This window comes from Anser cygnoides, chromosome W (assembly GCF_040182565.1).
Source record: "Anser cygnoides isolate HZ-2024a breed goose chromosome W, Taihu_goose_T2T_genome, whole genome shotgun sequence".
Classification (NCBI taxonomy): domain Eukaryota; kingdom Metazoa; phylum Chordata; class Aves; order Anseriformes; family Anatidae; genus Anser; species Anser cygnoides.
The window spans coordinates 7187046-7322549 of NC_089911.1; the positions used below are offsets into that span (position 1 = coordinate 7187046).

Genomic DNA, 135504 nt, shown 5'->3' on the forward strand with positions numbered 1-135504 from the left:
TGCACGCAGCCACTGCGTGTTGGGGGGGGGCAGTGGGGGCAGTGGGAGCACACTGGGGGACAGTGGGGGCACGCTGGGGGTCAGTGGGGTCACGCTGGGGGTTAGGGGGGCACACTGGGGGTCAGTGGGGTCATGCTGGGGGTTAGGGGGCACGCTGGGGGTCAGTGGGGTCATGCTGGGGGGTCAATGGGGCCATGCTGGGGGTCAGTGGGGTCACGCTGGGGGTCAGGGGGCACACTGGGGGTCAGTGGGGTCATGCTGGGGGTTAGGGGGCACACTGGGGGTCAGTGGGGCCATGCTGGGGGTTAGGGGGCACAGTGGGGGTCGGGGGGGCATGCTGGTGGTCAGTGGGGTCATGCTGGGGGTTAGGGGGCACACTGGGGGTAAGGGGGGGCATGCTGGGGGTCAGTGGGGGCACACTGGGGGTCAGTGGGGTCACGCTGGGGGTCAATGGGGCCATGCTGGGGGTCAGTGAGGTCACGCTGGGGGTTAGGGGGCACACTGGGGGTCAGGGGGGTCACGCTGGGGGTCAGGGGGGTCACGCTGGGGGTCAGTGGGGTCATGCTGGGGGTCAGTGGGGGCACACTGGGGGTCAGTGTGGCCATACCAGGAGGGTCACAGGGAACATACTGGGCATTACTGGAGCCATACTGGGGGAGAGTGGGGCCACACTGCGGGGGGGGCATTAGTGTGTAGGGGCCACAGCGGCTATACTGGGCATCACCAAGTCATACTGGGGAGACTGGGGCAGTAGTGGGTGGGATATTGGTGGCATAATGTGGGGGTCAGCAGGAATATGCCGGGAGCGGGGGGGGGGCACAGGGGCCATACTGGGGTACAGCGGGGACTTAGTGTGACTGGGCCACAGAAAGCAGGGATACTGGGGCCACACTGGTGGGCAGTATGGCCATACTGGGCATACTGGGGCCATACCGGGGCACAGCGGGGACACAAAGGGCTATGCTAAGGGAGCTATTAGGGCCACACTGGGGGCCAGCGGGGGGTCCCCCGAGCTCGGCAGGGTTATACTGGGGAGCACTGGGAGGGGAGGATGGGGACACAGGGGCCATACTGGGGGCACTGGTCCATACTGGGAGAGGAGCAGGCACAGAGTGCCTGTGTGCTGGGGGGCAGTGAGGCTGTCCCTGGGCTCGGGAGGGCCGTGCTGGGGCCGAACTGGGCCGTACTGGGGGCAGCGGGGCTGTACTGGGGGGCCGAGCGGCTCCCCGTGCCCCCCCCTCCCAGCGCGCCATGGTTTGAGCCGCTCCCCCCCCCCGCCGAGCCCGGCCGGTGGAACCGCCAAGCCCCGCCCCCTGGCAACAGTCGCCGTGGTGACGCCCCGCCCCTAGCAACCGTCACCGGGGCGACCCGCCCCGCCAGGCCCCGCCCCTTTCCCCGCGCCGGAAGGAGGGAGGCGGCGCGTGCCGGAAGGGTCCGTTTATTGGTCGGGTCCGGGTGGAGCCGGTGCCACCGCGGCGCTGCCCCCCCGGCTCCCGCACCCCCGTGCTTACAGGGCCCCCCCCCCCCGCCCGCCCCTTCGTCCTGCTGCAGCACCGCGAGGGGTGGCCGGGGGTGGCCCTTGGGTGGCCACCGGGGGGCTGTGGGTGGCCACTGGGGTCCTTGGGTGGCCAGCAGGGGCCACTGGGGGGCTGTGGGTGGCCACTGGGGTCCTTGGGTGGCCACCAGGGGCCACTGGGGGGCTGTGGGTGGCCACTGGGGTCCTTGGGTGGCCACCAGGGGCCACTGGGGGGCTGTGGGTGGCCACTGGGGTCCTTGGGTGGCCACCAGGGGCCACTGGGGGGCTGTGGGTGGCCAGCAGGGGCCCTTGGGTGGCCAGCAGAGGCCCTTGGGTGGCCAACAGGGGCCCTTGGGTGTCTGTGGGTGGCCAGCAGGGGCCCTTGGGTGGCCAACAGGGGCCCTTGGGTGTCTGTGGGTGGCCAGCAGGGGCCCTTGGGTGGCCAGCAGGGGCCCATGGGTGTCTGTGGGTGGCCAGCAGGGCCTCTCGGGTGGCCAACAGGGGCCCTTGGGTGTCTGTGGGTGGCCAGCAGAGGCCCTTGGGTGTCTGTGGGTGGGCAGCAGGGGCTCTCAGGTGGCCAGCAGGGCCCACTGGGTGGCTGTGGGTGGCCAGCAGGAGCCCTTGGGTGCCCACGGGGCGCCACGGGGTGGCTGCGAGGTGGCCGTGAGGTGGCCACGTGGTGGGGGCCATGTGGGGGCTGCGGTGGCCCTGGGGGTGCCGCCCCGGTGGCCACCCCGGGGGGCAGCAGGGTGGCCGCGGTGGCCGTGGGGTCCGTGCCGCTTGCCCCCCTCAGAAGGTGTGCACCAGCTGCGCCCCCGGCAGCGCCTGCACCCCCTGCACCGCCGGCAGCTGGGGGGCCGTGGGGCCGGGCAGCAGCTGCACCACGGCCTGCGCCCCCCCCTCGCTGCCCGCTGCCCCCCCCCGCCGGGGCTCCCCCCTCAGGACCAGGACTTTGGGGGGTCCCGCAGGGGGACCGGCCGAGGGCTGGGTGCCCGCCCCCCGCAGCACCAAGATGCTCCGCAGCCCCTCGGCCGTCTGCAGCACCCCCAGCCCCACGGCCGGCGCCGCCCCCCCCTGCACCAGCAGCACCTCCGGCGCCGGAGGGCCCCCCGCCAGCGGCACCCCGGGGGGCTGCGGGGCGGCGTGTGCCCCCGCCGGGGGCTGCAGGTGGACCGGGGGCACCTCCACGGCCTGCAGGTGGACGGCGGGCACCTCGGTGGCCTGGAGGTGGAGGTTGGGCACCTCCACGGCTTGGAGCTGGATGTCGGGCACCTCCGCGGGCTGCAGATGGACGTTGGGCACCTCCGGGGGCTGCGGAAGGGTCTGGAGCTGGACGCTCGGGACTTGGGTGGCCTGGAGCTGGAGGTTGGGCACCTCGGTGGCTTGGAGATGGACACCGGGCACCTCGGTGGCCTGGAGGTGGAGGTTGGGCACCTCGGTGGTCTGGAGATGGAGGTTGGGCACCTCGGTGGCCTGGAGATGGACGCCGGGCACCTCGGTGGCCTGGAGATGGATGTTGGGCACCTCGGTGGCCTGGAGCTGGAGGTTGGGCACCTCGGTGGCCTGGAGCTGGACGCTGGCCACATCGGTGGCTTGAAGATGGACGTTGGCCACCTCGGCGGCTTGGAGGTGGATGCTGGGCACCTCGGCGGTCTCCAGATGGACGCTGGTCACGTCTGAGGTCCGCAGCTGGATGTCGGGCACCTCCGCGGCCTGGAGATGGACTCCGGGCACCTCCAAGGGCTGCGGCAGGGCTTGGAGCTGGACGCTGGTCACTTGGGTGGCCTGCAGCTGGACGTCGGTCACCTCGGCGGCCTGGAGCTGGATGCCGGTCACCTCCGAGGGCCGCGGCAGGGCTTGGAGCTGGATGTTTGTGACCTCCGAGGGCTGCGGCAGGGCTTGGAGCTGGACGTTGGCCACCTCAGCGGCCTGCAGCTCGATGTCGGTGACGCCCGCGGGCTGCGGCAGGGCCTGGAGCTGGATGTTGGTCACCTCTGGGGGTGGCGGCAGGGCCTGGAGCTGGACGTTGGCCACCTCGCCGGCTTGCAGCTGGATGTTGGTGACCCCCGGGGGTTGCGGCAGGGCCTGGAGGTGGACGTTGGCCACCTCGGCGGCCTGCAGCTCAATGCCGGTGACATCGGGGGGCTGCGGCAGGGCCTGCAGCTGGACGTCTGCCACCTCGGCGGCCTGCAGCTGGATGCTGGCGACCTCCGAGGGCTGCGGCAGGGCTTGGAGGTGGACGTTGGCCACCTCGGCGGCCTGCAGCTGGACGCTGGCCACCTCCGAGGGCTGCGACAAGGCTCGGAGGTGGACGTCGGCCACCTCGGTGGCCTGCAGGTGGATGTTGGTGACCTCTGCGGGCTGCGGCAGGGCCTGGAGCTGGACGTTGGCCACCTCAGAGGGCTGCGACAAGGCTTGGAGGTGGACGTTGGCCACCTCGGTGGCCTGGAGCTGGATGTTGGTGACCTTCGAGGGCTGCGGCAGGGCCTGGAGCTGGACGCTGGCCACCTCGGTGGCCTGGAGCTGGATGCTGGCGACGTCTGGGGGCTGCGGCAGGGCTCCCAGCCGGACGCTCGCCCCCTCTGCTGCTGCCTGGCCCTGGGGGGGACCTGCCTGGCGCGGGGGCTGCTCAGGGAGGCCCTGCAGGACGAGGACGCCGGGCCCCGGGCCCTGCGGGGTGCCGGTCACCGCCTGCAGCCGCAGCCCAGGCAGGGCCGTCCCCGTGCTGGGCACCAGCAGGAGGCTCTGCCCAGGGCCCGCGGGCTCCCCCCGGCGCGGGGTGGGCTCGGGGGGCGGCCGGGGGGCAGCGGGGAGCAGGATGAGCTTCTGGGGGGGAGGCGGAGGGCTGGGGATGAGCTGCAGGCCCTGCGCCGTCTGCACCAGCAGGAAGGTCTGGGCGTCGGGGGCCGCCACCTCCAGGCTGAGGGTGGCCTGCAGGACGGGGACGTCGCGGGGGGCGGCGCGGGGGGGCCCCTTGGGGCCCGCGGCGTGGGTGCGGAGGTGGCGCTGGAGGTAGGAGGCCATGACGAAGGCCTTGGGGCAGAGCGGGCACTGGTGGGGGCGGGCGCTGGAGTGGGTGCGCTGGTGGAGCTGGAGGTTGGAGGAGTGGGTGAAGGTCTTGCCGCAGTGGGCGCAGGCGTAGGGCCGCTCGCCCGTGTGGGTGCGCTGGTGCTGGCGCAGGTTGGAGGTCTGCGCGAAGGCCTTGCCGCACACCGGGCAGGCGTGGGGCCGCTCGCCCGTGTGCAGCTGCCGGTGCCGGCGGAGGCACGAGGTGTTCTTGAAGGCCTTGGGGCAGTCGGGGCAGGCGTAGGGCCGCTCGCCCGTGTGCAGCCGCAGGTGGTACTGGTAGTGCGAGGACCACTTGAAGGTGAGGCCGCACTCGGCGCACTTGAAGGCGCGCAGCCCCGTGTGCACCCGCTGGTGGATGGCGAGCAGCGAGGAGCGCTTGAAGGCCTTGGGGCACTCGGAGCACTTGTAGGGCCGCTCGCCCGTGTGGTCCCGCATGTGGTAACGCAGCCCCGAGGAGCCCTTGAAGGCTTTGCCGCACTCGGTGCACTGGTAGGGGCGCTCGGCCGGGGCCGGGGCTGCGGCCAGCGCCGGGGGGGGCCGCGGCGCCTCCGCCTGCGCCGGTGGCGGGCGCTGCTCGGCCGAGTGGCCGCGCTGGTGGCCCAGCAGCCCGGCCAGCTGCCCGAAGCTCTTGTGGCACAGCGAGCACTTGTAGGGCCGCTCGGCGGCGTGGCTGTGCCGGTGCCGTGCCAGCCCCGAGCCGTTCTTGAAGGTCTTGCCGCAGGTGGGGCAGCGGTGGGCGGCCGCCGCCGCCGTCGCCGCGTCCGCCGGCGTCCCCGGCCGGAGGTGGCCGCGCTGGTGGCCCAGCAGCAGCTCCTGGCTGGGGAAGGCGAGCTGGCACTCGCCGCACTTCCAGAGCATCCCCACCGCCTCCACCGCCTCCAGCAGCAGCGGCGGGGGCTGCGGCGGGGGCGGCGCGGCGTGGCTCTGCAGGTGCTTCTGCAGGCAGGCGTCCGAGACGAAGGCCTTGGGGCAGGCCGGGCACTTGTGGGGCCTGGCGGCGGCGTGGGTGCGCTGGTGCAGGAGGAGGTTGGAGGAGTGGGTGAAGGTCTTGCCGCAGTGGGCGCAGGCGTAGGGCCGCTCGCCCGTGTGGGTGCGCTGGTGCTGGCGCAGGTTGGTGGACTGGGTGAAGGCCTTGCCGCAGGCGGCGCAGACGTAGGGCCGCTCGCCCGTGTGGATGTGGCGGTGCCGGCGGAGGCTGGAGGAGTTCTTGAAGGCCTTGGGGCAGGCGGTGCACTTGTAGGGCCGCTCGCCCGTGTGCTGCCGCAGGTGGTACTGGTAGTGCGAGGACCACTTGAAGGCCATGCCGCAGAGCGCGCACTTGAAGGCGCGCAGCCCCGTGTGCACGCTCTGGTGGATCTGCAGCAGCGAGGAGCGCTTGAAGGCCTTGCCGCACTCGGAGCACTTGTAGGGCCGCTCGCCCGTGTGGCTGCGCTGGTGGTAGAGCAGCGCCGAGGAGCCCTTGAAGGCCTTGGGGCACTCGGAGCACTTGTAGGGCCGCTCGCCCGTGTGGGTGCGCTGGTGGTGGATGAGCCGCGACGACCACTTGAACACCTTCCCGCACTCCAGGCACTCGTAGGGGTGCTCCCCGCCGCCCGCCGCCGCCGCCGCCGCCCGCCCCGCCGCCAGCTCCGGCTGCTGCGCGCCCACCATGGCGGCCGCCCTGCGGAGACAGGGCGGGGATGGGGGCGCCGCACCCGGCTGGCCCAGGGGTGGTGGGGACAGACCCTGCGGACGGGGACAGGGACCAGGACAGGGAGCGGGGCTGGCTTCAGGGATGGGGATGGGGATGGGACGGGGATGGGGATGGGGACGGGGATGGGATGGGATGGGGATGGGGATGGGGATGGGGACGGGGATGGGGATGGGATGGGGATGGGATGGGATGGGGATGGGGATGGGGATGGGGATGGGGATGGGGATGGGATGGGGATGGGAAGGGGATGGGGATGGGGATGGGGATGGGATGGGGATGGGAAGGGGATGGGGATGGGGATGGGATGGGATGGGGATGGGGATGGGATGGGGATGGGGATGGGGATGGGGATGGGGATGGGGACGGGATGGGGATGGGATGGGGACGGGGATGGGAACGGGGATGGGATGGGGATGGGGATGGGGACGGGGACGGGGATGGGGATGGGGATGGGATGGGGACGGGGATGGGATGGGGACGGGGATGGGGATGGGGACGGGGATGGGGATGGGGACGGGGATGGGGATGGGGATGGGGATGGGATGGGGACGGGGATGGGATGGGGACGGGATGGGGATGGGGATGGGATGGGGACGGGGATGGGAACGGGGATGGGATGGGGATGGGGATGGGGACGGGGACGGGGACGGGGATGGGGATGGGGATGGGATGGGGACGGGGATGGGATGGGGACGGGGATGGGGATGGGGACGGGGATGGGGATGGGGACGGGGATGGGGATGGGGATGATGGGATGGGATGGGGATGGGGATGGGGATGGGATGGGGACGGGGATGGGGATGGGGACGGGGATGGGGATGGGGATGGGGACGGGGATGGGGACGGGGATGGGGACGGGGACGGGGATGGGGATGGGGATGGGGACGGGGATGGGATGGGGACGGGGACGGGGATGGGGATGGGGACGGGGATGGGACGGGGATGGGATGGGGATGGGATGGGGACGGGACAGGGACGGGGACGGGACGGGGACGGGAAAGGGACAGGGATAGGGACGGGGACGGGGATGGGATGGGGAGGGGAGAGGGATGGGGATGGGGAGGGGACAGGGATGGGGACGGGGGATGGGGACGGAGATGGGACACGGATGGGGACAGGGACGGGGACGGGAAAGGGATGGGGATGGGGATGGGACGGGGATGGGAACGGGACAGGGATAGGGACGGGGACAGGGATAGGGATGGGGACAGGGATGTGGACGGGGATGGGGATGGGGACGGGGACGGGACAGGGATGGGGATGGGGATGGGACAGGGACGGGAGAAGGATAGGGACAGGGACAGGGACGGGGACGGGGACGGGGGCAGGGACGGGGCCTGGCCTGGCCGGGGGGGGGCAGCCCAAGGGCCACAGGCAGGGGGCGTGGCCGGGCCCGTGGTGGGCGTGGTTATGCAGATGAGGGGCGTGGCCGGGCCAATGGCACGGTCCCGGCGGTGGTGGGCGTGGCCATGTCCCTAGTGGGCGTGGCCTGGCACGTGCTGGGCGTGGGCGTCCCGGCGGGGGGCGTGGCAACACGGGGGGGCGTGGTCCCGCCGGGGGGGGCGTGGCCACCGCTCAGCGCCGGCCCCGCCCCTTCGCCTCCGGGCAGGAGACCCCGGCGGCCGCGCGCCCTTTAAGGCCCCGCCCCCTCCGGCGCCCGGCGCAGGCGCCGCCGTCACCGCCGCGGCCCGGCCCGGCCCCGCCGCCCCGCCCCGCCCCGCCCCTCCCCGCGCCGCCGCCGCCGCTCACCTGGGCGGGGAGGGCCCGCGGGTCCCCGGCCCCGTCCCGCGCGGGCAGGGCCCGCTCCGGCCTCCCGGCGGCCCCGACGCCCGCCCGCCCCCGGCGGCGCGCACGGCAACGGCGGCGCCGCGCGCACGGCCCCGCCCCCGACCCCGCCGCGCGGCCCCATTGGCCGCGCCCGCCGCGCGGGGCCGCCTGGGAAATGGAGTCCGCCTCGCCGCCATCTTGGCGCCGGGAATGGGAGGGGAGGGGAGGGGGGCGGGCGGGCACGTGACCGCCCGGTGCCTGCCGTCGCGGCGGCGTGACGTCACTGCCGGGCCGGGGGGTGGTGCTCCCAGTGCTCCCAGTGCCCTCCCAGTACTCCCACTGTCCTCCCAATGCTCCCAGTGCTCACCGTGCCCTCCCAGTGCTCCCCCAGTGCTCCCACTGCCCTCCCAGTGCCCCCCAATGCTTCCAGTGTGCCCAGTGCTCCACCAATGCTCCCAGTGCCCTCCCAGTGCTCCCAGTGTCCTCCCAGAACCCCCAGTGCTCCCAGTACCCCCCAGTGCTCCCAGTGCCCTCCCAGTGCTCTCCCAGTGCTCCCCCAGTGCTCCTCAATGCCCCCAGAGCCCCACAGTGCTCCCAGTCCCCCCCCCCAGTGCCCTCCCAGTGCCCCCAGTGCTCCCAGTGTTCCCCCAGTGCCCTGTCCCCAGCCCCTCTGCACCCCCCAGGACCCCCAGGGCAGCCCCCAAGGGAGTCTGTGGGTGTGCACGTGTGCACGCGTGTGCATTCGGGTGTGTGCGTGTGTGAACAGTTGTGTGTGCACGCGTGCGCATTTGTGTGCGTGCGCGTGTGCACGCGTGTATACGCGTGTGCACGAATGTATACGTACGTGCACGTTTGTGCGTGTGCATGCACACGTGTACGTGTTAATACGCAGAAACGCTCCACAACTCACGGTAAAGCAAGTCATACAGCGGGTATGCCTTTATTTCGGCGCCGGGGGCGTTAAGGGATAACTCCTCAAAAAGTTACGCTCACTCTAAACAATGCGTGCTCTCGTTATATGCAGCATAACTTTACATATGCATGAACTTTCATCATGCGCTTATACATATGCATAACCCACCTATGCACGACTTATATTATAATTAGTTACGAGAACTAATCCACATGTGGTCCTCCCATCCGCGCCTGCGTACCGCTCTCTGGCGGTCGTCCCTGGTGGTCTCTTAAGACGAAGTAAGGCTCCTCCTTCCTCGTATCTGAACTTTCCACCTCTCTCCCTGGCGCTCGCGCTTTTAAGTCCTTGGCCTTTGTCCAAACTCCAGGAGCGGTTTCGGCTGGTTCTTGAGGCAGGTTCTTCGTCCTGATCAGGAGCTGTCCTTTGCGAGGGGCCCCAAAACTTCTTGCTTCGGTTAATTTGCACGATAGTTAGCTGATTTTGCAAATTTTAGCTGGCACAGATGCACATTGTAAATCAACCACAAGGACAGGACTGAAGTAGGGAGTATCCACAGGACAACCCTGAAAGATAAGGGAAGAAAAATAAACTTTAGCACCAAGTAGAGACAGGGAATACTTTAAGAAAAATTTGAATAATTAGACCGTCAAAGGCGAAAGAATTTGCCTTGTATTTAGAAAAAGGGGGATTGAGAGGGCGAACTGAAATTGAGGAGGAAACAGCAGCTTGAAATATATTTATAGCCTTGTGCTTACATTTTGTAACTAACCGCAAGACAGAGGATGTGGAATGTACACGAGTGGTTACGAAAACTCGTCTGATAAAACAGGAAGATAGCACAACCCATGCCAAACAAGAGCCGGTTTAGATGAGCTCTGTGGCCAAGGTGAAAAGTGCATAACGAGGAAGACGTACGGCCTTCATCCTGAAGACCCCGGCCCATAACGAGGAAGACGTACGGCCTTCATCCTGAAGACCCTGGCCCATAACGAGGAAGACGTACGGCCTTCATCCTGAAGACCCCGGCCCATAACGAGGAAGACGTATGGCCTTCATCCTGAAGACCCTGGCCCATAAGGAGGAAGACGTACGGCCTTCATCCTGAAGACCCTGGCCCATAACGAGGAAGACGTACGGCCTTCATCCTGAAGACCCCGGCCCATAACGAGGAAGACGTACGGCCTTCATCCTGAAGATCCCGGCCCATAAGGAGGAAGACGTATGGCCTTCATCCTGAAGACCCTGGCCCATAAGGAGGAAGACGTACGGCCTTCATCCTGAAGACCCCGGCCCATAACGAGGAAGACGTACGGCCTTCATCCTGAAGATCCCGGCCCATAAGGAGGAAGACGTACGGCCTTCATCCTGAAGACCCCGGCCCATAACGAGGAAGACGTACGGCCTTCATCCTGAAGACCCCGGCCCATAACGAGGAAGACGTACGGCCTTCATCCTGAAGACCCCGGCCCACGACCACCAGAAGACGCTATGGGTGTGCAGCCGGGAGGAGTTGAAGGCGGGGACGACGGAAATGATTTCTCAGAACGCATCGTAATAATTTTCGGGGAAACGTTATGAATATGAGTAGGCATTTCCTTAATCCTGTGACCCTTTCTGCGTAAATACCGGGCAAACTACCGCGGTGGGCACGCACGATTGCGGTGGGGCGACCCCCCCGTGCTGCCCAGCGCTGGATAAACATACCTACTTTACGATCTTACAGGTTGTGGGGTCTGTTTTCCGCACGTCATGGGGGCCTGGGGTTGTTTGGGGTCCCCTTAGGGCCAGGACACGGCCTCCAGCACCAGCCACACCTGGTGGCCGTGCTGGGGACGGTGACCACGGAATCATTAGGGTTGGAAAAGACCTCCAAGATCGTCTGGGCCAACCGTCCCACCAATATCACCCAGTAAACCATGTCCCTGAGTTATCACATCCAGCCTTTCCTTAAACGCCTCCCCAGGGACGGTGACTCCAGCACCTCCCCGGGCAGCCCGTCCCGACGCCTGGCTGCTCTTGCTGACAAGAAACGTCTCCCGGTTTCCAACCCGAGCCTCCCCCTGGGGCAACTGGAGGCCATTCCCTCCGGTCCTATCGCCAGTTATCTGCCAGAAGAGGCCGACCCCCAGCTCCCCCAGCTTCCTTTCAGGCAGTTGTAGGGGGCAATAAGGTCTCCCCTCGTGCGGATGGGGGGACAGGAGAATATGGGGACAGGGGGACGTGGGGACAGGGGGACGTGGGGAAAGGGGGATGGGGGACAGGAGAATATGGGGACAGGGGGACGTGGGGACAGGGGGACGTGGGGACAGGGGGATGGGGGGACAGGAGAATATGGGGACAGGGGGACGTGGGGACAGGGGGACGGGGGGACAGGGGGACGGGGGGACAGGGGAATGTGGGGACAGGGGGATGTGGGGACGGGGGGATGTGGGGACAGGGGGATGTGGGGACAGGGGGACGTGGGGACAGGGGGATGGGGGGACAAGAGAATATGGGGACAGGGGGATGTGGGGACAGGGGGACGTGGGGACAGGGGGACGTGGGGACAGGGGGACAGGGGGACGGGGGGACAGGGGGACGTGGGGACGGGGGCATGGTGGGGCAGGGGGATGGGGGGACAAGAGAATATGGGGACAGGGGTATGTGGGGACAGGGGTATGTGGGGACGGGGATGTGGGGACAGGGGGACGTGGGGATAGGGGGGACGGGGGGACAGGGGGACGTGGGGACAGGGGGACGGGGGACAGGGGGGATGTGGGGACAGGGGGATGTGGGGACGGGGATGTGGGGACAGGGGGACGTGGGGATAGGGGGACGGGGGGACAGGGGGACGTGGGGACAGGGGGACGTGGGGACAGGGGGGATGTGGGGACAGGGGGATGTGGGGACGGGGATGTGGGGACAGGGGGATGTGGGGACGGGGATGTGGGGGCAGGGGGACGGGGGGACAGGGGGACAGGGGGGCAGGGGGATGGGGGGACGGGGGGATGGGGGGACGGGGATGTGGGGACAGGGGGACGTGGGGACAGGGGGACGGGGGGACGGGGGACAGGGGGACGGGGGAACGGGGGGCGGGGGAAGGGGGTATAAGAGAATATGGGGACAGGGGGACGGGGGAACAGGGGGACGAGGGGATGGGGGACGGGGGACGGGGGGGCCACTGGGACCTGGGAACTGGGGGACACGGGAACAAGGGGCCACGTGACCAACGGCGACACGTGACCACGGCGACACTGCCCACCCCCCCCACCCCCCCCAGCGCTGCCCCTTGGGCGGCACCTCCCACCCCGCACAGCCCCACCCCACCCCCCCCACCCCCACCCCCACCGGCTCCCCCGCCCCGGACTACATCTCCCAGCAGCCCCCCGCGCGCCGCTCGCCCCGCCCCCGGCAGTGACGTCAGCCGCTCGGATTTTTTCCCCGCGAAAAGCGGCGGCCATGCAGCGGCGGATCACGTGAGCGGCGCGGCGCCGGGACCCCCCCCCCCCCCCCCCCCCGGTGCCGGCCGTGACCGCCCCCCCCCCCCCCTCCCTTCCAGGTCCTTCTTCGGGCCCCCCGGGCCGCGGACGGCGGCGCCGCCCCGTGAGTGGGGGTCTGGGGGGGGGGGCGGGGGGGGGGGGGGGCAAAATGCTGGGGGGGGGGGTCGGGGGTGCTGCCCCCCCCCCCACGAGCTCCCCCCCCCCCCCCCTCAGGGCTCCCGCCCGGCAGCAGGGGCAGGGCCCCCCCGCGCCCCCTCCCCCACCTCGGAGCCGTCGGCGGAGCCCCCGGGACCCCCCGAGGAGCCGGAGCCGCTGGAACGAGGGGACCCCGATGGGCGGGGGCCGCCCTCCCCCGGGACCCCGGTCAGAGACCCCCGGTGACCCCCGATGCCCCCCCGTACCCCCCGGTATCCCCCCGGTGCCCCCCCGGTGACCCCCGGTAACCCCTCGTGAACCCCGATGCCCCCCGGTGAACCCCTCGATGACCCCCGGTGCCCCCCAGTACCCCCGATGACCCCCGGTGCCCCCCGGTGAACCCCGATGCCCCCCCGATGCCCCCCCCGTACCCCCCCGGTATCCCCCCGATGCCCCCCGGTAACCCCTCGTACCCCCCAGCACCCCCGGTGAACCCCCAGCACCCCCCGGTGACCCCCGGTGCCCCCCGGTGCCCCCCCCCGGTGAACCCCGGTGCCCCCCGGTACCCTCCCGGTAACCCCTCGTGACCCCCGGTGACCCCCGGTGACCCCCGGTGCCCCCGGTACCCTCCCGGTAACCCCCGATGACCCCCCCCGGTATCCCCCCAGTACCCCCCGATGACCCCCGGTAACCCCTCGTGACCCCCGGTGACCCCCGCTGCCCCCCGATGACCCCCCGGTATCCCCCCAGTACCCCCGATGACCCCTGGTAACCCCCGGTAACCCCTCGTGACCCCCGGTGACCCCCGCTGCTCCCCCCCGGTGACCCCCGGTGACCCCCGGTGACCCCCGGTGCCCCCTCCCAAATCCCGCCCCCTCCCCGCCCCCATCGGTCCCAGTCCCTCCCAGTCCAGCCCCGGCCCTGCTCTGGCACCCCAGTATCTCCCAGTCCTGCCCCAGTAAGGGGCCCCCATTACCCCCAGTACCCCCCAGTCCCCCTATTACCACGCCAGCCCCATCCCAGTACCCCCTACATCTTACGCCGTTACTCCCAGTATCCTCCCAGTATCCCCCCAACATCCCACCAGTATCCTTCCAGTATCCAGCCCGGAGCTCCCCAGTACCCCCCAGTATCCTCCTGGTATCCCCCCAGTGCCCTCCCAGTATCCTCCCAGCATGCCCCCAGGGCCCCCCAGCTCCCCCAGTATCCCCCAGTGCCTTCCAGCATCCCTCCAGCTCCCCCAGTATCCCCCAATACCCCCCAGCTCCCCCAGTATCCCCCAATACCCCCCAGCTCCCCCAGTATCCCCTCAGTACCCCCCCAGCTCCCCAGTATCCCCTCAGTACCCCCCAGCTCCCCCAGTATCCCCTCAGTACCCCCCCCAGCTCCCCAGTATCCCCCCAATACCCCCCCAGCTCCCCCAGTATCCCCCAGTACCCCCCCCAGCTCCCCCAGTATCCCCCCAGTACCCCCCCCAGCTCCCCCAGTATCCCCCCAATACCCCCCCAGCTCCCCCAGTATCCCCCAATACCCCCCCAGCTCCCCCAGTATCCCCCCAGTACCCCCCCCAGCTCCCCCAGTATCCCCCCAGTACCCCCCCTAGCTCCCCCAGTATCCCCCCAATACCCCCCCAGCTCCCCCAGTATCCCCCCAGTACCCCCCCCAGCTCCCCCAGTATCCCCCCAATACCCCCACCGGCTCCCCCAGTATCCCCCAGCGCCCTCCCAGCGCCCTCCCAATACCCCCCAGCTCCCCCAGTATCCCCCCAATACCCCCCCAGCTCCCCCAGTATCCCCCAGCGCCCTCCTAGCGCCCTCCCAGTACCCCCTCAGCACCCCCCAGCTCCCCCAGTGCCCCCCCAGCGGCCCCCACCCCATAACCCCCTCCCCCTTCCTCACAGGGCCCCACACCCCCCCAGCCCCCCCGGCTCCCCCCAGTGCCCCCCCGCCCCCGGGGGACGAGGACGGGGCCCCCCCCCCTCCCCCCCCCAAGCGCTGCCGCCAGGACCGGGGACCTCCGGCCGCCAGCAGGTGGGTGACAGCATGGCGGGGGGCACCGATGGGTGCTGGGGGTCCCCTGCCGTGCCCCCCCCCACACACCCCGTGGTCTCCCCGCAGCCCCCCGCCGCTGGACCCGTCCCAGTACGACCCCGCCAGGAGCGGGTACCACCCGCTGCGGGACGCCTGCTGGGGGCCCGGGCAAAGGTGGGGGGGGGGAATTTGGGGGGGTGGGGGGGGGGCTGGGATGGGGTGGGGGGGCTGGGGTGGGGTGGGGGAGGGGGAGGGGGGGGAGGGGGGCTGGGGAGGGGGTAGAGGGGATGCTGGAGGGGTAATGGGATGGGAGGGGGGGTGGGGGGGTGATGGGGGTGTGAGGGTGGGGGGGTAGGGGGGTGATGGGGTGGGGGGGGTGATGGGGGTGGGCAGGGGGTGGTGGGGGGGTGATGGGGGGTGATGGGGGTGGGAGGGGGGTTAGGAGGGTGATGGGGGGGTGAGGGGGGTGATGGGGGCGGGATGGGTGATTTGGGGGGGTTATGGGAGCTGGGGGGGGTTGATGGGGTGGGAGGGGTGATGGGGGGCTGGGGGGGTGATGGGGGGTGGGACGTGGGCTGGGGGGGTTGGGGGGGCTGGGGGGGTGGGAGGGGTGATGGGGGCTGTGGGGGGGGTGATGGGGGGGCTGTGGGGGTGATGGGGGGGCTGTGGGGGTGGGATGGGGGGGATTGGTGAGACTTGGGGGGAGTGGGAGGGGCTGTTTGGGCATTGGGGGGGTGGGGGGGGGCGGGGGTGTCACAACCCAACCCCCCCCGCCCCCCTTTTTCAGCGTCCCCTACCTGGCGGTGGCTCGCACCTTCGAGCGCATCGAGGAGGCCTCGGCCCGGTGAGACCCCCCCTCCCTGGGCCGGGCCTATATTGGGGGGGGCGGGTACGGGGGGGGGACACACGTAACTTATCGCTGACCCCCCCCCCCAAACAAGGCTGAAGATCGTCGAGACCCTCAGCAACTTCCTGCGCTCGGTGCTGGCCCTGTCCCCGGGGGAGCTCCTGCCCTGCCTGCGCCTCTGCCTCAACCGCCCGGGGGCCGCCGCCGAGGGGCTGGAGCTGGGCGTCGGCGAGAGCCTCCTCACCCGCGCCCTCGCCCAGGCCACCGGTACGGACCCCCCCGTGACCCCCCACCATCTCTTTAGATGATGGGGGGGGTGACGGTGGCGACGCCCCCCCCCCAGGCCGGCAGCTGGCGCAGATCCGCGGCGAGGCGCAGGCCAAGGGGGACCTGGGGCTGGTGGCCGAGAGCAGCCGCTGCACCCAGCGCACCGTGGTGGCCCCCGCCCGCCTCAGCGCCGCGGGGGTCCTGGGCAAGCTGCGGGAGATGGCCGCCACGTCGGGCAACGCCGTGAGTGTGTGTGGGGGGGGGTCACCCCCGTTGCGCGCCCCCCAAACCCCCCCGGGACCGGGGTGCCAGCGGGGCTTTGGGTTTCGCAGTCGGCCAGCAAGAAGATCGCCATCATCAAGGGGCTCTTCGTCGCCTGCCGGCACTCGGAGGCGCGCTACCTCGTGCGGTGAGGGTGGGAAGGGGGGGGTTACGGGGTGGGGGGGTGGGGGGGGGGTCACAGCGTGTGGGGGCCGCCCCCCAGAACCTCCCGGCGTTGCCCCCCCCCGCAGGTCGCTCAGCGGGAAGCTGCGCATCGGGCTGGCCGAGCAGTCGGTGCTCACCGCCCTGGCGCACGCCGTGGCGCTCACCCCCCCGGGGCAAGGTGAGGCCCTTGGGGGCACCCCCTGGGGACATCTTCTGGGGGGGGGAGACGACAGGCGGACACCCCCAGTTGGTGACACCGTGGCTGTGCGTGTCCCCCCCCCCCGTCCGCCCCGAACCGCAGGGTGGCCGCCGGCCGTGCTGGACGCCGGGCAGGACATGGCACCCGAGGCTCGCAGGGCATGGCTGGAGGAGCAGAGCCGCATCCTCAAGCAGACCTTCTGGTGAGGTGTCCCCCCCCCCAGCCCCCCCACCCCGGGGTCCCCGTTTTGTCCCCCGGGGTCCCCTTTTGTCACTTCGGTCCCCTTTCATCCGCCGGGGCCCCCTTTGCTGTCCCCTTTTGTCCTGGGGCCCCTACTGGGAGGGGGTCCGGTGGGTAGCAGTGCCAGGCCGTTTGCCCCCCCCCCCCCTCATTTGGCACCGTTAATTACCCCCCCACACCACGACCACGGGCTCGTTAGGACCAAGGAGACGCGGTGCTCGCAGTCCTGCTCTTCCTCCCTCCCTCCTCTTCCTCCTGTTGGGGCTTGGCCTGAGCCCCCAGGGATGGGGAGCAGCTGCCCAGCGCCCCCCTTTTTTTGGGGACACGGGGACAGGGGGGGGGGACACGGGGATGGGTAAGGGACATGGGGACAGGGAGGGGATGTGGGGACAGGGAGGGGACAGGGGGATGGGTAAGGGACAGGGGGACGGAGGGGGACAGGGGGACGGGTAAGGGACACGGGGACGGGGGGGGACACCGGGGCTGTCCCCGCAGCGAGCTGCCCGACTACGCCGCCATCGTCCCGGCGCTGCTGGAGCACGGGCTGGAGCAGCTGCCCCAGCACTGCGGCATCACCCCAGGTACCACGGGGTGAGGGGGGGTCCGAGGGTCTTGGGAGGGGGTTTTTTAGGGGGGGGGGGGGGTGGCCTCATCCTGTTCCTCTCCCCCCCCCCCCAGGTGTCCCCCTGAAGCCCATGCTGGCCCAGCCTGCCCGCGGCGTCGGGGAGCTGCTGAAGCGCTTCGAGGAGGCAGCGTTCACCTGCGAGTATAAATACGACGGCGAGCGAGCCCAGGTGAGGCCTTGCGGGTTCCTGGGGGGTCCCTGGGGTGCTGCCCTCCCCCCCCCCTCGTTCATCACCTCCATGCCTTGCGTTCCCCCCCCCAAGATCCACGTCCTAGAGAACGGGGCCGTCTTCATCTACAGCCGCAACCAGGAGAACACCACCGCCAAGTACCCCGACCTCGTGGACCGCATCCCCAAGGCAGGTGGGGGGGGAGCCCTGGGGGAATCGGGGGGGGCTCGTTTTAACGCTGAGCACCAGCCCCCCCCCCCCCCGCCTTCCCGTTCCCCCAGGTGCTGAAGCCCGGCGTGCGCTCCTGCATCCTGGACGCGGAGGCCGTGGCGTGGGATCGGGCCACGAGGCAGATCCAGCCCTTCCAGGTGCTGATGACGAGGAAGAGGAAGGTGAGAGCAGGGGGCAGGGACGTGGGGGGGGGGGGGGGGGCAGCGTCCAGCTAGCGCCGTGACACCCCCCTTCCCCTTCCCCCCCACCCCACAACGTGCGTCCCACCCCCGCCGCAGGACGTGGACGCCGCCGCCATCAAGGTGCAGGTCTGCCTCTACGCCTTCGACCTGCTCTACCTCAACGGGGAGGTGAGTGCGCGGCCCCCGGGGGGGGTGACATTGCGTGTCCCCCCCCCGGGGGGTGACACCGCGTCCCCCCACCCAGCCCCTGGTGCGGCAGCCCCTGGCCGCGCGGCGCAAGCTTCTGCGGCAGTCCTTCGAGGAGGTGGAGGGCGAGTTCGTCTTCGCCACCGCCGCCGACACCCGCAGCGCCGAGGAGGTCTCGGACTTCCTCGACAAGGCCATCAAGGGTGAGCGAGGCCCCCAGGGGGCACGGGGTCGGCGTCGCGTGTGTCCCACCCCCCCCCAGCCCCTCCTCCCCTTCCCTGGGTGACGATGGGTGCCCCCCAGCCTCCTGCGAGGGCCTCATGGTGAAGACCCTGGAGGCGGACGCCACCTACGAGATCGCCAAGCGGTCGCACAAGTGGTTGAAGGTGAGCGGTGGGACCCCCCCCTCCGGGTTTTTCCCCGTGTGTCCCCCCCCCCCGTGTCTCTGAGCCCCCCCACCCTCTCTCCAGCTGAAGAAGGACTACCTGGATGGGCTCGGGGACACGCTGGACCTGGTGGTCATCGGCGCCTACCTGGGCAAGGGCAAGCGTGCAGGCATCTACGGGGGCTTCCTGCTGGCCTGCTACGACGAGGAGAGCGAGGAGTACCAGAGCATCTGCAAGGTGCCCCCCTGGGGCCACCCGCGGGCTTGGGGACGTCGCAGGGGGGGACCTTCCCGAACCCTTCCTCGTCCTCCCGTGCAGATCGGCACCGGTTTCACGGAGGAGAGCCTGGAGAAGCACTACGGCTTCCTCAAGGTGTGGAGCGCTGGAGAAGCGGCGCCGCGGGGGACGAGCGCCGGGGCCGGCTCCTGATGCCCTCCCTTGGTGTCGCCCTCCAGGAGCACGTCCTGGCCCAGCCGCGTCCCTACTACCGCTGGGACAGCGGCGCAGCCCCCGACCGCTGGCTGGCGGCGGTGCAGGTCTGGGAGGTGAAGTGCGGGGACCTCTCCATCTCCCCCGTCTATAGGGCAGCCGTGGGGCTGGTGAGCGGGGCAGGAGGACGCGGGGCGGGGGGGGGGGTCCTTGTGTTCGGCCCCCGTGGCGTCTCAGCCCTGCGGGTGTCCCCAAGGTGGACGAGGAGAAGGGCATCTCGCTGCGCTTCCCCCGGTTCCTGCGTGTGCGGGAGGACAAGAAGCCGGAGGAGGCCACCAGCAGCACCCAGGTGCCGGGGAGGGGACGGGGAGGGAGCCTGGGTGTCCCCGCGGTGGGGGGGGACACAAGAAAAGGGGGGGGTGTCACCGCCTCCCCTCCTTGTCCTGCAGGTGGCCGAGCTGTACAAGAAGCAGCAGCAGATCCAGAACCAGCAGCAGGCAGAGAAAGGGGAGGACGAGGAGTTTTACTGAGACACCACGGCCCCCGTAGGGTCCGTCCCCCCCCCCAGGGCCCCCCTACCGGGGGGGGGGGGCACGAGGTGGGGACCCTGGGGCCTGACCTTGCTCTGTCCCTGAGGGCATGCGTGTGGCTACCCTGGGAACAGGGACCCTGGGACTTGGTGTCACCCCGGGCAGGGCCAGCTCCCTGCCCCTTTACCCCCCCCCCTCCCGCCTCCCCCTTTTGGGGGCCCCTGCATGCTTCCCATCAGGGACAGGGATGCTGGAACGCGGCCATCCTCCCTCCCTGGTGTCCCCATGTCCCCCTCCTCCGGCAAGGGGACCCCCAGGGCATGACCCTGCCCCGTCCCCGTGTGCTTCTCCCCCACTGCGGTGGCCGGGGGCCGTTGTCCACCTTCATCCCCGGGGTCTCCAGGTGCTTCCCCTCCAGCACCGGGGTCCCCCCGATGTGCCTCTCACGGACAGCACCCCCTCACCCCCATCCCCTCTGCTACCGTGTCCCTAAGAAGCTGCCCCTAATAAAGCCAGGGGCCGGTTTGTTTTTTTTTTTCCTACTTCCTTTATTTGCTGCTGGTTCCCGGAGCTGGGGGGGGGGGCTGGCATGGGGCTGTGCTGCTTCTCACCACCCCATAACCCGTTCCTCCTCACCTCCTAGTTTTGCTGCCCCCCTATTTACCCCCTGCCCCACGATTCCTGCCTAAGCCGTCTCCCTGGCACTGCCCTGTGCCCCCCTCCTGCCCCGTATCCCCTTGTCCCTGCCCCGTATCCCCTTGTCCCTGCCCCGTATCCCCTTGTCCCTGCCCCGTATCCCCCTATCCATGCCCCGTATCCCCCTATCCATGCCCCGTATCCCCCTATCCATGCCCCGTATCCCCCTATCCATGCCCCGTATCCCCCTATCCATGCCCCATATCCCCTTATCCATGCCCCCCCCCCACCCCATGTTCCACCTCGTGCACCTGCCGGGCTCCAGAGCCCTCTGGGATCAGTGGGGACTGTCCCAGGGGGGCTTCTAGCAGGGACCGGGTCCCTCTTGGGACCCGGGCTCGGTGGGGCCAGCGGGGACGTGGCGGGGACGCGATAGGGTCTTGGCTCAGGGGTTGAGGGGACTGCACGCTTCCATGGGAAAATGGGTGCTCTGTGGGACTGTGCACCTCTATAGGGTGCTATATAGGACCACAGCCCTCCACGGGGTGTTGGAGGGCGCTGCGCACCTCTGCGGGTTGTGCTTTGAGGGACCAGGACCCCCCTGGGTTGCTCTGTAGGGCGACGCACCTCCAAGGCGTGCTGGAGGGCACCCCGTGCCTCCGCGGGGTGCTCTGTAGGACCAGGGGTCTCCACGGGGTGACGGAGGGCGTGTGGGCACCCGGTCACTGGGGGGCTTCCTGGTGCCGTCATCCCCTTGTCCTCCCCTCCCCAATATCGCTTTCCTCCCGCTTCCATGGAGCGTGGGACGCACGCCTTTGGGGTGCAGAAGATGGGGGCGCAGGGGGTCCCTTCTGTATTCCCCAGGGCCCGGGAGGGGGACAGCCGGTCCCTTTTGTGTCCCCCGGGTTATGGCGTGGGACACCCGGTCCGTCCCGCGTCGTTGGGATGCGGGGTGGGGGTGCGTGGTCCCCCCCTGTGCCTGCACCCCAGGGTGCATCCTCCCCAGGTGCCCTCACCCCTTTGTGTCTCTGCCAGCAGCCTCCCTGCAGGTTTTTTTTTGGGGGGGGGGGGGGGGGGGGGGGAGAGGGTGTTTGTTGGTTTTTTTTTTTCTGAGGTTTTCCCAGGTGCTTCCACCACTGCCCTACAGGCACCAGCAGTCGCCCCCCCCGTAAGGGTTTGGGGTGGAAGGTCCAATTCAATGGCTGGTGCCACCAACGTAGTTTTTTTGGGTTTCTCGACCACAGGAAGGTCTGCGTGGCACCGAGCCTGACGGGGAGCACTTTTCTACAAGGGGGGGAAAGGGATTTTGCCCAGTAGTTAGCGGGGCTGGTTCGCAGGGTTTTAAACTGGATTCGAAGCGGGAGAGGGACAAAACCAGGCCCAGGGCGAAAAGTGGAGTTGTGACCCTGGACATCAGGAGAGCGAACTTTGGCCTCTTAGGGGATCTATGGGGAAGAATCCCGGGGGTTAGGGACTTGGGGGTGGTCCAAGGCAGCTGGTCAGTAAAAGCCGCAGAAGCCTCCACCCTGAGGGTGGTCCCAGCCCCTTGGCCATCCAGCACAAGTGGGATGCCACGAGCACGCCCCAAGGTGACTGCGGGCAGGGCTTTGTCGTGGCCGTTGTCGCTGCCGTCCTCCGTGGGGCTTGCCCGAGGGAAGTCCCATCCCCTTCGCCTCTTCTGCCCCTCATCTGGGGCCTCCTCCACCCCTTGAGCCCCAAGCATCCCTCTACCCACGGCAGCCCGCGAGCACTGCAGGAGCCTCTCGGAGTGCTCTGAGGATAATCTCCTGCTCCAGGCACGTGGAACAATGGCTGGAGGGGACTTACTGGAATTAAAGCTTTGTCCGCGTATTAAAAGAAGGTTTAGCACCGAGGAAAATCCCAGGGTGAGACCCAGCAGATATGCAAGGGGTCTGTTCCTGATGGTCCCCTCGGCAGCATAACCTGGAGCCTTACATGTTGGTAGCGCCAGGGGAGCTGGGTGTGCTGACCCTACGTAGCACGGAGGGTGGAGCGAAGACGCCGTGCCCAGGCTCTGCGCTATCGCTGCAGGGACGGGGAACCCGGTGATACGATAGATTTGATCGGCTGATAGCCAAGTCACGTCCTCTGGGTGAGCTTTGCTCGTTATAATCTCATTATAATGCCGGAACACACCTCCGCTCCAAAGGCTACCCGCCTCCAGAGTGCGACCACTGAGCACGCGCTCTGAATTTCCCTAAGCCAATGCCTTTAAACATGAAAAAAATTTATACCAGTCATAACAAGGGTACGTTTGACTAGAGTCACTCAAGCTCCACCTAAAAGTAGGAAAATAGTATAGAAATGGCTCAAGAGAGAAAAAAAAAAATGTTAGGGAAGATACCGTCAAGTTGGAAGGACATCAGTGGCTTCTGGGATCAGTCAACAGGTTGAACCTCTCCTCCCCCCCAACAGGGATGCCTGCTGAGTGAGATTCAACCCTTGGGTGTAATGAGTGTTTCCCCAGGAAACCTAACTTCTCTGTAGAGTTGCTTCATAAGTTAATTTATACGTAGTTGGTTGCATCGGTCATATCCTTGGTCTTTGCACGTGCTTGGCAGTGTTCTCATCACCAGGAATCCAAAAGAATCTGTACTCCTGTTGCTTCAATAAATGACAGCAGTCATTACCCTACTAGGCTGAAGGGGTGTCGCGCTATCTGTGCTCATGATAATTCAATATATTGGATGCGACTGGACTCAGTGCTGAACTGGGTGTCGCTCAGAATCTAAGCCCAGCCGCCCCCAGCCCCTCTGGTACCTGAGGGCAAGCTGGAACGCAAGGGGGTTTAGGTCCTGCCAAACTTCTTTACCATTTAACATGAGAAGTTATTACAGAAACCAACCAGAGAAGCGTTACTGGAGCTGGAGAGCTCTCCATTCCCATCCGGAAGAAATCAAGCAGGGAAGGCAGGAAAGAGGCATGGCTGAGCAAGGACCTGCTGGTCAAAGTGAGGTGCAAGAAGGAAACGCACGGGCAGTGGGAGCAGGGACGCCCGGTCTGGGAAGAGTCCAGGTGTGCTGTCCGGATGTGCAGGGATGGGATCAGGAAAGGTACAGGCAGAACTGAGCTTGGCAAGGGGTGCAAAAAATAGCAAGAAGGGTTTCTGTAGGTACATTGCTCAGAAAAGAAAGACCAAGGAGAGTGTGCTCCCTCTGAAAAATGTGAAGGGTGAACTGGTGGTGTGGTTTAACCTGGCTGGCAGCCCAGCACCACACAGCCGTTCGCTCACCCTCCCCCCCCTACCTCTCCGGGATGGGGGAGAGAAACGGGAAAATGAAGCCTGTGGGTTGAGATAAAGACAGTTTTATTAAGACAGGAAAATAATAACGATAATAGTACTACTACTAATAATGTGTACGAAACAGCTGATGCACAATGCAGATAGTTTGGCAGGTGGGAAACTGGTTGACAAGGGAGTCAAAACCCAGATCTGGAGTCCCTCAGGGGACCGGTACTGGGACCACGATTGTTTGATGTCTGCTGATGGTCCCGGCTTCTCTCCTGGGCACCTGGGTGCGTGTGACCTCAAAACATTTGAAACTGGTGAATTCCCCTCTCCAACGACAAAAAGGGGCTCCAGAGAGCCCCTGCTCCTGCACCCCAAGGTGCTTGGACACAGAAGGTCTCCACTTTTGTGCCTGTGCGGGGAAGGAGCGTGGTGAGGAAGAGGAGGGGAGGTGGGGATGGGTTCCCTGCTGTAGGCGTTGGCTGCTCCGGATACCGATGGTCAAAGCTGGGGTGACCTGGGGGCACAGCTCATGTGGGGAATAGAAATATGGGGTGCTGGCGACCACAGCGTTGGGGAAGCCCCTCACCTGCATCCTCAGCATCCAGAAACGCCAGGAGACAGCCAGGGTCCTCACCAGCCCGGAGAAGAAGCCCTCAAGCAGGACATGGGACAGGACCTGTCCGTTTCCTGGCCGTTGGGGATGGGACACTGCTCTTATCCTGCCTTTGTTTACGCCGTTGGGGTTTGATGATGAAATGTGCTGGCGACGTGAGGCACAGGGGCTCCACAGGCTTGGGAACTTGGGGAGTGGTGGGCATGGGGGTTGCAGGACAGGGATGATCACAGGCAACCTGAGGGAGGCAGGATAGGGATGGTACCACCAGTCCTACCCAGTGAGGACGGAGATACTCCACTGCAGCACCTCCTGCAGAGATGATGCTCTTCTGGAGAGTCCTGCCACACTTGCAGGCTGCACAGAAATGGAGCCACGGCAGATCCAGAGGCTGTGATGACTTGTAGGGCTGTGACGACTTGTAGGGCTGTGACGACTTGTAGGGCTGTGCTGCACGTCGCAGGAAGCTCAGGCTGGGCTGGGGCTTTCTGTCCTGCCACCCTGGTGGCATTAGGCATCAACGGGCTACCAGAAGCCCCATGGTGGCTTTTCACTCTGCTCCTTGCAGGTGGCAACAGGTTTCACCTTGCCAAAGGGAAAAACCTCTCTGAAGCACTGAAAAACTCATGGGTTAAGCTAAGAACGGGGAGATCCCCCACCAGTTACTCGCATGGGCAAAACAGATGCAGCTTAGGTAAGAGTCCTCTGATTTATTGCCGACGAATGACAGTAGAGAGCGGTGGGGACTAAAAACAAACGACAAACACATTCCCCCATCATCGGCCTCATTTTGCCTCCTCCCCCCAAGCAGTGCCCAGGGATGGGGGAACGGGGGCTGCGGTCAGTCCGTAACGCTTCGTCTCCGCCGCTCCTCCACAGTCACTCCCTGCCCCCGCTCCAAGGGGGGGGGTCCCTCCCCCGGGATGCCGTCCTTCCAACCTGGTCCTGCGTGGGCTTCCCACAGGCAGCAGCTCTTCGAGATCTGCTCCATCACGGGTCCTCAACAGGAAACAGCTCCCCCCAGACCCCTGCTCCCGCGGGGGCTCTCCATGGGCCGCAGCCTCCTCCAGGCCACATCCACCTGCTCCACCGGGGGCTCCTCCACGGGCTGCAGCGTGGAGATCTGCTCCGTGTGGGACCCGTGGGCTGCAGGGGGACAGCCTGCTCCACCAGGGGCCTCTCCCCAGGCCGCAGGGGAACTGCTGCTGTGAGCCTGGAGCACCTCCTGCCTCCTGCTGCACTCACCTTGGTGCCTGCCGGGTTCTTTCTCTCTCACTTTGTCTCATTTCTGCTGCTGTCCCTTTTCTACCTGTCTAGAACTGCCTTGTCCCCAGCATGGGTCTCTTCTCGCAGAGGCCACCCCCGCAGCCTCCCCGTGCTAAGGAAGCCCAGTACAAGGAGGGTTGCTTTTTTGTTGTTGTTGTTGTTGTTGCTTTTTGTTCGCTTGCTTGCTTTTTCCGAGGAGGAATTTGTGGGGGTTTTGCTGTTCGTTTCACTTCGTCTTCGTGGTCGTTTTTCTAACGTCACAGCCAGTGCCGTGTGAGATTTAAAGGAGGGGGAAAAAGGGCGAGGGAAGGGAAGCAGAAAACTCCCTTTTGTCCCAGCAGCTGCTGCCTGGGGAAGGGGTGGTGGAGCAGGGTGCTGGGAAAGCAGAGAGGAGGAGCTCGGCTGAAGCACAAAAACAATGCCCCCCTTCCAGGAAACCGTGACGTGCTTTCTGCTTGCCTGGGCTCCAGCGCAGCAGGCTCCACCCGACGCTTCCTCTTCCAGCGTGTATTTATTTATACGTTGGCCTGGATGCAGCGTTTTGCAAAAGCCAGCCCCTCTCACCCTCCTCTTTCTCCTGCGTTGCCTGACTTCTGGGAAGGAGGCACTGGAGATCAGCGTGCGCCTCCACCCACGGGCAGCGTGGTGGGGAGCGGGCGGAGGCGATGTGCCAGAGGCGATTTTGGGCAGGCGTTTTCCTACCGTGCAAGGGGCAAAGTTGAAATGGTGCCCAGGGGCTGCAGGGGTGGCACAGATAGATGCCCCCTGCTGACAAGGGTCGCTCCTCGTGGCACGGGCTGAGCCACAGAACCGGAGCTGTCCCCAGACATCCCAAACAGAGCCGGGATGGCTGCCTGAGCTAGGAAAAAAAGCACGGGGCAGAGCAGAGGGAGGACGTGGTGGCAGGGGGGTGTCACTGCATCTTGCTGCGACGCTGTCTGTAGGCATCCTTACCCACACGCTAAGCATCTCTGCAAGGAGGAGGATATATGCAGCGTACAAGGGTAAGAGCATTGTTTATTAGTTATCACCCATAAGCGTGAGTTAGTGCTTTACAAGCTGCTGTTAGCTTATTGGCAAAGTCACCGAAGCTGTAGGCCAGCTAGGAGGGAGCAGGCTGCTGGTGGTGCTATCGTCTCCCACCAGATTTATCATCAGACACCACCTGTGACCACCAAAGAGGCAGCACAGTGAGATCTCTACCTCCGTCCTTGACGAAAAATCTGATGAGGGAGGCTTTTGACAGCAAAGGCGTCTTCACTCACATGTCTTTGGAATAGGGTGGGGGATCTGTATCATCTACCTGGACTTTCAGGATCGCTTTCCCACTGTTGGACATCTTGGCTCTGACACGAATATTCCCCAGGGAGACCTCCAGGGTTTCATGCTCGGACTGTAGCTTGGCTCGCTGGAAGAGCGTGGAGCTGCAGTGAGGCCTGCTCTCCATCATACGGGAGAAGACTGCACTGAGGTTTCCCATGTGGTTCTCTGATTTGAAGAGCTCCAGAGCAAACTCGACGTTGTAAAGGATGTAGTCGAAGGGGTTGGAGAACATGATGGCCAGTGAGAAAGAGCTGGCCTTGCAGACCAGGACACCCACACTCCCACGCAGGCTGTATGGAGTCTTTGCAAAAATGCATCTTCCTACGGAGTGTGGGCCGATATCGAAGGGGAGAACGGTCCGGATCTTGCCACTGAAGCAGTAACTCCTGCAGGAAGAGAAGGGCCAGAACAAAAAGGGAGGTGGACGTGCTGGAGAGAGTCCCCTGGAGGGCCACAAAACCGACAAGGGAGGAGAGGCTGAGGGGGCTGGGACAATTTACCCAGGAGAAGACAAGGCTCGAGGGGATCTTGCCAATGTATGTAAATACCTGCAGGGAGCGTGCAATGGAGACAGAGCAGAATCTATTCAGTGGTGCCCAGGAACAGAAGAAGAGGTAATGGGCACAAAATGAAACACAGGAGGTTCCCTCTGAACATCAGGAAACATCTTTACCGTGAGGGTGACTGAGGACTCACACAGGCTGCCCAGAGACGTGGTGGAGATATCCACTTTTTTATATGTTTTGGGTATCTTTGGAGATACTCAAAATCCCTCTGAACATGGTCCTGGGTTAGTGACCAAAGGAATTCCAGAGGCCCCTGCCAACCTCAAGCAGTCTGTGGTCCTGTGAACCTCTGGCCTTTGCTCTTCTGCCCCACACTGTGGCATTACGGATACCTCTCCCTTTTCACTCCAGAATACTCCAAATGACACTTGTCCCAGCAGAAATTCCCCTGATGGCATCCCCGTTCTGTTTCTTACCACCTTTACATTGTTAAGGCGTTCGGTCGTGCTGTTAATAACCGCCCCTGCCCTCCCTGAAAGCTTCAGTGGACCTCAAAGTGCACAAACTGAGCCTTAATGGGAAGGGAATAGGAAAAGAGAGTGGCAAAAGGCAGTGGTAGCACAGCGTAAATGTGTACCGCTTTCTGCTGGTTCCCCCAATCTGGAAGGCATGAGAGCTCATCCTGATGGCCCCAGGTCATCTGGGCAAGGTGGATAAGGAAAGGGAGTCCTCCAAAGGTAGATAGGGAAAGGCTTTCTCAAAGCGCGTGCATCTGAGTAGTGCAGCTGGTGCATACAGAGGAGGGGTCCAGCAGGAGCTGGAGGAACTTGCAGGAGAGAGCTCTGGCGCCAGGCACCGAGCTTGCCCCCATTGTTTTCCCGACACCCAAGGCATTTTAAGGAGATTCCCCAGGGGAGGCTGGCGGAAAGCAGCAGGGGAGCAGGGGATGCGCACCTGAAGTCCTCCAGCGTCACTGTTTTGGTGTTGTTGATGATCTCCAAGCCCACACCGCGGCAGACTTCTAGGTTTGCCATTAGGATTTCCAGGTTGGTCTGCAAGTTAGGACAGTTCAAGTTATCATGGGCCTTCTTCCGGGCTGCCATCCTCCCTATGATGATGCCGCAGGAGAGCTGCAGGGCTGTGGAGCAGCGGAGGCTCTGCACTAAGGCAAAAGTGAAACAAGAGGATGGGCAGGGCCACCTCCTCCTGTGGGGGCAGAGAGCATTGCTCCTCCCCAGCATCTGCAAGGCTTCTCAGGGCTGATAACGGGCAGCTCCTGGGAAAGGAAATTGTGGATGGTTCCAAGCAGAGGGCTGCGAATCTCCCGCTCCATCCTCAGCCCTGGTTCTGGAAGCATCTAGCCCTAGAGACTTGCCAGGAATCCATGGCCAAAGTCCCTCGCCTTGGCCAGCCCTGCTGCTGGTGCTCAGAAAACAACATGTGCACCCTCCCACATCCTGCCTAAGAGCAGCAGGAAGCTCGTGCGGGACGAAGTCAGATAGAGCCGCTAAAAACAAGGTCAGGAAATACCTGAGCTTGAAACGGCTGGAGGATGGGAAGCTGCTGGAGGATGGGAAGCTGCATGTGCGAACGCCACACACATCTGTCCTGGTTTTCCTGCTCTCTTCTCGGCGCTCAGAAGTACCCAGAGAGATAGTTTCACATGTTAATGAGCGTGATTATGCGTGTATAAATAGCGGTGCTTCAATTCAGAGGGTTGCTTGCTTTGAAAAAATCGCCAAGCACCTGATTCTGCAGAATTATATAATGAATTGCTTAATGCAAAGACCTTCACGTGGGTTCTGACTCTGTGTGCTTACCGGCCAGGCGCACTGGGCACAAACCTATGGATAACGCCTGCATGTCCAGCTATATGTCATGCACTTCATCTGTCCTTATTGTCTATCCCGATGTTGTTTGTCCTTGTTGTTGTTTGTCAGGCCGCTGTCCTGACAAGCAGAAGGAGAGCATCAACCAGCTGAACCCAGGTGCAGCAGGGAAACTGTGAACCACATTATTTACATATGCGGCAAAGTCAACTGCCACATGATTTATTGCAAAGCAGCGTGGTTTATTGGCAATGCAACGATTTATTTGCACTGCAATGCAACATGAAATGTATTCCGAGTAATACAATGCAATTTACGGCAGGTCAGCTGAGTGCTGCTGATCTCCCAAGGAAGAACAAAGGAACCTCCTCTGCACCATTCACAGCAGCTCGGGGCCACGCTCTTGGGTTTCTCCCCAGGTTGCCCCATATCCTGCACCCCTTGCTGCTGAGCCTTGAGGTTTGGGCATGTTCTGGGACTGGACACCTGCCAGGGTGTGACTGCGGGCAGCTCGTGGGTGTCCCTCAGTAAGGTGTCAGAACATGACCACGGGCTCTCCCCTCAACGAGCTTGAGGCGGTGACTGACAGCTGCCAGTCATCCTCAGAGTGGACGCAAGCGCGGCCAGTCGGAGAGGGAATGTGCAGCTCCCACATTTCCGTCAGCCAGGTCAGCTGGAGCCAGGCCAGAGCAAACAGCAGCCCTGTTAGAAAGAGCTTCGGGCTCCGCTTTCTGGGCGCTGAGCCAAACATCGGAGTGCTTCTGAGGGTAGAAATTTTCTCAGGCGCCTTCGGTTTCCATTTGACTCAGGGGAAATGAAAAACAGCCCCGAGTCTGTGCTGTGACAGGAGATCAAATAGCAGAGGGGCCATTTCAAACACAAACGGCCTTGGGCTCATTGCAACCCCCTCACGTCTTTTACCTGTTAGCGCACCCCGTGGCAGAGCTTTCCTTTCCTTACCCCTCGGTCCAGAAGAAAAGCAAGGGAGAAAGCAAGGGAGGGTGAAGAGAACCTTTTAGTCCCAGTGCCGGATTTGCACAGAGCACAAACCACGCCAAATAACTGGATGCTGATGGGCAGAGGGCAATGGCGTGAGGTGCAGCATGGCTAAGTGGTGGGCCCTGCGCTTTGGTCACAACAACCCCATGCAACACTACAGGTTTTGGGGCAGAGTGGCTGGAAAGCTGTGCAGAGGAAAAGGATCTGGGGGTGCTGGTCGATGCTTTCCTGAAAATGAGCCGGCAGTGTGCCCAGGTGGCCAAGAAGGCCAACGGCTTGCATCAGGAATAGTGAAGGCAGCAAGAGCGGGGAGGTGATGGTCCTCCTGTAGTCGGCTCTGGTGAGGCCGCACCTCAAGTACTGCATTCAGCTTTGGGCCCCTCACTACAAGAAGGACATCGAGGCCCCGAAATGTGTCCAAATAAAGGCTGCGTAGCTGGTGAAGGGTCTGGAACGCAAGTCTAATGAGGAGCGGCTCGGAGAACTGGGGTTGTTGAGTCTGGAGGCTCAGTGGAGACCTTATTGCCCTCTACAACTACCTGAACGGAAGTTATGGGAGCTGGGGATCGGCCTCTTCTTGCAGATAACCAGCGATAGGACCGGAGGGAATGGCCTCCAGTTGCACCAGGGGAGTTTGGGGATGTTCAGTGTAATAACGGGATCAGAAACCTCCTTCACAAAGCTCCAGGTGATTCAACATCTCTGAACACCACGAGAGCAGCAGCATGCCTGCTTGCAGTTTGACGCTGAAGGAGTCCAAATTGCAAGGCTGTTGGCCATTGCAGAAGCTTTCTGGCATGTCATTTTCAATGGCTGGAAATGCACAAAGAAGTTCCTCAGTTACAAATGTCATAAAAGGTACAAAAATCAGTGACATGCATTAGCTACATGATCTCTGTGAGCAGTGCAGGCATGGATGGAGGCTTCCAAAAAGTGCACGCACTCATCTTTTTTTTTTTTTTTTTTTTTTTTTCCAGATCCTGTGACACTACGACTGGTGGTGAATGGCTCGAGTTTCTGCACTGGGAGAGTCAAAGTGCTCCACAAGCAACTGTGGGGAACAGTGTGTGATGATGGCTGGGACATGGAGGATGCCGCAGTCGTGTGCCGGCAGCTGGGCTGTGGGGTGGTGGCCTCAGCCCCTGGCAGAGCTTGGTTTGGGCGAGGGCATAACGCCATCTGGATGGGTGACATGAACTGCACAGGGGGGGAAGACACCCTCTTGGAGTGCCTGGCCAGGCCATGGGGGGAACACAACTGTGACCATGGAGAAGATGCTGGTGTGGTGTGCTCAGGTAGGGTGTCCCTGTTGGTACGGAAAAGCCTTTGGGCATGCGGGTGTCGTCTCCTTGTTGAATTAGTGCTGCTCTAAGAGTGCATGCTTGCTGGTGGCTGAGGAGGCAGAGACAAACGGAAAATGAAGATGGAATTTCCTTCAACACAGGCTGAGTGTTGAACACTGCATTGCTGGTCTCAGCCATCTTTCCAGTGTTGATGCTGGTCTGTGGGGCTGTTCTGTGCCTGAAGAGGAGGCAAATGCGAAGCAGGGCTTTTAGTCCCCTTCCAGGTGAGCTCTGTCGTGGATGAAGAGGGAAATGAAGTCTCCAGAAGGGTATGGTTGGAAGTAGGCTTGCTAAAATGTTGATGTCAGCATACTTTGGGCAGATTTCTTTCCTGTGGCTCACACTGAAAGGGACTTCCTATTCTGGTTTGAGTCCTTCGGTTCCTTTCTCTTTTCTCTTTCTATCCACTGCTCCCCTTTCACATTAACATCATATTTCCAGCGGGGTTACTGATGCTCTTGGTGGTGGGACGGTCCTTCAAGTGGAGCACCTCCTCAAATGCTCCTCTTCTCTCCGTTGCCTGCTCCACTTGTTCATTAAGCAGGAGCTCTGAGCTCTGCTCTGTGGGCTCCCAGCTCCCCCTTGGGAAGGACGCTGGGGATATTTCATCTTTATCCAGCAGCTGAGAAAGGATCAGGAACTGTGCCTGTGCCTGAGTTTTTAAGGATGTCGTGGAGACTCCTGGAAACCAGGGTTGAGTGGTTGGAGACGCCTGTGTTGAACACCTGCATGTTTTCTTTGCAGAGATGAGGGATGGGGTTGGGTACGATGCTGCTAGTTTTACCAGCGCTGTCCTCTAGCTCTTTCACCTCAGGAAAAAGACAGGAGAGTGGGAAGGCACCAAGACTGACCAGCTCCAAAGGGTTGGGTTGGCCAGAGGCGTTCCCATGAGTGGTGTGTTGGAGTCCAAAAGAACATGCCCGTCTATCTCACTCATGGGAGGGTCACTCCTAGGCCCATGTGTGACCCAATCAAGGAGACATCTTTTCCAGGTTGCATCCTGTTTCTTTGCCAAATGCTGAAACCATGTGTTGAAAAGAATGCCATCTGTAGAAGAGATCATCCCATGCTGATCTCTTCCTTCTGCTGTGTTCCCAAACATTTCTGCGTGTTGTCCTTGGAGGTCTTCTGGTGCCCCTGAGAGCAGAGTGCTCTGACACAAGAAGGGCTTGGAAGGCGTGGAGATGGGAGCTAGCCACGCGGAGGGATGCTGGCTGGGGGTTTAGGCAGCACTGGTGATAAAAAGAAGTGCTGGGTTCTCCAGTGGCTACTGATGCAGCCCTTCTCACACAACCCAAAACAGCTGCTTGGAAGCATCAGAGAAAGCCTCAGCGTGGGGACTCAGACTGTGATGGCTACGGTGGCTGTGATAAGCTAAAAGCACGAACACCTGGAAGGCAGGGGGGGAGAGGAGGTGAGTAGGAACCAGAACGCCTGCTGAGTCGTAGGGGCTTAGAGGATGAAGGCTTGGAATGCCCAGAGATGACTGAATCTAGAAAACAGAAGATGACTTTTGTTACAGGTAGGAACGCACCCTATCGCAGGCACTTTGAGATGATGGATACGTTGGTCCTGCTGTCCGCTAATGAGCAGGATAATGGTCATTACCCTTGTGACCTAGTGACCCTAAAGAGGTCAGGGTGATGGAGAAGTCCCTCTCCAGAATGCAGGCAGCCTTTGCAGAATTAGCTTTTCTTTGTTCTTGTTCCTGAAGCTGCGGTTCTCACCCGCTTTGACACAGCGTTATCTTCTTCCTAGGAAGCACAGTTCCCTTCTCAGCATTTTCCTGGCATGGTTTAGAAGAGTTCAGCTGCAGGGTCCCCACCCATGGCTGGCCAGTGACCTCGTGCTGCTGCAGAGCTTCCAGTCCTTCATCTGCTCGGCAAAAGGATGATTCTGGAAATTTCCCTGTGTTGCTCCAGTTTGATGTGAGCTGGATACATGGCCAGGGTGGTTCAGCTGGCTCTTTGCAGGGGGTTGGGAAGTGAGATAGGGGAGCCCACCGGTGTGGTGGGCCTAGTAGCCCATCCACCACCCAGCAGCTCCTCGGGTTTTAAGTTTGAATCTACAATCAGCCCGTCATGCAATTTACATACTTTTGTTTAAAGGGTGAAGAAATGGGATCCAGGCACCTTAGTCAATGAGTCTAGAAACACCGGGGCAAGTAAGGGTACCTTGCGAAAAGAAACTCACACACATGCGTAGGTCCCCAAAATGTCTGAGCTTGGAGCGTGCAGTTTACACACGTGCACTTTATAGCCTGTCCCCAAAGTCTTTTTTAGTGTCATCTGCAAATGGGCCTTGGGGTAACCCCAGAACATGCCCTGCTGTCCCAGGATGCTGTCCCTTCTCTGTCACATTGCCTTCTCTGTGGGGCGATAAATGAGGGCATGACCCTTGCTAACAGACAGACATCGCTGTGGGAGTTTCATTTTTATGTCTCTTGAGTATCACTGCAGCAAGGATCCCACGGGAGGCAGCTTCTTCAGGAGGCTCAGGGGGGAGGTTCAGTGCGGGGGACAACAAAGGGTGAGCAGATGAAGGGGAGTTAGTGTCTGGGCAGGCTCAGAATGGGGAGAGTTTTTCTTCAAGACCTGCTCCCACATTCCCTGTCCTCTCTCGCTTAACCATTTCTGAAGCCATGCAATTGCCAGTATTGGGGCATTTGAACTAAAAAAAGTTAAAGCTGTGAGCTTCCTCTGTCCTTGTTGTGGCTGATGGACTTACTCCGGCTCGAACCGTTCCCTGAGATCTCTTCTTTACCTTTATTATTTACACCAGTTTTCGGTAGATTAATTCATTGTTGAAAGGGAGAATGAGAGAATTTGTGTGCTGCAGGTTAGCAAAAGACACCGAGATGCAAAAGCTGGGAGGTACAAGATGAGTCTGTGTTAAAAGCCTTGCAGCAGCCGGGGAGAGCTAACCCTGGAGATGCTGGCACATGCAGAGCTCAACCATATGGAAAGGCTCCACGTGCTCAAGTGCAGATGTCTGTGCTGGACTGCTGCTGGTGTCACTGGGAGTGTCAGCAGAGAAAAATGAACCACATGAGAAGTCCCTGACGGTTTCCCTCATCTCACGTTCCAGCCTCTCAGAAAACCATACACACTGCAGTCACGGGGTAATGCGTCTGAGATTGCTTGCTCTTGAATAATGAAGTGATTTCCTGCCATCTAGCTGTACATCAATGAAATGCAACAAAAAGGAGTTGATAGTACAATAAGTCTGGCCTTAATTATGGACAGACTTGTTTATTGGGTTTCTGTTAGGATGTGAAATTTATCAGCTGCAAATATTCACGGGCTGCGATGCAGCAATAGGAAGTGTGGGAAATGTGTGGCTCTGTGTCATGAACGAAAAACGTCTTGGCAGGGACAGCTCTGTTCCTTTGCCAGACAGGAGCTTTTCCAACAGACATGATGGATAAATGGGGCAAGAGACATCCTTTCACTTCCTTTCAGACAAGCTGCTGCACCTTGTATGTTTTAGTCAGGCTAAATTGAGGAGGAAGGGGGAAGGATGGGGTGGGTTATTATACTATTTGCTGAAAGTCTGAAGTGTAAGCACAGGGAAAGGCTCATGGTGCTGTGCCAAAGCATCCCACGGTTCAGCGATCAGTCAGTAAATTCTCTGAATTCACTTAAAGTGAGGGTCAGAATCAATGCAATGGGGCACCCATAACCTGGGCATGTTTATAACTGAACCTCAGCAGTTCATCTATGATTTCTGGAACACCCTTATTCTCTATATGATGCTCCCAGAATGCAGACCGTATTTTATGTGTCTCTTAGTGTGAGGGGTCAGGTTTTATCAACACAATTTCTGATAGTGGCCTTGGGGACAGACAGACTTCAGCTGGAGCAATCTCTTCAACGTATGTAGAGGACCTGCCCCTCAGAATTCCTTATTTTGGCAGGGGAAAGGAGACTTGTCCTCCATAAGCACTGTGGGATTTGTCAGGATGGGGTTTACCTTTGGATATCTATACGGTGAGGCAGATCTTACCTTCAGCCCTGAAGAAAGAGATCTGGAGGTGCTGGTCAACAACAAGTTGAACGTAAGCCAGCAGGGTGCCTGGCAGCCAAGAGGGCAAACATCATTTTGGGATGCTTTTAACACAGCATAGCCAGCTGGTAAAAAGGAAAAAAAAAAAAAAAGGTGATTCTCCTATATTTAGCATAACTGCAGCCTCACTTTGAATATTGTGTGCAGTTTTGGTCTCCACATCGAAAGGATGTGAAGACTGTGTCCAGAGGAGGGCAGCAAAGCTGGTAAAAAGGCTGGATGGCATGTCCTGTGAGGAGAGGCTGAGGACACTTTTTTTTGAGAAAATTCTGTTCTATTCGATTCTAATTCTACTTTACTCTACTCTAATTCTACTCTACCCCGCCCCATCCCATCCTATCCCATCCTATCCTATCCTCTGTTTTTTCTGAGGGTCTCAGTGAGAAATGAACTCTCCTAGGACACACTTCTCCCCACCTTAGTGTCCAGGGCTCCAGGCGAACCACCCACTTTTCCCCCAGATAGCTTCAATGGGGACCTCAGGGTATGAGCCTAAATGAAGCTCCGGCTTCAAAGACATTCAAATTAGGGGAAATGATTCCCACTCCCTTTCAACGGACCAACATATGTGCTTATCCGGGACAATGCTGGTTGTTTTTTGGAATTCCCTGAACAGCAGGAAGGTTTGGCTTTTCCCAAGGCTTCAAACCTCCACAAGTGAGAGTTGCAAAGCCTCCTGCTGCAGGACGAGAGCTGGCTGGAGGGTCAGGGAGGTGGGGATGAACGGGGGAGTCTCTGAGCAGGTAATGCTGCGGCGGAGAGGCCACTTAAACCACTTCGAACTGGAGGGCTCGATCCCGGGGACAGCAGGGAGGAGGGATCAGTGCGGGAGGAGGGATGAGCACGGGACAAACACAGGTCAGAGGAGGGGACTGACCATAACCTCTCTGGCAGTGGCATCGTCCAGCTCAGCTTGCAGCTCTCACGAGGAAGATAACCTGCCCTAAAACTACCGGCATGGGGTGCTCAGGACATTTTCTGCCCCTGCAGATCACCCTGGCTGGTTATGCTGGAGCAGGGCTCCTCATCTGCTTGGCATGCCTCTGCGGTGAGTAGCTCATGCACGGGGGGGGAAGGTGCATTGCAGTAGACCACGTGCATGGGACAAGAGAGGTCTGCGATATGTAGGAATCGGGGGGTCTGGGTTTGCAGACTGGCAGGGCAAAGACTCCTTTGACCTGCCAGGCTTTAAAAGGAAGGGAAAATGGCAGATGGGGAAGGAGACCTTATTGGCTGGGTAATTATTTTGGCCTCTGTGCTGTTGCCCTCGTGCAGAGCGGTTGGGAAATGTTTGGAGCCTTACCAGCCTGTGACAGTTAGGACCAGAAATTGCATATTTGTGTTGGCCGCTTCTTCAGGGCCAGCCTGTATGTTTACAAAGATGGGGCCCAAAGTCCTCTTTCCTCCAGAGCAAACAGGAACAGGCACTTCTACTACTCTCCACCCCACAGAAAGGAGGTGAGTGGTTGTGCTGCAGGTTCTCTAGCAGGTGGGATGCCGAGTTGCTGTTATTTTTTCCTGCTTCTGCCTACTTCATGTTCCTTTTTTTTTCCAAATAACATCCCTTGGCTTTCCAGTCCACCAAAATTCATTATTTCTGTGCACAAAAGGAGAGCTCGCTCTTGCACATGATGGGCAAAAAAAAATGATGATCTGTTGTCAGCTCCATATCACGAAATATATACAAATATAATTAAAATGCAAGGCTGCACACAGACAGCTCCCTTTGCTGTTTAAGCACCGAAACACAGAATGGTTGATGTTGGAAGGGACCTCGTTTGGTCCAGCTCCTCTGCTCCAGCAGGGACACCCAGAGCAGGGTGCCCAGGACCATGTCCAGGTGGCTTTTGAAGATCTCCCAGCAGAGAGACTCCACGACCTCTGGACAGCCTGTGCCTGGGCTCCATCACCTGCACACCACAGATGTTTCCTGATGTTTAGACAGAACCACTTGTCTTCCGGTTTGTGCCCGTTGCCTCTTGTCCTGGCACGGGGCACCCCTGAAAAGAGCCCGGCTCCATCCTCTTTGCACCCTTCCTTCAGGGATTTATGGGCATGGATAAGATCCCCTCTGGGCCTTCTCTTCTCCAGGCTCTCGGCCTCTCCTCGTAGGAGAGGTGCTCCCTTGATCACCTTGGTGGCCCTCCGTTGGACTCTCCCCAGCATGTCCATGTCTGTCTTGGACTGGGGGCCCAGCACTGGACCCAGCACTCGAGGTGCAGCCTCCCCAGTGCTGAGCAGAGGGGAAGGATCACCTCTCTTGACCTGCTGGTGATGCTTTGCCTAATGCAACAGCCAGCTGACAGGCAATCCCTACGTCCAGAGTTTTCAGTCCAGACTGTAGTGTGGTCTTTTTTTTTGTTCCTGAATTTGTTTGGGAATATCCAGTAAAAATATCCAAAGTCCCTTTGAAGATTAATGTCTTTTATTAGGAAGATGGGATTTGCAGAGCATTTTTTTCTCCTAGATTTGGATTTTTTGGGGTTTGCCTACCAAACGAGAAGCATGTCGGTGGTGCACATAAACCACAGCTATTTGCAAAGGTCATGTGAAGCTAGCAGAGGTAGCGTAGGCTTTCTCAGCTCTTCTGCATAGGACTGTTTCTACATCCCATGCAGAACCAGTTGCATCCCAGAGGGTTCCCCTCCGCTTACTGGATGGACCGCACCGCTGCGCTGGCCGAGTTGAGGTGTACTACGGCAACAGGTGGGGCACGGTGTGCGATGACCACTGGGACCTGAACGATGCCAACGTGGTGTGCCGTCAGCTGCACTGTGGCATCGCCTTGTCCACCAGCAGACCTGGCCAGTTCAGGGCAGGGTCTGGCCCCATCTGGCTGGACGATGTCAACTGCACGGGGACGGAGGTGGCGCTTTCCTACTGCAGAGCGAATGACTGGGGGAAGAACAATTGCCACCACGGTGAAGATGCTGGAGTGGTTTGTGCAGGTAACGCCCTGAAGAAATTACGGGATGGGAGGACATGGTGAGACGTTTTGTGGTTTATCGCATACAGCACAAGGGCTTGCAGGTTTGGAAACCAGTTTTGGAAACATTATCAGCTGAAGAAATCAGTGTTAATTACACCTTGCAACGGTCCTGAGATGATGAATCTCCTCTGGGGGATGTGTAGGGGCCTCTTGCACATCCCACCTCTCCAAGACCCTTGTTTTGGCTGAATTTCTGGGGGAAGTGGGCACAGATAGAGATACAGCCACCCATTCTGTTTTGCAGACAGGATCCATGAAACGCATCCCTAGGCAGGGGAAAGGGGCCAGAAGGAGACATCAACTCCTCCTTGCCGCCACCAGTATAATGGGTACCAGATCGTTTCCATGCTTTTGCCTCTGGCAATCTGAAATCAGCTTGGGGTGCTGGAGAATGTCCAAAGAAGAGCAACAAAGCTGGTGAAGGGTCTAGAGAGCAAGTATTATGAGGAGCAGCTGAGGGAGCTGGGGTTGTTGAGCTTGGAGAAAAGGAGGCTCAGGGGACACCTTACCTTTCCACAACTACCTCAAAGGAGGTTGTGGTGGGGTGGGAGTCAGTCTCTTCTTCCAAGCAACAAGCAATAGGACAAGTGGAAATAGCCTCAAGTTGCACCACGGGAAGTATAGATTTTCTAATAAGAAAAAAAAATATTTTTATTAGGAAAAAAAAAAAACAACAACAACACTAAAAGGGTTGTGAGGCATTGGAATAGCCTGTCCAGGGAAGTGGTTGTCACTATCCCTGGAGGTATTCAAAAAATGTGTAAATGTGGTGGGACCTGGTTTAGTGGTAGACTTGGCAGTGCTAGGTTAACGGTTGGACTCGATGATCTTAGAGGTCTTTTCCAACCTGAATCATTTTGTGATTCTATGATTCTGTGTTCAGATGGAACCTGCTGAGTTCCAGTTTGTGTCCATTGCTTCTTTTCTCAGTCCAGAGGTAGCTGCATGTTAGCGATTACTGGGTGCAGACAGCAAATGTGGTAGAGTGCAGAATGGTCATGCTGTATCTTGCAGTGCCCCAAGGAGGGGCAGGAGAGGTTTAGGTTGGATATTAGGAAAAACTTCTTTACTGAAAGGGTTGTTAGGCATTGGAATGGGCTGCCCAGGGAAGTGGTTGAGTCACCATCCCTGAAGGTCTTTAGAAGACGTTTAGATGTAGAGCTTAGTGATACGGTTTAGTGGAGGGCCTGTTGGTGTTAGGTCAGAGGTTGGACTCGGTGATTTTGGAGGTCTTTTCCAACCTAGATGATTCTGTGATTCTGAGAAACGAGGGACAAGGGGGTTTTCAAGATACATCTCCTGTGCTTCTCCTAGAGTCAGCCAGCCACCACCAGGACTCCAGCGCTGGTTCTGCAGAGCTGCGCCTGGTGAACGGCCCGAACCGCTGTGCCGGGAGAGTGGAGCTGCTGTATGATCATGAGTGGGGAACCGTGTGCGATGATGACTGGAGCTTCACAGATGCCAAAGTCGTGTGTCGGCAGCTGGGCTGTGGGACGGCGGTCTCAGCTTATAGCTCAGCATACTTTGGCCAGGGAACAGGCCCCATTTGGCTAGACAACGTTCAGTGCAGTGGGACAGAAGCTGCTCTGTCTGAATGCCAGGCCAGGCCATGGGGAGTCAATAACTGTGACCACGGAGAAGATGCTGGAGTTGTGTGTGCAGGTAACCACTGATAGATAATACCAGGCTTGGTACCAGGAGAAGAAGTTCAGTGGAGGATGCCTTGCTCCACGGACTAATACCACTTTGACAGCTGTAGCCAAGGGTGAAAGGGTGACCTCGTCCCCTCTCTTTCCTTCTGTAATGCACTCCTTAGAATACCGGTTGTCTTCTGCAAAGTAAGGAGCAGCAGTGATGATGAGGGGTAGGTAGGTAGCACACAAAAAGCATGCTAGCGTGGGCAACAAAAGTGTGCACCAAGGACAGAGGGAGAGCACAGGACTGGGTGGCAGAGTTGCTCCCCAGCAGGTTCCCAAGCCACTGCGCTATAGGGACCAGCAGCTTACAACCTCATGGGCAAAAGTGAGGAGTCCTGGGGCCTTTTTGAAGAAAGGAAAGTAGCAAGGGAGTCTTCAGGAAGCTTTGGAGGTTGCTGGAGTCACCAAGCCAATACTATGGGTTCCCGGACCCATTAAAACCAGATTGCAGCAGCTTATGGGGGCGGTTTGCTTGTACACACATTGAACATTTATGGGCTTTGAGGTCACACAGTTGGTTCATCTAGATACCTCAGCAGATTTGCATGGACATGAGAACCCTCCTGAGCAAAACACCGGGGCGTACCACCTCGGGAAGGTGCTGAGGGCACGGGTGGCACGCAGACGTGCTTGTAGATCAGGTCTGATGCTCCTTTTCTCTCTCACCCCTGTGCCACCAGAAGGCACGGCTGTCAATATGCCGGCTCAGCTGCGCCTGCAGAACGGCCCCAGCCGCTGCGCAGGAAGAGTGGAGGTGCTCCACGACCACCAGTGGGGGACGGTGTGTGATGACGGCTGGAGCCTCAGCGAGGCCACAGTGGTGTGCCGACAGCTGAGTTGCGGGACGGCGGTCTCAGCTCCGGTTCTGGCTCACTTTGGGCCAGGGTCTGGCCGTGTCTGGCTGGATAACGTGAACTGCACCGGGGCTGAAGCCGCCCTCTCTGAGTGCCACGCCAGGCCTTGGGGATCCAACGACTGTGACCATGGGGAGGATGCTGGTGTGGTGTGCTCAGGTGAGCCGCGTTCATAGGTACTGTGCAGTTCGGGTGCAACCTGATCATGTCCTCAAAAGCCAGAAATGGGGGCCTTTTCCACACCCTGTTGAAAAAAAAAAATAATAAAAAAATAATCAGAGAACGGTGTGAATGCCACACCGGGTGATGCTATTCCCTGTGCAAGACCTTAGGAAGGTTTTGTGTGGAAAGAAGCACAGCTAGAGAGCCACTCTCCTACCCCTTTCTGATAGCTCTAGCTGCATAAACTCATCTCTCAGTGCCTCCTACCACTTTTTATAGTGACTATTGTTCCCAGTACCCTTTGTTGGGCACTGAATCCCAAGCTCTGTAGCTGTGGTCCCTTTTTTTCCGAGCTGAGAATCTTTGTCAATGTAGCACATTTCCCAGACCTCTTGAAAGGATGTTCTAGTATTTCCATGGCTTAATACATTTCAAAGCCCGTCTGGAGCTGACGGTCAGGTATGAATGTGCACCTTGCTCCCTCCTCAGACATGGACACGTCGAGGCACCGTCTGCTGCGGCTGGTGAATGGATCGAACAGCTGCATTGGGAGAGTTGAGGTTCTTCACGACCAGAAGTGGGGGACCGTGTGTGATGACACGTGGGACATAAACGACGCTGCAGTTGTGTGCAGGGAGCTGGGCTGCGGGACGGCAATGTCAGCACCAGGCTCAGCTCATTTTGGGCAAGGGTCGGACCCCATCTGGCTGGACAATGTGCACTGCGTGGGGACAGAGTCCACCTTTGCGGAGTGTCGGCTGAAAAGCTGGGGAGAGCACAACTGCGGCCACAGTGAGGATGCCGGTGTGGTGTGCTCAGGTAAATCCACAGGGACCAGGCTGGGCCATCCAGGACAGGCTGAGTTAATTCCTGCCCACTCGATGTGGGGTTGGATGCCAAAGATGCCCTGCCCGAGACCTCACCCCCTCTGCTCTCCGCCGCAGGCACCAACCCCTTGCAGCTGCGGGTTAAGGATGGTCCGGGTCCCTGCTCAGGGCGCGTGGAGGTGCTGTACAACGCCACCTGGTACGGCGTCTGCGACAGCGACTGGAGCTTGCTGGAGGCGCAGGTGGTCTGCAAGCAGCTGGGCTGCGGACCGGCACAGTCTGCGCCCATCGGAGGCCAGTTCAGCCCAGAGCGTGGCCACACCTTGCTGGAAGGGCTTAGCTGCCGGGGCTCAGAGACTCTGCTCCTGGAGTGCCAGCAGAGAAATATGGGTCCGGGGCAGTGCAAGCACGGCTTTGCAGCTGGGGTGGTGTGTACGGAGATGGAAGGTGAGTGCCAGGATCCTCTGTTGTCCTACTGCAGACGGCACCGCTCTGCCTGCACCGGTGGCCAACCTGGTGTCTAGGACAGGCAGAGCCATGTAGCCACTGCAGTGAAAACACACCGTGGGGTAACGCTCCTGTCTCTGTGCCAGCCTTAGCAGAAGTGCTGCCAGAAACCTCCCTGACAGAAACCATTAGACGGGCAGGACGGAGGCACCCGGAGGAAAAAAGCTGTAGGCGATGGAGTGGGATTAATTAGGAGAAGGTGTGGATATCATGCTCCTTCAGAAAGTCTCCCTCTGTGGGCAAGGAGAGACAACTCCTAGTGCACAGGGATTTCTGTCAAGGCGCAGCCTCTTGTAGCTAACCTAGTTCTGCCGTGCCTTGCTGTCTCCCACGTGGCACAGGTGTTTGGGGATGCCAAGGGTTCCCCTCGTGGATATGTTCTCTTGGCACTAATCCAAGTTGGGGGGGGTGGTCCTTGCACCTTGCATCCTACAAAAGTGGAGGGCAAGACAAGAGGGGTAAGCCCCAGCCCCATGGAGTGCTGTGATGGAAGATGCTGAGAGTCCCCCCAAAAACGTGCAGCAGAAAGGAAGGGTGAGCAGGAACCCTGAGGGATGGCGCAGGTCTGACCATCCAACCAAACTGCTCTGAGCTTAACTCTTTCCACAGATCTCACCCAGGCCTGCTCCGTGCTGTCGGGTCTGGTTGGCGTGGGGGCAACTCTCTGTGGGATCCTGCTGGTCCTGTACCTGGTGAGGTGTGGAAGACAGGCTGGGCGCTCCCAGGGTAAGAGCAGGACCTCTGTGCGTGGTACACCTGGTGTCCCTGCAGGGCTCACGGTGCTTTTGGCCTCACTTCTTGGGTTGGGGCTGGGGTTTGTGCATTGTTGGTCTGCGCATCGCTTCTTGGGCTGGGGTTTGTGCCCTCTGTGCGTCACCCTGCTCCTTTGTTTTGCAGACAAATCACATGTAAAGAAGGTGGAGGATGCCAGGACATCGTCTGAGGCTTAGGTGGCCACACTCCTGGTGATGAAGGCAAGGCTTCCCAGGACCCCAGAAGGCAGCAAAGACACTGTTTCGTGGAGCCAGAGCAGAGCAGCCCTGCGAGGATCAGCAGAGACGATCTCCTCTGGCAGAGCAGAAAGTCCTGTCTTGTGTGCCCAACAGCCCCTGGCCCACTGCACTGAGCTTCTGGGGGGGTCCCACTTGCCCCCATGGTCCCACACAGCATCATAAATCCCTTGGTCTCCAAGCCAGGTCTTCTCAGAGTGATAACCCCTACCTGGTCCTCCAGGTAGGCTTCAGCATCCCAGCTCCATCTGCTTGCACAGATGCCTCATTCCCACCACTGCAATCCTGTGCCTTCACCCAACACTCACCCCTTGCCATCACCCCAACAGTCATCATACTTTTTCCTCTAATCTCCCATGGAAATGACTTCACGATCCAAGAATAAGAGAGCAGGATGCTCTCCTGCACTGTACATAGCTAACTTTGCAAAAATAGCAATGCACTTCAGAGTCTGTCCAGGATGGGCTGGGAAGTACCTCGTCCATTGTATTTATTCAATATAGTTTTGAATACCAGTAAAGAATCCTGAAACCTGAAAGAACAAGAACGAAATATTGTGTGCATGTTCAGGGTTACGTAGTGACTTGGCCTGAAGTTTAGGCAAAGTGTATGTGATGAAAGAACGGGTTCTTTGGCTGTAGAGGGACGATCGGGTCACATATTGGAGACTGAAGATTGCTATCTCTGGGTGAGATATGGTCTCACTCTGGGTGGGATATGTGTTAAACACAGCTGCCAGCCAGGTTAAACCACACCACCTACCACCTCTCATTCCCTTCCAGCCAGCAGTTGAAGCCGTCATCAGTTTGCATCTTGCTACCTGTCCTAAGCCTCAGCCATGCAGTCCCTGGCCCCTTCTGTCAATGCGTGGTTGCAAGGCCGTCTTCTGGTCCTCCCTGGACATCCTAGGACTTTGGGATTCCTTATCCTCCTGCTGGCACTCGAATCTTGTAATTTTCCTTCTGGCTGCCCCAGCAGACCCAGTTCTCCAGTTTTGCTTGTCCCAGAGTTTACACCAAAGACTCAGCACGCCTGAGCTCTTCTAGCTCTGTGTGTCTGCACACGAGTGCCTCAGAACAGGGGAAAACGGGAACTTGGACCCAATTGTCTGGGGTGTTTTCACTGCCTCGGGAAAGGAGGAAAAGACTGGAGCCTGAGTATCAGAAAGTACCAACTGTCTGCATTGTTGTGTGTGTGTTTAATCACGGTTTGGAGAAGGCCTTTACAACTGAAAAAGATCTAAGTTTGGGCTGTGGACTACTCTGCAGAGACACTGCAATATCTCAGGAAGGGGTTTCAGCCTTCCCAAGGGGGCACAGCACACAAATGCAAAAGGAACAGAACAGACATAGGAGCGTGACGCATTTCCAGAGCACCTATTTGTACAAACTACTGAAAACTAACAGCAGAAGCACCCCTGCTCACAGCTGCATTGGCCAGGTCAGGCTTTGACAGTTCATAGCATTTCTGTGATGGTGTCGGGAATTTCTTTGTTGCTGGCCTCTTTGTTTACAAAAGAGAGGCACAAAGTCCTTGGGCTCACTGAGCCTGAGGACAAATGAAAACACCTTTCCCAACTGCTCTACTTTTTATTAGCTTTGAATCATTTCCAGCTGATTTTTTCACCCACTCATTCTTGTACCGGTATTTCACTGTTTTTTAATACACATCTTTTTTCCTTTTGGTCTGCAGCCCCAGCTCTGCTCACTCTCAGCATTCCTCTGCAGTTTGGACTTCTTTTCTCTTCCTATAGGTAGTGATCCACTCTTTACTACCCCTCTTGGGTTTTGCCAAGCTGAAGAGTTCAGTTCAGCCCAAGACCACCTTGGCCATGCTAGGTCCTCCTCCCATAACACGCTCCGGTTTCATTTCTTATTTTTGCACAGACATGCACTTCTAGGGCCATATCCTTTCTCATCCCTATCTTCAGTGCACCACTTAGTCTTAACATTCCCATTCGGAGCAAAAAGTGATATTTATCTAATGACTTTGCAAATTCGTTTTTCCAGTGCCGTGCTTACTCTGGCTTCAGGCCCTCTTCTTGCAAAACGTCAACATGCCACAAGGATGTGCACTCTGCAAGGGATGAGAGAGAGGGGACAGCAAATCCTGCAGCTCACCTTCTTCCTCTGTTGAGCGAGAAAATAATGTTGTCCGTTTTCCCTCCACCCATGAATGGCCTGAGCTGCTCTGCACTACCCATCCAAATGGTTTACCCATGCCCCGTTGCTTATTCTAGTGGAAACCCACACTGGGTTGGGGGAAAGTTCTGGAGCACAGACTCTGCAAGTTTTCTTCATGCATATGAGGAATTTTCTTTCCCTCTCTCCTGGCTGGAGAGGGGTTTCCTGGCCAGCTCAGCATCATGTTAGCTCCAGCCTCCACAATAGAGGCATTCCCAACATTTAGTAGCATATTCACTTGTAGAAGGTGGTCCCTTACACCTGAAGCCCCAATCAGATACTTTTTAACAAAGCTAAAGTAGCTAATTTTCCCCAATTCTGTGCAAAAAAAAGCTGGATTTATGTTGTCAGAGGAAGGTTTCCCGCGCTATCCGCAGGACACTGCTGGACAGCCGAGGTGCCTTTGGGGCTGTCACGTAGAACACGGGGCCTGGGTGCAGAGGCAGTTTTGTTTGCTCTGCCTTTTCCTGGAACAGCTCTCCATTTCACAACCTGGTGACAGGATCAGACGGCGGCACGGAGCAGAGGGTCACCTTCTGGCATGGATTCACACAAAGCCCAAGCCGATGCCCTGTGGCCTAGGGGCAGAGGAAGAGGAGGGCTAGCCAGGCAGGGAAAAGCACAGGGCGAGGGAGGGAGCAGGAGGAGGGTTTGTTGCTGAAATGCCCATTACTCCCATCCCTGGGCATCTGCCTCGACTCCTCTCCATCCCTCCCAGTTGGCCAGCAGGACACGGAGCTCGGCTGCTGTCTCTCCCCAGGGCTTTCCGCTCCAGCTTCCAGCCCATGGCCAAGCTGTGAAGATGGGGATGCCAGGTGGTCTCCATCCCTCCCCCAGGTACCCCTGGGGCAGAAACCAACCCACCTGCTCCGGAGCCAAGAGCGTGGGGATCCTCCTCCTGATGGTGTGCCTTTGGGGTGAGTGGTGCTTGCCTTTGCTTCTGATCCCAGGGGACCCGCCTGCTACGTGTGCTCCTCCAGTGTATTCATTTGGTGCTTTGTGGAGGACACCACGGTCTGGCCAAGGGTCCTGGGTTTCATTCATCAGTCTGGGGCAGGGAGGAATGGTTTGTGATGGTTTTGGAGGCAGAAGAAAAGTCTTTATGCGCAGCTATCCCTGCAGACTCTGCTCTCAAAGTCATGTATTACCTATTTACTTCTACACATGTGATTTTATCACATAAATGAAGACTTAGGACTTAAGAGTGGAGAGAAACATGCCAAGTTTTGCCTCATGAAGCTGTACCATAACCATCCATGCTCTTCTGCTCTGCTTAGCCTTGGTTTATTACGGACCTTGTGTGGCAAATTTATGGTGCTGCGGGGTGGAGGGGGCCTGGACAAACTCAACACCCCTGTTTGTAGCAAAGAGGGGCAGCTCCTTGTAAGATGAGGGGGTGACAAGTAAGGACCGTAGACCTCAATTGCCAGGACAAGGCTGAATACACTCTGCCAAACTGTGGTTTGTCCACCCAGGCACAAGCAGTCAATGCACCTAAGACTGCCCACGTTAACCGCAGGCAGTCTCAGCTATGGGGTTGATTTGTTATTGCTTATCAATGGGTAACTCCGAGTAAAATGAAGAAAATGAGCAAAAGGCCTTTAAGACTGCTTTTAGCCTGGGATAGGAGAGCTTGCAAACTGAGAAGTGAATGCCTGCCATGCACCTGGTTCAGACTCATCTCAAATTTTAATGATATAATAATCTTAATTTTTAGGGTTGTCTTTGCAAAGATATTTTCATGCTCCACAGGGCACATCCCTTATAAATAAGAGAGCTGAGCTACTGAAGCCTGCATGCAGAGTGCCAGCTTGTCCCCTTTGGCAATGCTACAGCTCCCCAGACCTTGCTTGTACCTGGGAATGACTCAGGGATTTGATTTGTAAACCGTTTCTTCCTCTTTGTGGCCTCGGTGACTTCCCGAGTGCTGTATCTGACCCCTTGCTTATCATCTGGGGAAATCCTTGCAGCTTACAGACCAAGGGTATCAGGCCATCACTGAAGGTCCTAACTCAGGCTCGTGATGTATCTTTTGGAGAGTGAGAGGCCCCCCACAGAAGGCAGGTCCCATTTTGGGTGGGCAGCGTTGCCTATTGCTCTGCGCTGGTATTAAAAGGAGAAAAGGAGGAAGAAGTGTTTAGCTGCTCAGATTTAAGTAGCTTTGGAGCATGGGGCACCTGGCTTAGGGAGCACATAGACACCAGCTCCTGACACAGCTTATGGGAGCAGCAAAACTGTGCTGGACCTGAGCACAGATCAGTGCCTGAGCACTTTGGAAATCATTATCTGCAGTCAAAAAAGGTATTTACAGAACGCAACCATATTCCTCTTGAGCGTTTTTTATGTTGACCCAGTTAGGAACCTGCAGTTAACTTATGGCTCCTTTCTGCACAGTCTCCATTGTGCTGGTGCTCTTACCAAGCGTGCATAAGGGGCTGGAGGCGATCTTATGCTGCAGGTCTTGCACACTGTGAAGACCTTCCCATAGCTCAGGCACTTTTCCACTTCTCCCAACTCTCTGTGTAGTTATACCACACAAAGTTACTCTATGGTGGAACTATATCTTTGTTACTGGCAAACAAAGCATTTGCCTGTCTTTTTACATGAGCGAGAAAAAGCCTCCTAGGGCATGGGATCCACACTGACATTAAGATGATTAAATTCAGGCATTTAGATACAAACATGAGACTCAGCTGCCTAAAAACAGACACTCAGGACCATCTGAGATGCCTCAGGACATGTAGAATTGTAGGGTATACCAAGCTGTAAGGGACCCGCGAGGATCGTCAAGTCCAACTCCTGACTCCACGCAGGGCAACCTGAGAATTTAAACCATATACCTAAGAGTGTTGTTAAAAGGCTTCCTGACCTCCAGCAGGCTTAGGGATCTCCCTGGGGAGCTGGTTCCAGTGCCCAACCAGGCTTTCAGTGAAGATCTGATCTAGCTGAACCTAGGAGTTCATGGAGGCAGCCCCATGCCCTTCCCTAGGGTCCTACCGCTGGGCACCAGCAAGAGATCGGTGCCTGCCCTTCTCCTCTCCCCCATGAGGAAGCTGTAGGCTGCAGTGGGGTCTCCTCTCCGCTGAAGCTAAGTGTAGGATGTTCAGCTACTTCTCTGAAACCCTTTCTGAACAGCAAATGGGAGACAGGAGGCATCTCAAGCACATGAAGAGTTGAACCCCATCCAACCCCTAGGATGTCACCTCCTTCTCCTCCTTCTCCTCCTGGCTCAGCAGGCGCAGCCTCCCCGGACCCAGAGGGGCTTCGTCTGGTGGACGGCCCCGGCCGCTGTGCTGGGCGAGTGGAGGTGCTCCACAACGGGACGTGGGGGACGGTGTGCGATGACAACTGGAGCGTCCGCGAAGGCCGGGTCGTGTGCCGCCAGCTGGGCTGCGGGACGGTGCTGTCCGTCTCGCAGGGGGCTCGGCACGGCGAAGGCACGGGCCAGATCTGGCTGGACGAAGTGAACTGCACGGGGACGGAAGCTGCCCTCTCCGAATGCCAGGCCAGGCCGTGGGGACAGCACAACTGCCACCACGTGGAAGACGCCAGCGTTGAGTGCTCAGGTAGTCCCAGTGCCCCGCCGCGCAGCACCTCCATGCCTGTTCCCTGTGCACGGCCACCCTACAACCGATCCTCTCGGGGCGTTCGCAGACTCCAGGGCCTCAGAGTTGGGCCGGCTCCAGCTGCTCAACGGCCCCAACCGCTGCGCGGGGAGAGTGGAGGTGCTGCATGACCACATGTGGGGCACCATCTGCGATGATGGCTGGGACCTCATGGATGCCACCGTGGTGTGCCGGCAGCTGGGCTGCGGGACGGCGCTGATGGCCACCAAGGGGGCTCACTACGGGAGAGGCCAGGACCCCATCTGGTTGGACGAGGTGAACTGCACAGGCACAGAGGCCACCATCTTCGACTGCAAGGCCAGTGCGTGGGGGGTCAACAACTGCTACCATGGTGAGGATGCTGGCGTGGTGTGTTCAGGTAACTCTCGCTTAGACCTTCCAACACGGAAGGCTAAAAGTCAGCACCCTAAAATATTTCTAGGGGGTTTGAAAGGGGTCTCTGGAAGGCTCAGCAGCACTGGGGGCATGGGGTACGTCTTGGAGTGCTCTCCTGCAGCGTCCCTTTGCAGAGCTGGGGAGCACTTGCAGCATGCAGGCAGGCAAGTTGCAATCAAAAGACTTCTCCCACCTCTGCAGCCACGAGTCCAGTGCTGAGCTGCAAGACAAGTGAGCTGTCTGGGCTTCCCCTCTCACCAGATTCAAATGGCCATTTGCAGTCACATGCATGAGTTACCAAGCACCTGCACCAAGCTCTGTTGGTCTTGGGGACTGTAGGCCAGTTAGCCAATACCACGCAAAGCTTTCTGCAGGTATAACTCACCCCAGCAAACCACAGAATCAGAGAATGGTTTGGGCTGGAAGGGACCCTTAAACATCACCTAGTCCAACGTCCTTGTCACGGGTAGGGACATTTTTCAATGGATCAGCCTGCTCAAAGCCCCATCCAACCTGACTTTGAACACTTCCAATGATGGGATATCCCACCTGTTGGCTTTTCTGGGCCGCATGTGCACATAGCTGGCTCATATCCACTTTTCTTCCACCACTGTCCAAAAGTCCTTCTCTACAGAGCTTGCACTTGGCCTTGTTGAACTTCACGAGGTTTACAGTTCCTGCCCATCCAGGTCTGTCCCACCCATTACCTGAGTGTCAGAGGTGTTGAAGGAGTTTCAAGTGCACATGCACTAGAGGATGCCCAGCTCTGTCAGGGAGGAGCAGCAGCAGCTATGGCTCTGCCCTGTTGTTTGCAGCCTCAGGAGTGTCCATCTCAGCGGAGCTCCGCCTGGCCAATGGTACAACGCGCTGCAACGGAAGGGTTGAGGTCTTCCACAATGACACCTGGGCAGCCCTGTGTGACGATGGCTGGGGGCTGGCTGAGGCTCGAGTGGTGTGTAGGCAGCTGGGCTGCGGGACAGCGCTGTTGGCTCCTGGCGGGTCCCATTTTGGGCAAGGATCGGGACCGATGTGGCCGGGTGGCGTGAACTGCACAGGAGAAGAAACTGCCCTCTTTGCTTGCAAGACGAGACCCTGGAGCAACAGCACGCATCATCCTCGGACATCAGCTGGCGTGGTGTGTGCAGGTAACCACCTTGGGAATGGCGTGGGGGGAGAGATGCTTGGCTCATCACCTTAATTTCTGCAGCAAGCCTGGGTAATATGGCCTCTTTGTGGCTGCCCTGTTGCCAAGGGGCATGTGGGGTTGGACATACTTTGGCTGTTCACCTTGAAGGGTCGGTGAGAACGGTAGAGCTGCAATGGGATGTTTCAAGTTTCAGCCCCTCTGCCATAAGTTTCTGGGGGCCATGGGTCTCAAACAGCTGGCTGGGCAGACCCTTTTCATGGTCATTAAATGAGCCTAAGGCCATGAGCTTGAGGTCATTAAATGAAACGTTCAGCTCCAGTGGCAGGACAGACTTCTCATGCTGCAGAAAGAGAACACTTGTGGGTAGGGCTTTGCCTTCTCTGCTTTTTGCTCTTTTATTTAACTCAGAGGGCGATCAGGTCCGGCTGGTGAACTACGGGAGCCGCTGCGCTGGAAGGGTTGAGATCTTTCACAACAAGCAGTGGGGAACCGTGTGCGACGACAGCTGGGATTTGCTGGATGCCAACGTGGTGTGCAGGCAGCTGGGCTGTGGGAGAGCCCTCTCAGCCCCTGGATGGGCTCAGTTTGGGCAAGGGGCTGGCGTCATCTGGCTGGATGAGACAAATTGCACGGGGTTTGAGTATGCCCTGTCCACCTGCTGGGCCAGGTCATGGGGCATCAATAATTGCTACCACGGGGAAGACGCTGGTGTGGTGTGCTCAGGTGAGCACTGTTCCTTCTACGTCTCTCTACATGTGTCCCCTGGAGCAAGGAGGATTGGTGGGAGGTGCCAGGATGCTCAGTCTATGCCCCTTGTAGGGCTGAACTGGGACCCAGAGTCAGCATCAGCAGTCAGTGTGGTTTGCCTGGACTTGCCCTATAGCTGGTGAATGGAACAGGTCCCTTCCGAAGTGTTTATTTAGGATGGTGGGAGGAATTCCTGCGGGGAACCCTATTTCTCCCCATAAACTCCCCAGGCTGACCAACTCCAACAGCAGGAAGACCGATATCTTGGGGGCAGAGCTGGTGAAAGCAGCAAAGCTCTTCTTGCACGAAGTGGGTCTGGGGTCTTGCACAGTGCAGGAGCAGTGCAGGCCATGGGAGGGGTTTTGGGTTGCAGTGAGAAGCACTCCTGTTCCCACCTCCCCCATGCCTTTTGGTGGCTGGAAGAGGGGCCAGGAGCTTAATTCCGACAGGTTGAGCATGGAAGAAAATCTGTAGCCATTAGAAGGGATTTATAACTCCCTTGGATGTTTGCAGACGCGATCATCCCGGAGCCCGCTCGTCTCCGACTGGTGAACGGCTCTCACCGCTGTGCTGGCCGAGTGGAGGTGTTTCAGAATGAGGAGTGGGGAGCTGTGTGTGACCGTGGCTGGGATAAGAAGGATGCTGAGGTCGTGTGCCGGCAGCTGGGCTGTGGGACAGCGCTGTCAGCCTCGGGGGAAATTCACCTGGGTTCTGGATCTCTCCGCACGTGGCTGGACAACGTGAGCTGCGAGGGGACTGAACAATCCCTTACGAAATGCAGGGCGAGCCCGTTGGGAGAAAGCAGCTGCAGCCATGGGAAGTATGCCAGCGTGGTGTGCTCAGGTGGGTTTCAGCGTGCGGCAGCACTTCTTCCACTGGGAGTGGGTTGGGATATTGGGAAGCTCTGCTATAGCCAGGTCCTCTCCCCCCCTGACCCAGTGGGAGCAAGGTGCCTGCTTTATCCCTTGCTGTTGGACCAAATACTCTCAGACCCTTTGAGAGGCGTCTCCAAAGGAATATGAAGTGGTGTGGGTTCAGAGGCAACATAACCACGATGCTCTGTGCAGCACTGCACGTGAAAATGAAGGGTCCTTCATCCTCCTGCACAGACACTGGATGGATTTGCAAGGTCTGCTCTGAGTTTCTCGTCTCCTCGCAGGCTCTGCTGTTTCCAGCTTTGCCCCAGTCCGGCTGGTGGATGGCCCAGGACGTTGTGCTGGGAGAGTGGAAGTGTTTCACCGCGAGCAATGGGGAACCGTGTGCGACGACAGCTGGGAGTTCCCAGACGCCGCGGTGGTGTGCCGGCAGCTGGACTGCGGGGTGGTTATTTCGGCCCCACGGAGGGCTTACTTTGGCCAGGGACGGGGCCCCATCTGGCTGGATGACGTGAACTGCACGGGGACGGAGGCTGCCCTTTCCGAATGCAAGCTCAAGGGATGGGGTGTCCATGGCTGTGATCACGACGAAGATGCCAGCGTGGTTTGCTCAGGTAACCGCCACCTGTCACAGCACTGGGAGCACCGCAGCAAGCGTTACCGAGGCTTGACTCGGTGTTTCCTTGTGTCTGTAAGGGTTTGGGGTACAGGAACAGTTTGCAGCCAGCCTGGAGACCCTTGCCTTTGAAACCAGCCGCTCATGGTCCATCTTGGTGGAAGAGAATAGCACCTAGACGTTAAAGCCCAGGAAAAATAAATGGCTTGCTCATTTGCACTATTGTCACAATAAAAAGGTCTCTGGCACGCTTTTAACTGAGGTTATTCACAAATCCTGGCAGTTAGCATGGGCCAGAGACCATTCCTAACAGTCTGGACTATGTTGGACTATAGTCCTTTCTAATCAAGCCTTGGGTAACAATCCCTTCATTTATTTTTTACTTTTTATTTTATTTTATTTTATCCCCAGCCATTTTGCATCACACCTGAAAATCCTGCACTGCCTCGTGCTGTGAGACCATCCTCGACCCTCAAAGCTGCTCAGCCTCACGTGTAAAGCCATTGCTGTCAGCCCAAGGCTTCGGTGAGCAGAAGGTGCCTCCTTACATATTTATGCCTTCTGGTGTTGCAGGATCGGGTATTTCTGACCTCGGAGACCTCCGTCTTGTGAATGGCTCAGACAAATGCTCGGGGAGACTTGAGGTTTTTCATGACCAGCGCTGGGGAACTGTCTGTGCCGACGGCTGGGACCTGGCCGAAGCCCATGTGGTGTGCAGGCAGCTGGGCTGCGGGGCAGCGCGCTCAGCCACGGACTCGTCCCAGTTTGGGAATGGACCTGACCTGCTCTGGGTGGATGCCGTGGAGTGCACCGGGACGGAGCGAGCCCTCTTCGAATGCAAGGTCAAGCTCTGGGGAGCCCAGAGCTGCAAGTCTAGGGGATATGCAAGTGTCGTGTGCTCTGTGGCCGTAGGTCAGTGTGGGTGAGTCAGGCACCAGTCCTCCCCCTGGGGAGGTTGTGCCACCTCTTGTCTGCAAATTCACTCTTTCCAGCTCCTTCTTGTCCTGGCTTTAACCACTGTTTGTTTCTGCGGTCCCTCCAGGGAGCACAAAACCTTTTCCTTTTAGCGGCCTGCCAGCGCTTGGCTTATGGCAGGCAAAGTGCTTGGAAATCCCAAACCAAGGATCCCCTGAAACCCCAAGCCTGTAAGAGCCCGATTCTATGATGTAGGCGTTCTCTAAGGGACCATCACACACCAAGAGCCCTGACACCATAGGGCAGGCAGTTATTCTGCCCATGTTTTTTTAATCACTGCTCTTCAGCCGTGCTACCTTACAGCCACTAGTCCCTGGGGAATCCCTTCCCTTTGCCTTATTCAAGGTATGTGTGCAACGGGTGCCTTGTTGCCTGGTCGTCCCCGTGACAATAATCACATCATGGACCCCCCCCTAGCAATTAATGCCTTCACCTCCTCTCCCAGGCAGCGTGCTCACTCCTGAGAAAAAATGAGGCACCAGAAGTGAATGCTGCAGGGAGAAGGGTGCTCTTAGGCCAGATAGCACCATTATTTGAGTGGCTCTTGGGGTCCTGTGTTGCAGGGAGCAGAAAAGGGTCTCTCTCCTTCAGGCTTGGCCCTAAAGGCTGTGTTTCCCGCTGCACTGCCTGCTCCAGCTTAAGCTGCACGAAGACATGGCCCCGTCGGGGTGGATGGGGCAAGCTGCAGAGGGGCAGGAATTACCTTCACCGAACACAGTGTCAGGGTTTCAGGAAACCACGCACATTTCCATCAGGGCTGTACCCTCGGGTAACTCACACCCAGGCTTCCCCACTAGCAGATTCAGGAGAAGAAAGGGGGGGGCTCATCCTGAACACAGCCATGTGCCAGATTGCACCTTGCACACGGACCCTGCATAAAGGGTGGCTGAGAATTAGCTGGAGCTGCCAGTGAAACTGACTGTGAGCGTGGAATAAGTGGGACATTTTGCTAGAGTCTGCTGGGATGGATGTTAGTATCTCGGTGTGTGTGCTGAGAAGGTGAGCATCCTCTGCCACGCTGCCAGGACTACAAGAGCTGATGGTATATGTGATAAAATGTCCGTGCTGCCCTCCCCGGGATCTCAGTGCCTGTGTACCTGTAGTCTGGAGACTCCAGAGTTATCCCTTTCCCATAAAGCAGGACTTTGGTCTCGAACGAGTGGCAAAGACTTGGCCAGGCTCACAGGCTGAGGTCAGGGCACGGTCCTAACACTTCTGATCCAAAAAGTGCTCATGCATGCATGTCCTCAGTGAGGCGAATGAGAAATGCGCTGGTGGAGAGCTTGGAAGACCCCTGGACAGGGAAGTCCACCGCGTTGCTGGCAACGAGACAGGCAGGAATTTCTGGGATTTATTCTCACCCCGATTCTCTTTCCAGACTCAGACCTGGGGAGCCCAGAAGCCCTGCGGCTGGTGAACGGTCCCCACCGCTGCTCAGGGCGGGTGGAGGTGTTCCACAGCTGGCAGTGGGGCACCATCTGCGACGACGGCTGGGACCTGAGCGATGCCGAAGTGGTGTGCCGGCAGCTGGGCTGCGGGACAGCGGTGTCAGCCCAAGGGTTATCTTCCTTTGGGCAAGGGTCTGGCCCCATCTGGCTAGAGGGGGTGAGATGTCTTGGGACAGAAGCAACCCTCGCTGAATGCCCCATCAAGCCTTCGGGACTCCACGGATGCAGCCATATGGAAGATGCCAGCGTTGTGTGCTCAGGTAATCCTCATCGCGTGCTTTGTCTGCAGAGGGATCCAGTCGGATCGAGCCCTGTCCTGCAAGCTGCAGGCTGGGAACGGTTTGGGAACAAGCTGGCCAATAATTCTGGTGTCCAGAATTTTCCATTTCAGTAGAAAACCACGTTAAAGAACAGAGTTATCAGACACACAGACAAATATGGACATGGCCAAGGGGGAAAAACAGCATGGCTTAAGACACACCTCAGTGTCTGGAGATGTCCAAGGTTGTCCAAGGCGTTTTCATGGGGCAAAGCACCTGTAGCCTTCTTGGAGTGGAAGCTGAGGGGTACAAGGACGCTGCCTGAGTGGCAGCAGATGCAACTGCACCATGCCCAGGGTTAGAAGTGGTTTGTGCCGCCAATGCTGCTAAATGCTAGGTCATGCAGGTAAATATGGAAAGATGCACCAGAATAAGCCTTTGCAATGCAGGACACGCACTGGCAGCCTTGAGCTAGCTACTACCCATCTAGCTTTTGTCTTGGAAGAGAAACCTCCAGAGACAGATCAACGTGGTGATCAGCAGTCAGGAAAGCACAGGATCAAACAGAAAAAAAAAAAAAAACATCCTTTGCCATGTGCAAGCAGGCGGCAGCAACACCACCTACACCCACCACTGGGATGTTCATCCTTCTCCAGCCCTGCAGATGCTGAGACACACAAGCGTATCCCCAATAACGCCCATTTCTCTGTATTTTTTCAGGCTCAGGGGTCTCCAGAATCACCGTGCTTCGGCTGGTGGGTGGTTTGAACATGTGCCTCGGGAGGGTTGAGGTGTTTTATAACAACGAGTGGGGGACAGTCTGCGATGACAACTGGGACGTGAGCGATGCCACGGTGGTGTGCCGGCAGCTGGGCTGTGGGACGGCTCTTTCAGCCCCAGGATCGGCTCGGTTTGGGTGGGGATCCGGCCGCATCTGGCTGGATGAAGTCAACTGCACGGGGGAAGAAAATGACATCTCCCAGTGCAAAGCAAAGACGTGGGGTGTCCACAACTGCCACCACGGGGAAGATGCTGGCGTGGTGTGCTCAGGTGAGACTTTGGGCTGGGGTGGGCGGGAGGCAGGCTCGCAGCCGGCCCCGTGACCAGAGCTCCTGCACACCTGGGACAGGGAGCGGGGCTTATAAGAAAGACGGAGAAAGATTTTTCACCAGGGCTTTGAGCGGCCTGCTCCAGTGAAAGATGTCCCTGCCCATGTCAGGACGTTGGAGTAGATGATGCTTAAGGGTCTCCTCTAACCCAAGCCATTCTATGGGTCTGTGACTCTCCCCAGAGGAGATGCTGGGGGTGCAGTGGAGGCAGGTTTAGGCTCCTTTTGCAGATCTCTGCCATTTGCATCTCTTGGATCCTGCGTGCAGCACCCCGAAGCCAAATTTCACACCTGGTGTTTATTCCTTTGGTTATTCATCAGTGCCTAGCCATAGAAATATTTCTTATACCCTGAACGTTATTTGCGTCCTAACGGAGGTCCTACCCTGCTCTTCATGTAGGATGCAGTCGGTGGATGAGATGGGGGGGGGACAGAGGGAGGTGCTCTGCAATTATGCTTGCCTGAGTTCCCCCGGCATCTCTACAAACGCAGGAAACTCGAGCTCAGCTGAACTGCGGCTCGTGAACGGCCCCAGCCGCTGCACCGGGAGAGTGGAGGTGCTGCACGACGGGCAGTGGGGGACGGTGTGCGACGACGGCTGGGACCTGAACGACGGCAGAGTGGTGTGCCGGCAGCTGGGCTGCGGGGCGGTGCTGTCAGCCCCCGGCAGGGCTCGCTTCGGGCAAGGCACCGGGCGCATCTGGCTGGATGACGTGAGCTGTGTCGGGACGGAGGACACCCTTTCCCACTGCCGAGCCAGCCCGTGGGGACGGACTAACTGCAACCACAGAGAAGACGCCAGCGTGGTGTGCTCAGGTAAGTCGCGGTCCCGCAGCGTGGCACATCGTGGGGGCCAGCGCCACGGTTGGGTGTCCTGGAGCTGATCCATGAACCCGGCGCTCTTGGAGTCAACGTAAGGGCGTTCTCCTTCTGAGCTCACTCCACTGGATTCCTGGCAACGGATTTGGACCGAGAGGGTAGATGTAAATGCCATAAAAGAAGGAAATTTTTCATGATGGGGGTGATAAGAAACGGGAACGGGTTGCCCGGAGGAGCTGCGGATGCTCCGTTGTTGGAAGTGTTCAAAGCCAGGTTGGATGGGGCTTTAAGCAACCTGCTCCGGCGAAATATGCTCCTGTGTACAGCAGGGAGGGGTGGACCAGATGATGTTTAAGGGCCCCTTCCAACCCAAACCATTCTACAATTCTGTGATCCCACATCTATGACTCTGACCAGCTCTAAGCCTGGGGAATAACTAGCCCGAAGCAGAACGTCCCTGTTCCTAAAGGACAGATCCACACTAAAGGACGGGTCGTATTATTCCCAGCTGAGCAGCACTGACTGCAGCCCAGAGACAGCTCCATCGGCTGTCCTGGAGCAAACTGCACGACAAGAGAAACTTTATCTGCCTGAAAAAAAAAAAACAACAACTAGGGTAGGAATAACAGAGGTACAAACTGGCATGAATTTCTCCAAGGGCTTAAACCCTGATTGTGTCTTCAGAGCCGGACACCTCAAAATCCTCCTTACTGCGCCTGGTGGACGGCCCCAACCGCTGCACCGGGAGAGTGGAGGTGCTGCACGACGGGCAGTGGGGGACGGTGTGCGACGACGGCTGGGACCTGCGGGCTGCCACCGTGGTGTGCCGGCAGCTGGGCTGTGGCAGGGCCCAGTCGGCCCCCAGTGGGGCTCGATTTGGGCAAGGCACCGGGCGCATCTGGCTGGACGACGTGAACTGCGCCGGGACGGAGGAGACCCTTGCCCACTGCCGAGCCAGACCCTGGGGACAGAATAATTGCAACCACGCGGAAGACGCCAGCGTGGTGTGCTCAGGTCAGTAAAAATCTGCAACGAGAGGCATCGCCGGGGCCAGGGTGGGGGTAGGGGGGTCTGTTCTGCATCTTATTGCCATTACGGTGATGCTGCAGTGGGCTGGCACTGGATTTCTCTGGTTTCGGGCTTACTTCAGCCGAGGGGCTGATTCCGTCTGGCTGAACAGAGCGGCCTGCGCCAGGACAGAAAATGTCCTGGTCCGAATCTGGTTGAATCTTGGTCCGAATCTTGGAGTCAAATCTGGTTGGAGGCCGGTCACTAGTGGAGTCCCCCAGGGCTCGGTACTGGGGCCGGTCCTCTTTAATATCTTTATCGATGATCTGGATGAGGGCGTCCAGTGCACCCTCAGTAAGTTTGCAGATGACACCAAGCTAAGTGCGTGTGTCGATCTGCTCGAGGGCAGGAAGGCTCTGCAGGAGGATCTGGATAGGCTGGAGCGATGGGCTGAGGTCAACTGCATGAAGTTCAACAAGGCCAAGTGCCGGGTCCTGCACCTGGGCTGCAACAACCCCAAGCAGAGCTACAGGCTGGGAGATGAGTGGCTGGAAAGCTGCCTGGCCGAGAAGGACCTGGGAGTATTGGTGGATAGTCGGCTGAATATGAGCCAGCAGTGTGCTCAGGTGGCCAAGAAGGCCAACGGCATCCTGGCCTGTATAAGAAGCAGTGTGGCCAGCAGGTCGAGGGAAGTGATTGTGCCCCTGTACTCGGCTCTGGTGAGGCCGCACCTCGAGTACTGTGTTCAGTTTTGGGCCCCTCGCTACAGAAAGGACATGGACGTGCTCGAGCGAGTCCAGAGAAGGGCGACCAAGCTGGTGAGGGGTCTGGAGAACAAGTCTTACGAGGAGCGGCTGAGGGAGCTGGGCTTGTTCAGCCTGGAGAAGAGGAGGCTCAGGGGCGACCTCATCGCTCTCTACAGTTACCTGAAAGGAGGCTGTAGAGAGGTGGGGGTTGGTCTATTCTCCCACGTGCCTAGTGACAGGACGAGGGGGAATGGGCTAAAGTTGCGACAGGGGAGTTTTAGGTTGGATGTTAGGAAGTACTTCTTTACCGAAAGGGTTATTAAGCATTGGAACGGGCTGCCCAGGGAGGTGGTGGAGTCACCATCCCTGGAGGTCTTTAAAAGACGTTTAGATGTAGAGCTTAGGGATATGGTTTAGTGGAGTACTTAGTGTTAGGTCGGAGGTTGGACTCGATGATCTTGAGGTCTCTTCCAACCTAGAGAAATCTGTGAATCTGTGAATCTGTGAATCCCCGGTGAATGATTCCATTCGGCATCGCCAGGCGCAGCCACCTGCACGATGCCGGTGCGGCGTGCTCGGGCGAGCTGCGGCTGCCGTGTTGCTGGAGGCCAGAGGGTGTGGGACTTGCCCGGGAAGGGCTGGAGCAGGATGGTGTCGGGAGGGTGCAGTCCCTTTGCAGCAGGAAGGGCTCTTTCCCCTCTGACACCCATAATAATGGAAAAAGGGAGCGTCTAAGAGAATTCCCCCCTCTAAGTGGTCCTTGCACACCCTACAAGACAGCAGGATCTCAGGGGGTCACCGAATCACAGAATCATACAAAATAGCTAGGGTTGCATGGGACCTGTGGAGGTCATCTGGCCCAACCTGCCCACCCAAACTGAGCCCCTCAGAACAGGCTGCCCAGGACCAAGTCAGGAGGCTTCTGAAGATCCCCAAGGCGGGAGGCTCCACAGCCTCTCCGGGAAACCTGCTCCAGCGCATGGGATCCCAAAGGATCGCCCTTTTAATGCGAGGGCACCTGGATCCTACGGACCTCGGTCCTGCGGGCGCAGGTGTCGGTAAAACCCTTCCCAGGAGACCCTTCCAGCCCTCAGCACTGCTGACACACGGTCTCCCCGCCGCGTTTTGCAGTGTTGTCGAACGCTGGCACCGCCAACAAGTCAACCGTTCGGCTGGCGGACGGCCCTCACCGCTGTGCCGGCAGAGTCGAGGTGTTTCACAGCCAGCAGTGGGGCACCGTGTGCGACGACGGCTGGGACCTGAACGATGCCGCGGTGGTGTGCCGGCAGCTGGGCTGCGGGGCGGCCGTGTCGGCCACAGCACATGCTTCCTTTGGGCGAGGGATGGACCCCATCTGGCTGGACAGAGTTTCTTGCTCCGGAAGAGAAAACGCCCTCACTGAATGCAGGGCCAGGCCCTGGGGAATCAATAGCTGCACTCATGAAGAAGACGCCGGTGTCGTGTGCTCAGGTGACGCTCATGCCCCCAAAACGCAGGGATCTGGAAAAAGCACGGGTTGGAGTCCCCCTGCCCAAAAGCCTTCTCCTCTCCGAACCGACCCCTTCGCTCAGTGGGAGGCAGATTTGCTGGGCGTGGGGGCTCTTCCCTTTACAGACACCCCCCACCCCTTCATCCCCACATCCCAGTAGCCCAGGGCTACCTGATCTCATACAATCATAGAATATTCTGAGTTGGAAGGGACCCATGAGGACCATCAATTCCAGCTTCTGGCTCCACACAAGGAGCTGACCAAACGCTCCTTGGATGGAGAATCTCAGGGCCGTGGTCACTTCCCTGAGGAGCCTATTCCAGTGCCCGACCCCCCTCCCAACGAAGAACCTTCTCCTCATATCCAACCTGAACTTTCCCTGATGCAGCCTTAAGCCATCCCAGTGAGTCCCATCGCTGATCGCCAGAGGGAAGAGATCACCTCCCCTCCGCTTCCCACGCGGGCCACACCGAGGTCACCACTCAGCCTCCTGTCCTCTAAGCCGAGCAAACCAAGTGACCCCAGCCGCTCACAGATCAGGCCCTCTAGTCCTTTCCCCTTCTTTGTTGCCCCTGCTTTGATCACATTCTGATATTTTTACACCTGTCCTGATTCGATTTCACTTTACGTGGCTGAATGGGACGTTGAAGCTCATTTGTGATTTGGGCTGCGCTGAGACTGTGTAAGACCTGTAGGGGGGTCTTACCAGGGGAAGGGTAAGGCGCCGAGAAAGGGATTCCTTCACCTTCCTGCAAGGCACTGAGCCAGGAGGCTAAATATAGGGATCTTGTGGTGTTTAAGAAGCCCCCAAGTACCATGTGGGCACGCAGCTCCCTGCAGGCATGCCCGGCGAGGGTCTGCTCGCATGTCTCACCACGGCCAGGCATCTCTCCTAGGTTTATGCCCTGGCCACTGCTCACCAAGCCCTGACCTGCTATAAAGTTCCCCACGGGACACGTTCCTCTGAATACGGCATCACCCACCTCTGCTTGCAGACACGGGCACGGCGGCGGAGGCACAGGTCCGCCTGGTGGACGGCCCCAACCGCTGCACCGGGAGAGTGGAGGTGCTGCACGACGGGCAGTGGGGGACGGTGTGCGACGACGGCTGGGACCTGCGGGCTGCCACCGTGGTGTGCCGGCAGCTGGGCTGCGGCAGGGCCCAGTCGGCCCCCGGCACGGCTCACTTCGGGCAAGGCACCGGGCGCATCTGGCTGGACGACGTGAGCTGCGCCGGGACGGAGGAGACCCTTGCCCACTGCCGAGCCAGACCCTGGGGACAGAATAATTGCAACCACGCGGAAGACGCCAGCGTGGTGTGCTCAGGTCAGCAAAATTCTGCAACCAGAGGCATCGCCGGGGTCGGGGGGGTGTGGGTCTGCCTGGCAGGAGTGAGGTGCAAGGCAGAAGCTGAGCCCTGTGCCAGGCCGAAGAAGCCGAGCACCCGCAGATGCTCTGCACATAACCAAAAACCCGTAGGAATCCCCCACGGCACCACGTGGAAGCCAGCCTGAGCGTGGCCATTCCTCTCCATGTGCTCCCTGGAGGGACGCACTCACCCTTCTGAACGGCCAGGTCTGCATTGAAAGGGCTGGGACTTCTGCCTGGTTCGCATACACTCCTGGAAAAACCACCAACATTTTAGGGTCTGACTCTGAAACCAAGTCACCTCCGCAGGCAGGAGAAATGAATTCCTCAGTAAGAGCTGGGAGTTGCACCTCCTGCCAAGGGAGCTTTAGCAGCTCTGCATTTGCTCTCTCCTTTTCCTTCCCTTCCCTTCCCCTTCCATTTCCTTTTTCCCTTTCCCTTTCCCTTCCCTTTCCTTCCTTTCCTTTCCTTCCCTTTCTCCTTTCCTTCGCTTTCCTTCCCCTTCCCCTTCCCTTTCCCCTTCCTTCCCCTTCCATTTCCTTTTTCCCTTTCCCTTTCCCTTCCTTCCTTTCCCTTCCATTTCCTTTTTCCCTTTCCCTTCCTTTCCCTTCCTTCCCCTTCCTTCCCCTTCCATTTCCTTTTTCCCTTTCCCTTCCCCTTCCCTTCCTTTCCTTTCCTTCCCTTTCCTTTCTCCTTTCCTTCCCCTTCCCCCCTTCCCTTTCCTTCCCCTTCCATTTCCTTTTTCCCTTTCCCTTTCCCTTCCTTTCCCTTCCCTTCCCTTCCATTTCCCTTCCTTCCCCTTCCATTTCCTTTTTCCCTTTCCCTTCCTTTCCCTTCCCTTCCTTTCCTTTCTTTTCCTTCCCCTTCCTTTCCCCTTCCTTTTTCCTTTTTCCCTTTCCCTTTCCTTTCCCTTTCCTTTCCCCTTTCCTTTCCTTCCCCTTCCTTCCCCTTCCATTTCCTTTTTCCCTTTCCCTTCCTTTCCCTTCCCTTCCTTTCCTTTCTTTTCCTTCCCCTTCCTTCCCCTTCCATTTCCTTTTTCCCTTTCCCTTCCTTTCCCTTTCCTTTCCCCTTTCCTTTCCTTCCCCTTCCCTTTCCTTTCCCTTTCCCTCTTTTCCTTTTCCTTTTTCTTTTCTTTTTTCTTTTTTTCTTTTTCTGTCGCCGTTTTCTGTAATGCCACGAGACGACGTTCCCCCCTTCTCTCCTGAACAACGGGCCACGTATCTCTCCTTGCAGACTCCAACACCACAGAGGGAGCGCGGGTCCGGCTGGTGAACGGGCCCAGCCGCTGCGCCGGGAGGGTGGAGGTGTTTCACAACAAGCAGTGGGGGACCGTGTGTGACGACGGCTGGGACCTGAGCGACGCCAAGGTGGTGTGCCAGCACCTGGGCTGCGGGACAGCCGTGTCGGCCCCAGGCAAGGCTCACTTTGGGCAAGGGGCTGACCCCATCTGGCTGGACGACGTGGAATGCACGGGCACCGAAGCCAACTTCTCCCATTGCAACCTGAACGGCTGGGGGCTGCACAACTGCAACCACGAGGAAGACGCGGGAGTCGTGTGCTCAGGTGACCCTAAAAAAAACGCTCAGAAATCCCTGGCGTCGTTCTGCTGCGCCGGGACGGAGCCGGCTCTGGCTCGGTTTCACAGCAGCACGTGCAGAAGTGTGAGATGATGGGGGGGGGTTCCTGTAAGGGGGCGTTCACGCAGGGGAAAGGCACAGCGGGCAGCGTATCGCACGTACACCCGGAGCACGCGGGCACGCGCAGCCCGTGTCTCCGTGTCTCCCTGTCCCTGCCCTGCGCGTGGCGAAGCGAAGGAGCCCACCTCACCCCCTCCGCTCCCCGCCGCAGGCACCAACCCCTTGCAGCTGCGGGTCAAGGACGGTCGGAGTCCCTGCGCCGGGCGCGTGGAGGTGCAGTACAACGCCACCTGGTACGGCGTCTGCAGCAACGGATGGGGCTTGCCGGAGGCGGAGGTGGCCTGCAAGCAGCTGGGCTGTGGGGCAGCGCGGTCCGTGCCCACGGGAGCCCGTTTGGGCCGGGAGCACCGCCGCGCCTTCCTGGAGGGGCTGAGCTGCCGGGGCACGGAGTCGCTCCTCCTGGAGTGCCAGCGGAGCAAGATCAGCCCGGGGCTGTGCAGGAACGGGGAGGCAGCCGGCGTGGTGTGCTCGGAGCCGAAAGGTGAGAGCCCAGATCTTCCTACGGCAACCGGCAGCGCAGTGCCCGCGCCGGGGGGTGAGAGGTTTCTCAAACCCCGCAGCTTATCATATACCTACGGACGTGATTATTGGTGGGGTATAAACCCCATTAAGGATTTGCAGCGTCTCACCGTCCTCACACAGCACCGCAGAGGCCACAGCACCGCGGGGCAGTGCAAACTGGTTCCAAACTGGTTCAGAAAGGGATCGGTTGCACTCGTGGTGGGAAGGAGGGAACACTTAGCCCTGGCCATTAAAACACAGGTCTTAAATATCAAACATAATTAAGGAAAGCCCTGCTCTGTCACCAGCTGAGATGCTGGAGGGACTGGGTCAAGTTCGGTTTGATTTTCTTCTGTCTGCTACCGGCTGGAAGCAGGATCCTGATCCGGGGGTGCTCTCCCCACAGGCTCTCCGTCATCCTGCTCCGCGCTGGTGGCGCTGCTTGCCCTGGTGATGACGGCGAGCGGAGTCCTGCTGTGGCTCTACCTGAAAAGGAGGTGCATCGGCGCAGACCTAGCTGCAGGTGAGTCCCCGCACCTCATCCCAAGGTCCCCGTCCCCGTACATCAGCCGTCCTGAGACCCAGAGACCCGAGATGATGCAGCACCCGGAGACGGGCTCAGCTCAGCTGAGCTTGGGGGATTCCATCACCCCCAGGCCAGTAAATCTTGCATGTCCTTGTCCCCATCTGCTTTGCAGACCGTGGGCGCCCCAGGCAGCACGGTGCCTCCGCGACGCCTTTCCAGGCTGCAGGGGCCATCTACTACCCGGCCAAGGGGGAGTCTCCCGAGGGTGCCGACACGGAGATGGCTCAGCTAATGAAGGAAGACGCTGCCCCGTGATGCCGCCACGATTCCTGGTGCAGGAGTGGCCCCCGCGGCACCATCCGCCAAGCCCTCCAGAGATGGCACAGGCCTCCCCCCTCTCCCCTTCTCCTCATGTACCTCGTTCTTCAGTGCAGGACCTTTCTCCCCCGAGCTCCTGTAGACACGCAGGAAGCCCTGCCGCGCTTTTCCAGGAGGCTGCAAAGCAGCAGCTGATGGGCTGGGTATTTATAAGTTATCCTTTACCAATGACTCATACAGCCCTAAAACAGCTGCCCAAAGGGATGCCAGCCCTCTGAAGGTTATTTAATCCACCTCGGCACTCTCCAGTCAGCCTAAGGGGTTCTCTGGCGGCAGGAGCCAGGCAGAGCAGGACAGTCCGGCGGCCTTGCAGCCCGGCACAGTAGCACCGAACCTAAAACAGGAGGAAAACTGCTAACGAATTAAAGGAGAAGTGTCCCCATCCGTCCCAGGTGTGACAAGTGTGAATGCTATGAGGGACGCGTGGTGCTTCGTGTCCATCTGCCACGGAGCCAGCAAGGGCTGCCCGGTGCTTCCTGCACTGGGGGGGCTTCCCCAGACCTTGCAGATACAGGCAACCCCCCCCCTTATCGCCCATCCCAGGTGCAAGAGCTACAAAGCTAACTATTCTTGGCTGCATCAGGCAAAGGGAGCACCTCTCCTACGAGGAGAGGCCGAGAGCCTGGAGAAGAGAAGGCTCAGAGGGGATCTTATCCATGCCCATACATCCCTGAAGGAAGGGTGCAAAGAAGATGGAGCCGGGCTCTTTGCAGGGGTGCCCAGACACAGAGGGGCAAACGGGACAAAATTCGCCTTCAGAGACCATTTGGGAAAAAATCTGAGGAATGAATTAACTCAAGGTTAAGCCCAGAATAGATCAGATAAGTACTTCCAAGCATTGGTCTGCTGGCTGAGTAGACCAGAGCACTGTCACGGGTGCGGACAGCCTCCAACGCAGACATTTACAGCACAAACACTTGAACTAATGCAGACAGAGCCTTTCGTGCAGCCCTTGGTGACTTCTGCACCTCTCGAGATGTTCGATGGGGTGGAGACACCAAGTGGGACTGGGCACAGAGAGGCAGAACGCACGGCAACGCCCTGCCTTTTTCAGTCTTGCCAGTCCGTGGGTTTGTTGGGCCAGAACACGTCCAAGTCCTGCCTCCAGCTTCCTGGGGGTGAATGACGCCCCAAAACCGGGGAAACGCATAAAATCGAATCGATGGAAGGTGAAAATTCTGTTTTGCTTCCCTAGTTCCCCATGTTTCTCCTTTTCCCCTTGCCACTTCAGAGGGGCTGTTTTCTTTTTAACGTTCATCTGTGCTAGTCTGCCTAGCAGCTCCGTTCATTATTTGCAACAGGTTACAAAACATTTGTAGCAAAATAAAAATCCACTGCCTTCATTACTTGGCCATATGACGAAAAACAGTGGTGATACATGATATCATCGTATATGAATATATTCCATATATACTCAAAGATATACGAATATATATGAAATATATGAAAAACATACGATGCCATATACGAAAAACATGATGAAAACCAGTTTGCACCGGTGTGCAAACGCCAGCCAGCTACACAGACACGTCTGCAGAGGTAAAACGTGGCACAGAGGAGACCTGGAGTGGCACAAATGACACCGTACCTTCTACACCTCCTGCCACCAGTGTCATCGTCTGTCCTCCAAATCCCGGCCCTCAAGTTCTTTTTCATCCAGAGCGCCTCCATTTCCCTAAGGTTAGGGGCAAAGGGCCAACACTGCTGTAACATGCATCAAGCAGGTGCTTTGCGGCTAATGCAGCAGCCTCGGCGTCCCACCGAGCTTTAAATGGTGACACCACCGAGTCCTTCACCTCCCTCACTGGGCAGAGCTACCGTTACCTCTCCCCTTCCCCAGAGACCCGCAGGCTTCAGATGCCGGGCTGGGAGCCCGTTAGGACAAGGACGTGTCCACCGCCAGCTGGGGACAGTTTGCCCAGCAAACAGAGGAGCTGCCCAGACACAACCCTTGAGGGCAAGTCGCAACCCCCTGACCACAGCCCTCCTTACAGCGCATCCTCAGAAGCGCAAACCCAAAACGGAGCTTGCTGGAAAGTTTTTGCACTGAGTATCTGCGGGCCGCGGGCTTTGCGGCGAGTGGTGAAACCCAGACCTGAGCCGTACGCTAGTAGTGAGGGCTGTGAGTTAGATACGCCAGCTCCCGAGACAGTTAATGAGACCAAAAAAAACAGTTAACGAGACAAAAAAAAATTAATGAGACAGACAAAAAAAACCCTCCCCACCCGCAAGGTCGCCAGGCTCACGCCAAAAGCCCGGAGGCAAGCAGGGGCTCAGCCAGACGCAGCAGCGGGCTCGAAGAAGCAACGAGGCAAAGACATCGTTAAATAACTGTCCTGTAATTAGTGTGCAGAGCGCTGAGGAGCACACCTCCCCTCCCGCCCCCAGCGCCACAGGAACCCTACAAAAAAGGGGGACGGGGTGGGACCAGGATCAGCAGGAGTCCGAGGGTTGGCACCTCCGGTCCCACAGCCCGCGACACCGGGCCCCTGCGAGGCAGCTCGGATCGGAGGACAGGGCTGGCCTTCGCAAGGAAAGGTCCGCACGCCGCCCCCCGCCCAGCAGCAGGGGCAGCCATCAGTCAGAGAGAACAAACCCAGGCTTCGGGGGCGGCGGCAGCGCGGGTGGCTCCAGAGCTGGTGCTGCCCTCGGACGTGCCGGGCACGCGCGGCACGGGAGCGAGGAGGATCCAGCGCTGGTTTTGCGTGCTCGCCCCTTCCTCGTCCGGGTCCCACGAGCGGCTAGACACAGCTTACAGCACGGGCTGTCCCTTGACAAGGCTCCCAAGGCAGATCACAGCACGTGCACCCTGCTCTTCTGCTCCCTACCTGCCTTACCGGCACCCTGGGGCGGAAAAGAGGGTTAGTGTTTCCAATCCACGACGGGCTCCTTCCTCCGGACGGGCTGGGAGAGGCAAGACGGTGGCTCCGCACCTCTCCCCCACCATCTCCCCAAAAGATACCCCACCGCCAGCGCCAACCGGGCAGCGCCTTTCCCCTCCTCGCTCCGGCTCTCCCAAGGTCGCCCTTCCACTCCCACCCGTTCCCCTGCGCCTCGAGGCCGAGTTTTAAGTGAGGACACCAGGGATCTGCAGCCGACGCAACCCCCGCCTCTGCTCCCTGCCCGGGGGGGGGCTGAACAGAGGCAGCCTGCGCGGTGCTGTACCCAGCAGAGCGCCCGCGTGGCCCCTGCACAGCAGGGCGGAGGGCACTGCTTTCGTTATTAACCTGATCATCACCAGCAGCAGCGTGAAACGTGGACGGGACGCTTCAAATTCGTCAGAAGGAAAGGGAGGTGCCTGCACGCTGCTGTTCCCCACCGTGCTTTTCACTGGTATACACCCCCCCCCCAAAAAAAAAACACCAAAAAACGGACGGAGCTCCTGCTGCAGGGCTCGGTCACAGGCAGCGGCGGCGCACCCCTACTTCGAGGGGCTCCCCAGGAGCACCCAGCCCACACCTGGCGCTCAAGGAAGGCAGCGGCATGGCCCCGGGGCACCGGGCAGACACGCTGATGGAGCCGGTGGCGTGGCCAGGCTGAGCTACGCTCACCGGGGCGACTAAATAAGCCCTCCTTGCAGCACTGGGGGGGAGAAGCAGCATCCCTTAGCATCAGCCGAACAAAGGGCTTGCCACGGCCCGGCTGATGCTGCTCTTCAGAGCTCTGGACACCGGCTCTCAGCCGCACCGCAGCCTCGGCCAGCCCAGCTCGCCTCCGGAAGCCACCACGGCCTCCCAGCAGGGCTCGCAGCTGCCCACGGGCGGCGCGCTGCGAGCTACAGCCCGCTGCCACCGGCCAGCCTGCGGCCAGCAGCGCTCACGGACGGCGCGGCACCTCCCCGCGGGCGGCACCGGCCGGGAGGCGGGAGCCTCAGAGCGCAGTTAGGAACCCCCGCGGGATCGCCTCTCCGGGAGGAGGACGGAGAGAACGGCACGCGCCAGGGTTTGGCAGAGAAAAGCCATGCAGCAAAAGCCCCGCCGGGTTCAGGCTCGGGAGAAGAGCTGCAGCAGCACCCGCTTCTCGGGCTCCCCCCTCCAGGGACGCTGCAGCAGCCCCCCGCGCACCTACGGGAAGGCGTGCTGCGGCGGGCTGCCCTGGGGCTCGTCCGTTGCTGCGGGCACGCTGGCAGCACGCTCGCTTATTTATGGCTGCGGGCTTCCCGGCCTCAAAACGCTCGCACCGCGCGCGCCGCTCCGGGGCTCAGCCGTCGCGGTGCACGCGCTGGTGCTGCAGCAGGTTGGAGGGGTGAGCGAAGCCTTTGTCGCAGACGCTGCACTTGTAGGGGGTCTCGCCCGTATGCACCTTCTCGTGGACGGCCAGGTAGGCCAGGTCCTTGAAGAACTTGTGGCAGAAGCTGCATTTGTAGGGCCGCTCCTGGCTGTGCACGCGGTGGTGCTGCAGCAGCAAGGAGGGCCGGGCGAAGGCCTTACCGCACGCCTCGCACTTGTAGGGTCGCTCCCCGGTGTGCGCCCGCTCGTGGATCACCAGGTAGGAAGACTGCTTGAAGGCCTTCCCGCAGGTTTTGCAGACAAAGGGGCGCTCGCCCGTGTGCACGCGCTCGTGGGAGGAGAGGGCGTTGGACTGCTTGAAGCCCTTGCCGCAGAGCGGGCAGACGAAGGGGCGGTCGCCCGTGTGCACGCGCTCGTGCACCTTGAGGCTGTGCCCGTAGGTGAACTTCTTGCCGCAGACGCCGCAGACGTGGGGCTTGTCGTCGCAGTGCTGCCGCTGGTGCAGGAGGAGGGCGTTGGAGGTGGGGAAGTCCTTCCCGCAGTCGGCGCACTTGAAGGGCTTCTCGGTGCAGTGGGTGAGCGTGTGGCGCTGCAGCTCGTAGGGCGTCTTGAAGCTCTTGTCGCAGCAGGCGCAGTGGAAGGGCCGCTCGCCCGTGTGGATGCGCCGGTGCTCCTGGAGGTTGGAGGAGCGCTTGAAGCGCTTGCCGCAGAGCTCGCAGCGGAAGGGCCGCTCCTCCGTGTGCACCAGCCGGTGGCTCTTGAAGTCCGAGTGGCGCTTGAAGGAGGCCTCGCAGAGGTCGCAGCGGAACGGGCGCTCCTCGTTGTGCACCACCTCGTGGCTGAAGAGCTCCCAGGCCCGCTTGAAGGCCTTCTCGCACACGCCGCACTGGAAGGGCTTCTCGTCCACGATCACCTCGCGGATCTCAAACTCGGCCCCGCCGCCGGCCACGCTGGCGCCCCGCTTCAGGTGGGGCGGCAGCACCACCGCCGCCTCCTCCAGCTCGCCCGCCGCGCCGCCCAGCACGAGTTTGGCGGTGGAGTAGATGCCGCGCTCGTCGATCAGCTGCACAAAGTCCGGCTTGGGACGGGCATCTCCGGGATGAGGCGGCTCGGGGGAGCAGGATCGGGAACCTTTTCCCTCCTCCTCTTCTTCGCTGCTCTGGGGCGCAAGGGGAGCCTCCTCCAGTCCGTTCTCCGAGCGGTTTTTCTTCCGTCGGAAGTCGCCGGCCTGCCCCCAGATCAAGCGCAGCCTCTTTCCCCGGGAGGGCCCCGGCTCTTCGGCTCTCTCCCCGGGTCCTGGAGATGCCGGGGCCGGGCTCGACTTGGGCTTCAGGTAGAGCCGGTGCTTCCGCCGGAACGGCCTGCGCGGCTGCAGCTCCCCCGGCGCCTTGGGCTCAGGGCACGGGGCACCCCCCTCGCCCTCTCCTGCCTTCTGGCCAGGGCCGTCCACGTCCCGAGGGGCGAGGGAACCGTGCCCTTGCCAGCAGCGTCCTGAACGGCGAGGAGAAACCTGCCCGTGCCGCCCTGGGTGCTGCGCCCGGGTGGCGCCCTTCTCTGGAGCCTCCTCCTGCTCTTCACCTTCAGGCCCATCTTCGGGAACGCAGACGCGCCGCGGGGAGAAGGGGGGCTCGCAGGCTGGAGAACCTGGCCGCTCTTCCATGGCTCCGGGCGCCGGCTGCCAAGCCAGACAGGACCCCCTGCAAAAATCAGGAAGGGGAGAACATGAGAGAGGCAACCGATCGCTGGAAGGGGCCGTACGACAAGGGGCAGGAAGGCAAAGCCACAGGCCGAACGGCGCGCAGGGAGGTGTGCCAGACGAGCAGGGACTGCAGGGCTTGCAAAGCCTGCTGCCAGCGATTCCTCTTCACCTTAGGGGGAATCGAGTCGGCTGGGTGGTGCTGGAGGGGCAACGCGGATTGATACCTCTTCGAAACCTTTTTACCGATCAACCTGTTACCAGCAACTGAATCGCGCTGCCGGTAGCTATCCACCCGCGCAGCCACAGCTCGCTCAGCCACAGCTCCCCGGCTGGAGCAGTGGTTAAGCCAGCCTCGGCCCCTCTACCCAGGAGCCGGGGGCCGTACCAGCTCGCCAGCAGGTCCCCGGCAGGGGGTTTGGGAGCTGCGCGTCACGCAGAGGAGGGCGTTTCTGCCGGCCTAACGCCGACGCAGAGCGGAAACTGCCGCGAAGCTAAGCGTGAAACCGTCCCACAGGGTCCCTTCCACCTGAGAATGGGCTCTACAGGCTTGAACAGAGAAATAGCTGCCAGGAAGCAACAAGCAGAAGAGGAGCAAGATAGACGCTGGGAAGGCACTCGGTGAAAGCTTCCCCAGGCCCGATTAAGTTGCAGAGACAGCTGGTGCTGCTGAATTTGCAAGAACCGATACACTCCGGACACACAGCCTCTGCTGAATCCGTCCCAAGGCCACCAACGCGCACTGGAACCAACGGCAGGTTGTGAAAGTCAGGCCACATCCCAGAGGGATGCGCCCCCAGCGCCCCTAACGCTGCTGGGGACGGGGCTTCAGCCAGGCGACCGTAAGGGAAGGCAAAGGGCTGAGACGTTAGCCGGCAGGCTGTGCGCCGTGTGAGGTTAAATGCTATTAACAACAGCTCGATTCCATTAACAGCGAGGGCTTAATGAATAAAAGGGTGTTCCAAGAAGCGTTGCTTATTATCTGTGCCTCCCGCCCCCACTCAATCTCAAGTTACAAAAAAAATAAATAAAAATAAAAAATACCGCGACAAAACCGCGTGGGTTTCAGCGCGAGATTTGGTTTCATTGCCACGGAGAAAATTCGATCGCACCACAGCTCTGTCAGCCCCTCGCTCCCAGCTGCAAACAAGGGTGGGCCTCAAAAGGGCAGCTTCTCTAGTTCAAGAAGGCAGCAAGTTGAAAAGAGGGGCGAAGGAGGCGGCTGTTAAACGCATGGCAAGCAGCAAAGGGTGAAAGGGACGGGAATTTGAATGAATCAGAAGGTTAGAAGCAAAGAAAGCCAGCGAAGGATGAAACCAGCAGAAACCTGTACCTAAGCGAGCACTTTTCGTCTCCTGATGAGATGGATACGTGCTAGTTGCTTCCCTCACCGCCCAGGGAGCCCGTCCCTCAGTCTGCCACGCACAAACGAGGCTGGGAGCAGGGACGAGGGCTCGGGATCGCCCTGCTCCTGAGCACGCTCGCCTGGGATGGATCCGGACCTCCCTTTCGAGCCCACAGCCCCTGCTCTTGCATGAAGGCTTCAGAGCCCTCCCGCAAGACTTGGGTTGAGTCCTCAGGGCGACCAGAAACCCCCCAAGCAGACTCCGAGCCCCACAGCCAACACCTACACTTACCTCCAGGTATTTAAAAAACAACAAAAAAAAAAAGAAAAAAAAGAAGAAGGAATCGCTTGCCTGTGGGAGAAGAGATGGCGCAGAGGCAGCCGATGCAAGCCTGGCCGCTGCTAAGGGAGGACGTGGTGCAGGAGGGCGAGGACAGGTCCCAACGCCTGTGGAAACTCGCTCTAGGGAAAGCCCAAATATTAGGGCTGCCTTTGCTGCCTCTCAGGGAAAAGGCTGGACAGAGACGCCCGCCTGCCGGCTCGTGCAGGCCGCTCCGACACCATAACCTCACGCAGGACAAGGAACCCAGGTCTTCTTGCCCGGCGCTGACGGGAGGCGAAGCGCAGGGGGGCCCTAACGGGGAAAAGGAACCCAGCGAGACCCCGACTTACCCCGCGCTGCCAGGGATCCGCCACCAGCGGTCGGGTCGAGCCACGCGGCGCTGGAGAGGTCCGCTCTCGGTGAGACACGCGCATGGTCACAGCGGGAAACCTGGGGGGGGGTCCGCACCAGGCAAGAGGTCACACGCGGGCGTTTCGCGTGCGGAGACGACCGGATTCGCCGCGGTTTTACTGCCCGCCCCGAGCCCTGCCACCCCGGAGCCTGCAGGGGGTGCGGGGAAAGGACCGAGGGGCTGCACCAGGGCTCAGCCCGGCCCAGAACCGGGGGGAGAGCTGAGGAAACCACTCGTAACGCAGGGAAGGACGAAAATGCCTGCTGCCCTCACGAGCTGCGGAGACAGGAAGGGGTGAAACAGAAAGGGCAAGGTGAGAAACAGGAGTCTGCCGAGAGGGAGCTTCTGTGTGCCGAAGCAGAGAAGATCTGGGGGGGTTAAAAGTGACCAAAAGCATCAAAACGCCGCGGGAGAGGCGTTCCCAGCGCAGGCAGCGCCGACACCAAGCAAAGTCCTGGTGAAAAGCACTTGGGAGGAGACGGCGCAAAGCTGGTTTTCCAGTCAACGAGCTGGAGAAGCAGCAGAGAGAGTCCTGGGCCCGGCCGGGGGAACCTGTCCTACCCACGGCTACCTAACGTCACCAAGCTGGAGGAAGAGCTAACTGCGGCCGGTAAACGTAACCAAAGATAAAGCCAGAGAGGAAAAACAATAACTTCAGTTGAAGGATGGTGCTGGCGTTAAGAGCAAAGGGGCACAACGCAGCAACGGGTCAAATAATCGGGATGAATTAGCTCCAGTTCAGTAGGAACGGCTGAGCAAAAAAAAAAAATATATATTCCTTTTTTCCCCCCCCTCCCCAAGGCAGCTGGAGCGTTTCACTGCTCGGGCTGGGACCAAGGTGCGCTGCCGGGCCCACGGCACCACCTGAGGGAAGGGGCAGGGTTAATTAAGGTAGGGAGAGGACGGTTTTTCCGTCTCACGGAGCCAGGAGAAGCGCACGGAGCGCTCTGGCTTGCCCTGGGCGAGCTGGGCAGCCCCTGCGGTGGCCTTTCCTCAGAACCTCCCCCCTCCCCAGCCCACCCCCTCTCCCTTTTCCCACCCCCTCACCACCGCAAACTCTCCTGGTGCGTCCCCCTTTCCCCCTTGTACCTGTGAGGATCCTCTCACCCCCCCCCCCACCGTTACAGCCAGGCCCTCCCGGCACCCCCCCAGTCTCTCCCACGACAACCAGCCCCCTCCCCAGCACACCCCAACCCCCTGATCTCACCCCCTTCCCCACCCCGTGACAGCCGGACACCCCCGGTACGCAGCCGCCATCCCTCAGTATCGACGCGGGCCCCCCTCAACCCCCTCCACACCCCCTGCCACCCCCCCCCCAGCTGTCCCAGTCCCTCCCAGTCCCTCCCAGTCCCCCCCAGTTTCAACACGGGCCCTGCCAGCTCGCTGCCTGCCCCCCTGGCATCACAATCAGGCCCTCCCTGTTATCGCCCCCTGCCCCAACGCGGCCCCACAGGACGCTTTGGGACGGAAGGGACCTTAACGATCATTTAATTTCACCCCCCTGCCCTGGGCACGCCTCTCACCCGCCCGGGCTGCTCACAGCCCCAGCCAGCCCGGCCTCGAACACCTCCGGGGACCGGGCGGCCACAGAAATCTCCGGGCAGCCTCCTCCGGCGCCCCGCCACCCTCTGAGGGAAGTTTTTTTTTTTTCCTTACACCTAACCTAAACCTAGGTTTTTTTAGCTTAAAACCATTCCCCTTCCCCCCAGCCCCCTCAGGCACGCTCCCGGCTCCCCCCGGAGCCTTCCCCTCTCCAGGCCCAACGCCCCCAGCTTCGGCGGAGCGGGGCCGCGGCCCCCTGCCCACCACCGTGGGCCCCCCCGGTACATCATAATCCCTCCGGTACACCCCAATCCCCCCGGTACACCCCCAATCCCCCCGGTATACCCCCAGCCCCCCCGGTACACCCCCAGCCCCCCCGGTTCCCACACGGGCCCCCTCAGCCCAGCCCCCCCCGGATCCTCCCGGCCCCCCCCCCCGACGGGGAAGGCCCCGCTCGGCCCCTCCGCCGCCGCCACCCCCGCGCTCGGCGGCTGCTCCTCGCCCCGTTCCCCGCCCTCCCCCCCCGCCCCCGGTGCTCACCCCGGGGCCGCCCCCGCCGGGCCCCGCCGCCGTCCCCTCACATCCGGCCGGTGCCGCCGGTGCCGCCTCGCGGCGCCTCCCCCGCCGCCGCTTCCGGCCGCGCGCCGCGCCGCGGGCAACGTCACTTCCGGCGGCGGCGGCGGCGGCGGCAGCGGCGCGGGGGCGGGAACGGAGGGGAAGGGGGAGGTGGGAGGGGGGCGGGGAGGGGGGAGCATGCGCAGAAGGCGCAGCAGACAGGGGAGAGGCAGCGCATGCGCAGAACGCGCAGCAGGCGGGGGAGAGGCAGCGCATGCGCAGAACGCGCAGCAGAAAGGGGAGAGGGAGCGCATGCGCAGAGCGCGGAGCGGGGGGGGGGGAGGCGCATGCGCTGTTAGCAGGGCGCGCAGTGGGGGGGGTGCGCAGGGAAGCGCGGAGTGACAGGGCCGTGTAGGTCGGAGGAGAGCTCCGAAATCACCACGTCCAACCTCTGACCTAACACCAACAAGTCCTCCATTAAACCATGTCACTGAGCTCTACACCTAAACGCCTTTTAGAGACCTCCAGGGATGGTGACTCGCCCACCTCCCTGGGCAGCCCATCCCAATGCCTAACAACCCCTTCAGTAAAGAAGTTTTTCCTAATATCCAACCTAAACCTCCCCTGGCGCAACTTTAGCCCATTCCCCGTCATCCTATCCTTGGGCATGTGGGGGAATAGACCAGCCCCCACCTCGCTACAGCCTCCTGTAACGTATCTATTGAAGCCAGGGATAAAAGAATGGGGGCTTGCTTAATCAGATTAATGATTTCTAAATAAAACAATCGTAATTATCAAAGCCAGGAATGAAAAAACGGGGGCTTGCTTAATTGCGTTAAAATAGTTATTGCTGAGTGTCTTTGCTTGCTACTGTGCAAATTAACCGCAACAAGGAGTCTCGGGGGCCCCTCGCGGAGGATAGTTGTTGTAGGAGTTGTAGAGTTGTAGAGGTAGGAGTTGTAGAGTTCTTCCACAAATCACTGTCACCAGGCACGTAGGAGAACAGACCAACCCCCACCTCTCTACAGCCTCCTTTAAGGTACCTGTAGAGAGCGATGAGGTCTCCCCTGAGCCTCCTCTTCTCCAGGCTAAACAACCCCAGTCCCTTGTAAGACTTGTTCTCCAGACCCCTCACCAGCCTCGTTGCCCTTCTCTGGACTCTCTCAAGCACCTCCATGTCCTTCTTGTAGCGAGGGGCCCAAAACTGAACGCAGCACTCGAGGTGCGGCCTCACCAGAGCCGAGCGCAGGGGGACAATCACCTCCCTAGGCCTGCTGGCCACTCTGCTTCTGATACAAGCCAGGATGCTGTTGGCCTTCTTGGCCACCTGGGCACACCGCTGGCTCATGTTCAGCCGACTATCAACCAGTGCTCCCAGGCATGCGCCGTCAGACACGTGGGGAGGGCAATGGGGACGTGCGTGGGGGTGGGACATACGTGGGGGGGACACGCATCTGTGGGACACGTGTGTGGGACACATGTATGTAGGGGACACGTGGGACACGTGTGTGGGACACGTGTGTGTGGGACGTGTCTGGGAAACGGGGACACGCATGTGTGGGACACGCGTGTGCATGGCAGGGACATGCTTGGAGCACGTGTGCGTGCAAGGCACAGATGTGCCTGGAGCACACGCGTGTGTGCCTCTGCAATTCCTGGTGCTCGGGGATTTCCAGGCAAGCCATGTTCGTTCCACGCGGAAGCTCTGCGAGCTGTTTTAATCCCCGGCGAGGCACTTTACCCTCCCGTCATGGCCTCAAAAGCCAGCAAAACACACGGAGGACGGAGTAAAAAAATACAGAAGCGAGTGGTTGCAGGGAGTGCGTGCCAGCTGCCTGGCGGCCAGCCTTGAAACCACGACAAATCGCCCCAAATTCCTGCAACCCGCCCCCGCTGCAGCCCCGGCAGCAGCTCCCGGGGCAGCTGGGTGCTGAGTTTGTCGGCTGTGACTCACCGTCGGAAAAGCTGGTTTCAGATGTCACCAGGGCAGAGTTAACAGGAAAAAATATGCATCGAAAAAAATTTATTTTCCCATACTTCCCCCTCCTCCCCTCCTTTTTCTGAAGGTTGTGCCAAGCAAGACGGGTGCGCCGAGCCGAGGAGCCACGATCCCAGCAGGATGAGCAAGTGCCGGTGCACGTTATCAGGGGGGAATTCAGAACCGAAAAAAAGCCATTGTTCTCCCTCAGTCTGGACAAAAGATTTTATTTCAGGAAATGGAAATTGTGACGGCTGAGAACTTGAGATGCTGGAGCCCTCACCACCTTCTTCCTTCTGCCTTGGTTATTATCAGCCCCAAAAGCACGAGGGGCAGCTCTCAGAGAAACGCGTTGCTTTATTTTTCTTCAGTATTTCTTAATTTCTCAGCTTTGGAGGATGGAGATCTTCTGCAAAACTTCAGAGCGAAATCTGAAAGTGATTTGTTTCTCGGGTTGCTTGCCCAGTTTGGCAGCAGGCTTGGCGAAAAGGGCGTGAAATCGGAGGAAACACAAAATTAAAACCGAACCTGTACGCTTTGTGCAGAAACTGCTGGGTTTCCAACGTGGGGACGAAATCCCAGGACATGGAGCTTTGTCACTATTTTGGCAAGTAGGAGAAAGCCTGGGGGTGCCTCTCCTTGGAGGTGTCCTTGGGGGGAGGAAAGCAGCTGGCTGTGTACTTCGGCGGAGACCCCCGCGTCTCCTCCACCAGTATCTTCAGGACGGCCTTGCTGTGGTTGGACATGGTGGCTGAGATGCTGTAGGTCCCATCGGACACAACGACGGAGGAGGTTTTTTTGTCCAGCACCTCCTTCCTGTAGGTTTGGGACTGGGGTCGGTCCCCGCGCATGGACCAGTAGAGGCTCTCCAGGCTCCCGGAGATGGTTGCCCCCTGGAAGATCTCCACCGCGTACTGGTGGGCAAATATCGTGTTGTTCCTGGGGTTGTAGAACATCACCGCGAAGGAGAAGGGCTCCGAGACGTACAAGAGGGCTCCGGATACGCCCCAGGCGCTCAGGTTGCGTTTCACAAAGACGCACGTCTCCCGGGACTGGGGGCTGATGGATGGTGACGGGGCGTGAAGATTTCGCCGCTTTGGCAGAAATAGCTGCGGGGAGAGCGGAAAGAGAGCCGTAACGTCAGGCTGGAAGGTTTCCACGTCGCTCTCCAGTTGCCTGAAGGGAGGCTACAGCGAGGTGGGATCGGTCCCTTCTCCCAGGCACCAGGTGATAAAAGAGGAAATGGCCTCAAGTGGCACCAGGGGAGGTTTCAGGTTGGATATTAGGAAAAAATTGTTCACTGAAAGGGTTGTGAGGCGTTGGAACTGGCTGCCCGGGGAAGCGGTGGAGTCACCATCCCCAGAGGTCTTCAAATAACCTGCAGACCTAGAACTTAACAGCGAGGTTTAGCGGTGGACTTTAGTACTAGGTTAAGGGCTGGACTAGATGATCTTAGAGACATTTTCCAACCTGATTCCGTGATCCTGTGTTTTATGATTCCCCGTGCACGGGGCACTGCTGAGAAGCACCTCTGGTATCTCCCAGGACAAGGGGATGCGGCTGCAGGCGCAGGCACAGGTTGCAGACACCCTTGCCCCCATCCCACCCCCCCAGGCACTCCAGCAGGGGCTCGGCGCTGGAGCAGGAAGGGGTGCAGGGCAGGAGGGAAGCCAAGGAGTGACATCCCGTGGGGACCAGGCTCAAGGGGCGGTGGATCGGTGGTTGCGAAGTCCAGCCGGAGGCCAGGAACTAGCGGCATACCCAAGGGGTCAGTACTGGGTCCGATCCTGATCAGCATCTTCGTTAATGATCTGGATGATGGGGCAGATTACAGCAAGTTTGCTGATGACGCAAAACCCCAGGGGGTGGTGGGTACACCGGAGGGTCCCACTGCCATCCAGAGAGACTTGGGCAGGCTGGAGACGTGGGTGTCAGGAACCTCATGAAGTTCAACAAGGAGAAGTGCAAGGTCCTGAAGCTGGGGGAAACAACCCCAGGCACCAGGAGGCACCCAGCTGGGAAGCAGCTTGGCAGAAAAGGCTCTTTCCAGTGGCGCCCGGTGACAGGACAAGAGACAAGGGGCACAAACTGAAACAGGAGAGGTTCCCTCTGAACACCTGAACATCATTTATGGTGACAGAGCACTGGCATGGGTTGCCCAGAGAGGTGGTGGAGGCTCCTTGGAGGTATCCAAAAGCTGTCGGGACGTGGTCCTGAGCAGCCTCCTGTAGGTGCCCCTGCTTGAGGTGGACAAAACGACCTCCAGAGGTCCCTCCCAACCTCAGCCCTTCCTTCGTGTTGTGATCCCAGACCCCGCAGCAAACGGAGGGGTGGGAGTTGATGGGGTTCCCCTTTACCTCGGATAAACAAGCCCCAGGGAACCCGGGCGTTTGTCCAGCCCTGTGTTTTCTCAGGGCTGAGCGTTTTCTTTGCAAGGTGTGTGCTACGAGGCTGTGGCACTCCCCTCGTCCCCTTGGCACCAGCCCAGGCCCTGGGTGCCTCTACCTGCCGTCTGCTTCCTTCTTCCCCCTGCAGCTTTTATGCAGCGCCCTCGTGCACACCGAGTTTTGCTGCTCTCAGACTTGTGCCCAAGCTTCGGGGGCCTTGTAAATCTGGGGGCCGGTGGGCGCCGTACAAACCTGGGATTGCGGAGGGTCACGCTTGTCTTGTTGGTGATCTCAATTCCCACGCTGCGGGACTGGGGCGTGCTGAGGAGGATCTCCTCGAGGTCCCTGCGCTTCTCCATGGGGTCAGGCTGCTGGCGCACGGAGGACAGCCTAGAGACGTCGGAGATCCTTAAGTGAGAAGTGCAGCGGGGTCTGTGGGGCGCAATCTGCCTTTGGGCAGGGTCCAGCCCGGAGCCAAGCCCCACCGAAGCAAGCTGACACATCTGTCTTAAAAATAATGGCAGAGGGGACAGGCTTGGGGCGGGCAGCAGAAGCAGGGAGCCTCTGATTTCTTTGCTCTGATTTCTCGTCCTTTTTTTGTGCTCTGGTTTCTCATCCGAGCAGCGGGAGCGGGAGAGGAGAGGATCCGACCCTTTGGTGTGGGGATGAGGCAGCACGGAGGTGCCCTAGGGAGCTCGATCCTGCAAGTCCACATCACGTCCCGCTGATGTGCTGGGATATCCCGAGGGCGTCTCGGAAGAAAAAAGGGGCTGGTGTGGGCTGGGCGAATGAGGCAAAACAAAAAACCCCACCGAGACACCCCGGAATGAGATGTCTGGGACGGGAGCTGGGCTCTGACAGCGGAGGTTGAGTGAGAGGGAGAAAAAGCAAGCACAGAAATCATTCATGGACCCCCAGACAGAGCGACCAAGAGGCCCCTTACCTGGTGCTGCCCAAGTTGTGGAGATGGGGGGAAGAAACCCGCCGTCTCTTGGGCTCCCGGGGCCGCGGATGGAGCCCTCTGGGCTGCTCTGCTCCTCCCTCGGAGCCCGCTCTCACCCGGGGCAGGGTGGCTGGCGGGAGGCAGGGTGAAGCGGGGGTGTTGCCCTGGGAGATGCACTCCTCTGCCGGTTCTGGCGGGGGCAGAGCTAATTTCCTTCCTAGCACCGGGTAAGTTGCCGTGTCTTGGATCTGTGACGAGAACGGCAACGAGACGCCGACGTTTTAGTTGTTATACAGGGCCAAGGACTTTGCTGCTTCCGATGCTGCCCTGCCTGCGGGGAGGCTGGGGGTGCACAAGGAGCCGGGAGGGGACGGAAGCGGGACAGCTGTCCCCAAACAGCCGAAGGGGTGTCCCATGCCGCAGGGTGTCACGCTCAGCAATATAAGGTCAAGGAAAGGAGGAGAAATCAGGGACATTTGGAGTGACGGAGCTGGTCTTCCCAAGTAATCCTGATGCAGGACGGAGCCCTGCTGTCCTGGAAGCACCCGAACGCCTGCCTGCCGGTGGGAAGGAGTAAATGAATTTGTGTTTTGCCTTGCTTGCAGACGCAGCTTTGGCTTTACCAATTAAACCCTCTTTACCTCAACCCATCCCACTCTGGGGGATTCTTTTTCTCTCCCCCGTCCCCATTCTGGGGACAGTGAGCCAGTAGCTGAGCCCGCTGCTGCTCACTCGTGGCAACCCACCCAAAACGCGGGGGCCACCTCTGCCCCCTCCCCATCACACCGATGCTTTCGGGCGGCAGGAACCGGGTGCATCCCTGGAGGGGCTCAGCCCTTCCCTTGCTCAGGGGTAAAAAAAAACCACAACAGGGTGGCCACAGCTACCCAGGTGAGGAAGGACGGGTTTCGAAGTCCAGGGGCAGCGTTTCTGACCGCTAGCCCACGAGGCTGCAGCACTGCAGGCGCTTGTTTCCCTTGCAAGGAGCGGGTGAGGAAACCAGCCCTCGTGTTTGCTTGCAAACAAGGAGCCGGTGTTTGCCTTCCAGATCGCGTGGCTCTGGTGTAGCTGCTCAGGCAACTCTCGGCTGTCCGGAGGAAGGAAAGGTGGTGGTTTGTAAGGACGGCTGAGAGCGTTTTAGCTGTTCTTTGCATTTATGAACACCCATTTGCGCTCCTTTTATTTGCCCTCCTTTATTTTATTTTTCATTTTTGCATTTCTTGAGTATTTTCCCTTTGCCTTCTTGCTTCCCAAATTCGGGAGTCACTGCAGCCCTTGCTGCACTGTAGGAAACAGGGGCTTCCCCATCGTTTTTTATTGACCTGGGGCACAAACCTGCTTCCAGCCGAAAACCTCCCACCTGGAGGTCAGATGATGGTTGGGGTGGAGGGGAAGGGATCGGAGCCCCGCTGCTCCAGCCACTTGTTTTGCCCCTTTTCTGCTTGGTTTCTGCTGTCGGGAATCCAACACATTTCCTGTAATCGCACAGCTCAGCGCCCGAAGCGTTCAACCGCGAACCCCAAGGTGATCTCTGCTGTGTGTGGGCTGGGATGGATCTCAAGCCGTACCAGGCAGCTTCCTAAAGCTGTCAGAGTCTTGGCTCAAGCCCTGGGTAAATGGTCACGTCTAAGGAGGCGTTATTAAGCCCGGGGCTTTGTCTCAGCACCCACCCCTTCCAGCTCAGATTCGCCCTTGAAGGTGAGCTGTTTCGGTTTTGCTGTTTGCTGATGTGACCCAGGAACACTTCCAACCCCTCCATCTCCTCCCTACGGAGCTGGGCAATCAGCTGGGGCTGCCTTCAGGGCGTGTTTTGCTTCACGTCCCTTGTGCTCCCAGCACGGGGACAATGAAATGAAAAATATTAACTCAGCAGCTCTCCCTCGAGGTGCAGGGGAGCTATTTTGATCCGGCAGCCCGTGGGCAGAAAGGCGTTGCTGGGGCAAGGCAGAGGGGTCGTGTCCGCAGGGGATGTGGCTTCGTCTCTGAGCCTGAGCTTTGCTGGAGGCTACACCAGCAGATCCCGCCCGTAGGATTTCCCGGTGGGATTTCCTCCCGCTGTGCCCTACGGCCCTCGCTGCTGGAGCCCAGGTACATGGAGACAGCACGGGAGGATGCCTGGTGGCAGCGCAGCTATTGCCCTTGCTGAGGGAGAGTTTCCTGAAGCCAGCGCTTTGAGGAAAGGATGAATTTGAAGCCTTTCGGAGGAGATGAAAAGTAAAAAAAAAAAAATCAATGCGAGAAAAGCGCAGTGTTGCGGGTAAGTGTCGCACGCGCTCGTTTCAGGATGCTTTTCTTTCAACTGAAGGCTCTGTGCGGAGCCGGGGAGCTCATTCTTCGGTAAGCGCTGCTGCAAAGTTCGGCATTAATATAGAGCAGGGCAGCACGGCCACCCTGCGTCTTGTTGTGCCAGGTCAACGTGTGACCCCTTCCCTCGGCAAGCTGCGAATCTGTATGTAAAAACTTGCCAGTAAACGTCCTATTTCTGTGTGCTAAATGTCCTATTTCTGTGCGCGCCCCTGCTTGAGACCCTGGAGCCCAGACGGGCATGGGTTTGGCGTGTACGTATTCGCGTGCACAGGGCATCCCAGGAGAAAACCCCGCTCTCTGTAGCCTTTTGCTGGGCAGGGCTTTGGTCCGAGGTCAGTGCTGGCCCATTTTCTCACCAAAACCGTTGTCCAGGGGTTGCAGGCAAGACTCATGTGAAATAGGGATGTGACTCCTAACCAGATTTACCTTGAAAGTAGAGCACCCAAGCTCAAGGGAAAGGACTTAGAGCAGACAAATCAGGTGCAGTTCAGATGCTTAATGCAGCTGTTTGCTCTTCTGCAAAGCTTCTTGTTTTTAAAAACCGGTTTAAGCTGCAATATGCTTTTAAAACACAGTGAGCTGCGCTTGGGAGGAAAAAGATGTATCTGATACGTAGTCCTGGGTTCCTACTATTTTTCCCAGGCAGAGCAATGAGCGTTTTGGAGGCACAAGGGTGACAGTATCAGGGGAGCGGCAGGCACAGGATGTTTCCGTAGGATAGGCCACAGGAACAGGACAGCTGCTACGTTGCTGACTGGTCCTAGCATTTGATCCAAATTCTCTTTGCAGTCATCTGGGAAAAAACGTACGCCTCCAGGACTCACCTCATCTCACCTTAAGGAGACATCGGCACCAATTGTGTTGAGTCAGGACTTCTGGTGCGTGTTTCTGCACAGTGACAACAAGGGTATCCGCTGCGGCTGGCTTGGCTGAGGCCATCTGCACTCCTCCAGCTATGTGAATTTGGGTAAATTAACCCTGTTCTGAGCTAAAGCTGGTTTTAGCTCTGCCGTGTTCGGTTCATTTACTGCCCCTGCTCCCCATGACGCTCTCCAGTTTTACAGGACGTTGTCTCCTCGGCAAAACACAAATCCGTACAGATTTGTCTTTAGATCTGTAAGTTCTGCTAATTTAGATAATAAATAACAGCACCTGTTTGGCTGACCTGGCCTCCCGGTGCCGTGCAACGCAGGTCTCTGCACCACGCTCTTTAAGTATGGAGATCTGCTTCGTATCAGCCTTTGTGTCATGTTCGTATGAGTTAAGAAGTAATCCATGTTGTGCCTAGGTCAAAAGTACTGATAATATCGTAAAGTTCTGTGCTTTTCTTATCTCGTAAGTCTGGTGCGGTTATTTACATGCTGGAGTACTTTCATCTATGTCTTATCTCATATCCTAAGGTTGCTGAGAGGTTACAAATTGTTTTCTAAAGAAACACCTCGGGCTGCGTTATCACAGCTTTTTTAATGCTGTTAAATATACTTTGGCTTCTGGCTTTATGACCAAAAGGTCAAGAACAGGGAAAAAAAAAATCCTTAACTTCCCCTTTTAGTAGCTTTTCCGCATCAAGGTGAACCTTGGCATGCTGCAGGAATGAGGCACTAGACTTGCATGAGTTTATGGCACATTGCTTTTTCTTTAAAAGCCTTTTTTTTTCATAAATAAATAAATAAAAATTGCAGCTGCAGCCAGATCCAAAAGTACCCTCCGAAAACAGACTGAAGAAGGGAAATAGGGCGAGAAGCCTTAAAATCCCTAAAAACGCGTGAAGCCAAAAAAATCTGCCCCGCTCTCATCCCTGAACAGACAAACACCTGTGACCTGCTGGGAGCGGGGGGCATCTTGTCTCAGCACAGCTCTTGCTCCTTCTCCACTGTTTATCCCCCAACCCTGAGCTGATAAACGGGGAGAAATGAGCCCAGATCCTTGGGAATTTGGCCTTGGAGAACTGCCTGGGATCATCCTCTAAAGGGAAAAGACTCACTTCAGCCTCTTCTTTGGAGCTCCTTTCTGCTGCACCTGCTACCCACAAAGCACCAACCCCTTGGTAACCCCCGTCCGCGGCCACATTTATTCAGTAGCAGTGAAGGAGAAAGCCCAGGAGAGAGAAAAAAAAATCTTTTCCCTGCCCCACATTTAGAAGTGATTTTGATTAAGCTCCTCGTCCAACAGCTCTGGAGGAAATTAGAGCCGGGGAATCAAATGGAGAAGCAGGGGGAACCATAGCCTGGTTTGCATCAATCCGTGAAGGCTCATGGAAGGATCATGGAAAGTGTTTTTGGGGGATATGGGAGATATGACGGCGCGTGACTGGAGGTACACGGGGTGGTGCTGGTGGGGAGTATGGGGGCTGTGATCACGAAGACCTTGCAGGCGCAGAAATTTTCACTTCAGCTACAGAGAAAAACGTCAAAGGTGATGTTGAGATGGATGCATGCGTTGCCACCTCTGTCAGTCTTTAATACCTCCATGGCTACCTTTTCTCTTTCTGTACCACCTGTATGAGGTCTGGGCGATTCCGGAGGTTGTTGAAGGACATTAAGGGCAAATTAAAATTCCTGCGTACAAGTCCCAGGACCGAAGTTACCGAAAGGGGCAAGACCCCTCACGGTGCTTGTGACTCTGGGGGCCCTGAGCACTGGAAGCAGCGTCTCAGCTCCACTGCAGGGTTATGAAGACGGTTTTCCATCAGCAAGACTGGCAGATGGCTCATCCTCTGTGAAGATGTGATTTGAGCAGTCAGTGTGAATTGCCCGTTCCAGCAGAGCAGCCAACAGTTTTTAGAAATTACGCTTAAATAAGCAGAATAGCTCCAAATAGGTGCAAAAGGTGTGTTTTTTTTGTACAAAAAGGACAGCTTCTTAGGATTATCCTCTGGGCAGTGTCACAGGAATAGCACCTGTGTGCTTTTTTAAGGAGCAGCCAGCCCCGGTCCCTTGGAAGGACTGACCCTGTCACACGCCACCTGAAGTCCCCGAAGCCATTTTGTAGGGTCATGACTCTGCTAACCAGACCTGTCCTTCGGCATTCGCTTTGGGGAATCTCTGAGAGGCTTCTGCCGCCTTTTATCCTCATGCCAAAGTTTCGGTACAAGAGGGCTTAGGATAAACCGATAGCACGGACAGTCACCATCAGGATTTCCGTAAACCTTTTCAAAGAGCTCAAATACAAAACTACCCGCGTTGCGTAACATAGCCTCTTAAACCAATCTCCCCAGTACAAGAACAAGGCAGGGAAATGTAAGCCTAATTGTTTGCAAGGGCTGCAAGTGATTCCAAGGACCCACGGATAATCCAGCTCTTTGAATTAAGCTTGCCAAGAGGCAGGGCAAACAAAGAGATACAGAGCTGCATGGAGCTGCCCCAGGCAGGGAATAAAAGAAATGCAGGAGCTGTTTGAAAAGCCACGCCAAAACCAAACAGGTTTGCAAACAGGCACAGTCAGAGGAGGTGAAGGGGTCTTCAAACGTTCAAAATGAGATTTTTCCTTCACGTCTCCCCAAGCTGCTTGGACTCTGACAACACCTCGGCGCTGCAACGCGCTTTGTTGCCTTCTTGGGAGCTGGGGAACGGCTTGGTTTGGGGCGGCTGGTGTACACGGGGACACGGTGACGTGGAGACACGGACTTCCTTGTGGCTTATCCCAACGGGGACCGCCGTGCTCAGCAGCCTGGAGGACTGCGTTTATAAGCGCCTGATAATTAGCCATGTCAATTTCTTTATGCGTCCCTTTATGTTCGGTGGGGAAGGGCAGAGTATCAGGTCTCAAAGCAGCAGGCATTTGATGTTCCTCATGATCCCATCCGGACGTGGTGCTGCTCAGCATCGCTTATCGCAGGACCTCCAGAGGAGACCCAGAAGCCTGCCTCATGCTGAGACAAATCACCCTTCTGCGGTCTACACCTAATTAACAACTCATTAGGCACCCAGAGAGGGTAGTGCATTACCACTGTGTCACCTTTAGGTGAGATCTGTGAAAAAAAAAAAAGTCTCTTTTCCTTTCAGTTCCAAACCTGACATTGACGTTTTGGGGCTTTATTTATATTTTTAATTTCCACCAGCTAGGGACTCGGTCTTTTCGGACCCGGAGCAACAGGGTAATTGCACAGGCTGCTCGGAAGTGTGGTGTTTGACTTCTGTTCCCCTTTGGCATGAATGTCTTTTTCTTTAATGAGACTTCACTCTGCTATCATAACCTTAATTAGGTTAACTTAAACTAAAGTAATAATTTCAATTAATGACTTTAATTGATTTAAACTAATTCTATTTTCCCTTGAATTCAGGTTTCATTGGATATGTTTGGGGCTTCTTTCTTGGTGCTCAAAAATGAATTTATTATTCATACATCCTAATTATATTTTAAAAGACAAGCATGCCTTAATTCTTTCTTAGCTTTTTGTCCTGGTTTTGGCTAGGATAGAGTTATTTTCTCCTCCTAGTAGCTGGTATGGCTCTGTGTTTTGGATTTTGGATGAGAACAGTCTCTATCCTAGCCACAACCAGGACACTTTTAAATACTTCTTACTTTCTATTAATTGTGCTGTAACAAGTATAATTTGAAATTGTTGCATATTAGTATTTTTACTTGACAATCTCGAAAATTACAGGTTTTTCCTTAAAGTTTAACTTAAAACACTTGGTTACATTTTAAAATCCTTGTCCTATCTCTCTCTCTTTTTTTTTTTTTCCAGTAGCATGGATGGTTCTATTAAATAAAAATAATTCAACATATCTAAAACTTAGTATCATATTTTTCATTTTTGTCTTAACTAACCAAACATTTTATAGTGTTTTACTGCCTTCTAAATAGGATGAGATATATATTTCTAGAATACAGAGTATGACCTTATTTTTTAAATAACTATACATCTAAAATAGGGTGTTTACAAACATATTAATTGCCCATTTTTAAATGATCATTTAGGCTAGTATATTTACTTACTGGAGTCAGGCAAGTCTAGTTATTTATTAACTACTGATTTATTAACTGCTGATTATAAAAAGACAGCTAAATTCTCTTTAGCTCTGTTCTGAAGAATGTAGATTCTACGCTGGATTGCAAGGAAAAAATAAAATTTTGTAATTTTGGGGGGGCTTTCCTTGAAGCTTTTAGTTTTGTTTAACTTGTTTCTTAGCTCAAAGCTAATTTAATTAATTGCATTTCTTGCTTCTACTGTTAATTGATTGCCTGTGTTCGGTTAACATTCCTCTTTGAAGTGTTTAAACATTTCTTAATCCCCTTTTCTCTCCTGTTTGCTTTGAAAACAAGACATGATCAAAAGGGAAACTGCTGTTTTAGTTGTTTGTCTTAAAAACAACTGTCCTATGCACTCAAAGCCAATATTTACTACTGCTCGAACACTTTTCACACACACCATGTACTTCACTTATTTTTTCAGTCTACTTAATCAGAACATTGTGTTACATTACATTTTCAAAATACCGGGGTTTTTTTTTTTCTTTTCGAAAAGCTTCAAGAAAAAGCTTATTGTATTCATCCTTAGTGTAGCATTTAGAAAATACCTCCTTGAATTTCACATCTGACTATGTGGCTGCCTTATTTACTAAAAGTATTGTTTGGGGTTTGCTTGCTTCTAATTAATGGCATTAAACATCCCTGTCCGTGGAGTGGAGCACCATATAATGCCTCACCGGAGGAAGAATTTCCCCTATTCCTTTCCCTGTAGTTCAGTTATGAAGGTTTTTCATGAAGAAGAGGAAGAGTAACCAAGAATTACCCCATCCCTTATTGCTGCAGAGGCATCTCTTCTTTTCCCGGCAGGTTATTTTTTAATGTCACAGGTGGATTTGCTAAATCGCTTTTATTTTTTTTTTCCCCTTTTCCTTTTCCTGAGCAGCACTGAGGTCTGTTCCCCTTCTTTCGGAGGATACAGCGCTTTTGAGATGCAATCTCAACGTAGTTTGACGTAAGGGAAAGGACCTTCAGCTCATGGGAATAGAATGGGTTTTTCAAAGCAGCTGTGGGAAATGTAAATGGTAAGAAACGCAGGCACTGCAGGAGGACTCCTTGGGTCTTTCTGGAGGCTTTAAATAGCACATTTGGAGGAAAATGGAGCGTTACATGGGAAAACAAAGGGGCATGGGAGAAAAGTGGGATTCTTGCAGGGGGTCTGGGTTCAGGGCAGAGGACGTGGGGGACCAGCTTAGATCCCTGCTGTGCTCCCAAAGCACCTGCCCCCTCTACCCACCCCCTTCCCCCCTGCAAGAAAGGGAGGGCTGCTGGACTTCGGAGCTTGTTAATCATTGCTCCAGAACGGCAGCACAAGGGTAGGAAACCTTTTCCTCTGCTGTTTATTCTCTCTCCAGCTCCTGGAAGCCCCGAGGTCCTTTAGCTCCTGCAGCAGGGTAAAGCTGTGCTTTAGGTACCGGACAGGGAATTTTTGGCTTCCAGCTGCCTCCAGTTCCCCTGGCTGGCCCAAGATCCTGCTAAGATAACTGCTACACACCCATCCAAGCTGTGAGGGCAGGTAAACACCTGGGGCAGCACGGGAGGAAGAAGAGACATTGGTTCATTAGCAGGAATTTAGCCCTAGGGTTTCTTAAATGCCCTATAAGCCAGCAGTTCCCCATCTGGACAACCTGCTGTTGATGTACGATCCCCAAGAGGAAGGATCAGAGAGTATCAGTGTGTGCCACTGCATAATACACCCCTCCCCTGATGTTTGGGAAATGGGATGGATGGGGTCCTCTTTGGGACCTGCTATGTGGGAAGATGTTTCCTGGCTGGGAGTCAGCGCCGCCCTGTCTCTCTCCCTCCCCAGTGCAGGGCTGCAGAGCTGCAGTGCCCTGTCCCTATCCGGGCACAATGTCGGTTCACTACGTGACGTACAAAGGGATTAAATTCCCCCCTGCCTACAACTCTGAGCACAGCTTGAGTTTTGCCCACAACGAGTTCTTGGTGCGGGACGATGATGTCTTCAACGTCACCTACCCCAAGTCTGGTACAGCAGGGGTGGCTGGGGGGGGGGAGACTGGGGGAGTGCTCTGTAGGTACTGGGGCAGAAAATGGGTGGGATTGTGGAATCATCTCCAGGTGCTGTTTGGAGGGTGAGTCTTCTCTTGTGGTGGGGAACAAGAATGTTTTGGGTGAGATTTCTCTTCTCTTCTCTTCTCTTCTCTTCTCTTCTCTTCTCTTCTCTTCTCTTCTCTTCTCTTCTCTTCTCTTCTCTTCTCTTCTCTTCTCTTCTCTTCTCTTCTCTTCTCTTCTCTTCTCTTCTCTTCTCTTCTCTTCTCTTCTCTTCTCTTCTCTTCTCTTCTCTTCTCTTCTCTTCTCTTCTCTTCTCTTCTCTTCTCTTCTCTTCTCTTCCTCTTCTCTTCCTCTTCTCTTCCTCTTCTCTTCCTCTTCTCTTCCTCTTCTCTTCCTCTTCTCTTCCTCTTCTCTTCCTTATTTCACTACAGTGCTTTTGCATGGGCAAGGGAGAGCCTTCTCTTGGAGGGCACAGCCTTGGTGGTGAGGGTGCTGGTGAGGTCCACCCATCCCAACCCCCTGGGCAAGTCCCTGCATCTCTGCTATTCCTGGCAGGCACTGTGTGGATGACCGAGATCTTGAGCCTCATTCGCAGCCGTGGCCACCCCAGCTGGAGCCAAACCGTCCTCAATTCTGACCGTATGCCTTGGTTCTCCACCCGTCTGGGCCTGGAGGCAGCCCTCAGCTACCCCTCACCTCGTCTGCTGACTTGCCACCTCCCCAGGCACATCTTCCCCAAGTCCTTCTCCCATTCCACTGCCAAGGTGGGACAGGCACCCACGCAGAGCTTGAAGGGGACTGGGAGGCTGGGAGGGCCACTGCCCATGATCTGGGAAATCTTAAGTGTTAAGTGTTAAGAGTAAGGAGGCCTTGGTGGGTGAGGACTTTGGTGTTGGCCTAGGGTGGGAGTCCTACACCCCCACCCAGATGGAAATATGCAGCCCCCTATCTCACGTCTTGCATCCTTGGATATTCTGGGGAAGCTCTGATGGCTCTATGGAACCTGTGTGTTCACGAACCCCTGCCCAAGGTCTGTGTGATGGGGTCCAGCACAGCGTTGATCCTTCTGTGCCAGACCCCTCAATTTACAGAGCCAGCGACACTGCCAACAATTTGCCTTCCCTTGGCATGAGTGTCTCCATCCTATATGCACTCTACCCTAGGTTATTTACACCCTACGGGATCCTCGAGACGTCGTTGTCTCCTACTACTACTTCTCCAAGATGTGCAGCAGCTATGAGGACCCCATGTCCTTTGAGCAGTTCCTGAGGGACTTTCTCAGTGGAGAGTGTGAGTGTGGTTTGTGGCTTGCTCAGAGCATTTGTGGAGGGGGTCTCTCATCACCTCTGACTCAGGGCTTTTTTCCTATGGTCCACTGATGATGGCTGTGAAGCCAAGCTTCCCCCAGCAGAAGGGTGAATGGCTCAAGAAGAAGAAAAAAAAAAATACTTCTGGAGAGACACACACAGGCCTGCAAAGCCCTGCTGGGCTCAGCAGCAGACAGAAATTCCATTTCCCTGCCTTCTTCTACAGAGTTCAGATGTCTTCAGGAAGTCGTGGTCAGCAAACCCTATAAAACCCTGGCAGGATCTGACCCATGCCCCTGCTGCCTTTTGTCTCTCATCAGTGCCCCATGGCTCCTGGTTTGAACACGTCCAAGGCTGGATGGAGATGAAGGACCAGGAAAATTTCTTCTTCATCACCTATGAAGAGCTGAAACAGGTAGAGACCTTGGCAGACCCACCAGCTCCAGACGTGCTGATGTGTCACAAGCCCCCGAGCGCTAACAGGCTTCATCTCTTCCCCCAGGACCTGCAGGGCAGCGTGAGGCGCATCTGCCAGTTCTTGGGACAGGATTTAGATGACGACGCTGTCTCCTCGGTAGTTCGAAATGCCTCCTTCTCAGCCATGAGGGAGAACCCCATGTGCAGCTCCGTCCTGCTCCCCGCGGACATCATGGACCAGACGAAGGGCCGGTTCCTGAGGAAGGGTGAGCGGGGAGGGGGCCCGTGGTGGGTGAAGCAGTGGGGCTTTGGTGTCCCCAAGGGGCCAGCCAGAGAGAGGGTGTCTGGAGGGCAGCAACATCTGCATTTGGGAGTGTAGAACGGGGTCCATGGGGAAGGTATCTCATTTTGGACAGCCCCTCAGGGTGGTAACTGTACCCAAGAGCTGAGCCTGTGCCTTTGCGCAGAAAGGGGGCTGCGCGCTGGGGTGTGCTGAGGCAGAAATGTTCCTTCCTCAGGCATCTGCGGGGACTGGAAGAACCATTTCACAGTGGCACAGAGTGAGACCTTCGACAGGATCTATCAGGACAGGATGCGGGGCCTGAACATGGCCTTTCCCTGGGACAGACGTTAGGATCCAGACCTAGCTGAAGCCGGCTGAGCACTGGGTATAAACCAGCTATTGGTACCAGGGGTACCTGTGTGCTTTCCTGCCACTCCCTTGGACCCAGGGATACAAACGTCTCAAAACCTCAGTGTGCAAGCAGTCAGTTTGCACCCTTTCTGCTTGGGGATTGAACCTCCTGAGTTGTACATCTCTTGTCTCTTCCATCCCTCAACCCTTTTTGGCCTTGAGATAAGCTCTGGGCACCCTCCAGGGTAGGACACGTCTCCCTGCCCTCCAGCATGTTACTCTCCTGCTGCTAGAGGAGGGTAGCACACCCCTGAGAGCACACAGGTGAAACATGTCCTATCCACAGAGCGCAGCCCAGGTCAGCTTGTTCAGCAGCTGCAGCCAGCTGAGATGTTTCCCTGGGACTTCTCACTGAACGCGCTGTGTTCGCTTCCAGGCTCAGTTACTCAAACTCCTTTTCCAGCAGGAGAAGAGCCCATTGAAAACAGAGCAAATAGAGCTGTTCTAGCAAAAAAAGTTCAGTTCACGGTTACCCTTTCTCCCCCTAACTCATTCCTACATGCAGGGCCCTCACTAACACGTAGGAACTGAAATCTATGCTCAGGGTGAATGCTAGGTGCTTTTATAGCCTCCAGAGGGAGAATGCAAACGGAGTACCCTTCACTTGTCTTAGCATGCATCTCCTCAGACACACGGAGAGCATCCTTCACGTTTTTCTTCACGTCTCCTGGAGAAGCACTGTGAAAAACACCCAACACAGTAGGTCTGATGACAAAAGGACAAATGGCTGAGTTCTTACTGTAAGAATGACAACGATACTGAAGCTTGATCCTGGCATGTCTGAGAAAGCGATGATATTATTGAAAGACAGCATGAGCACTGATGATCAGGATGGTCAAGTCAAACTGCCAAGGCACTTCATGGTAAACTAAATGTTAAAACATACCATTAACGGCATTATCCAAACACCTCTTGCCATGGTTTTGGCTGACACAGAGATAATTTATTTACATAGAGACTCGCATGGTACTGGGTTTTGGATTTTTGATGAAGATAGTGGTGATAACACACCGGTGTTTTAGTTGTCACAGAGCAGTGCCAAGGACATTTCAGCTTCTCATGCTGCCCTGCCAGCAGGGAGGCTGGGGGTGCAAAGGAGCTGGGAGGGGACAGACCCAGGACAGATGACCCCAAATGGCCAAAGGGGTATTCTGTACCATCTGGCGTCATGCTGAACAATTAATATGGGGGGCTGGCCAGGGTGGTGGGGGGCTGCTGCTCGGGGATAGGCTGACAGGAGTGATAGTGATGTAATGTTCGGTGAAAAACCATCCCGAAGGACAAAATCATACCAAATTACTAAGGAGAGAATATGGCAGAGTGGCTTATTGGGTCATAATTATGAAGTCAACGGTGCAAAATGAAATAAATAAATCAAAGGTTATAGCAGGTAACAAGAATCCATTGCGTAACCACATTTGCAGCAAGGGAAAGAGTAGGGAAAGAGTTTATCAGCAATGCAGAGGGGAAGAGAAGCTAGTGAAAGTGTACGCAAACCACGCTGAAGTGTTTATTTTTTTTCCACTTTCTTCCATTCTTACTAAAATGTTTATTATTTTGACAGGGCTAAAGTAATTACCAGTAACAATAAAGATGGAAGTCGGGTTGAAACACTGAGTGTACACATAGGAAAGACAGATATTTTACTCTTAATTTGAAATCCCAATCCTTTCAAAAATCACCCTTTAATATTTTTGTGAAATGGCAATGATCATCGCCAACAATGCTTGTAAGATGGGGGAGATTCCAGGTAACTGGCTGGTTTGACCTGGTGTGTATGTTTAGGAATGAATGAATTTAGAAATGGATGAATGAGAGAAGAAGTATGATCGTGATGGGAAAGAAGAAAGGGTGGAAGGAAGGGAGGGAGGGAAGAAAGGAAGGAAGCAACCCCAGTGTATTTTAGAAGATTCAGTCTAAGTTCAGTTCCTGGAAAAGTATGGAGCAGAAAGCCGATACTTCTATTTGTAGTCACCTAGTAGATAACATGCTAGGAGTTATCAGTGAACACAGGTTTGTTGAGCTTAGCTATCAAGCGAGCAATCAACTGTACAAATACAAATCGGGAACTACTGGCCAACACAGACAGACAGAACCTAAGGATCAGTATCAAAGCACAACGGGCTGCAGATCAATAACATATGGGCGTTGCGAAAAAAAAGCAAACCTCCTCTGAGACATCTATAACGGGGGTTCTCATTTATGGGTAACGTGTGTGACACTCTTATCTTCCCATGGGCTCTGGGGTCCCTGCCACACATCAACGTCTGGGTGTGGGCATCAGCCTTTGATAAAGGTGCTGGCCAGATGCTGGCCTGTTTGAGACAGACCACGAGTGAGGCAGCAACCGCTATCAGAACACAGAAAACAGGGCAAAGATGGAGAGGGTAAAAAGTCTGCTCGATGGACAAACCCTGAAAATAAGCAGATGGATGGGAACAGTCTTCAAACACTAGGATACGAAGCTCAGCTGCCCTGAATTGGATGCAATGCTCTCCTTCACCACACACGGCTTTGATATTAAATTTAATAATAAAATCTAAATAAAATTTGTACTGACGCATGTCTGCAACTGAGAGAGCCATGACCTAGGTAGCTTGATATTTATACTAATTCAGGGCTGCTTTTCTGGCCTATTACCTTCACCTTTCATCCTCTGGACATGCTGTTGCAGTGAAAGGATTTGCTAGCTCTATGTTCATTTGCATTCCCTGTGAGTTGTCACCCGTTCCTACACTCCATCTCTGCCAGAGGTTTTCTCTCCTTGTCTGTCATCTCCAGAGACTGTCTCAGCTTCACTCTCTTCCTTGGCTTGGGGAAGACAGAGGGGTGTTGCAAATAGCCCCTGGGTTGCACAGTCTAAGCAGAGGAATACATCAAAGATGCTCAAAATCTGCAGCTTTTTCACCAAGCTTTTTCACTGGGGTGAAAGACATCCCTATGTGCTTTCAGCAGTAATATTTTCTGTGTGTTCATCTGAGCTATTTTGTACCCACCTCTGGGCTTCCTAGGGATGATGCTGAGCAATGGTCGTACTGGTCAACCACACACGTGTTGCTAGTCTAAATGCAAGGAGTATTTTCTGAGCCCCTCTAGTACAGCAGTGGAGGGTGCAGTGTGGTTCTCCTAGCATTATATCACTCTCCTTTTAGGATATCCACCTCCTCAGCCAGCCTGGTGGCATTTCCCTGCTTAGACATCTCCGGTACTGGTGTCTGAGTCCAAAAAATGAACGCAATCACCTCCTAGGAGTGCTTGATGAGCTCTGCTGAGCATGCAAGATATCTGAGTGCAAGAAGCTGGCACGAGGTAGATCCCACCCATGACAGCAGCAGCATCATATCCCTGCAGCATCACTTCTGTCCTTGGGCATGTGACTATCTGGGTGATCCAGCCTCACAGGGGACCTGGGAGCTTGGCTTTCATTGCCAGCGACAGAGCATCCTGCTGCTTCTGTGTCTGGCATTGTCAAGACTAGGAGAAGTAATCACACTGACAGAAAAATTAACTAAACTGTGAACACAGGCAAATATCAAAACAATATTTCACAAAATTTTCCTTCCCCTTGGAACAAACATAGGAGAAAAAGGGAAAAAAAAATCTCTTCTTAGGATAAAGCCACTGCTTTCAGCACTGGGAGACTTTTTTTTTTCAGACTCCTTTGCTGAATTAGTGCCAAGGGATCAAATTAGTTTTCCCATATATTTCCCTATATATTTTCCCATATATTTTCCCTATATTTCCATTAGTACCCTATTCCTGCCTGAAGCCAGTCCTGGAAGGTGAGTTGCAAAACACCAGGTGCCCCCATCCTTGCAAAAAACGGTCCAGAATGATCTGAACTGAGAGGACTTTTTTTTTTTTTTTGCTCAGCAAATTCCTGAAACAGCCCGGTTTCACAATCCTATGGTTTACGGCTTACGTGACACTTATGGCACAAGGGTCACTTCCCAGCAGAGCCCCTTGGCTTCTCGCACTTTGCTGAACACCTGCCATGGGGCACAGAGGGAGGTTTTGGGATGGAGGGGAGGAGCCAGGGCCATGGGGACTTCTCAAATACCCTGTCCCTTGGGTGCATGTCCTGCCTCTTCCCTGCCCTCCTCTCCCGTGGAGACAGAGCACACGTTGCTCCCTGCTGCCGACATGAGGTTTGTCCTCCTGGCATGCCTCTGGGGTAAGTGAGGTGGGATTCTTTTCTCTTCGCTTTCGGCTTGGCATAACTTTACCAACAGTCCTTCCCTTCCATCGTTGCTTCCTCCGTAGTCCATAGCACAAAGCAGATGTGACATTGCAGGGAAGTGAAATGCAATTGGTGGTGTCTGCTTTGCAGCGAGCTGAGTCCCTCTCTAGACTACCAGGGCTGCAGTTGGTGACTCGGATCCCCTCTGGCATCCCAGACAGCCACAGGTGGATGACGCCCCATCTAACACCAATACCTAGACACCTTAAGAAGTGTCTGGTTCAGGAACTGAATCCCAACCCTTATGAGATAAGACAGCACTGCACAAAGTGGGTGCCCTTGTTTCTCCCCTGTGGGTCCCCAGGCTTTGTGGGTTTCCATGTGTCAGGGACGGGACCAGACCTGGTGGCGGTGGGCAGCGGATGCTCTGTGGTTGCAGTACGTGGGTAGGCACTGCAGATGAGAAGCTGTCTGAACATAACTGGAATTTACAGAGAGAAGGAGGTAATTATGAATTTTAAAAGTAGCTAAAAAGGAAGTGAGTGGTAAAGACACCTACCCGGGCAATAGCCCTAATGCCGTTTCTGGTGTCAGCAAGTCTGCCCTTGCCTGAAGTTGTTGGCCAGTGCTTGGGACCTTGCCAGACTGTTACATGTAGGAGCATAAACTGTTGTTTGTGTTGAGCTCTTGTTTGCTTCTGACCTTCTACAGTGAGTACAAAGTCTTCTCCTGAGTTTCCAGGACAAACAGATCCTGGCAAGCTTTCCCTTCCCAACTTTGCCTCAGCCTCTAATTAATCCCCAGAGGAAGCCTCTGGGCAGCGATACCACTCATCACAGATTTCCACCTTGAAGACGCTTTTTTGCACAGCCCTATTATTTGGCCCATAGCTGTCCCCATTGCATTTCATTCCTAGCATTAATGTCTACAGGCCTGGCAGTAGCCCTGGAGTTAGTTTCGTCCAGTGTCTGCCTGAAGTTCAGAAGCAGCAAAGCCTCTTCATTGGGTCTGGTCCTGACAAAAAAAAAAGGAAACAATGCTGCGGCACTTGCAGCTTATCAGATTTTCAGCAGTTTCATCCAGATGTGCACCTCTCGCCCAGCTGTTGCTAAGATCTGCATGTCACATCCAGAGCCTCTAGGGAGAGACAAACACATCCAGATGCGGTTCGACCCACTGCTCTGGACACCAGGCTTAGGATGGGCTGTCTGTGCTTCAGCCACAACTCAGGTCTTTCTGCTGACTATTACAGGAGCCTAGGTAATTTAATCAGTCTGCACAAAGAATTTCAGATCACTGAGTATGGACAAGATGAGTCTCAACTGATCTCTTATGATATTTTCACATTATCTGCCCAAATAATTTTTTCCCAGTACACACACACACACATATATTTTTTTTTTTCTCTCCACATTTTCTCTCCTTTTCTGAACTCTATCACAAATGTCACATGCACTAAGATGGGCAAAACCCGTTGACAGCAGGATTTGGGAAGATGAGAACAATGATGGGCTTTAGCAGAGCTCACAGGGTCTTCCCTCCTGCCTGGTGTTTTGCTGTCCTGAATCTCTGCACTTTGCAGAGCTGATTCAGACTAACATCCCGTATTTCTTTCTTCTATTTCAGCTTCCCTCACAGGAGTCCTGCTGGCAGGTCAGTATCTGTAGTAGAGTGGATCATGGGTCATAAATACCAGAGTCTGATCTCAATCACGTGAATGCCTGGTGTCCCCTTGACCTCTATGAGCCAATATGAAGGTGTTTCAGATTTCAGACCCTGGTACTTTCCAGTCACTGAATTATTCCCACTGGAGTTCCCCAGATCCATGCAAAGGGGTGATGGTGTCTAGAGATATTCAGTTCTTGGTATAGGGGTGGCAGGTATTGCGATTAGAGGACTGGTAACTGGGGATGGGTTTTGAGACAGATTTTGTGGCCTTGTGAGTTTAATAACTGGACCAGGACTGAGTCACTGAGACAATCCTTTCCGGTCCTGAGAGCTTCCCTGGGGAAAGGGTGAAAACTTCTCAATTCTCTCTTCCCTTCTACTATCCCAGTGCCTTGTAGCAGTGGTTGTTGGGAGACATTGGCCTTAACCATGGGCAGACAGACAGAAAAAGAATGCTGGGGTAGTTTTGGGGTGGCTACACTTTTCCCGTTACGGTTGAAAAATGAACCCTGCAATTTGTTTCTCAAAATGGACTTTTGGTCACAAAGGCACCTGCAGCATTTGGCCATTCCCAACTGGAAACCAGGTTCCCAGACACCAAAGATCTCGGATGCTAGGATACACCGGGCTTGTGTTCCTCCTGGTCTGGCAATAAGGACAGCCTCCTGGGGAGGAACAGCCCTCTTTCTCATTCCCTATCTTCACCCTGCGATGTTTGTTCTTCCCTGAAGATGCAGACACAACCAAACTCGAGATCCGTCTGGCGGATGGCCCAAACCGCTGCTCTGGGAGAGTCGAGGTGCTTCACAAGGATACCTGGGGGACTGTGTGTGATGATGGCTGGGATTTACGAGAGGCCAGGGTGGTGTGCAGGCATCTGGGCTGCGGAACAGCGCTGTCAGCCCCCCACGAGTCAAAATACGGAGAAGGGAAGGGCCAGATCTGGCTGAGTGACATGAACTGCAAAGGGACGGAAGGGTCCCTCACCGAATGCAAGGCAAAACCATGGGGAGAGAACGCCTGCAACCATGTGGAAGATGCCAGCGTGGAGTGCTCAGGTAAATTCCAGATGTCTTCTACTTTGTGCCACGTTGTCCCTTCTGCCTCTTGTAAGCTATGGTGCAATTTCCGACTCGTCCAACTAGGAGGTTAGGGATGCAGAGTGACTTTGTTGAGCTCCATCTTCCTATCCACTTTGACCCAGAGAAGCTGCATCACAAGTCCAGCAGAGCTGGCATTAAACACAGACAGTCTGCTCCCTCTCCTAACACCTTCCATGCTGTCTTTTCTTTTCTTTCTTTTTTTTTTTTTTTCCTTCCATCAACCTTTCTTCCTAAGCCAGAAGGTAGGAAGGGAGCTGTTGATAGGTGTTAGGGATGAGTAGGGCATTTTGGTGTATCATGGGAGATTCTGTTTTCTCCAGGTGATCAAGGACACAGACACTTCTCTAAAACTTCTCTCTGTTTTTTTTTTTTTTTTTCTGTTGATTTTTAGGAACTGACATACCTGAGCCAGGGCCTGTTCGTCTGGTGGGAGGCCCAGACCGATGTGCTGGGAGAGTTGAGGTGCTCCATGAAGAGCAGTGGGGCAGCGTGTGCCACGATGACTGGGACATAAAAGATGCCCAGGTTGTGTGCAAACAGCTGGGTTGTGGGGACGCGGTGCTGGCCCCCATTGGAGCCAAATTTGGACGAGGCTTTGACACCATCTGGCTGGATGATGTGAACTGCACGGGGGTAGAAGCTGATCTCTCTGAATGTCAGGCGAGGCCATGGGGGGATCACAACTGTTACCACGGGGAAGATGCCAGTGCAATCTGTTCAGGTAATCCTTGCATCCTCCCCCTTTTGTCAGCTATGTGTTGGGGTGCACTCACAATAACTGCGGGTACAATCATGGGCAGGAACTAGGACTTAACACAAAGCACTCACTAAGGACTTGGGGTCCTTACACCACAGAAGAGGGCTTCAGTCTGCAAGGTTTTGTCCTGTCTGCTCACTGGGGTGTCCTGTGGTCATTTTTCTCCAGTTCAGGCTTGAGGTTAAGACCATGAGCAAGACCACGGACCATGTCCATGAGCATGGGAGGGAGAGGTTATGCAGGAGGGGTCGGGGGGGGCTACCAAGGTAAAAGTGCACAGCCTTCTGCCTTCCTGAGCATGCTGTCTCTGGATGTCTCTGCAGAATCAGGGATTACCATCTCCACCTCAGTCCGCCTGGTGGATGGCCCAAACCGCTGCACTGGGAGAGTCGAGGTTCTTCACAATGATGTCTGGGGGACCGTGTGTGACGACGGCTGGGATTTAAGGGAAGCGAAGGTTGTGTGCAAGCAGCTGGGCTGTGGGACGGCGCTATCAGCCCTCCCAGAGTCAAAATACGGAGAAGGGAAGGGCCAGATATGGCTGAGTGATGTGAACTGCACAGGAACAGAAGGGTCCCTCACTGAATGTGAATACAAGCCATGGGGAGAGAACATCTGCAACCACGTGGAAGATGCCAGCGTGGTGTGCTCAGGTAACCACCTCTGAGCCCACCCCTGCGCGTGCTGGGCAGTAGGATGAGCAGATCCCACCATACACAAACCTGAATCAGGTATCATCCCGAGCCCCTGTGAAAGGGGCAGTGCAGCTCTGTGTATGTTTTCTAGCGGAAACAGAGGGACACAGCTGAGGAACTCATCCTATCACTGGGTGCCAGCCCTGTGATGCAGAGCGGGGTTGACCCAGTGGTGACACATGGATGTAGCTGTGCCAGGGTAGCGTTAAATTCTCTCCTACACTGTGGTCCCTTGTCCCACCTCTGTCCTGCAGGGTGGTTATGATCAACAGACTCCTTGAGCCAGGTACCCAGTAGAGCCTGAAGCTGTCCATAAAGACCAGGAAAACTTCATCTTGGCCTTTTCCTACAGCCTCTTTTCTCTTTTTGTTGGTTGCCTTTTTTTTTCTTCTTTTTTTTTTTTTTTTCTTTCCTTCCTTCCCACCCCAGAAAAGCCCATGTGTCATTAGGAGGAAGCTGATGGCATATCTTCATTGTGCTCAGGGGCACCTGAGCCCCTGTCGAGCAGGCATGCTTTCCCCAGGTGATGGGGCACATAGGATGCTCCCTTAACATTTTTTTTTTTTTGGCATTTGTGCAGAGGTAGATGTTCCTGAGACAGGGCCAATCCGGCTCGTGGATGGCCCAAACAAGTGTGCTGGAAGAGTTGAGGTACTCCATGAGAATCGGTGGGGCAGCGTGTGTGACGACCACTGGGACATGGAGGATGCCAAGGTGGTGTGCAAGCAGGTGGGCTGCGGGTCACCACTGTCAGCCCTGGGAGGTGCCCGCTACGGCCGAGGGCCGGACGTCATCTGGCTGGACGATGTGAACTGCACGGGGACAGAAGAAAGCATCTTTGACTGTCAGGCCAGGCCATGGGGTGAACACGACTGCTATCATGGAGAGGATGCTGATGTTGTCTGTGCAGGTGAGCCACCCCCTGCTGTGGCACCTGAATTGATGCGGGGACAGGGTGAAGCAGTTGTGGCAAAGCCAGCAGGCTGGACTGGATGGGACAAAAGGGAAATCACAAGGCAGGAAGGCTCTTGCTCTCAGGAAGATGCTGTTGGAGGCAGGGAAATGAGTGAAGCAGGAAGCCCTAAGGGTGGATGTGGTGGGTTAGATGTCATCAGCAGGGCACAGACAAACACACCAGCGACAGTCTGACTATGGGATGGGTTCTGATGGAGAGATGCTTGCAAGGGAGTTTTCTACAGGGCAAGGTTCCTAAGGGGCAGCAAAAGGGTAGGTAGAACAGTTTTTGGAATAGGAAGCAATGACAAACATCTGTGGAAGGCAGGAGGAGGACAGCTGGAACCATGTCTAGGGAGAGACACCTCTCTACCATCTATAATAAAGAAATATCTAAGTTTAACTCTCTGAATCCTCTGTGAGCTTAACTCCTTACTTCTCTTGCTCTGTTTCCTGGGAGAGAAGCTTGGACAGGCCCTGCATAGGTGAAGGAAGGAATCCTTGAGTGTCTTTGGTTGGTTTTGTTATGGAGGAAAAGGGCTGTAGGGTCTTGGCAGACCTGCAGGCTTTCACCTGGGGGCTGCACAAAGTTATTCTATCAGGACTACATGCTCCAGTCCTCCGGATCAAGCAGTGCATTTTGCATCAGGGTGAGAGTCTGGTCTTCACGCAGCCATATCCTGGCTTCCAGAGGGACCTGTCCAACGCTCTGGTGTCCACAGTATTCTTCACCAATAGACCCAAATATATCAGTATAACCTAACATGCAGACCTTCTTCTAGAGCAGAATCCATGTCACTTCTGGGTGTAAATTCTGGTGCAGAAGAATTCCTGAGAGCAGATTTCATTTTACCCGTTCCCTTTCTCTGCAGTTAACAAGAGTCTGGAGGAGCTGGAAACATCGTGAGTGCCGTGCTGGCCCCACCAGACCGTGCTCACCTTGCCACAGGAGAAGGGCCAGTAGGATTCAGCTGAGAAGGGGAATGGTAGGGATGCTAAAGAACCATCAGTGTGCCTTAACAGAATTCAGGGTTTGGCAAAACCGTTATCTCATCCGTTGAATGATTTACAAGTTTGTTTATAACTACATTGATAGAAAACACATCTCAACACCTTTTCCCACTGAAAAGCAAACATCAAAAAGTATCAATAAATTTCCCCTAAAACTGATATTCTGTCTGTCTCATAAATTGCTTATGGGCCTCTGCTGCCTGAGCATATATCTGTCAAGAAGCTGTTTGTCCTACATGATGAATATTTATACCAAGTTTATGGAAGTATTTGTAAGATCTCTGCTGAGAAGCATTTGTTTTCACTGGGATTCAGACTGGTAATAAGGACAACCATAAAAGCCTTGGAAAGGGTGTTGGACATTGAACAGCACAAGTTTAGTTTTGTAGGTTTGTCCACCCCTCCTCAGAGGGGACCAAGGGAACTGACCCCGTAGAGGAGGACTCACCATTTTTCCTCTCTCACTCTTCCTAAAGGCCAAAGCTAGCACATTCTGGGGATGTCCAATCAAGACTTAGGCTCTAACATATTACTGTGTATGTGTGTGTCTGATTTGTTGCTTTCCAAAAAGCAATATGTTTTGTGCCCATCAGTACAACGCGAATGCTTTGTCCCAGCAAAGCAAAGCACTAAGGTCTTCATCTCAGTATTGACATTGGGTGTCTCCAAGTTGGTCAGCCAACTCAAGCTGTTTGTATGGGTGGGAGAGAGGACTGGGTATATCCCAGTTTTGTTTGGTATAGTGTTAATTTCCTTCATAGTGGCTGGTATGGTGTTGTGTTTTGGATTTAAGATGAAAATAATGTTGCTAACACACCAATGTTTTAGCTGTTGCTGAGCAGTGGTTGCACAGTCAAGGACTTTTCAGCTTCTTGTGGTGCCCTGCTGGTGAAGAGGCTGGGGGTGCACAAAGAGCTGTGAGGGAACAGAACCCCACCTGGCCAGAGGGATATTCTGTACGATATGACATCACGTTCAGCAATAAAACTGGGAAAAGTTGGCTGGAAAAAAAAGAAAGCTCCTTTTTATTAAACTATACTTATCTCAACCCATGAGTTCTTGTACTTTTACCTTTTTCAATTCTCTCCCTCATCCCACTGTGGGGGAGTGAGTGAACGGTTGTGTGATGCTGAGCCAGGTTACAACACAACACCGTCTCCATTCCCCCCTCCTCCTCACGGAACAGTTCATCTCCTCCCCAAGCAAGTCTAAAGGAGCTTGGATCATCTGCTTTTTGGGAAGTGCCTGGTTCGGTGTGGCTCCAAGGAGAGCAGAAATGAGGTGAAGCTGGTGGCCATCTCACTGTGACACAGAGCATCAGACAGACTCTCAGAAACATGAAGTTCAGGTCACATGCCTACATATACATATATTTTTTCTTAGATGAAAAGTGAGAAGCAGCACAGAAGTGGTTCAAGGCTTGGTGGAAATGCCTCAGAGAGGGGCCACAAGGTACAATCTGTTTTACTTATCAGAGGGAAGGTTGCATGAGGATTTCATGACAGTAGCTAAACATCTTCTGGGGGTGGGTGATGGCTACCCAAGGGAACCTCAAGCTGTTCGAGCCAATACAGCAAAAGCTGGGTGTTTATATAATGTATTCTACAATCAGCACAAGAAAGCTTTCATGGATTAGAGGCATTATCAGCAGGAGAAGTTGAACTGGCATGGGAACTGTATGATCTCTTGGGCACAGAGGGCATGATAATGTGAGATGTTGCAGGGATTCAAGCTGACTTCAAATGCCCACTCGTGTTCTCCAGATAATCCCTCCCTCCTGAGAGAACATGCCTGGAAAATGATCTTGTGGCCAAGATAAGGAATTGTGGTCAGTGGGACCGTGTCCACTCCAACCATCTGCAGACATCCACAGAGGTACCCAAATCAGACACAAAATCACCTGAGGCTCCTTCTACAGCCAGGGGAGGAAAAAGCTTCTGAAGTGGCTCAGGAGACAGCTGGGCTGACTTGCCCCATGCGAGTGCCTATCTCTCTTCATTAGCTGAAGATTCCTGGGGCAAGCACGCCCCCGATTTGGGCACATTGTTTTTATGTTCGCATTTCAGTGTGATAGATCTGAGCATCAGGGATTTGCTTCTGTACTGCATGCTCTTTGGCCTTCAAGGATCACTTTGGTTTGGGTTGAATAAATGTCGTACACATGTCGGCTGGCACTATTGTCTGTCTTCTCCACTCTGGAAGATCTGTGAGGTTTAGATCCCACCTGGAAGGAAATGAATGCAATCCAGATCTGTAAAAGTAGCTTGCTTTATCCTGCAAGGCCGCTGAGAGTTAGTAGTATACACATAATATCCTAGTGATATTTCAAAGATGCAAATAGGAAAAATGAGCTGCTATGTGAAGAGGTGGGAATCATCCCTCAAAATACCAAGCTCCAACTTCACACCTCCACCTCCCCTTACCCCATGGCACTTGTCTGAGACATGGAAAGAGACGGTGAAAGTGAGACAAGTGGCACTTGTCTGAGACTGAGAAGGGATGAAGGGCCACCAGTGCCAAAACCCAGCTTAGAGGTTTAATAGCTACTAATGTCTAGCAGGATGGGACATGGATGAAGGTTACCTGAACATATGACGCCTGCATCTTCCCCGTGGTTGCAGTTATGGACTCCCCAAGGCCTTGCCACACACTTGGAGAGGGCTGATTCTCTGCCGGAGCATTTCACATCATCCAGCCAGATACGGCCATAACCTTGCCCAAAATAAGCGGATCCTGGGGCTGACATGGCCGTCCCGCAGCCCAGCTGCTGGCACACCACTGCAGCATCGCTCAGGTCCCAGTTGTCATCGCACACTGTTCCCCACTGCTGGCTCTGAAGCACCTCAACTCTCCCAGCACAACGAGTGGGGCCGTTCACCAGCCGGAGAGGAGCTGTTTCTGCAATCCCTGCAGATAAAGCAACCCGAAAAGATAAATGCACACATAAACGCCCTGCACCTAAACCCTACTGACAGTAGGCACGTTGTGGTGTCCTAGTGCCAACCAAGCTGTCCCATGGATAAAGAGGACCTCCTGGGTGGACAGAGCTCCTCCCAGGGTTACCTCCATACTGTCACAGAATCATTGAATATCCCGAGCTGGAAGGAGCCCACAAATGGCTAATTCATCCCTTCTGAGCAGGCATGTTTCAGACAGTTTATTTGAATCACTGTGTGACACAGCGCACCATACCTGCTCCATCCAAAAAGTAGAAAAGAAAGGCAAAAAGATGAGAAAATAGGCTACCAGATCTTTAAGAAAACCTTGTGATTCTTTAGGATTATCCTGAGGGATGATTATCCTGATGTTTGCAAGCCTGGATGAAGGCCTGCTGGTCTGCCCTCACAGCTGACCTTGCTTTGATCATGAGTCTGGCGTAGAGACCTCCCGAGGTCTGAATTGTCCTATGATCCAAGGAATCTCTCAACTGCTTTGACAAAGCAGGAGACTTCTTGCAGGTATGCAAGAGACACCGGAGAGAAAACTGAAAAAGCACTTAGATAAAAGTGCTATAAAGACACATTCCACGTTCCGTGGTTTCAGTTTTCCAAAACTCTCTATAAATCCTGAAATGTGCCATTTTATTACTTCTCATGACAGAATGAAACAGACTTCCCAGTCAGCCAGAGGCCAAGACTTGCTGAAAATATTGCTTAGTTTTACATGTGATCTTTTTGTAAAACTATCAGTCTTAGAGATGACTCTGTTCATATGAGACTACAAACCTGAGCCTTGTAAATCAACCAGGAATGGGATATTTATGGTACCTATCCAGCCCTGGTAAAATTCTTGGAGCCTTCAGAAGCTGAATGATGGCATACTAATCAAACTATCAGACTGAGGCTTGCTGATGGCAACTCAGTAATTATGGATCATCTTCCAGTGTTGACTGTTGACCATGGCCAGGGCCATGAGCACTGTATACATCACACAAGACTGGGTTTATACACCACAGTCATTAATAGCAGACATTAGGAGCAGCTTGAGCTCAGAAAAGTCCTTTTACTGAAGGTGAAAATCTTATTTCCATGTTTGTGGACACCATTGAGACTGAGACAGGAGTTACCTGAGCATACTACACCAGCGTCTTCTTTGTGCTTGCAGTTATGGGATCCCCAAGGCTTGAACTGGCATTCAGAGAGGGCAGCCTCGGTTCCTATACAATTCACGTCATCCAGCCAGATGGGGTCAGAGCCTTCTCCAAAGCGAGCTGAGCCAGGGGCTGACAGTGCTGCCCCACAGCCCAGCTGCCTGCACACGACGCTGGCGTCAGCTGTGTCCCAGCCATCATCACACACGGTTCCCCACTGTTGGTCATGAAACACCTCAACTCTACCAGCACAATGACTGGGACCGTTCACAAGCCGGATGGGAGCTGCTTCTGCAACACCTGGACCAAAACACAGAGCAATCACAGAAAAAGCTCAGGGTGCACTGTATGCCTCAGCGCTCTGTGGAAGAGGGAAAACATCTTTCCTCACAGGGGTCTTGTGCCAAAAAAAGTTGTTGAAAGATTTGCTCTGATAGTGCCTTAGAGCTCATTTGTACCTGTAGAAGATTGCTACTGGACAGAGCACCAAGAGCTGAGCTCTTGCTTTAGCGCCCCAGGGAAAGCAGCAGATGCTGCCAGTGTTATCATTGGTTACACAACATTCCCCTTTTCTAGGGATCTAGGGTCTAGGATGGCCAGGGTAGTCTGTGTCATCTGTTTCTGCTTCCCACATGCCCCAGTGACTGTGCTATGGGTCTCTGTCATGATGTTGTGCAGTCATGACTTAAAGAGTGCCATTTACCTCATTACTCAACACAACGGTTCTGCACATCACCGGCTGACTACACTCTGCAGCATGTTGGGATACCCTCTCCCCACTTGGCCCACACTTCCGATGTGACTTCAACAACCAGAAAACATCCATTTTGGTAGCCAATCAAAGTCATCTGACTTCCAGCTGCAGCTCTGTAGGAACACTGGGCTTCTTCAAATACTATGTGGCACATCCTCCTGCAATGTGCAGGTGTCTTGAATCTCCTAAGTAATCTAAAATAGCACTGAATTCAATCCTCTTGTAACCCAACCAAGAGAAACATTGGTAAACATGTCCCCCAGGGCCACAGGTACCTCTCCCTGAAAGAGGTTCCATTGTACTCCATGTTACATGGTATGAATTAGCAGTACCTGAGCAGAACACACCGGCATCTTCTTTGTGGTTACAGTTGTGGTCTCCCCAGGACCGTGCCTTGCAATCAGAGAGGGCAGTTTCGGCTCCTGCACAGTTCACATCATCCAGCCAAATTTGGCCAGTTCCTTGCCCAAACCGAGCAGAGCCGGGGGCTGAGATCGCTGCCCCACAGCCCAGCTGCCTGCACACCACTTGAGCATCTGCCAAATCCCAGCTGTCATCGCAGACGGTCCCCCACTGCTGCTCATGAAACACCTCGACTCTCCCAGAGCAGAAGTTCGAACCATTCACCAGCCGGACTGGGACTGGTTCTGGAACACCTGAGCCACAAAGGTAAGACAAGTTAAGTTATTCTGGCAAAGACGTTCCTGCTTACCACATCAACAAGCATTGCATGCACTCATTGGCTTAGTCTGAATTCCAGGGGCAAGCACCATGGAGAAAAGAAGGACGTTCAATGTGATTGCTTTCCCTGCTTGCCCCAAAGGTCAAGGAAAAGTGCTGCCTGAAACAAAGGAAAAGAGATGTATTGATGATTCAAACCCCCAAATCTGAGGTGCTTGAAACCCTTTTCTCCCTATCTTTGATTAGAAAGTTGTCCATGCCCAGACAGCAAATCCAAGTAACTCCATGACTCAAGGGCAGGGACATTTGCCAAGAGTGAGCTCTTTAGGGAACATGGTGGGAACACTGGGGTACGATTCACCTCAGCTAGATTAAGCTTCAAGAAGCTGATTTGCTTTCCTGATTATTGGTACCTAGTGCTATTTGAGATGCCCAGGGAATCCCAGACATCCCAGTGGGGCTGGCAGACTTGATAGAGGATCACGAGTAATTTGTGCCCTTCTGGATCTGCAATCAGAGACTGGGTGGGATATCACAGGATACCTCAGATGACACAAGACAGGTATGTATTGGCAACTGAACCCCACTTTTACAACTCCCCTGAGGACCCTTTGCAGTCACAGAAAGAAAATAAGCTCTGTTGGGTTGCAGTTTCTTTAAACTGCTTTGGGTGTCTGCATCCCAAATGCATCTGGGGCCAAATCCTGCCACAGACTGTGTTGTCTTAGTCTTTGCTGGCTGCAAAGGGACAACAGTACATTTAATTCAGACACAGGCATCTGTGTTTAGTCAGTGAATCCACAGGGTATTTTCAAGTTGTTGGCAAGTAGCCAGAGAGAAACAGGTTATCTCCAGTAAAGGCAATTCAAAAGTGTACCACTTTGGGGAGGTAACATGATTGCACATAGGACGAAGAGGAATTAATTACATGGCAATTCTTCACAAAGAGATAAAAAGGATTAAGAGTGGCACTCTAAAGTGTTGTGCTTTTCAAAGAAAGATATAGACAGGTATAAAAGGCAGTGCTAACTACAAGATATCCAAATCAAGCCTTCAGAGCTACCCAGGCCTTCCAAAGCCTTGGCTTGGTAACAGATTAGAAGAAATATGCCTAGTAGCTAAGGAGAAACCAGAGAAGAATGAGGGGAATGCAAGGAAGCTTAAAAACATGTCTCAAGATGGGGATATGAAGAGCCTGAGAAAACTGAGAGGGGATGTAACACACTTAACAAAAGGTAGATGCAAAGAATAAATAGCAATCCACACTACAAAGAGATAAGAGACTGTACAATAAATTCCAGGTGAAGGCAGTCAGGTCAGAGTTTCCTTTTAGTGGCAAAGAAGTGCAGTGCAACAATTTTGAGGAAATTGTGTCAGCTGTAAAGGTTTCAGAGAAGACGTTGGAAAAACATTGGGGAAAGCAGGTCTCTTGAAGATGGTTCTAGCAAGGAAAGGAGAAGGGAAGGTATATTAACCAGTTCCTGCAACACTTTTTCATGTTCTTGTCTTGAAGAGGAAAGAAAGAAAACAGCATGTATCTTGATTTTTCAAGTGTGATATGTTCATTGGGGTTGTCACTGACAACAACAGAAGAACCCAAGTGACAGTGTGCTGTTTCTATACTAGGATGAATCACACCAGTCCTTCAATGCCGTCAAGTTTACCAGTAGCTCATGTGGGAAAGAGTCCCAAATTTAAATTCTTGAGCACAGCAAGTGGCAGGCTGGACTGCAGCACCACAGTGTTATGGTTAGATTTTGAATGGGAAGGAGAGGGGAACACGAATGGATTTACAAACATCCCTGCTTGAAGCACTTTTTCTGTATAGTACTGTGTTTTGAGATTTGTAGGATGGGAAGAGAGCACCTTATGGCATTTCAAGCATCCCTCCACATACCATAAATGTCAATCAAAAAGTGAAATAGAAGAGACTTACCCAAGCACACAACACCAGCATCTTCTCCGTGACTACAGTTATGGGCTCCCCATAGACTGGTCTCACATTTGGAAAGGGCAGTTTCAGTTCCTGTGCAATTCACATCATCCAACCAGATAGGGCCAGACCCTTCTCCAAAATAAGCAAAGGCTGGAGTGGATAGCGCTTTCCCACAGCCCAGCTGCTGGCAGACGACTTCTGCATCTCTTATATCCCAGCTGTCACCACACACGGTTCCCCACTGTTGGCCATAAAAAACTTCAACTCTCCCACTGCAACGATTTGGCCCATCCATTAATCGGAGTGGAGCTACTCTTGGTATATCTGAAGAAAATAGCAAGGGCAGGAATATACATTACAGAGCTGCCATTAGCTTGATTAAAAGTAAGATAGAATACATAATCACAGTGAGTATCTTGTGACATCCAGGATACAGTTATCCAGTTGCCTGAAGTTGAGATATCTTCCCCAGTTCAAAACTAAGTGGACAATTGTCTGTGTACCATATTCTGCAGAATATAATTTAGATATACTATAGTATAAGTCAGAATAATTTAATAAAGGTCTTAAGAGTGTGGAGAGGTCCCTGCTGACTGGAAGCTAGGCAATGCTACACCCAGCCATAACAAGGGCATGAGAGAAGACCCAGGAAACTACAGACCTGTTAGTTTGACCTCAGTCCTGCAAAAGTTATGCAGAAGAATGTCCTGGGGGATATCGAATGACATTAAGGAACAAAGCTATCATCAGGCAGAGTCAACATGAGTTCATCAAGAGAAAGTCCTGCTTTAGTAAATTGATCTCCTTCTATGACAAAGCCGCCTGCTTGGTGGATGAAAGGAAGGCAGTGGATGCAGTCTTTTTAGATTTCATTGCGGTCTATGATACTGCTCCTCACAGCACCCTTCTGGACGAATTGTCCAACTGTGAGATGAACAGGTTCACGCTACGCCGCGTGATGAACTGACTCGATGGTAGAGCTCTAAAGGTTGTAGTGAATGGGGCTACATCTGCCTGGCAGACTATCCCCGGCACTGTTCCCCAGGGCTCATTCTAGGGCCAGTCCTGTTCAACATTTTTATCCATGATCTGGATGCATGAGTGGAGCTCATCCTCAGCAAGTTTAGGATGACACTAAACCGGGAGGTGCTGTTGATTCCCTAGGGGGATGAAAGGCCTTGCAGAGGGATCTAGATGGATTGGAGCATTGAGCAATTAGTAACAGCATGAAGTTCAACAGAGGAAAATACTGGGTTCTACACCTGCAACGGAGCAATGCCAGCCAGGCACAGGCTGGAGATCAGCTCAGCAGAAAGGGACCTGGGGATGTTGGTTGACAGCATGCTCAAGGGCACGAGTCAGCTGTGTGCCTTGGCAGCCAAGAGGGCAAAGCACATTTTGGGATGAATTAAAAGCAGCACAGCCAGCTGGTAAAAAGCGGTGGTTCTCTTGCTATATTTAGTGTTGGTGTGGCCTCACCTTGAATATTATGTGCAGTTTTGGTCTCCACAGTATAAAAAAGAAGTTAAATCCTTGAAAGCATGCAGAGGAAGGCAACCAATCTGATAAAAGGGCTGGATGGCATGTCCTGTGAGGAGAGACCGAGGGCACTTATTTTGGAGAAAAGGAGGCTAAGATGTGACCTCATTACTCTCTGTAACTTCCTGAGGAGGGGAAGCACAAAGGGAGCTGCTGGCCTCTTCTCCTTGGTAGCCAATAACAGGATGCATGGCAATGGCACAAAGCTGCACCAGGGGAGGTTCAGACTGGGCATTAGGAAAGATTTCTTCACTATGAATTTGGTCAATACTGGAACGGGCTTCCTGGTGAGGTAGCTGATTCCCCATGCCTGTCAGTGTTCAAGAGTCATTTGGATAATGCCCTCAATTATATGCTCTAACTTCTGGTTAGCCCTGAAGTGGTCAGGGAGTTGGACTATATGATCTTTGTAGGTCCTTTCCAACTGATCTATTCTTTCTTTTCTTTTCTTTTCTTTTCTTTTCTTTTCTTTTCTTTTCTTTTCTTTTCTTTTCTTTTCTTTTCTTTTCTTTTCTTTTCTTTTCTTTTCTTTTCTTTTCTTTTCTTTTCTTTTCTTTTCTTTTCTTTTCTTTTCTTTTCTTTTCTTTTCTTTTCTTTTCTTTTCTTTTCTTTTCTTTTCTTTTCTTTTCTTTTCTTTTCTTTTCTTTTCTTTTCTTTTCTTTTCTTTTCTTTCTTTTCTATTCTATTCTATTCTATTCTATTCTATTCTATTCTATTCTATTCTATTCTATTCTGCTCTGCTCTGCTCTGCTCTGCTCTGCTCTGCTCTGCTCTGCTCTGCTCTATTCTGTTCTTCTAAGCCAAAGGAAACACAGAACTTGTGTGTACAAGGACACCTACACGCATGCCAAAAAAAGGAATTTGTAACACGTCTCCAGTATGATGACAGAGAGCTCACAACACATTCAGGAACTGAGGGCGCATCATCAAGACAGAGCCTTCAGGTAGGTTGGTACAGAAAACCTTCCCTATCATGCAGACAGAGACACAGGCAGGGGTTACCTGAGCATACTACACCAGCATCTTCTTTGTGCTTGCAGTTATGGGATCCCCAAGGCTGGAACTGGCATTCAGAGAGGGCAGCCTCGGTTCCTATACAATTCACGTCATCCAGCCAGATGGGGTCAGAGCCTTCTCCAAAGCGAGCTGAGCCAGGGGCTGACAGTGCTGCCCCACAGCCCAGCTGCCTGCACACGACGCTGGCGTCAGCTTTGTCCCAGCCATCATCACACACGGTTCCCCACTGTTGGTCATGAAACACCTCAACTCTACCAGCACAATGACTGGGACCGTTCACAAGCCGGATGGGAGCTGCTTCTTCAACACCTGGACCAAAACACAATTGCAAAATGTTCAGGAGCATTGCATGTCTCAGTGTGCTGTGGAGGGGCCAAAACAAAACACCATCACAATGGTCCAGTAGCCAACAGCACTTGACGCCCTGGTGTGTAAAGCTGCAATGGATGGCCTCAGAATTTGTTCCCACACCCTTGGCTGGTACTTTAGCAATGAATATTTTATCTGTAGAGTGTTCAGAGCTGAGCACCCAGATTTCTTCCCCCACAGCAGGGCAACAAAATGGGGTTGGGGAGTATTGACAGGACCAGAGTGCAGGGGGAAACTGTGCCTTTGGGACTGCAGAGTTCCTACTCGTGAGCCTCTATAAATCCAGCCATCAGGACTCACTGTCAAAGTCCATAGCACTCTAGTCCCCGTGAGAGCTCCAAACTGCTCCCTGGAGCATGGCTCCAGGTTCTGGGCACAACGGGTGACACAGTGCCCTAGGCCTCCTCCATGGCTCACATCCCCCAGGGATTATCCTGAGCAGTGGGATCAGTGCAGAAAGAAAAACAACCTTAGCATCCACGTATCACTCTCCTTATATCTCAGCCCACAGATGCATGATCAGCGCACACTCTCCTGGCCCTGAGGGGACTCTAGAGCCACCAGCACCCTTCTCACAAATGCATTCCCTCCATTGTACTCCGCATGTCATGGCATATGTTAGCAGTACCTGAACACTCCACAGCAGCATCTTCTTTGTGGTTACAGTTGTGGTCTCCCCAAGGCTTGGCCCGGCACTCTGTGAGAACAGTTTCAGCTCCTGCACAGTTCACATCATCCAGCCAAATTTGGCCAGTTCCTTGCCCAAACCGAGCAGAGCCAGGGGCCGAGATCGCTCCTCCACAGCCCAGCTGCCTGCACACCACTTGAGCATCTGCCAAATCCCAGCTGTCATCGCAGACGGTCCCCCACTGCTGCTCATGAAACACCTCGACTCTCCCAGAGCAGGAATTTGAACCATTCACCAGCCGGACTGGAAACAGCTCAGCAAATCCTGTATTGAGAAATAGTAAAGGCATCAATTTTTTGGGCTTTCAGTAATGTGGATTGAGGACTTGTTAGTGTTAGTGTTAGGTCAGAGGTTGGTCTAGGTGATCTTGGATCTTCCAACCTAGATGATTCTGTGATTCTATGTTTTGGTTCATACTGCTTCTGTGCTGCCTGGATTGCGGCTCTGTGGCATGGGCAGATACCACTCTTTATTTATTATTTATTTATTATTTATTTATTATTTATTTCTTTGGAATACCTATTTGCGGTGAAGGACCTGGACCCCAGGGTCACTCACAGTTAACTTCCCCTATGATTTAAGGTGAATTAAGGGTACCTGCACAAACCACGCCAGCATCTTCTCCATGCCCACAGTTATGGATTCCCCAGGGAGTGGCCATGCATTCGGAGAGAGCAGCTTCTGTCCCCGTGCAGTTGACATCATCAAGCCAGATGGCGTCAGATCCTTGACCAAAGTAAGCCCCACGGGGAGCTGACAAGGCCTTCCCACAGCCTAGCTGCCTGCACACAACTTCTGCATCAATCAAGTCCCAGTCATCATCACACACTGTTCCCCAACGTTGGCCGTAAAACACCTCAATTCTCCCAGAGCAGGGGGTCAAGCCATCCACTAATCGGAGCGGGGCAGGTTTTGCAAAGCCTACAAGAAAAAAAAAAAAAAAAAAAAAGAGAAATATGCAGATTTTGTTTTATCTGTCTCCCACTTGTCAATGAATATAGTGACTCTCACTTATGGCTTTGCATTTTGTAGATTTTTGACACGGGAAAATATTACATAAAGAAGCAACACAAACTATTCCTCCACCATCACAGCATTGTCTGTTCAGCAGTGCCACCAGTGGGGTTCCAAAGGCATCCATTTGGGGGCCAGTTCTCTCCAATAGTTTATGGATATTCGGGATCCAGGACTCAAATGCAAACTAAGTTTGCAGATGATACTGAATTAGGAGGAGCTGTTGACTCCCTCAAGGGTGGAGAGGTCTTGCAGAGAAGTCTTGACAAGTTGGAGAGCTCATCTCTTCTGTCTGATTAGCAGTGATAGGATCCAATGGAAGAGCATGAAGCTATGTCAGGGGAAGTATTAATCGGATTGGAATAGTTTCTTCACTGAGAGGGTGTTTGGGCACTGGAAGATGATCCCCAGGGAACTGGTCATGGCACCAAGCCTGTCAGAATTAAGAAACATTTGGACAAGGCTCTCAACACGTCTTATTTTGGGTGGTCCTGTGTGGAGCCAGGAGCTGGACTTGATGATTCTTGTGGATCCTTTCCAACTCAGGATATTCTATGATTCAATGTATTTCATAAACTAAAATATACTTGGGGTGCCAGAAGGCAATCCCCAGTCTTGTTTAAATGTCGATGTCCAGTGCTATTTAAGATGCTCTAGCCTCTATCTGCCATTACAAGGGGACTTAGCTCTGCTGTATGTTTTGTAGCATGTTTGCCAGCCCCTTGTAGATGTCCAAGGTACCATAATGTGTGTTAAAGAACCTGGATAACTAGAGGTTCCAGAATCACTGTCATACTGCCTCTCTCTCCAACTGCCCCTCAGTCTCATGTTAATACCCTTGTTGTACACGGGTCAATGAAGAAAATGTGGATTTCTCAATATTTAAAGTTCTTACAAACTTTACAAAACTGTATGTGGCTAGAAAGGAGATACTCTAATTAGTGCCTCCTTATAGGAAAGGCAGTTGAGGATCAAATCTTCTCCTTCCAGTGTTGTCTAAGCAATCAGCATATTTGTAATAACTGGCCCACCAGCAAATGCCAAAGGGTAAACCAGCTGTGGCATATGCTGCCTCTGCTTTACTAGACAGCTGGTGAATTGGAAAGGATTGACTGAATCTGGGAATCATGAAGGGAGACTTGAAGGTGGAACCTTGGGTTTCTGGTTGTATTTGAAGACCTGATATTAATACATTTGGAGGGACAAAATGTGCCATGGGAAAAACCTTGCTTAATTCAACAGCTTTGGGGGAAGTTAGGAAGTTAGTAAGTCTACTGACATGGGTGAGATGAAGGGGTGGTTGAAGCCACTGCTTTCTGCAGTGAGAAAAGATTCGCTACCAAGTCATACACTGGCCATATGCTATCACATGGGGAGCCTATAAATAATTACTGCAGCAACACTGGTTTTACCCGTGATTCATGCGGTGGACAATTAGAGAGAAGAGGCAAGACCATTTTAGTATAAATATTTTTTTACCTTACAGTTCTCCTGGGTGTTTGGGTCAGCTCTACTCTAAAGGGAACAGGATCCCCTGTAACATCTCTAGCATATCTCCACACCCCAGTAAACCCACTTGTGTGAGAATTACCTGAGCACACAACACCAGCATCTTCTCCGTGCACACAGTCATGGAGTCCCCAAGGCTTTGCACTGCATTCAGACAGGGCAGCTTCAGTTCCTCTGCAGATAACCTCATCAAGCCAAATGGGTTCAGGGCCTCTCCCAAAATAAGCCGAGGAAGGAGCAGATAGGGCTGTCCCACAGCCCAGCTGCCGGCATACAACTTCAGCATCAACTATATCCCAGTTGTCATCACAGACAGTTCCCCATTGATGGCCATAAAAGACCTCCACTCTCCCAGAACAGTGACTTGTACCATTCACTAATCGTAGTGGAACTGTTTTGTTAAGTCCTGCATTAAAAAATAACAAAAACAAAAAACAAAAAACAATCAATCAACCATCACTAACAACAACAATCTAACAGGATCAGGGATTGCACGTGGAAAGATCCCCTAGAGACTGAAGGAAAGTTCTCCACTAGTACTGTCCAGGGCTTGAAAAGGTTGATGAGGATAAACTTCTGAACTTTTCTCAGTGGTTTCAGATTTCCTAATTAGAGAGATAAATAGAAAGGATTTGGATTTTCTTATGAAGCAGGCCTTCAACTGACGTTGTGAAACTGTTCCAAGGTGGCAACTGGCTGCATATCCGAACACTCATGTCTTATATACATGTTGGTATCTCCATGTGAGATGAATATTGAAATTCTAGTTAGTTGATGGTGTCTCAGCTCACCAAATATTGAGGTTTGATTCAATTGCCCAAAAAGGTGATCAACAGTGTTTGCAATGCTGCACATATTCCTCCCTCAGAGTCCAGCTGGTATCCTGTTGGGTCTACCTTAGGGAATGTGTCTCATCTGCTAGTCCCATGCAGTGATGTCAGATGCCCCAGGGCATTTCGAGCTGTGTGGCAACTGTGTGGGGAATGGACTACACTGCTCCTAACAGAAAGACACCCAGCCCAAACTGTGACACCTGTATTTAGACATAGGTAAGTCTAGGTCTTAATATGGAGTTGAGTCCTATTCCAGATCCAACTAGGTGTATGTGCACTTGGAAACCTTGTTCATTGCTCAGTTCTGAGTGGAGCAGAGTCTTTGGGAAATACTGCCATGAAAAGGGGCAATGGGCAGCCCATTCACCTCCCAGCACTCTCTCTACTGCCTGGGACCTATGGGCCACTTGATTATGCTTTAGTCCCCAGTTAACTGTGATGTAGAAGGGTAAGAAACACCCGCAAGCCTTTCCCACCCAGTTCCAGGAGCTCAGCGTTCATCAACACCATGACATCCAGGTCAGAACTGGCTCATAGACAAATGACCCAATATTGGTCATCTCTCATCACAGTGCCAGTCTGGAGAATAAACGCATCCACCAGGAGCATTGTCACAAAATACAAATGGAACAAAAAAAATACAAATACAAAAATAGGAATGCTCAACTTCTAAGTCATATTTAAGCCATGCATGCATGGAAAGCATATGCATCCAGGCGGTGTTCCTTTCAGGTTTTTTGCCCATTAACTGTATGGGGATGGAGTAAAAAACAGAACAGCACAGACAGAAAAAATCACTGCTCTGTCATACACACTATTTAACTGACAACAGAACTGAGCTTGTCCTTGGCATAGTACAGGACAGTTCTGAAGAACCCATCTCCAATCTGAGTCCTAAGGGTGGCACTGACTGAGAAATAAAATCTTGCAAACAGGCTTAAAAACAACCCTCTACACAGCACAGCATCTTGGTGCCTCATGAGGAGTGGTGTAAACACAAGTTACCTGAGCACACAACGCCTGCGTCTTCTCCATGATTGCAGTTGTGCTCTCCCCAGGGTCTGGTCCTGCATGCAGAAAGGTCAACTTCTGTACCATTGCAATTCATGTCATCCAGCCAGATACGACCAGTTCCTTGGCCAAACTGAGCCAAGCCAGGAGCTGACAGTGCTTCCCCACACTCCAACTGCCTGCATACAACCATGGCATCGGATAGATCCCATCTGTCATCACACACCGTTCCCCACTGCTGATTCCAAAGCACCTCAAGCCGCCCCGTGCAGCGGTTGGGGCCATTCACGAGTCTGATCGGAGCTGAGTTAGCAACACCTGAATCACAAAAGAAGACAAGATGGGAAATAGGCATGAACCAGGTTTTGGCTGACAGTGGAGAATGTTAACGTCTTGCTCTTGTAGGTGTGAGAAACAAAGTTGTGTTTTTGCAGCAGAGAATTACTTTTCTGTATTCCAAGGTAGTCGTGTAGTCATAATAAGGAGAAATGCTAAGTAGATAAGTGGATAGTAGAAGGCCTCACTGTTCAAAATAAGGTAGAAGCTTGAGAAAAACAGGATGAGCAGCGTGAGAACAGTAAAACAAAGATCACAAGTTCTCAAAACATAAGAAAGGAGAAATTAAAGGGTTGAAAAAAAGAAAAATTGTACATATATGGTATAGAGGAGCGTCAAGTAGCTTGTGAACCTGTAGTACTCAGCCAGTGAGGAAACAGGGGAGGTGATCAGGCGTCAGGTAATAGGGAATAAAAGGTTATGATTTGTTTACTAATATGCGCTCCTGATTGACAGGACGCCCGCCATTGCAATCGCGACTAAAATAGCTTCACAGAAGATCCTGTCTGAAGAAAATTATTTGATTCTCCAGGAGCAAAGGAGGAAACTTACCCCAAAGCCATGCCAGGAGGAAAAGCACAGTTTCCATCCTCATTCCACCAAAGGCAGACAGACCCCTGCTGTGGGAATCCTGGGATGGGAGAAGACTTCCTGGTGGTCCCATGGTAGCAGCAGAGACCTTGTACAATCCAGTCCTTGAAGGCCTGGACAAGGTAGAGCTGGAATAACGTCCCTTTTAGGAGAGACAAAGAGCTCAGAGTCAGTGACTGGCTGGGCAGGAAGGAGAGAAGACAGTAAGGACCAAGAGTTGAGGTAGATGACAAATATTCCTTACTCTGACTCCTCCCCTTAATTGGCCTCTCCCTCTTCACCCACCAGAGCTCTGGCCACCTCCCTCTGCTTCCCTGCATCTCCCTATTACTGTTTCCCTCCTCCCATGCTCTTCTGTTTGTCAAGGTAATCAGGAAAAATAGCCCATGCTAGAAAGTAATCTTTTGTCCTCTGTTGTTTTAGCAAAAATCAAACTGTTTCTGCTACTTCTCTAAAAGTATCATTCTCCTAGCAGGACAAGGTTGTGAATAGGCAGTGCCCTTCTTGGAAAAGGCAGGAATGATGTCTGGAATAATGTCTGGGTCTGCCTATTTGATCAGTTCTTACATGCTGTCTAGGAATGGGGAGCATATGGAAAACAAGAAGACATTTTTTTACTGTGAGGGTGGCCAAATACAGGAGCAGGCTGTTCACAGGTGTTGTAAAGTGTCCATCCCTGGATATCTCCAAAACCGACTTGACACAGCTTTTGACAGCTGCTCTAGCTGACTGTGCTTGAGAAGGGGGTTGGTCTAGATGAGGAACAACAGGCTTGTTCCTACCTCAGTGATGTTGTGGATTAACTCTTGCTTGAGCTGGGGGACAATGAAACTCTCCAGGTAGTGGGGGTGAGGAGGAGTCACTTGGGAATTGGATGGGGCTGCACTGATGAAGTCACTGTAAACCAATTGCAATAATAAGAACTTCAGGATCAAAGAGTTCAATATGAGATACTGTCCCATGAAAGGGACGTTGCATGCACACACACGAGAGTAAATTAGGGTGCACAAAATAAACATGGCCTGCAGAGGAGATATGGCTTGCAAAGAGTTTGCTTAACATCAGCTGAAATAGCACTCAGTTGTACTACTGGTGATTAAAATAAACTTTGTTTTCAGAAAACAAAACAAAACAGAACAAAACAAACAAACAAAAAAAAAAAACACAAAAAAAAACAAACTTCCAGCTAGCCTGCAGTTCATGATTTTTCAGGAAACAATTTTTCTTTAAACAAGTGTTTTTCATTGGTGCAACTCTTTAGAAGAGCGATCTCTGAGGCCTGCAGGGCTAAACTTTGTTGTTGTCATTGTTATAGATTTTTTTCTTCCTTTTTTGATTCACCTTGATGATATTTTTGATGTCACAGCCCAGCTATTTTCTTGGACATAGATCATGGATGAAGTTTTGGGCAGGGATTTCTGCTCACCTGGAGGCATGAGAAGCAGTGGAAGCTGCAGGGGCTGCCTCATAGATAAGACAAACATGGGCATTTTGAGTTCAAATAGCACAGCTAAAGGCTACAGGATGCCTAATTTTGGTTCTGGTTTAATAGCTTATGAGTCACAGAGGTGTTGTTGAGAAAGTGCTTTTGCTGATTTCTAGTCAAAACACTGATCAAAGCACTACTACTGCTTCCTCTAGGTCAAATTCACTGCAGCTTTGTCCAGCTACATCTTGAAAAACTCCACAGTCTCTCTGGCAACAGCCTGAGGACTGAACCACCATTCAGCATTTTTTTTCTTAAATTCCAACCTCCCAAGCTGCAATTTGTTGTTGCTCCTTGTTATATTTCCTGTCCTTGTCAAAAACCTTCTGACTCCATTCTTTGCTGCTGACTTGCAGGTGATTATAAGCTGCTATTTCAGCAACATTTGCTTTCTCTTCTTCAGAAGAAACACACAGCTCTTTCAACCTCATCTTATTGAACATGCATTCTAGGTCCTTTTCTATCCTGGTAGATCCTTTGAGCTAAACCATGGCACAGACCAAGACTGAATGCAGAAACTCTTTGATTCATGCAGATAGTCAGGAGTTTCAATTTATTTAGTCCAGTGTTAGTTCCGTATTTTTCCCCTCTCAGCATATGGGAGTATGAAAGACCCCTAAATGGAAAAGGAAGCATATATGCACAGAAAATTGTTAAGAGGTGGACCTTACTGAATCACACGCCACAAAGAAAATTGAACAGATGAGCTTGCTACTTGAAGGAAGGCTTGGAACAGAGTGGGCTGCAAGAGGGAAAGGGACAATATTGAAGAGACCATGAGCCAAGAGAGGAGATCCAATGAGATATCAAAACAACAATGAACAAGCCTTTTCTGCTGCAGACAAACTATCAGCAATGCCTTCTGTGTCTCTGAAGGGAGCCACAAAGTCCTCATGTGCAGATTTTTGTCAGAGGTGCCAATTAGACTCCCTGCTCTACCTTATTACTTCACATTTTCAATCAAGTTGTCTTTTTTCAAGTAGCCATTGTTCCTTCAGCTTGTGTTCTGAGCCTTCTATTTACTATTTGCTTCAACTTCAATTGGTTTTGTAGTTCCTTGTTTACCCTTCAGTCCTATTCCTTTTGACCTTTAATATAACCTTATATATCTTCCTTGTCCTCACTTACTGAAAACAATAGGCCTTCGGCCAAGTAGTGGAGCAGCTCTGCATTCCCTTGTTCCTATATCTCCCTTTGGTTTTGGAAGTATGCAGACTGGTCTTACCTCCCCTCCCCATATTTGAAGGAGGGGAGTCTGTTGCATTGTTCTTTCCTAAACTCTTCTCAGAAGCATACGACATAATCTGTTCAAAGTGCTGCAGCACTGATCTGTTTGCAGTATTAACAGGATGGGAAGGAGCATCGTGCTAGATGTTGGATGAGACACAGTTGGCTTGAATGCAAGTGTTTAAACAAGGCATGCAAACATTTGGAACACAGCATACAAGTAAAGCCATTTGATTGTAGTATATAAGAACAGAATCATTCTCTAAATGAAGAAAAGCCAGGAGTTGAGGGCAGGCTCCACACAGGTGCTGGTGCACCTCACCCACAGGGAATAGTCCCACAACACCAGAAGCAGGGAAGCAGAGCAAGGTGATGATAGCAGTGTGCCCCAACCACAATAAAATGAACATCAAATGAAGACAAAGACTAGGACTGAATAGACCAGGCAGTATCTTGTCAAGCTTGGAGCCATGCCCTGCTGCCTCTAGCTGAATGTCCCAGGAAATAAAGCTGTGTTTTTTTTACAGGCTGTACTTTGGCAGCTGTGAAGAGATGGGTTTCCTCATAGGCTCTGTGGAGGCTTGGGGATACATAAATAATAGAACCATCTCTAAGCCAAGTTCCACAAAGAAGGACCTCCTTCCTTGATTCCCCAAAATCTTTCCGTGGGGTTTGACATAAGATGTCTATAAAAGTCTGACTACCTGCAAAGCTCTTGGCCAGGTTGGATGGGGCTTCAAGCAGCCTGGTCTAGTGGAAGGTGTCTCTGCCCATGGAACTAGATGATCCCTAATGTCCCTTCAAAAACCAAACCATTCAATGATTCTTAGGGAGTTCCTGTCCTGTAATATAATGTTTTCCCTGTGCAAAGACTAGGCTATACTTCTAAATCCCCATGAAATAGTGTACAACTCGTCTTGCTTCATTAAAACCCATCACCTGGTTTAGTCTCTATTAGGCTGGATCAACAGAGGTGCTATGTCTTGTCTGAACACCTTTTCCTAAACTCTTGTAAAGCACCCTTGGCTCTGGACCTGATAGTGCATGCTGTGCTTGGAGAAGTCTTCTGTGTTTGAAATTTCCTTTTTTTGGCTGGGAAAGTGGAACGGATATTCTAACAGCACACAGTCATACCAGTGGGTATTTGTATTTTGCAGTGTAGTCTTTTTTGTAGCTTTGTAACTGCAAGAGGCTTTTCTAACCATGTCTCTCTTTTATACAACCTTCATAGTCAAAATAAAGTACCTCTCTTTCTTATAAAAACCTAGACACTTGAAATCGGGGTGATATTACACCACTGAATTTTATTGTCTGAGCTATCCTCTATACAAACTTTTATTTTGTGGAATCTGTAAGGAGTTTCTCTGACACCTGCTCTCTCCTGATGTACTTGTAGGTCTATGATCTCTTCTGCTTGTGCTGACGTCTGGGCTCCCTTTCCCCTCCACCTAGGGGTGCTGTCAAGGCTGCTCAATATCTCCCTTACTTCTCCTCTAAACCCTTTAAGACTGAGAAGCACCTCCTAGGTTGACCCCCATAGATGACTATTTGTGGCATTGTTCATGGTGACCTGAACATTCAGAAACCCTAGAGCCAATGCAGGCAACTCCAAACTTTAGCGCTGCATTCTTCAGCATTGCTGGTACCAGTTTGCTGGCAGGCAGCTAAGGACACTGCTGCTGAAACAGAAATTGCTCATTCTGGGTTTGCTGGAGCCTGATCTCACAGAGGAAAACTATATTGGAGATGTGGGACAAACACGCCATACAAATTCCATTGCTGGCTCACCACAATTCCTGTGGACAGGTTGCATGTAAGTGGGATTGTCCTTCAGGTATTTCCAGTCTCTCCCTGCTGCAGATGCTGAGGTTCTTGCAGAGCCCTCTGACACTCATGTGAGCTTAGCGAGCAGATATGCTGGGGCCTGCATGCCATATCGTCCTACTGACAAACATCCCTGCCACTGTGTGACCCTAAAGCTGTGCATTAAATCAGCAAACACCACAAAGAGGCTGAATTCATGCAAACAAAAAGTATTTCAGTGAAAGGTCAGGGTGGCCTCATCACAAGAAAGGTAGTTGAAGCCAAGCTCCAGCAGCCACCTCAAATTTGGCTTAAAACGTGGGAAGCAAAGGCATAAGTAATAATAACCTTAATAATATCTTTGTAGTTTATTATTATTATTATTATTATTATTATTATTATTATTATTAGGCTCGTATCTGGGATGCAGGATGGAAGGAAGACATCAGATTAAATGTAGGATTACTATTAACTAATATATTTATGACCTTATCAGAGACAGCTTCACCACCAAATATGAGTGTGGGGAAAGAGCAGGAAGATTTCAAGACACAGGAACAACTTTTTATTGTCTCTCCTATGATCTCAATTCAATGTCAGCCTTTATAAGGCATAATTAAAACATGCGAAGGTCCCTGAGGACATATTCTCTTGCTGGGACTTAACAAGTCTCAGATTAGTGGAGTAGTGGAGTATGCCACTTAACTCTTAGTCAGCTATGGTATTTTAAGAAGGCATTAAAGTTAGCAATACAGATAAAGCATCAATGAATGTGGACAGAACAAGAACTATGCATAGTGTAATACAGGACCAAATCCTCCTGAAATATAATTCCTTTAAACACCTCTGAAGAACATATTTGAAAGTGAGTTATTGAGCTACCGAGATAGTTACACCACTGTCTTCACCTTGCCACAGCCCTGCTGCAGATATGTGCATGTTGAACCAATTCTGCTATAATTTTTCAGCTTCCGCATCAGTAATTCTCATCTCAACAATTTTACACCTGTCTTTCACCTTTCTTCCCTTGCTCAGTGTTAGCTGTCTGGCATCTTGGCAATGTTCTCATGCAAAGGGAAGCAGGAGCACTGCTGTGTTGTACCAAACTGCTGGTGTGCATCAAGGGCTTCAAGCTGTAATATTTTTCTGCGTTGTGTTGTAGAAAGAATGATACAAGTAGAAAGGTAAATGGTATAACCATTAGCAATTGTGATGTTTGACCTGCTTCAAACTGGAGCGCTGCTTGGAAAATCATAATAGCTCCTGGGTCTGTTTAATTTTTTTGTTTGTTTGTTTGTTTTTGTTAGTAACTAGTGGCCTTGTTACAATTTGTTGAAGGCTTTGCCTACCTTAAACCAGGCATGCTGCATTAGATTTGAGATTTGTTCTGCAACTCTGACAATATGATCCATTAAACAGTGCATGAAGGAGTTCAAGAGCTATGCTGTAATTGCAAAAACAACTGTAGAGGTTAATTTACTTAAAAAAAAAAAACTTTGCATAGAGAAAGTTGTTTGATTTAGCTTGAACGTTCATATTAAAACATCGTGTTCTAATGCATATACATTTTTGTTTGACATCAGTCACTGCAGACATTATAGCCCTCAGGCAAAGTATCTTAGGAAACCATGATCTCTACAAAGATCAGCAGTCTGTAGGGGTGATGAAAGGCACAGGAATTAATCATCAAAAGTTTTGACATATGATGTCTGTTAATGACTAGAATTTGATGAGCCTGCTTAATCTGTGACTGAAATAATGCACTAGTACAACTTTGCCAAGGGCTAACAATGGCTCAGCTTTTATGACATATAAAGGCTGCATTAATAATTACAACTTTCTTTTGTTTCTTTTTCAGACTGTACAGGTCATTTGTCTTTTCAGTTGTAAACATTTTTTGATCAATATTTCCGGCCAGGTTTTGATAACTGACATCTTTCTTCTAAGGTCAGGTGCCATCATCTTTAACTGGGGATGAAGTAAAAAATGAAAAAAAAAATACTTGTTTTTCTCTTCCATTTGAGGAATTTACCCGTTGGACATATTGCTCATTATAAAAAATAAAATAAAATAAATCTCCAGTGTAAGTTATTCTAATTGACATATGTATTTCCTGCTTCAAATATATAACCTGTGATTTTTTTAAGTTAACTCCAGTTCCTTAAGCACTGATACTTCTGTGTTGTTCTGCTTGAAACATTTTCCCACTATTGCTACTGAATTTGCTTCAAATGTATACACTCCACCTACATTCCCTTTAAAGAAATAAACATTTTCTCAAATGCTTTTTTTTTTTTTTTTCCGACTTCATGGCTTCTCCTCCTCTTGATTTGATTGAGGTATCTTCCTACTACCTTAAGTTTCTGAGAACAGAACAGAATTGGACAGGGTTATTTCAGGTGCTCAAATAAGTAAACGTTTTTCATGGTGAATAGTGTGTGAATTCCTCCCTTCTCCCAGCACCCACCTGATGGTGTCTCTAGCTGTTGAGGTGCCTCAGACTTTCTCTGCTGCAGAACAGACCTGCCATTATTTATTACAGGTCTTGGAAAGTTTCCAGCTATTTAAGGCAAAACAAATCTTTGCCATGTACAGAACAACTCTGCAGAAACAGAGTGTGCTCCTCATTCTTGAAACATATCTTAGGGGAAATCAAGTGCCACATCCTTCCCATGCATACCTTTCTTTGGGTGAGGCTTTGTGGCTTGTGCCGTGCATCACAGAATCAACTTTGCTTAGGCTTCTAGCTCCTCACAGTGACATCGAAACCTTCCTTTCTCCTCCTGCTCAGAGAGCTTTCATCCTCAAAAGAATACACTGTGCATTTATAGTCAATATCTTCCTGGTGGTATATTTGGATGATAGCTAAGAGGAACCATAGCTGATATCAGGGCATGCAGCAGAAAGTTGCTAGCAAGGAGAGCTGTTCAGAGACATAGCTGTGGCCAAACAAGTGATTTTTTTTTTTTCTCTGCAGGAACATCCTGACTGACATGGTGTCACTCCCATTTCCATTGTCCTGCACTAAACCAGCAATGAGATGTTCTGTGTTGTAGCTGTTATGCTAGAAGTCTCATGGATGACATCTTTGTGTAAATGGAGACAGTGAGGACTCACCTTTGACAAGGACTAGGACAAGGACAAGACCGGTGAGATCTGCTAAACTCCTGAAAATCCTGGAGGTAGATGGACATCTGTGATGAGGACGATACCAGAAAGGAACTCTGGTTCTGAGATATGGCCAAACTAAGGCACAAAAATAAGATGCATATGCAGTGGAGGCAGGGATATTCTTCCTGTGAAAATTATAGGCCTGGGAGTGCAGGAAGGGGATGAGGAAAGTCACAGCACAGCTGTAGCTGAGCTTGGCTAGAGATGTAAAAAAATAACAAGAAAGGTTTCTTCAAATACATATGTCAACAAAGGAAGTTAAAAGAAGCTGTACTCCCTGTGATGAGTGAAGAGGCAGTCCTGGCTAAAACTGACATGGAGAAGGGTGAGGTACTCAATGAATAATTTGCCTCAGTCCTCACTGGCAAGAGCTCGAGCCACGTAGCCTTGGCCCCAGAAGAAAAAGACAGGGACTGGGAGAATGAAGCACCATCCACTGCAGGAGAAGATCAGGTTTGAGACCTTCTAAGGAATATGAAGGTGCACAAGTCCATGGTATCTGAGGAGAGGCATTCATGGGTCCTGAGGGAGCTGGTGGATGTAGTTGCTAAGCCACTGTCCCTCATATTTGAGAAGTCGTGGCAGTCTAGTGAAGTTCTCACTGACTGGAAGAAGGGAAACATAACCCGCATTTTTAAAAAGGGAAGAAAGGAAAACCTGGGGAACTACAGGCCAGTCAGTCTCACCTCTGTTCCTGGAAAGATGAAGGAGCAGATCCTCCTGGAAACTATGCTAAGATGCATGGAAAACAAGTTAGTGATTGGTGACAGCCAACAGGGCTACACTAATCATAGAATCATAGAATGGCTTCGGTTGGAAGGGACGTCAAAGATCATCTAGTTCCAACCCCCTGCCATAGGCAGGGATGCCACCCACCAGATCAGGTTGCTCAGGACCTCATCTAACCTGGTCTTGAACACCTCCAGGGACGTGTTCAACTTCTGTGGGCAACCTGTTCCAGTGCCTCACCACCCTCTGAGTGAAAACTTTCCTCCTAACCTCTAATCTAAATCTCCCCTCTTTTAGTTTAAAACCATTCCCCCTCATCCCGTCAATATCTGACTGAGCAAAGAATTGCTTTCCATGTTTTTTATAAGCCCCCTTCAAGTCCTGAAAGGCTGCAATGAGGTTGCCCCTGAAGCTTCTCTTCTGTATGCTAAACAGCTCCAGCTCTCTTAGCCTGTCTTCGTAGGAGAGGTGCTGCAGCCCCTTGATCATCTTTGTGGCCCTACTCTGGACTCAGCTGTCAGCTGAGGCTGACCCCCAGCTCCTCACAACTTCTTTTCAGGTAGCTGTTGAGAGCAATAAGGTCTCCTCTGAACCTCCTCTTCTCCAGACTAAACAAGCCCAGTTCCCTCACCCGTTCCTCACAGGACTTGTGTTCCAGGCCCTTCACCAGCTTCATAGCCCTTCTCTGGACATGCTCCAGGGCGTCTATGTCCTCGATGCTGTCCTCCCTCATCCTGCTGGCCACACTATTCCTGATACAAGCCAGGATGCTGTTGGCCTTCTTGGCCACCTGAGCACAGTTGAGGCAAGAAGGCCTCATCCACAGGCTCCCCTTGATCAGGCAGCCTGTATTAGACCCCAACCACAAGCTGTCATTTGTTGATGCAGTCTTTGACTTTCACCCACAAGCTCTCTACCTGTCTGGGGCTGTTTCTCAAAGGCAACAGTTCACAGTCAATTCCTTCCCTAATGTAGAGGGCAACACCCCCTCTCTTCCTTCCCTATCTATCCCTTTTGAAGAGCTTGTAGTCCTCTGTTCCAGTGTTCCCGTTATGTGATCCATCCCACCGCGTTTCTGTGATAGCAATCAGGTTGTATTTGTCTAATTGCACCGTGGTTTCCAACGCTTCTTGCTTGTTTCCTATGCTGTGTGCATTGGTGTAAAAGCACTTCAAGTGGGCAGTCGGTTGTATTGCTTTTCTAGAATCCTCTTGATTGCATTGGGACAGTTCACAAGTATTTCCCTGTTGTTAGTTAGAGTGAGTGTTGTCAGGTATGCTTTCTTCACACAAAGGTTCATCCCCTTCCCCTATTGCATCTAGTTTAAAGCCCTCCCGATAAGCCCAACCAGCTTACTTCCCTCAACACTCTTGCCCCACCTGGACAGCTGTGCCCCATCTGGCATCAGCATGCCTGGTCCCTCAAACGTGCGTCCAAGGTCATAGAACCGAAAACATTAGGCACAGCACCAGCCTCTCAGCCAGTCATTCACCTGGCTGCTCTTTCAGTCCTCAGGAGGTCTGTTTGAGTGGAGGCATCTGCCGGGGAGGCTGTGGCCCCACCATCTGGGTTTCAGCTGCAGACTGGCAGGCTCGCCAGACAGACACCATTTCTTCAGTAGAAGGTCCTTCCCAGAACACAGATATGACTGACCCTGCTCGCCCTGCCTACGTGAACTCTTGTGCCACGTCCTGACTACCTGCCCTGTTTGCCGTGCTCCTGGCTGCTCGTGTTCTCGATGCTACAGAACACATCTGCCCTGGAGCTGATCTTGCATGCAAAATTAATGGAGTACTTCAAATAAAAGTTTTGCACTGGAAAGAAGCTAAAGAGCTCCTACCAGCTGAAAAGCCAGAAGCTCCTAGGTTACTCATTCAAGCTCAATTTCCCGTGCAAGGTCTATCTGCCTTGTGACACAAACCAGATCTTCTTGCAGATATCCTGCTTGTGAATAGCCCAGCACAGCCTGGAATTACCAAGGCAGAAACCCGTGGACAAGGGGCTACAGACCCAAGTTCCCAAATCCTGTCAGAGTGTTTTTCTTCTGAGCAGCCTCTTGGCAGAGACATGGAGGTGTTTGAGCTTGTCTTTTGGCAGATGTCCAGATACAACTAATTTTTCCAAATTCCCTTTTCAGCACATTTACACATGTATATGTATTATAGCATTAAAAAAGAATTAATGGTAAGAGATGTAATGACATTGTAATTTTGACACATTGTCATAATTTTTGGTACTAAGGGTTTTTGGAGGCAGCCAGTAATATAATTCCAAATGCACTTTTGATCAAAACCAAAAGAACACTATAAAAATTCATGCTTAATAGACAACAGCATTTATTATCTTGGTCGTCAGGAATGTCCAGTTGGTAGTGGCTGAGGCAGGAAAGAGTACTCTTAATTTGTACATCCAGATAGAGAAAGAGAACCGAGTATTTCTGGGGAAAATGTACTTTCTAGCATGGTTTGTTGGTTTGTTTGTTGTTGTTGTTGTTTTTTTTTGGTCAGATAATCCAAATGCTTCCAGTGGTCTGTAGGAGGAAAAGGAGGCTCTTGGTTTCCAAATCCACAAAAAGGAGAAGTATCAGTAGAAGGAATATAGCTTGCCTTTTGGTTCACAGCAAACTCAAAGTAGCTCAAATGAGGTTTCAACTCCCTCTTGTGGGATAACACTGTCGTTTCATGAAGTGTTTCGTCAGACACAACAGAATGAGTTTATTCTGTTTGACTTTCTGTCACCATGTCTTTTTACTTGCTAAAAATCCTACTCCGCATGTTTTCACTGACGGGATTTTTTTTAGTGCATAGAAATAACGAAATAACATTTTAAACGGGACCTCGCCAACAGGACGCGCCAACAGGACGGACTTTGGCAGTTAGCGCAGGCAGCTTGCACGGGGCAGGGAGGAGTGCGGGGAGGATCCTCTCCTCCCTTTCACACACCCCTTTCTCTTCCTCTCCTCTCCTCTGGGAACTCTACCTTTTATAACTTACAATTCGCCATGGCGGGCACCTGTCGCAGCAGTCGGGCTGATGCGGCAACCCAAACTGAGGGGACATGGCCTCTCTGGGCTCCTTTGGGCACCCAGGTGGATCCCCTGAGGGGTGATGTGGCAGTCCAGGCTGGAGACTGTGGGGAGCTCTGGAATCTGGAGGCCCCCCTGGGGGGCTGTTGTGGGTGCAGGTGTGCCCTTCTCAAGGCACTGCTTGAGAAGATGGCCAGGCTGAAGCGAGAAATTGGCAGCCTGGGAGGCTCCTGGGAGACACTGAGGGAGATGGAGAGTCTTTTGAGGAGGTGTAAGCCTGCCCATACTGAGGCCCGGCAGCTCCCTCCAAAGTCCCTGCAAGGGGCAGTAGCTGATCCAGCTGCTCACCTGCAGGACAGAGGGCTTGACTGCCCACGAGAGGAAAGAGAATTAAGGGGCCGGCTGGTATGGGTGACACTGTTGTGCGGGTGTACTCGGGGTCACGACAACACCTCCTGCAAGCAGCTGGAAGTAGCCTCGTGATCCTGGGCACTGGTTCTCATGGGGGACTTCAATTATCCAGATATCTGTTGAGAAAGTAACTCAGCCAGGCATGTGCAGTCCAAACGGTTCCTTCAATGTGTTGAAGATAATTTTATGATGCAGGTGGTGGAGGAACCAATGGGGGGGGGGGATTGTTTCTGGACCTTGTTCTTACCAAAAAGGATGGGCTTGTTAGGAATGTAAAGGTTGCGGGCAGCTTGGGATGGAGCGACCATGAGATGGTGGAGTTCAAGATGGAACTTGGTGGAAGAAGTAAGGCAAAAAGTAGGATTGCTACCCTGGGTTTTCAGAAAGCCAACTTCGACCTCTTCCGGGACCTACTTGTGGGTATCTCATGGGCTAGACTGCTAGAAGGCAAGGGTGCTTGTGAGAGCTGGGCAACATTTAAACAGCACTTCTTCCAGGCTCAGGATCTGTGCATCCCTAAGAGCAGGAAATCGGGGAAGGGGGGCAGGAGACCTGCGTGGATGAGCAAGGAGCTCTTTGATAAGATCAAAAGGAAGAGGAAGGTCTATGAAATGTGGAAAAATGGCCTGTCCTCTTGGGAGGAGTATAGGAGTGCTGTCAGGCCCTGCTGGGATGCGATGAGGAAGGCTAAAGCCCACCTGGAGATGAAGCTTGCAAAAGAGATAAAGAATAATAAGAAGGGTTTTTTTTTTAAGTATGTAAACAGTACAAGGAAGACTAGAGATAACGTGGGTCCCCTGCTGAACGAGGGGGGTGTCCTGGTAACGGGGGATGCTGAGAAGGCAGAGACACTGAATGCCTTCTTTGCTTCGGTCTTTCTTTCAAAGACTCGCCCCCTGGGACTCCTGGACCCTGGAGGGAGGAGAAAGAGTCTGGGAAGTGGAGATCTCCCACCTGTTTGACGAGCGAATGGTTCAGGAGTGTCTGAGTGGGTTCAACGCACACAAATCTGTAGGTCCAAATGGGATGCATCCACATGTGCTGAGGGAGTTAGCGGAGGTGATCGCTGAACTGCTCTCTATCATCTTTGAAAGGTCCTGGAGAACAGGAGAGAAGTCCTGAAGACTGGAGGATAGCCAGTGTCACTCCGGTCTTCAAGAAGGGCAAGAAGGAGGATCCGGGAAACTACAGTCCAGTCAGTATAAACTGGCCAATAATGGCCAACCCTAGTAGTTACTTGGATTCATTTTCCACAACATTATAGAAAGCTTCCATTGTCTGAAGTTTTCTGAGGGCACTTTACACTTCTTTTTACCTACCGTAGAGTATTTGACCCCAAATAGCACTATAAATCCCCAACCCCACTCACAACCCCATTTTTTTTTTCCTTTTTCATCCCCTCCCTTATTTTACTGTTGCATTGCAAAGGTTAATGGGTAACTTATGGAAATAAATGAATTAGTTTTATGGTCAGGAAAGCTGTTGCTGTCAGGGTCCAAAGGTACCAGCAACCTTCTGAGTATCGCCAACAAATGTAAGCACCTGCATGCAGATTTCTTTAGGGTACAGCTGCATTTGTGGAAATGCAGGTTTGTATTTCTCATTAACAAATACGGTGGTTTCTTTAGCTGCTTATGTAGGGAGGACTTCTGAATATTTTCTTAGCTCTCTGTTTCTTGCAGTTGTTGTGTTGTGTTGCATTGAGTTGTGTTGATTGGTAGATATTTCAGGTATTGTCTTGAAAGGTTTCTTGGGATTATGTCTGGGAACTGCTGAACTCTGTTTTGTATGTATTTCTGAATGGTGAGCTGCTACTTGCAAGAGACGGTAAAAACTTCAAACATACTATCATATCTACATGTCTTGAAGCCATACTTTCTTTTAGATTTGGCTTCAGGCTCAAATAAGATCAGATTTAGCAGAGGGAAATCCACACTCTTGAAGTGAGATGTGGATGTACAATCCTTTTGGTAAGACCCAGATGAGATTATGCATTAATAGCATGAAATGGGAGCAGATCCCTTAACTCACTCCGCCATTTTGTCTTCTTTCTTAGGTATAAGGCATTACTTTCATTTTTGATGTTCATAATACTCTTTGCCCTTTGCTCCTGCTTGTAGCTGGTGCACTCAGTGTGCAGTGTTTTTCTTCATTTTCAGAGTGTTCATTGCTGTCTTTACAATGACAACGGCACAACAAATGCAGTCAGACTGCAGACACTTTATTTTTTTGATCCCATTTGTTTTCCTTTTTTTCTTTCCTTTCAATATATTATGCTTTTTCCTTTCCTTTTTCCTCAAATCCCAGGCATCTCAGTTCTTGTATTTCCAACAGAATCTTAGCTATGATTAAAAAAAGTGAAAACTTTTCTCTAGGTACCTTGCCAGGAAAGGAAGACCTTAAAATGTGTAAAGCGCCAAAAAATAAATAAAAAATAAGTAATTTTTTAAAAGGTTAAAAAAAGAAAGTTCATAAAGCCAATCATAAATTTGTCAGTGTCCCACATTCTTAATGGCTTTAGGAATAGACTACAATGCTCCTCAAAAAGTATAAAAAGTAGAACTTATACTATATGTTATATATAATTTAGTTTCCTGCTCTCTTTTTACAGTCAGTGAAGAAAAATAGGCATCTCTCAGTCATGGTATATGGATTTTTTCTCCTGTGAAAGTGACCTTACTGTGTGTTAAGTGATTAGTTGTCTTAGTCATTATAACCAGAGGAAATGCTGAAAATGCTCAGAGAAGTATGGATGGGCCAAAAGTAATGAGAAGTTCCATTTCACATTGCAATCAAACAAGCAAAAAAAACAAAACAAAGAACAAAATATATATAGATAGTGCATGTAGTGGGGAAGGGAGAAGAAAACACATAACCTACCAAGAAATATGGTGGTGTTCAAAGGAGAGCATTGTTTGTTTTACGAGGTTAAAGGAAGATCTATCTTTTCCCTCCCTCCATCCTTCCCTTCATCCCTTCCTCCCTTCTCTCTTTTTTTAAATTATGATTTTTTAAAAGTTAATTTTTACTGTTTCCAAAGTGAAACATTCTTATTTGACTATATATACAGAGTTACATTTATTCTAATTATATTTATTTATAGTTTTATATCTATCTATACATACAGAAAGCAAGAGAGGGTTTGGTTATATAAATATTGGAAACTTCTGCTTTAAATTCATGGTTAATTTACTTAAAAATATTTATTTAAACAGTTTCATTTAAAATATCTAAGGAAAATATGGTTATATTGTTTCCAAAGTGAAATATTTAATTTAGAAAATACCAATCCCAATATGCCTTTTTATTTAAAGAGTGTATTTATTCATGTGTTTTAGATTATACTTTGTCAGGGATATTTATGGAAATCTATAATTAGGGATGGCCCCTCAAAACAAACAAAAAAAAAGATGCTGGGCTTGAAATTTGAATGTCTTGAAAAACTGTTGACTTCATTTTCAAGTTTTAGTTTCAATAGCAACCACAAGAATCACAAGAGGGAGCCACAGATCAACAGCACTGCATCAAACTCAATTTGGGATTGCAGAGATTAGTTGGCATGAAAAAAAAAAAAAGACTTTTCAGTGTCCATAACATAGCTTTACATATCCAAATATGGCAGATTTTGTGTTCTGTTTTGTACCAATATTGTCTTCGTCCTTAACTCAAAAGAGTCATCCCAAGTCCTTTCACTAGTATGACTAATGAGACACATGTCTATCTGGCTCAGGAACTGCTCAGTTCATAATCATCAACTGCTATCAGCATTGGAGCGTCTCCGTGCAGCTCACAGGAGCAGTCATAGGACTGCTCTGGCCACTGCTTCGCTTGGGTTGTGGTTAAGCATGTAGGTAGTGTACGTGAGCAGTCGACAAGATCTTAGAGTGAAAGAGTGAATTTGGGGATGATGTAATTCAACTATGCAGACCCCCACATCCTTTATTTTACCTTCAGATTTTTTTTTTTTTCTACCGTATAGGCATGGGGCTTTCAGTCCAGCTGACGGCAGTCATCTTCATCTTGGTGTTGGTATCTACACACCAGCCCATTGAAGGTAATTGAGCTCTGTAATAATTTCGCTCTGTACTAAATTTGTTTAAGAGACTACGAATACATTTGAATGGATGCCTCCTATGACTGTCTTCTCCTCTCCAGGAGGTCCAGATTTAGATGATTTCTTTGGATTTCAGGGAGCACAGGTGCGAATTCTAGAATTCAGTGTGCTCAAGTGTAGGCATTAAAACTGAGCATCTGAGAGCTCAGTTTTATCTAAGATACCTGTACAGTGAATAGGAGAAGACAGGAGCTCAAAAAGTATAACAGATCTTATGTTACCGTCTTCCAAAGGAATGAAACACTGTGTAGTAAGTTCTGTTTCTCCACATTTTCTCTATAAGATAATTGCGTCCATGAGGTACTTATCTTTTAGATGGCTATGATTTGATGAGATGAACATACTCAGATAACCTAGTGTTGTCAGTACTGGGAATGGAGGTGTCAAGGTAATTTTGACTGGCAGTTGCATGGCTGTGCTTGTTGCTGGTCATTTAAAATAGGGACTGCTTTTAATGACTTGTGCTTCAAAGGCATCCATGATTTTTTTATTTTATTTTATTTTATTTTATTTTATTTTATTTTATTTTATTTATTTTATTTTATTTTATTTTATTTTATTTTATTTTATTTTATTTTTTTTAATCCTC

At 54.2% G+C, this 135504-nt stretch overlaps 10 protein-coding genes and 3 long non-coding RNA genes across 29 annotated transcripts in view; 7 read left to right on the forward strand and 6 right to left on the reverse strand.

The window, feature by feature from the left end:
• Positions 1 to 1422: 1422 nt before the first annotated feature.
• On the reverse strand, positions 1423 to 8158 carry LOC106049350 (zinc finger protein 628-like). Its single transcript, XM_066987241.1, is given in 3 exon segments — positions 1423 to 2319; positions 2321 to 6245; positions 8028 to 8158. Coding segments are annotated over 2 exon segments (4149 nt in total). The 5' UTR covers positions 6236 to 6245; positions 8028 to 8158; the 3' UTR covers positions 1423 to 2085.
• Positions 8159 to 12284: 4126 nt separating this feature from the next.
• On the forward strand, positions 12285 to 12810 carry LOC136788680 (uncharacterized). The gene is made up of 3 exons (XR_010827318.1): positions 12285 to 12416; positions 12500 to 12543; positions 12654 to 12810. It is a non-coding gene; the product is annotated as an uncharacterized lncRNA (long non-coding RNA).
• A 214-nt stretch (positions 12811 to 13024) lies between these two features.
• On the forward strand, positions 13025 to 19856 carry LOC106049362 (DNA ligase 1). The gene is made up of 24 exons (XM_066987133.1): positions 13025 to 13148; positions 13244 to 13262; positions 13326 to 13343; positions 13558 to 13628; positions 14476 to 14605; positions 14693 to 14779; positions 15393 to 15449; positions 15547 to 15719; positions 15796 to 15962; positions 16052 to 16128; positions 16232 to 16323; positions 16447 to 16546; positions 17080 to 17165; positions 17263 to 17378; positions 17472 to 17567; positions 17660 to 17770; positions 17888 to 17959; positions 18036 to 18180; positions 18281 to 18363; positions 18448 to 18600; positions 18682 to 18735; positions 18819 to 18962; positions 19049 to 19141; positions 19242 to 19856. The coding sequence occupies exons 1-24, from the start codon at positions 13025 to 13027 to the stop codon at positions 19320 to 19322; spliced, it is 2349 nt and encodes a 782-aa protein (XP_066843234.1). The 3' UTR covers positions 19323 to 19856.
• Positions 19857 to 23269: 3413 nt separating this feature from the next.
• Positions 23270 to 28314, reverse strand: LOC125181179 (deep-sea actinoporin Cjtox I-like). 2 transcript variants are annotated; one of them, XM_066987275.1, is made up of 2 exons: positions 27874 to 28314; positions 23270 to 26799 (listed from the first exon to the last, which is right to left on the reverse strand). In XM_066987275.1, exon 2 carries the CDS (start codon positions 26102 to 26104, stop codon positions 25130 to 25132), a length of 975 nt encoding a protein of 324 aa, XP_066843376.1. In that variant the 5' UTR covers positions 26105 to 26799; positions 27874 to 28314; the 3' UTR covers positions 23270 to 25129. The 2 variants fall into 2 exon arrangements, with proteins under 2 accessions (XP_066843376.1, XP_047911213.2); XM_048055256.2 differs by having other exon boundaries at positions 24509 to 26799.
• A 2157-nt stretch (positions 28315 to 30471) lies between these two features.
• On the forward strand, positions 30472 to 43226 carry LOC106049356 (deleted in malignant brain tumors 1 protein-like). Of its 4 annotated transcripts, XM_066987244.1 has the most exons (9): positions 30472 to 30605; positions 30725 to 31042; positions 37774 to 38103; positions 39459 to 39806; positions 40522 to 40854; positions 41347 to 41676; positions 41802 to 42131; positions 42801 to 42917; positions 43089 to 43226. In XM_066987244.1, exons 1-9 carry the CDS (start codon positions 30473 to 30475, stop codon positions 43139 to 43141), a joined length of 2292 nt encoding a protein of 763 aa, XP_066843345.1. In that variant the 5' UTR covers position 30472; the 3' UTR covers positions 43142 to 43226. The 4 variants fall into 4 exon arrangements, with proteins under 4 accessions (XP_066843345.1, XP_066843344.1, XP_066843346.1 ...); XM_066987243.1 differs by having other exon boundaries at positions 42801 to 43141; XM_066987245.1 differs by lacking the exon at positions 30472 to 30605 and adding an exon at positions 36050 to 36203 and having other exon boundaries at positions 30947 to 31042; positions 42801 to 43141.
• LOC136788673 (uncharacterized) lies at positions 31025 to 60284 on the reverse strand. Of its 2 annotated transcripts, XR_010827306.1 has the most exons (5): positions 60168 to 60284; positions 48588 to 58341; positions 46249 to 46432; positions 36459 to 40939; positions 31025 to 35220 (listed from the first exon to the last, which is right to left on the reverse strand). It is a non-coding gene; the product is annotated as an uncharacterized lncRNA (long non-coding RNA). The 2 variants fall into 2 exon arrangements; XR_010827307.1 differs by lacking the exons at positions 31025 to 35220; positions 36459 to 40939 and adding an exon at positions 45826 to 45962.
• LOC106049361 (deleted in malignant brain tumors 1 protein-like) lies at positions 46175 to 65173 on the forward strand. The gene is given in 18 exon segments (XM_066987240.1): positions 46175 to 46301; positions 48621 to 48993; positions 48995 to 49368; positions 50201 to 50530; positions 50941 to 51255; positions 51793 to 52122; positions 52439 to 52768; positions 53344 to 53682; positions 55124 to 55453; positions 56174 to 56503; positions 57054 to 57377; positions 58065 to 58394; positions 60266 to 60604; positions 61619 to 61948; positions 63224 to 63553; positions 63839 to 64168; positions 64595 to 64711; positions 64887 to 65173. Coding segments are annotated over 18 exon segments (5409 nt in total). The 5' UTR covers positions 46175 to 46186; the 3' UTR covers positions 65030 to 65173.
• Positions 65174 to 67412: 2239 nt separating this feature from the next.
• On the reverse strand, positions 67413 to 75408 carry LOC106049348 (zinc finger protein ZFP2-like). Of its 5 annotated transcripts, XM_066987252.1 has the most exons (4): positions 75179 to 75318; positions 73035 to 73134; positions 72715 to 72824; positions 67413 to 71018 (listed from the first exon to the last, which is right to left on the reverse strand). In XM_066987252.1, exon 4 carries the CDS (start codon positions 70979 to 70981, stop codon positions 69293 to 69295), a length of 1689 nt encoding a protein of 562 aa, XP_066843353.1. In that variant the 5' UTR covers positions 70982 to 71018; positions 72715 to 72824; positions 73035 to 73134; positions 75179 to 75318; the 3' UTR covers positions 67413 to 69292. The 5 variants fall into 5 exon arrangements, with proteins under 5 accessions (XP_066843353.1, XP_066843351.1, XP_066843352.1 ...); XM_066987250.1 differs by lacking the exon at positions 72715 to 72824; XM_066987251.1 differs by lacking the exon at positions 72715 to 72824 and having other exon boundaries at positions 73035 to 73372; positions 75179 to 75301.
• A 1793-nt stretch (positions 75409 to 77201) lies between these two features.
• LOC106049360 (uncharacterized) lies at positions 77202 to 80636 on the reverse strand. Of its 3 annotated transcripts, none has more exons than XR_010827312.1 (3): positions 80502 to 80636; positions 79811 to 79948; positions 77202 to 78280 (listed from the first exon to the last, which is right to left on the reverse strand). It is a non-coding gene; the product is annotated as an uncharacterized lncRNA (long non-coding RNA). The 3 variants fall into 3 exon arrangements; XR_010827313.1 differs by having other exon boundaries at positions 79811 to 79966; positions 80502 to 80602; XR_010827311.1 differs by lacking the exon at positions 80502 to 80636 and having other exon boundaries at positions 79811 to 80027.
• A 7711-nt stretch (positions 80637 to 88347) lies between these two features.
• On the forward strand, positions 88348 to 92212 carry LOC106049358 (sulfotransferase 2B1). Of its 5 annotated transcripts, XM_066987274.1 has the most exons (8): positions 88349 to 88804; positions 89135 to 89295; positions 89590 to 89769; positions 90351 to 90559; positions 90959 to 91085; positions 91423 to 91517; positions 91605 to 91785; positions 92038 to 92212. In XM_066987274.1, exons 3-8 carry the CDS (start codon positions 89634 to 89636, stop codon positions 92151 to 92153), a joined length of 864 nt encoding a protein of 287 aa, XP_066843375.1. In that variant the 5' UTR covers positions 88349 to 88804; positions 89135 to 89295; positions 89590 to 89633; the 3' UTR covers positions 92154 to 92212. The 5 variants fall into 5 exon arrangements, with proteins under 5 accessions (XP_047911211.1, XP_066843375.1, XP_047911210.1 ...); XM_048055254.2 differs by lacking the exon at positions 89135 to 89295 and having other exon boundaries at positions 88348 to 88804; XM_048055253.2 differs by having other exon boundaries at positions 88349 to 89295.
• A 4048-nt stretch (positions 92213 to 96260) lies between these two features.
• On the forward strand, positions 96261 to 102740 carry LOC106049357 (soluble scavenger receptor cysteine-rich domain-containing protein SSC5D-like). Its single transcript, XM_013201641.3, has 7 exons — positions 96261 to 96387; positions 98020 to 98046; positions 98793 to 99119; positions 99556 to 99885; positions 100245 to 100574; positions 101197 to 101526; positions 102443 to 102740. Exons 1-7 carry the CDS (start codon positions 96357 to 96359, stop codon positions 102475 to 102477), a joined length of 1410 nt encoding a protein of 469 aa, XP_013057095.3. The 5' UTR covers positions 96261 to 96356; the 3' UTR covers positions 102478 to 102740.
• A 2377-nt stretch (positions 102741 to 105117) lies between these two features.
• On the reverse strand, positions 105118 to 119271 carry LOC136788573 (deleted in malignant brain tumors 1 protein-like). The gene is made up of 10 exons (XM_066987134.1): positions 118911 to 119271; positions 118017 to 118340; positions 116261 to 116584; positions 114253 to 114576; positions 113596 to 113919; positions 112584 to 112907; positions 110043 to 110366; positions 107758 to 108081; positions 106648 to 106971; positions 105118 to 105488 (listed from the first exon to the last, which is right to left on the reverse strand). The coding sequence occupies exons 1-10, from the start codon at positions 119020 to 119022 to the stop codon at positions 105118 to 105120; spliced, it is 3075 nt and encodes a 1024-aa protein (XP_066843235.1). The 5' UTR covers positions 119023 to 119271.
• Positions 119272 to 132300: 13029 nt separating this feature from the next.
• Positions 132301 to 135504, forward strand: part of LOC106049346 (butyrophilin subfamily 3 member A3-like) — a 12107-nt gene continuing 8903 nt past the window's right edge. Inside the window, exons 1-2 of one of the 2 annotated variants that reach the window (XM_066987271.1) lie at positions 132301 to 132335; positions 134781 to 134855. In XM_066987271.1, the coding sequence (XP_066843372.1) occupies positions 134783 to 134855 (73 nt within the window). In that variant the 5' untranslated portion in view covers positions 132301 to 132335; positions 134781 to 134782. Of the gene's footprint in view, positions 132391 to 134780; positions 134856 to 135504 lie in introns of both variants that reach the window. The other variant, XM_066987270.1, reaches the window with a different exon arrangement.

What these genes read in the sequence shown, in the direction of transcription:
- LOC106049362 (XM_066987133.1), top strand. Translation starts at nt 13,025, where the DNA reads ATGCCCCCCGGTAACCCCTCGTACCCCCCAGCACCCCCGGTGAACCCC. An exon ending in AGCACTACGGCTTCCTCAAG is followed by an intron (nt 18,736 to 18,818) that starts GTGTGGAGCGCT and finishes GTCGCCCTCCAG; the next exon opens with GAGCACGTCCTGGCCCAGCC. An exon ending in ATAGGGCAGCCGTGGGGCTG is followed by an intron (nt 18,963 to 19,048) that starts GTGAGCGGGGCA and finishes GGTGTCCCCAAG; the next exon opens with GTGGACGAGGAGAAGGGCAT.
- LOC125181179 (XM_066987275.1), bottom strand. Translation starts at nt 26,104, where the DNA reads ATGCTCTTACCCTTGTACGCTGCATATATCCTCCTCCTTGCAGAGATG.
- LOC106049356 (XM_066987243.1), top strand. Translation starts at nt 30,473, where the DNA reads ATGCCTGCTTGCAGTTTGACGCTGAAGGAGTCCAAATTGCAAGGCTGT. An exon ending in TGCTGGAGTGGTTTGTGCAG is followed by an intron (nt 38,104 to 39,458) that starts GTAACGCCCTGA and finishes TGCTTCTCCTAG; the next exon opens with AGTCAGCCAGCCACCACCAG. An exon ending in TGCTGGAGTTGTGTGTGCAG is followed by an intron (nt 39,807 to 40,521) that starts GTAACCACTGAT and finishes CTGTGCCACCAG; the next exon opens with AAGGCACGGCTGTCAATATG.
- LOC106049348 (XM_066987249.1), bottom strand. Translation starts at nt 75,393, where the DNA reads ATGCTCCCCCCTCCCCGCCCCCCTCCCACCTCCCCCTTCCCCTCCGTT. An exon ending in CCGGCGGGGGCGGCCCCGGG is followed by an intron (nt 71,019 to 75,178) that starts GTGAGCACCGGG and finishes TGATTTTTGCAG; the next exon opens with GGGGTCCTGTCTGGCTTGGC.
- LOC106049358 (XM_066987273.1), top strand. Translation starts at nt 89,487, where the DNA reads ATGTTTGGGAAATGGGATGGATGGGGTCCTCTTTGGGACCTGCTATGT. An exon ending in CGTCACCTACCCCAAGTCTG is followed by an intron (nt 89,770 to 90,350) that starts GTACAGCAGGGG and finishes TATTCCTGGCAG; the next exon opens with GCACTGTGTGGATGACCGAG. An exon ending in GGACTTTCTCAGTGGAGAGT is followed by an intron (nt 91,086 to 91,422) that starts GTGAGTGTGGTT and finishes GTCTCTCATCAG; the next exon opens with TGCCCCATGGCTCCTGGTTT.
- LOC106049357 (XM_013201641.3), top strand. Translation starts at nt 96,357, where the DNA reads ATGAGGTTTGTCCTCCTGGCATGCCTCTGGG. An exon ending in CACAGGAGTCCTGCTGGCAG is followed by an intron (nt 98,047 to 98,792) that starts GTCAGTATCTGT and finishes TCTTCCCTGAAG; the next exon opens with ATGCAGACACAACCAAACTC. An exon ending in TGCCAGTGCAATCTGTTCAG is followed by an intron (nt 99,886 to 100,244) that starts GTAATCCTTGCA and finishes ATGTCTCTGCAG; the next exon opens with AATCAGGGATTACCATCTCC.
- LOC136788573 (XM_066987134.1), bottom strand. Translation starts at nt 119,022, where the DNA reads ATGGGACCACCAGGAAGTCTTCTCCCATCCCAGGATTCCCACAGCAGG. An exon ending in TGCTGCTGTGGAGTGTTCAG is followed by an intron (nt 112,908 to 113,595) that starts GTACTGCTAACA and finishes GTTTTGGTCCAG; the next exon opens with GTGTTGAAGAAGCAGCTCCC. An exon ending in TGCCGGTGTGTTCTGCTCAG is followed by an intron (nt 106,972 to 107,757) that starts GTACTGCTAATT and finishes GTTTTGGTCCAG; the next exon opens with GTGTTGCAGAAGCAGCTCCC.